The sequence below is a fragment of the Stylophora pistillata genome, chromosome 2, assembly GCF_964205215.1.
Source record: "Stylophora pistillata chromosome 2, jaStyPist1.2, whole genome shotgun sequence".
NCBI lineage: Eukaryota > Metazoa > Cnidaria > Anthozoa > Scleractinia > Pocilloporidae > Stylophora > Stylophora pistillata.
Genome location: NC_142520.1, coordinates 14166669 through 14310847, shown reverse-complemented (window position 1 = coordinate 14310847; position 144179 = coordinate 14166669). Strand labels below are relative to the sequence as shown.

The following is a 144179-nucleotide window of genomic DNA, read 5'->3' as shown; positions in this document are numbered from 1 at the left end:
GAGGAATTCCTCAGAGTTCCTACGAATAAGAGGTGTAATTTTTTTTCCAGTAAATTCAGACCAGGAATTCCTAGGAATTCCCAACTGCAACAGCTCTGCTTCTAAAAACCTAGAAATCTTAAAAATTCCACATTTATAGCTAACAGGACTTGGAATCCTTAGGAATTCCTGGGAATTCCAGCTCTGAGCACCGATCACTTCCCAGAGCGACCAAATCAAAAACGTGCCAGAAATTCCTGACTATTTTAAAGTAATTTCTAGGAGTGTTTAAGAATTATTGGGAATTTTAGGAAAACTTTGAGACAACTAATATAAAATAAATCCATGGATTAACTCCCACCTAAAAATTCAAGTAGACATTGAAATTTATTCACATGCTTAATTCAGGTTTACATGTAAATTATTTGCTATTGTTATTAAACATTACCATGTAGCAATATTAGGATGACATTTGAATTCTTTTTCTCTACTTGAAAACTTCATAAAAATTATCCTCAATTACAGCTATTCATTTAAAACAGTCCTTCATTAAATCATTAAATTTGAATCATTAAATTTGGTTTGACTAATTGTGAATAAAATCTGTTGATTCTTTTCCATGAAATACAATAACTTGAATTATGTCTATTGCAATAAATACTATCAGTCAAAAAATGATCTTTAAATGAATAATTTAATTTGGGATGATGATACAAATAGTATTTTACCCTTTCCTCCAGGAGCCAGGCTTTGACTTAATTTTATGTGGTAGTAGCTTCTTTGGCTAAAACTCTTGTGTGTTAAAATTCAACTGTCAAGCAGCGGTTTAATGATATATTGTTTGTTTATGTTGATTCTGCAATTTGAAATTCAAAGATTTCTCCTCAATTTTGACTTTACACCTCCCAAGAGTGGAATTGCAGGGCTCGAAATTAATTTTTTTCGGGTTAGTAGACATCTCTTTTACTAACCAAATTATAAAGTTTGGTATCCAAGCTCACAAGTTATGATATTTCAAATATTGAACATTTTGATAATAACGACTAGGACAAATTAAAGAGTAGCTGGAATTGCACGGTGACCTAAAAAATGTTGACAATTATGCACCTATTTTAAATTCCCTCTTGTTTACCATGATTAGTCAAGAACAGTACATCTACAGCACATTCTCTAAAAAGAGTTTATTAAAGTTGATTAACAACTTGAGTATTCTAAGTATTCCTCTCAGAGTCGGGTCTACGTGCTCTTTGTCCTGAGGTCTACCAACGTTTAAATATATTAGAAAATTTTACTAACCATGTCGGGTTAGTAGGACACATTTTTAGTAACCAAACGTTGAAAGTTACTAACCATTGGTTAACGGGTTACCGTTAATTTTGAGCCCTGAATTGCAGTGAAATAAACGATTTCTTAATTAAAATCTTGTTGTAACCGTAACAATAAATTGTAACGAAGTTATCCTAAACTGCAGACTAAGCAGCTGTTTGTCTTTTTTTACTGGGCCTGCAGCTTGTCAAACGTGACTAAAAAAATATTGAAACCTTTAGCTTACTGATGGATTTATTTCATTGTAAAGCATAAGCTTAAGAAACTGTAGCATACAAGTGACCGAATCGATTCTCAGTTTTGATCACGTACTGACTATCGCAATTTGTACTCACCACAAACTTTCAAAATCGTAGCTCTATAAATGGCCGCTCGGTGTACCGGCCAGTCGATGTGTGAACTGTTGTCAGTTCTTTTAACTCCACTGCTTCAACGACTATGTTTTCATTTATAACACTCACGCTACTCTCGTTCTCCCATTGAACCATTAATCTTTGTTTTCGAAGCACGGGTATGATCATGCAGATATTTTGGCTATAAAGAGAATCTGCTGGCTTGCTCAATTGCAGTCTCAAGACAAGTGCAAGATTAGTTTGAATTTTCTGACTGGTTCCCTGCCAATGGACGATGGATGTACCTTGGATCCATCTTTTGACGATGATATAAATAATGATGCGAATTACTCTACGTAGAAATAATCGAGAAGAATTGAACCTACAACAAATGCACGATTTTTGGCCAAAAGTTGTCGAGGAAACAAAGACTTGAAACCTTGACTTGAATGTGTTCACTGCAAAGGTGAGAAATAACACAAGCCAATCACAACTTTGAATGTGATTACAAACGTGATTTACCCTTGTTATTTTAACAGATGAATACCACCTTAGGAAGTGTAAGAGATACCAAGATGATCGCAGTGTACCTGGTACCCTAATTAACAAAGTTTTTTCGTAACAAGCGTTCAGCAGCATGTTCTAACACAGCCATCTCGATTCCTTAATCTTTCGCTTCCACTGAACTAGCAGTGGTGCCAACAGAGTCAAGTGCGTCTCTTAACGAAGAAATATTTGTACAAGAGAAGGAATTGACTATGGTGCGTTGGAATTCTCGCCTACAAATGGATGCGCACATTCCGAAACGTTCCCATGTTTATGATTATGTTCTATGATTTTGGCACATCTGTGCCATAAAAAAACTTTTATGATTATGGAAGCCAAGAGGCCTTTGAGGCTAGAAAGCAAATCGACGATTGGCAATTTGCATTTAACATACCTGTCTGCTGCTCTATGAAAAAATGCATATTGATGTTAAGATTTACTAAAACTTAGATTGAATAATAAATTTCAGGATAAACATGTACATGTAGGTATATTTCTTGGTACATTTTGTGTAGCATATCTTTTATTGAACCAAAGTTTTAAGCCTCTAAAATTACTCCTTGTCCTAAAACCTTCACATGCAAGGTATTAGAATTTCTTGGAATTATTTCGATTTCAGGGTTATTTAAATTGCCTCAAATCCAGTTCCCAGAAATTCCCAAGAATTCCACCCCCCTTAACTTATAGGTAGTTTGTATGGCTGAGAATTCCTAGGATTTCCAAGGAATTCCAAGTCCTTGCCAAACTGGAACCTTCCTTTCCCTGAAACTCCCAGTAATTCCAAGCTTTTCAAATCAGAGCTTATTGCACAGTTGGGAATTTCTGGGAATTCCTGGGAATTTCTTAGAAAACCGTGAATTCAGTTCACAAGGGTGTTTTCATTCCATTCTTCTTGCTTCCAATCGAAAGGCCCAGCATTTAAAGAGAAATATAATGGTTGACAACATGTCATCCACATGTGGAAAACCTGCTCCTATACTAGACTTCACAGAAGGCCTATACAGGTTACACACCCCAGCATTGGGAGAGGTAACAAAGTTACCTTCTTATTTTTTACCTCCTATGAAGAAACTCAGCAAGAACCCTGTAATAGTAGTTGATAGTAATAATAACTAATTATGTTGCAATGGGCCGGTAATGATAATAATAATAATAAAATGAAATGAAAAAGAAATTGATAACTATTGTAGATGATAAAGATTATATCGATTTTATCTCCGATTTTATATTTTATTGTATATATTTATATGAATATCATTTAAAAGTATTGTAGATAGGAAATTTTTTTTGTGTCCCCAATTAACTTGGTAGCTAAATCTCTTGACACATTAACAAAGTATTCACTCACACACTCACATGCATGACTAAGTCACAATAGTTGTAGCTAATTGGTGGTAAAGTGAATATGTTATTCAATGCCATGTAATGTATGTCATGACTGAACAATTTTCAGATCCAAGTGGAAATACGACAAAGGTAGAAGCAGTTATTTCTCAGAAAGGAAACGGATCATTACAGACAGGTGTGCAGTGTATTCTAAATTGTTAGTCCTATTGACCCTTGGCAGTTGTGCAGAAGAACCCTGGAATTTAGATAAATTAAATAGACAATTTCCCAATATAATTTACCCCAAGGCTGAGTCATTTGCTTACTCCTTACAGCGTGGGTAAATTAGATAGGCTAGATGACAGAAGATTAGACCTGTGCTAGAAATACATGGCAAAAATCAAGTCCCCCAGCCACCCGCTACACCATCTGCTCCCCAGCTCGCTCCTTCACGCATCTAACTACAACTTAAGGCAGAAAACACAAAAGTACCATCTCTTCCAAAACGTTCAGATATGTAGGATAAAGAGAACAGAGGACTTTTTAACATTTAAATATGTTTTTAGATAATAGTTGTCTTAAGATTGTAAATTATACTCGATAATTCAGGTCCTTTGCCACAATAGAGTTTAATAAACTAGTCATTTTAGTCATTCATACCCTTGGCCTCTTTTTTAAAACAAGGCCAGGTGCTGAATTATTCTTCTGAAAAGTTTACTTTGAGGTTAAGTTGCATGATAATGAAAATGTAAGACACAGTTATGTGGTATTTATTGACCTAAAAGCCTATTCAATTAAGTTGAAAGAGAGAAGAGAGAGTTCCCCACTCCCTCTTTCACTCCCTTTCAGTTCTATATTCCTGCCCAGTATATTGTAAAACAGGTTTTCCATTTCTCATCCTTTTTATGGTAATTTTCTCTCCTTCCTGCTGTTTACCCAATACACATCTGTTCTCCATATATAAAGCGATGAGCTAAAATTTGGATAAGGTGCCAAGGAATTAGCAGATCAATATAACCAATGAAAATTGTTTCAGATGCAGATGGCAGTACAGTTTATGCTATCCATTCAGTCAACCCAACAGGAAGGAAGAACAAAGAGGCAATGTCATTAACAGGTAAAATTGGAAATGTGCTGCCCTATACCCAGATGTGACAAATGCTTATCAATTGTTTAATGATATACATACATGTGATATTAAATAGCATCGAAAGAGGTGCAGTTGGGTGTCCTTTCCCATCTTAGCCATTATAAAGGTAAATGAATGAATTATGAATTTTTTTTTTGTCAGGTGACCATATTAAGGTGGGAAATTTAAAGTGTGTGTGTGTGTGTGTGTGTGTGTGTGCCTGTGTCTGTGTGTCTGTATCTGTGTGTGTGTGTGTGTGTGTGTGTGTGTGTGTGTGTGTGTGTGTGTGTGTAGTGGGGGGTGGGGGCATGTTGGTATAATATTTTAATTGTATGTCCTACATTGCTCATAAAATACCCTTTGGGGAATATTGTTGACTTCCTATGACTGAGTCCACAAATTTTATTTTCATTGTGTGCAGATTTGGACACTTCAGATAAAACAACAAAAAAAACAAAGAGAGGGCAGGAAGGATTGCAGGCAGCAGGTTAATTTAACATGTGTTAAAATTTGGATGTATTCTTTTTTTATAAGAATTGTTGCAATATGTGACTGCATATTTATTTTTATATATTCCTTCAAAGATCCCTGGACTTCAGATGAAAAAGAAGAAAAAATGGATGGAGGGAATAATGGTGTGGAACCACCAGGTACTTGTTTTTACATGCTCTTTACATAAAGGTGTTCCATTTTCTTTAGCTAAGCCAAATATGATTGATATGGCCTGAGTACATGCACATTTGTTCTTGAGTGTCTGTAGCCAGGGTTCTCATTAAGTGCCGGCAGCCGGCTAAAAAACCGGCTACCTTAAATTTAGAGCCGCCTACTTTTCAGTGACAAGCTTGCCTCCTTATTTTGTATCTACACGTAGATTTCAATGTTAAAAATTGCGTGAATTGAACGAATAATACTTGAAAGCCGTTTTCAGCAGTAAAACGTATTACACAAAGCCAATGCGCGCCTTCTACCTTCTGCGAAATTCCGCTGACCAGTGTTTGTTGTCAACAAGTGCGGTGTGGCGTTCGGCGTGTTAGAAGAAGGCATGAAATGGTGTTCAGCGTGTTAGAAAAAGGCATGAAATCTTAGTATGTAATTAATTATAGAGTACCCATGAGTAAAAGAAAACCCACTTCAAGCCAGCCTGGAATTGATTGATATTTCTGTAAATCACGAAGAACGGAAAGCCAGGTAGATGAAGGTGAGAAAACTACTGCCCTTTCTGGGGTGTAGTCTGGTCCCATTATTGGGATTCCAAGAAAAGAAAGATGTTCAGTCAAATTTATGGTTGTCTCTAATAAAAAATGTATTTCTTAAAACCAAATTTGTTTGCCAAAAGGCTCAAAATGGCAAATCTAACCTATATTTTGAAGTTTTTTGGAGGAGGGGAGGGGAGGGGGCAGGCTGCCAGACCCTCGTAGAGGTTCATGCCTGTGGTACTTGCTTCTCCCGCCGCCTAGTTTGATGTTTCAGCCGTCTACATCAAAACTTATTGAGAACCCTGTGTAGCTCAATTTGGCTCTTCAAGCATTCTGGGAGAAGAAAAACTCAAGGGCACTTAAATAAGAGGAAATTAATTAGGTAGAACTGTAAAACTTCAATTATCTGGACTCATGGGGACTGTGCCCAATAGTAGTGTGGATAATTGAGAGTCCAAACAATTGAAAATATGAACGTAAATGGTGGTAGATGATGGGACCAGAGGAGTAAGTCACAATACTGTATTTCCTTGAATAAGCTTTCATGCTTGGATTAGTGCCCTCCCCAGATTAAACGTCTACCTCGTAGGAAAAAAATGCGCCCCCTCGAATAAGGGCCCCTCTCAAATTAATGTCCCTCTCAAATACGCAATCCTCCCAACATCAGTCTCCTTGAAATTAGTTAATAGGGATCCAAAAAAAAAACTTTTTTCCATTGGAAATTTATTTATAACTTTTTAACAATAGCTGAGTCAGTAAAGGAGGAAATGTACTATGAAAATGAGGTGCAAGGCCTCAAACAAGCAGCCATTTTTACCATGGCAACAAGAGTGCTACAACCTCTTAAAAGGACATCTTTGTGCACTTCACATGAGTGCCCAACTGCATGTAGAATTTTAAGAGGGTTGAAAATTTTCATGTCCAAAGATGTTTTGTAAATAATGAAACTGCCGTGATGATTAAAGATGATTTATTTTGTCAATGTCTAACTTGTTTTTATTCAACAGTGAATCATTTACCTGCATGATTTAATTGATAATAATTTATGTTCTGTAATCATCTAATATCCCATAACTTTATGCATACTTATTTTCTGATTATATGCACATGAACAGGGAACTTTACTCTAAGGAATGCTCATAAAACAGGTCCCTCTGTGAGTGACAAAGAAGCTCCCAAAGATAAAGATGGACAGCAGTCTAATACAGGTGTGCCTTGAATTGTGCTATCAGAATATTTTTAGTGTGTATAACAATCAGTGGGGTCTGCAGGCAGATTTTACAGGCTACACCAGGTAAAAGCTTATAAAGCAAGTGCTTGAAGCCTCAGGGTTAGCTTTACATGACTGGCAAGCAAAACAGTGAATAAATAATTATGTAATGCAAGAATGCTATTGTTGGTGCATTTTTAATAAGTTAGTTATTAATTATTTATTTACTTTTGTTTTGCCTCGTAATGGAAACGTTTTGTTGTTAAAATGATGAGCCAGGACTTCAGAGAAGGAAAAAATTTGTAAGCTTTGTGCAACAACTCTCTTCACAATTGTCAGTTGGTTAGAAACCTTGCCTTCCACAAAAGGCTATTTACAAATTTAGATTAAGGAAATCTAATTATCCATCGTAACTTTTTAACCTTTTACCACAGGGGGCCCAAGATGTCTATGAGATGATAATATTATGAAGCTTAGTATGGGACTTATATATTCAACATGCCCCTTCCACCCCACATCCATCATGTGGGGGGAAGGGGCATGTTGGTATAATATTTTAATTGTATGTCTTGAGTTGTTTCATAAAATATCTCTTGGGGAATATTGTTGGCGTCCTATGACTGAGTCCACAAATTTTATTTTCATTGTGTGCAGATTTTGACACTTCAGATAAAACAACAAAACAAACAAAGAGAAGGGAGGAAGGATTGCAGGCAGCAGGTTGATGAGTTAATATGTGTTCTTTTTTATAAGAAGTGTTGCAATATGTGACTGCATATTATTATTTATTTTTATTTATTCCTTCAAAGATCCCAGGACTTTAGATAGAAAAGAAGAAAACATAGATGGAAGCAATGATGGTGTGGAACCAGCAGGTACTTGTTTTTACATGCTCTATACAATAAAGTGTTCCATTTTCATTATCTCAGCCAATTATTATTAACACGGCATAAGTTCTGTACATGCACATTAATTTTGTTTTTAAATGTCTGTAGCTGAATTTGGCACTTCAGGTATACTACAAAAACTTGAGGGAACTAACCCTTGTGAAAATCCCTAGAGGATCTTAAGACTTTTGAAAACATCCTTTCAAGATCTTGAAAGATCCTCACTTTTTCCTGTAAGATCTTGAAGTATCCCTACAACGATCTTGAAGAGATCTTTTTAAGGATCCTTTAAGATCTTTGAAAGATCCTCATTTTTTCTTCAAATATCTTGAAGGATCCTTACAAAAATCTTGAAAAGACCTTGATAAGGATCCTTGTAAGATCTTCATTAAATTCTTGAGGATCTTGACAAAGATCTTAAAAAGATCTTGGAGGGAGCCTTGAAGATCTTTGAAAAATCCTTGGTTTTCCTCAAAGATCTTGTAGAATCCTTGCAGAGATCTTGCAAAGATCTTGACAAGGATTCTTGTAAGATCCTTATCAAATCTTTCAGGATCCTAGCATAGATCTTATTAAGATCCTTGGTAGGATCCTTTAAAGATCTTTAAAAGATCCTTGTTTTGTCCGTGAGGATCTTTGAAGGATCCTGACTAAGAAGTTTGCTAGGATCTTTACAAGGATCTTTGTAGGATCCTTGGAGAATCTTCATCAAATCCTTGAGGATCTTATCAAATGATTTTGGATAAATAGATCTTTGAAGATCCTTCAAAGATCCCTCTAGGATCGTTAGAAGTTGCTTGTCTTTGAGGAGCCTTGACAGGTCTTTGGCGATCCTTAAAGATCCCTAAAGATTAATGACCTCTCAAATAAGCAACTCAGTCACTTTCAAATTAGTTAATAGGGATACAGAAAAAACCACTCGTTTCCATTGGAAATTTATGTATAACTTTTTAACAATAGCTGAATGAGTAAAGGAGGAAATGTGTGAAAATGAGGTCCAAGGCCTCAAACAAACAGCCATTTTTACCATGACATCAAGGGTGCTACCACCTCTAAAAGGGGAATTATTGTGCATCTCCAATTAGTGCCTAACTACATGCAAAATTTATAGGGGGGTTGAGAATATTCTTGTCCAGAGATGTTTGATTCCTACAGAGACTAACTCTTAACTTTCATTAACAGCATAATAAGTGATTGAAAACTAAGTTTATTTTCTGTTCCAGTTATTTATTTCTCCATATGCTTGCTAATAGAGTTCCTTTAATTATTTTTTTAATACCAGCTAGTAATGTTTACAGAGCAAGTCAATCCCATTTGGAATCAAATTTTCGCTGATTTCCAGCTTTGAGAATTTTTGTTCCACATTTCTTTCTTTGTGTTGTTTTTTGTCAAAAAATATTGTGGATCACCTTCCAAATAAGAGGAAGTTTGAATAGGTTGGGATCCTGATTAATGAAAACAGGCAATTAACAGCTGCTCACAATATGCACTTTACAACACTTGCATGGCTAAATAATTTAATTAATGTCTAGTTGATATTCAACATTTATCTATAATCTCTCATAAGTGAACCAAGTGAAAAGTTGAGAGATATACAGGGGTTTCATTAAGGGCCGGGCACCGGGCAAATTGACCTGGCTTTGACCCTTGGAAGTGTTCTGAAGGAATCCATTCTTTGTCAAGTCAGAAAAGCACAGTCATTTGGCTTAATAATTGATGAAGTTACAGATATCGCAGTGCTGGAGCAGTTGGTCATATTCCTACAGTTTTGGAACAGAGATTCAGAAGGAACTGAAACTAAGTTTCTGGGTGTATGGAACCTACTTGAGTCATCTGATTCTGCCAATGCAGCAACCATTACCAAGTCGGTTTTAGATGAGCTTAGCAAATGTGGTCTATCGGTTGATCAACTGTTAGGGTTATGTTCAGATGAGGCCTCTGTCATGACAGGAAAAAGGAACGGAGTAGCAGCTAAACTTAAGGAGCTGAACAAAAGTCTGGGTAGTGTGCACTGTATTTGCCACAGGTTGTCCCTTCCCTGTTGTGACACGAATGACGAAATTGTTTACATCAAAAAAGTGGAAAGGTGGCTCATCCAAACTGGAAGTTTTTCGAAAACTCTCCTAAGTGCCTGGCCATCTATTTTAAGTGTCAGTTGTCCATTAAACAGCTCCAAGAACCATCCATCAAAGCTCAGAGGGTGTGTCAAAAGCGTCTAGCGAAGGCAACACGTAGATGATGGTTATTACTCATCCTCGGAGACCCAGGGGCTGTGGGTCGATTTCAAGTTAGGGCATGAAGAGCCCCTGGGGACATTGTCTTACAAGACTAGTTCCAAACGGTCGCAGTCGTTCTGCCATCTGATTGGTGCCAGAAAATCTTTGTGTTTTTCTGTCCAATCAGAGTGAAGTGTCCTTTCGTGTGTTTTAACACGGACATATACTAATAGCTCAGTTGCTCGCTATGTTTGTTTAGGCCGTGCGACGGAGATTTGCTTGAGGTGAAAAGTTTCAGTCTTAGCACACAATGAAAGAGAAATCGATCAGATTGTCCGCGAAAATCTTACTGTAAGTTATACTGAATACTTTCGCAGGTATCATTAGAGAACGTGTTTTAAAGTATGTGAGGTTTGTATACAACACGATGGTTGCAGTCATTGATATGTCGCTGTAAACGTTAAACGAGATTTGAGCTTAAATCTTTCTAGATTTTTTGCATAATTTGCTGTGACTGAAACTTTGCCAATCCCGTGAAGTTATTTCGTTGCACAGGCCACGCAGTTATGTTGAGCAACTGGCTCTTTCGCCTACGTAGCTTTCTGCTTTCTGTGTGCGCCAAAATCTAATCTTCGCTTTGTAGTAAAGTCATTCACAATACGGCTTAAGTTCGTGGACGACCTCCAGCAAGCGCTTAGAAAAGGCTTAGCTGTGTTTCTGGTTAGCTAATTAAAATCTGAACAAAAACTTATTAATGAGAACATCGTGAGAAGGAGAGGTTTTTTTCGGGCAATTACCGAAGGGGTTAGGAAAGAGTTTCTTTCAACTGCTGCCTAAAGTGTTGAAATTCTTGAGCTAGGAAGGCCACGGATTCTCTTCTAGTCCCTTAGTCATTGTCATTTCACCTCTTCTGTCGATTGTTGAAGACCAAGTTAAATACCTTTGATCATTGGGAATCGATCCGATGCTGCTTTCGATGGGAAAAACAAAACCAAAGACCAAGAAATAATGGATGGAAAGGGCGGGTTTGGTTTATTGCAAATGTCAGCCTAATAGTACAGGGCCATCTACCCACATCTAATAAGCAACAGTTTCCACGCTTTGCTTTTCTTTTTTTTCAAGCGAAGATGAGATTAGATTTTGGCACGCACAGAAAGTGCGCAAGTACCAGTTGCTCGACATACCTGCGTGGCCCGTGCGACGAAATAACTTCAGGGGATTGGCAAAGTTACAGTCACAGCAAATTATGCAAAAAATCTAGTAAAGATTTAAGCTTAAATCTCGTGTAACGTTTAAAGCGGCATTTCAATGACTCAACCATCGTGTTGTATACAAACCTCGCAAACTTTAAAACATGTTCTCTAGTGATACCTGCGAAAGTATTCAGTATAATTTGCAGTGAGGTTTTTGGCGGATAATCTGATGGACTTCTCTTACATTGTGTGCTAAGATTGAAACTTTTCACCTCAAGCAAATCTCCGTCGCATGGCCCCAACAAACATAGCGAGCAACTGAGCTATTAGTATTTGTCCGTGTTACAACAGACGAAAGGACTCCAAAGCACACTTCACTCTGATTGGGCAGAAAAACACAAAGATTTTCTGGCACCAATCAGATGGCAGAACGACTGCGACCGTTTGGAACTAGTCTTGTAAGACAATGTCCCCAGGGGCTTTTCATGCCCTACCTTGAAATCGACCCACAGCCCCTGGGTCTCCGAGGATGGTTATTACTAAACAAAGCTGTTGAGGGTGTTTGTAATGACTATCTACCCCTAATTCACACATTTAGGAAGTTGCAGAGTACTGATGCTTTTGCGGCTGGTCTTCTGCAAAAAATGCATGATGTCAAATTTCTTGGAGTTGTAATGATAATGAAGCTCATCTTACCTGCAAATTAACTGAGGAAGTTAATTTGCAGGTAAGATGAGCAACATAGTCAAGTGTCTTTTGCCTACGTGAAACCTGTCATCCAGAAAACTACTGATGACCTTGTTCAGATTGCTCAGAAAGCATCTCCAGTCTCTGAATTTGCCACATCCCTGAAGCAACCCGAAAGACTACACCTTGCAGAGCTCACTCTGACCGAAGCTAGCGAGTTGTATCTCAGACATTTCTTGCAAAAGTACATACAATCGGTTAAGGACAACATCAAGGATAGGTTCTCTGATGCTGTTCCCCTACTATCTGCATATGCCATTTTCGATCCCGCACAAATTCCCTCTCGAGGACAGCATGGTTTTCTTGAGTACAGTGGTAAAGAAGTGGAAGAACTAGCGAAGCACTACTTCAGCAGTGAAGAGGATTGCCAACAACTGAAGGATGAATGGAGAGTCTTTAAGTATGAGCTGATACAGTGGCGAAATGAGATCCCAGACGAAATCAAGCAACCAACCAACTCTAAGGATAGCCCTGTGATCACTCCAACTGATTGGTACCTACAGCGACTGTTACCATGAACAGCTTGTCCCCTCGCACTCTTTCACTCTTAGCTAAAGTAGCTGAGTACATAGTCTCTTTACCTGTCTCTAATGCATGGCCTGAGAGATGCCAGTGCCCTCAAATTGATCAAGAGCAGGTTAAGGAGTACTTTGAAGAATGACATTTTGAGCTGTCTGATGCAAATCCATGTCAACGGGCCTGAGGCTGGTACTAAGAACTTTGACAACTTGATGACTGCTGCTATCACTGCATGGCAAAGCAAGCCCAGACGGAAAATATTAAAGGTTCGCATGATTGCGAAGCAAACAAATCAGGATGAGTCTTCTCATACTGGACAAGTCACTGAGATTGTCACCCTAAGAGATGCTGAGATCCAAACAGATGATGTTGTGGCAACTGAGTATGAATTGACTTTAGATGCAACAGGAGTTGAAGAAGAGGTGCAGTAGGTTGCTAAACAGCTGGACCTTCCAGATGTAGACTCTGATCCTGACTCTGATTATAGCTCAGATGCTGACAGTGACTTGGAGTAGCATTTAGTACTTTTCTACTCAATATTAATCATTGTTCTTGTTCAGTAGACAATGCAATGTAGGTAAGACAATGTAGTTGATGCAATGTATATGTGCTGGGTTTTACATCATTACACGTACAGAATGAGTATACCTGTATATGTAAATTTTATTGATGACACGTTTTGGTAAGGGGCAAGTCAATGTAGAGATCTTAATCATTAAAAATTATTAATTTGTGTTGAGAAACTAATTTATCTGTTGACTGATGCATCAAATCATAATTTAAAAAGAGCTGGTAACCTTTGGATGTTAGTTTGTGCTTCAAAATGGTGGAAAATGCATCTCTGCAACTGTAGAATTTCAAAAATCTCAGGGGGAGCATGCCCCCAGACCCCCCTAGAAGGCAAGGCCCTTCGGGCTTTGCAGACAGATGGCCGCCTGTGAAATCCAGATGCCCTCCTACTCCAAATTTTAATGAAACCCTTGGATATAACATAAGCAGGAGAAATTATAAGGTTCTCAGTGCATCATTAGATTACAGACTTAGTTACATGTATTCATTTTATTTTTATTTTCTTCATTTGCCAATTACACACACCCATGCAAGAATAGATTACAGTTGTTTACAACAATCAAAAATAATAACTATAATGATATCATTATACAACAATCTATACCTGATCCATATAAGGACAACAATGAGGACAACTTTAAAACATTTTGCATTTTAAGATATTTTCCATTTTCCATTTTCCATGCACCAAATAGAGAGATTTGTGTGAAAGCTTCTTCAATTTCTAGGGAAAAAATAGGTTCTAAATTTAAAAAAATTTTCCTTTAAAAATGCTGAATTCATACTGAAATGAGTAATGTTCTGAGTTGAAAAAAACAATTATTATTTTATCTGAATAATGAAACTGCTGTGATGATAAAGATGGTTCGCCGTGACGTTATAATTAATCTTTAGAGTAGGTTAAGATTTGCATCATTGCTGGTTAATGTTCACTACATGCAGAAAAGATATTTTGAGTTGGAAACTGGAGAAACTCTCTTATTTTTTCAATATTTAGCTTGTTTTATTCAACAGTGAATCATTTATCTGCATTTTCTAATTAACAATTATTCCACAAGCGCATGTTGGATATGAGATGGTAGATAGCCAATGAGAAGTGTAACACCGAGTTGGCTATAATCATCTCATATCCAACAAGCGCGAGTGGAGTAATTGTTTTTTCAAAAAAACGCCCTCAAGGTATTAGACAAATCTTCTCAACTTTATTTTTTAAGAAGAAACGGGATGTTACAATGTACAGATATTAGATTATGGTATATTGGCTCATATACCATAATGGCTAAGCCAATAAAAAGTCTTGAATTGCATTATCCAATGATCCAGGTTTTAATAATTGGTAATATATTCTATAAATATCTGATATCACATAACTTTATGCATAGTTACTTTCTAACAACAATTTAAAGAAAGCGACAAAACTTTTGAGTCTGTAATACATGTTTCGACAGAAAATTCTGTCATCTTCAGTTAATTACTGTACAAAGCATCAGAAGTTGAATTAGGTAAATAGATAAAAGAGGCTATTCATATTGAAATAAAATAAAACAACCATCCCTGAATCAACAATTACACCATGTAAACCTGAAACTGTCCTTTTAATTCTCACACTTTCATGCTTTACCTCCTTTCTTGTTATGACTGTTTATCATATACAATGAAATATATGAAGTTCATATATTTTGAACTGCGGTATTAGATACATATGATGCATGATCCTCGCAGTAGATAGCGCTAATTAAGCAATAGTGAAAATCAGACAAAAACAAAAAATCAGGCCTTTACAGGATTCGAACCACTGACCTCTGCGATACTAGTGCAGCGCTCTACCAATTGAGCTAACAAGCCAACTGGGAGCAGGCTGTTAAGTTGACTCGTAATAAACCCGTGAAAGTGTTAAATCAGTGGTTCGAATCCTGTACAGGCCTGATTTTTTTCAGGGCTGATTTTTGCTATTGCTTAAATAGTGCTATCTACTGCGAGGATTGTGCATCATATGTATCTAATACCGCAGTTCAAAATATATGAACTTCATATATTTCATTGTATCTGATTTATCACTTTCACGGGTTTATTACGAGTCAACTTAACGGCCTGCTCCCAGTTGGCTTGTTAGCTCAATTGGTAGAGCGCTGCACTAGTATCGCAGAGGTCAGTGGTTCGAATCCCGTACAGGCCTGATTTTTTTCAGGTCTGATTTTCACTATTGCTTAAATAGCGCTATCTACTGCGAGGATCGTGCATCATATGTACTGTTCATCATAATTGGCATTCTACGTACAAAATACTGTTTAATTCAACTTCCAATACTTTGTACAGTTACTGTAATTAACTGAAGATGACAGAAGTTTCTTTTGAAACATGTATTACAGATTGAAAAGTTTTTTTGCTTTTTTTTCTTTAAATTCTTGACTTGCCCGCTAATATCAAGAGCCTTTGTAAACATTATTTTCTGACAAAATTTACATTGCCAGGGAAACAAACTCTAAAGAATGCACCTAAAGCAGCTCCCTCTGCAAGTGACAGAGGCTCCCAAAGATAAGGATGGACAGCAGTCTAAGACAGGTGTGCATAAAATTGTGCTATCATGTACATAAGAATTAATGGGGTCAGGCAGTTATTAAAGGTTACACCAAGTAAAACTTATAAAGCTAGCACTTTATATGATTGGGGGGCTGAAGGATGAATTAATATGTAATGCAAGAATGCTATTGTTGGCAAAATTTTTATAAGTTACTTTTGGTTTGTTTCATGATGAAAAAAATTTGTTATTGAAATAGTATTGCCAGAGTGCAAATGGAGAGAAATTATGTGATTATGAATTCTCTGCTGTGCCAGTAAGCTTTTTGCTATTTAAATTAGGCTTGTTGGCGAAAAATTTATTTCATGAAGGGACATACATGTACACTTTGTTGCCAAGGGACTCAACTATTGAAAAGAAATAAAAGAGGGAGATGCTAAACTTTGAGCTGGGGCTTCAAAGTAAGGAAAATTCTTCAATCTTTGTACAACAACTCTCTTTGTAATTGTCAGTTGGCTAAAAGCCTTGCCTTCTATAAAAAGCTGTTTAAAATGTAAATTAAGGAAATTTTTTTATTTACTTTTACCACAAGGGGCATAAGATGTTTATGAGAGGATAATATTATGAAGCTTATAATATGACTTAAGACTCCACTCTGTAACTTTGGAAATAATACAGCAAATAAACTTTAACTTCAGATAGTGTGGTTTGTGTTATTTTTGTTCTCTGAAAGCGATTTCAAGCCATTTGGTCGATTTTTAGCCATAAACAGGCAGGAGTGGGATGAGAGCTCAGCTAACTCGAGGAAATGGCCTGAAATCACCACCAGAGAACAAAATAGAGCAGAGCCTAAACTCCCACAGAAACCTTCGTAATATTATCTTCTCATAGAGAGTTCAATGGGCCCTCTGTGCTTTTACTGAGTCGATAAGATCATAAGAGCAACTCCTCATACTACAGTCACTGGAATATTCTTACAATTCTCCCATCTCACCCAGCTGAGGTGATGTTTCTCCCTTTTTTTTCCATTTTCTAAAAATTCTATCGTAGGTGACACTTCTGCAAACCAAGACATGGAGGCAAGTGTTGATCAGCTTTGCTCTGCAGCAAGAAAAGGCGATGTCACTGACATTGAGTCCCTGCTTTCTGGTGGACTTTGAATTGACTCGAGAGGAAATTTGGACCGGACGCCACTACTGAATGCTGCTGAGTATGGCAAGGTAGAGGCAGTGCAATGTCTGATCAGTAATGGGGCTGATCCGGATTCACAAGACAACAGTGGACAGAATTCGTTACATTGGGCTTTCTATAGTGGTCACACTGATGTCATTGAGCTGCTGGTCAGTCATGTGACTGATATTGAGCCAAAAGATAACAGGGGTAAGACGCCGCTAAAGGTAGCAGCTAAGAAAGGTAAGGTAGAGGCAGTGCAGTGTTTGATCAGTAAAGGAGCTGATCCAGATTCACGAGACAACAAAGGACTTAATTCGTTACATTGGGCCTCATATGGTGGTTGCGTTGATGTCATTGAGCTGCTGGTCAGTCACATGACTGATATTGAGCCAAGAGATGACAGGGGTAGGACACCGCTAATGGTAGCCGCTAAGAGGGGTAAGGCAAAGGCGGTGCAGTGTCTGATCAGCAAAGGAGTTGATCCAACCTCATCTGACTACTCTGGTTGGAATTCGTTGCATTGGGCCTCATATGGTGATCACGTTGCTGTCATTGAGTTGCTGGTCAATCACATGACTGACATTGACTCAAGAGATGTCTTGGGTAGGACGCCACTAATGGTAGCTGCTGTTGAGGGTAAGGTAAAGGCGATTGAGTATTTAATCACTAGGGGAGCTGATCCTGCTTCGCGAGACAACCTTGAGATGAATTCGTTACATTGGGCTTCATGTAGTGGTCACGTGGATGTCATTAAGCTGCTGGTCAATCACATGACTGATATTGAGCCAAGAGATGCCTCGGGTGAGACACCACTAATAGTGGCTGCTGTTGAGGGTAACGTAGAGGTGGTGCAGTTTCTGATCAGTAAAAGAGCTGATCCAGCTTCACAAGACAACAGAGGACATAATTCATTACATTGGGCCTCATATGGTGGTCGCGTTGATGTCATTGAGTTGCTGGTCAGTCACATGACTGATATTGAGCCAAGAGATGTCAGGGGTGTGACGCCACTAATGGTAGCTGCTATTATGGGTAGATTAGAGGTGGTGCGGTGTCTGATTAGTAAAGGAGTTGATCCGGCTTCATCAGCTGACTCTGGATGGAATTCGTTGCATTGGGCCTCAGGGCATGATCGCGTTGATGTCATTGAGCTGCTGGTCAATCACATGACTAATATTGAGCCGAGAGGTGTCAGGGGTGTGACTCCATTAATGGTAGCTGCTATTATGGGTAATGTAAATGCGGTGCAGTGTCTGATCAGTAAAGGAGCTGATCCGTCTTTACGAGACAATTTTGATGCGAATTCGTTACATTGGGCTTCATCTGGTGGTCACGTTGATGTCATTGAGCTGCTGGTCAATCATATGACTGCTATTGAGCCGAGATGTGTCAGGGGTGTGACACCACTAATGGTAGCTGCTACTATGGGTAAGGTAGAGGCAGTGCAGTTTCTGATCAGCAAAGGAGTTGATCCAGCTTCATCAGACGACTCTGGATGGAATTCGTTACATTGGGCCTCATGGGGTGATCACGCTGATGTCATTGAGTTGCTGGTCAATCACATGACTGATATCGACTCAAAAGATGTCTCGGGTAAGACGCCGCTATTGTTAGCTGCTAGCGTGGGTAATGTAAATGCGATGCAGTGTCTGATCAGTAAAGGAGCTAATCTGTCTTCACGAGACAACTTTGATGCGAATTCGTTACGTTGGGCCTCATCTGGTGGTCATGTTGATGTCATTGAGCTGCTGGTCAATCACATGACTGATATTGAGCCAAGACATCCATTGGGTTGGACACCGCTATTGGCAGCTGCCCTTGGGGGTAGGATACATGGGGCTCAGTGTGATCAGTAAAGAAGATTATCTGGAATTACACCACAACATTGAATCCTAAGCTGAGGATGATTAAACTGCAGTTGTGATGGCACGACACCTTGGACTTAATGGGACAGTGAGTTATCCTCTTAACAAAGGAGCCAAGCCTGACCAAGAACAATTCAGACAGGTTGTCCTTCACGCATGCTCAGTGAATGCAGAGCTTCCTGCGTTTTCTCATAGAGTTTTGTTAGATGTCGATCGTGAATAGTTAGAATATGTGATTATTAGACCTTGTATCCAGGGTTTTTTCCTCCCAACTTGTTGAATAAACTTGGGAGAAGCTTCGGGCGTGACTTGATGTAGCGATAGGATTTTTAAGTTAACGAGTTTTTATGCTATCGCTAAAAAATATATAGAATTCAACGTAGAAACGGTGAGATCTTGCTAAGCTCAGCAAAGCGTAAATGCTACCAATTCCTATTCAGTCAAACGTAAACAGTTGTTCTTAGATCATAACTGTAATTAGTGTCAAACTGTAACCGTCACCTGTCGTGGCCTTTAGTGTAGTTGTTATCCACCCGAACTTTTCGAAAGTAATTAGTCTTGTTAAAGGCAAAATTCCTGCCAAGCCAATCGTTGTACTAGATTACGTGATTCTTTAGATAACTCAAACCATAACCTAATCCTTTGTACATTGGGCTTAATTAGAGCTGTTTTCTAGAGCTTTCTTTGGTCAAGCTAGCTTAGGTCAGGGCAGATTAGGGCCACGTCAGTCCAGTGGCGTTGCAGAATAAATCTACGTTGGAGCCAACTTTGTGGTGGTTAATCATTGTCTCAAGGATAGTCAACACGCGTAATGGATTCCGACCTTCCCGCACCCAGCGAGCGCCCCCGGGCAAGCCTTTTCCAAGAGTAAGTTTATACAGTTGTTCCCGTCCGTCTGTTTATTTGTGAAGGAAAAATCCTGTTTACGCATCAAGTGATTTTTTAACACAGACTTCATGTTTGCAAAGTTTTTCGATTTAAAATAAAATGACGACTCGGCCGAGTGTTCAGTTTTACCTTCTTCGCTAAACAAAGAAGGCAAAGTGTAAGCTAGTATATATTTTAAATCCTGTCTTGTTTTTATTTTATGTGATTAAGCCTTAGCAGGTCAAGTTTGGCCAGTGGAAATTGTAGAACATAATGGTTGCGATACAATTACAGCTGACTTTAGTTTCGTACTGAAAGAATGGTCTGTGACTTCAGTTGTGAAATGTTTTTCAATCAATTTTCTGAGAGCGGTAAGGAAAATCTGGTGTGTAGAATGACAGGGTCTGTGATTCATTTGCGTTTGGTAGCTAGGGAGTGCTGGTTGGGTAGTGTTTAATTACTTCTCTAATACGCCCGCTTCTCGGGGATGAAGATTACAACGAAGCAACAGCCTGTATCACGGCAGGACTTTAGAAAGCGAGTGGTGTTGAAATGTTTTTGAATTTAGTGAGCGACAATTTTTTTCTCTCGCAGGCGCGTTTTAATTGAAACGCTTCGCGAACACATCCTTATTTGGGCCAATGTTATGACGTAAAAAGGGAGGGAACTGCCGTCCTTATTTAGAAGATCATTATTTACTCGTGGAAGAATTTTTACCAATACAAATGTTACACTTCATACAATGATGAATGTCTTTGAAAATGTCAAAAAGCAGACTTACAGCGTTGATCATTTTAAACGAATTTGACTTGTGACGTACTTTCGAACCTTCATCAATTTGCAACTGTCTAGAACGGCCCTTACATCTTGCCACCTCCACAAGGAAAATTTCTCTTTAAGTCTTGCCGTCAGCCGAAAATTTACCTTTTCACAAATCCATCAGAGAGATAACAAAGATTGACCAAGGAAGTTGTGGTACAATGGGAAGTAAGCTCACCATATCAGAAAATTCTAAACAGCCTACCATATTGCAGAGAAAACAAAAGGTAACGTTAATTCACGAACTGGTAGAGTCGCTTTGGACTGATTTTTGTTTAGGTAATATCATGATTTCGAGTGCAATTTGCAGTCAGTTAGTAGGTCAAATAAATTTTTTAAACACAGCAAACTTTATGGTTCAGGAAAAAGTTGCAAGTGCTCAATTACACCAAATCGCACAAGAAATCATTTTGTTACTTGTAAATGATTAAAATGAAAAAAGCATCACAAAGTCGAGGATAGAGGAGATAACAAGGGAAAAGTGGGACCATACAGATTTCACACGGGGGCAATTGAGAAAACAATATCTATAGTTTCTTTACGGGAACAGAAGGCGCACTCATCCGAGTCGATATATCCCCAATTCTTTAGAGAGTCGCGGAGCTTAATAGCGCGAAGTACAATTTTCCAGAGTATGTCGTTCTTATGATTTTCAGAAAAGTCATCTCGTACTAAATTCCAAAATTTGTCAACATCAAAGTCAATCGGAAGGAAGGGAGTCCAAAAGCGATGAAGAATTGGAGATGTGGAGCTTTCCTTCAAGAGAGTTCGATAACATTTCTTGGAAGAAAATTAATAAATCGCACCACTCCGTGTGGGAGAGAATCCCACGTAGAGTGGTGAGAGTCGAGAGAACATTCTCATAATAGGGCGTCAAGATCTGTGTACTCGGGGTGGAGTTATCTCGAAGACAGGAGGCAAGCCTAGAGCCTAGAAAGTATCTGGCGAAGTAAAAGGATTTTGATTCGCGATCATCTAGATTGGAAATTACTGAGGCTAATTTAAGAGAGTTACTTTTGATCAGGAAATTCAAAATGCCGAGACTGTCATTGCTAAGAGATTGGTGGCAGGACGCTCGGCTAACCGACAGACCCAGACAAATGGCCAGATTAAAGCGTTAACCTTAGAAATGACCCATTTCGGGACACACAAAACTGTAGAGAGATACACGAGCTTGCTAATTCCGAGGGTGTTAACGATGAGCGATCGGTCGGCAAGAGAAAGAGAGCGGGATTTCCATAAATTTAGATGTTTTTCTAATTTCTCTAGTTTTGGCTGCCAGTTGTCTAATTCAGCATCGCGGCCGTAAACAACACCTTGAATTTTAATTTTTGTCATCCATTTGAGGCCAAGTGGTTGGTCGTCGCGCGTACGCCACGCCCCCAACCACATGGCCTCTGTTTTCGTGAGTTTAAGGCGTGCCCCAGAGCCACGCTCGTACTTATTAATCATGTTGAATAGAACTTGGAGAGATCGATAAGATTTCACTATACAGGTCGTATCGTCAGCATAATCTCCAACTTTATAGCTGAGACCATGTGCGCCCGGAAAGCAAATGCCTTCGATCTCAGGATTATTTCGGATTTTGCATGCGAGAGTTTCAACGCACAGAATATAGAGCAGGGGAGACAGGGAATCCCCCTGTCTCACCCCTCCAAACAAAGGAATCGCATCGGTTAGCTATTCATTAACAATAACACGCATATTGGCACTATTTCATAAAGTGTTGATCCAAAAACAAATAGACGAGGCAAAACCGAAACGAGGTAAGAGGCATTGCAGAAAGGTACGATTAACGGGATCGAAGGCTTTTCTCTTGATCTAAACTGAGCAAAATGCCGGTTTCATTCGTGCGGTCGATGTAATCTAAGATATCTCTAAGTAAATGTAAGTTTGAAGTAAATTTGCGTCCAGGCACAGAGCAAGTTTGATCAGGGTGAACGATATATTCCAGAACTTTAGAGATTCGAAGAGAGAGAACTTTTGGGCATAACTTATAATCAAAGTTTAAGAGGGAAATCGGACGCCAATTTTTCAGACTCTTACAATCTCCTTTCTTAAAACTAACGCGTGTGTTGCTCATCTTCATGGAATCACGCATTTCTCCGGTTTGGTAGCATGCATTTAAGACTCGACGTAAATGTGGAGCTAAACGATCCCAAAATCTAACGTAGAATTCAACCGAAAGGCAATCAGAGCCAGGTGATTTATTCCTTCTCATATTTTTCATAGCGAGAGTAAGTTCGTCAAGCGTGATCTCGCCTTCACAAGATGACGCCTGATCAAAAGTTAATTTCCGTGATAGAGAAGATAAAAGATCGTCTTGATGAGTAGCATCTATCGGTTCTTCGGAAAAGAGCTGAGGATATAAATCGATATGAGCTTTTTCAATCTCCTCTTGCGAGGAGACTTCGATACCGGTAGAATCATAAACCGAAGAGATGTGGGATCGTTTAGCTTTAGTTCTTTGTAAATTAAAAAAAATACCGACTGGGGGGTTTGCCTTCCGCCAGCCATTCTGCTCTACTACGAATAATGATTCCTTCGACTTGTTTAGTTCGAAGGGCTTTCAAACGACATTCGGTGTCAGAAATTAAAGGAATAAAGGAATTGTCTCCGTCAACTAAACGTTGACGAAGACGGATTAATTTACGTATATGTGCACGATCCTTCGCAATAAAGCACTATTTGAGCAATAGTGAAAATCAGCTTGTTAAGGTCAATTGGTAGAGCGCTGCACTAGTATCGCAGAGGTCAGTGGTTCGAATCCCGTACAGGCCTGAAAATATTTTTCAGGTCTGATTTTCACTATTGCTCAAATAGTGCTTTACTGCGAAGGATCGTGCACATATACGTTTCATAACCGCAGTTCATACATATGTTTCATATGTTTGTTGTTGACGGATTAATTTGTTCGTCAAAATCACCTGGTCTCTTTGCAATTGTCTTCGCTTTTTGTGGGAAAAGGAGATCGTTTCTTCTTTAATAGACTGTTTTAAAAACTCTCATCAATCTTGGAGACACGGAAAACAAGATAAAAAGCGTACATGATCATCAATCAGATTCTCTATAGCAGCGGAAAAATCCTCATCGTTCAAAAGAGAGTTCTTAAAACACCAAACTCCTCGCCCGCGTTTTACACCGGTGGGAATATCAAAGGTAAGAAAAACAAAATGGTGGTCTGATATCGAACAAGGGCGAATGTCACACTTAAGATTGGATGACAATAAATCTTTCGAAATCAAAAACTTGTCAAGTATACTCCAATTGACCGTGTGGAATTAAACTACGTAAATTCTCTTGATTTTGGATGCAAATTTCGCCAAACATCTGAAAGCGCGAAATCCCTTTTTAAAGATTCATATTCTTTTTGTATAGAGATATTCCCACCAAATTTATCGAGAGCGTTGTCGTAACAATTAAAATTTCCTCCGATGATAATCGCAGAGGAGAGAATAAAAAATTCGTCAATCGAAACAAAAAAAAAACTTTTCCGTTCGGTAGGATTGGTAGGAGCATAGATATCGACTAGATTAATATCAACGTCGTTGCACCTGATCAAACACTGACAATACGACCTTGTGAGTACTTCTTCCAAGATACGATTCTGTCTGAGCATTTCGAAGAAATTAAAGTGACGACACCACCCTGTTTTCCGGAGGCAGGGGACCAAAACCTACGGCCCAGCCATCTACGGGATAGAGATTTGATAGTAGATTCAAAATGAGTTAACGCGTCTTGTACAAAACAGGCATCACAGTTGGACTTCTCGATCAAATCAAACAAGAAATTGTAGGTAAGGGGGTTTGCTAGCCCCTTTGCATTGATAGTTTAGGTTTTGTAAGATTCTTGGGAAAAAGACATATTTCACTCGAAGATTCTTGGAAAAAAGACTCACTTAAGAATTATAAGCTTACTTGGGTTTCCATGACGTGTTTCTCCCCTTTTTCCTCTCTGAGGTAGGGGTCGAGAGTTCAGATGATGATGATTTTCTTTTCAGTTCGTGAGTAGTTTCTATCTCTTCTTCTGGGTTGTTAGGGGTAACCAATGTGGGAGTGTGTGTTGCGGTAGGTGCAGGGATAAAAAAACGGGGTTTTCCGGTGACAAGTGTTGGCGCAGTAGATTTTCGGGAGCACGCAAGAGAAAACCGACGGGCAGTTTGGCAGGTGTTCGGCGGGAAGGTGGTTTGATGGCAGATTTGATTGTGGCGATGAGTCCTTGAGAAATGATGAGAGGTGAGTCCGTAGGGGTAAATTCAGAAGATTGGCCTGGTTGTTTAGACGGAATATCGGGTTTTTCAGACGGAAGATCGGGCTGGTTAAGTTCATTGGGCTGATCAGGAGGCGGTTGAGTGGTTGGATCAGAAGCAGGAAGTTCAGAAGAAGGATCAGTGAGTTGTTCAGCAGGCAAAGTAAACTGTACGGGCGGTGGCAGAACGGAGGCCAGCGGGAGATTTTCGTCAATGGACAAGGAATTCGAGTAAGCGGGCTGGACGGGTTTCTCGGATTGATTAGGCGGAGGAAGGGCAGAGGCGAGCGGAAAATTTTCCATCGAAGCGGAGTTGAGGTTGTCATCGTCAATATTTACATCTTCTTTTTCGTCTGTTGGTGCGCCATGTACTGTTGGGAAGACCCATGAGTATTCGCAATTAACGCCTATGTGACCCTCTTGTTTGCGAATACAGCAAAGTGTTGGAAGTTGACACTCACGGGCTTCGTGACCAGTGTTTTCACAATTAAAACACATTTTGTTTGGGCAGGCGTTGTTGAAGTGACCGGGGCGATTGTATTTTCTACATGTAGGAGTTTGGCCGGAATATTTTATAAAAATTTGGTACTTGCCGAAGCAAAGAAAACTAGGAATTGGTTTGGAGATTCGTACGCGGTGTCGGAGACAATTGTAGATATTTGGGGCGTACGTATGTTTTCCGCGGCAGTAGTTTAAGACATCACAGTAGGCTGTTAGACGTTTAATGATTGCAAGGTCAGAGAGTTCAAAAGGGTCTTCGTAAATCGTTAGGAAGGTCAGAGGTTTATCAATATCTTGCAGAGCGTATTTTTCGGAGTTAATGTTGAGCGAGTTGAGACGGAGGAAATTTTCTTTAGCGGTGATGGATTTATAGGTTACCACGACTTCGCCATTTAACTTGCGTTGCAGGCACTGAATGTGGATAGGAGAAACTTTACAATTTGCGAAGGCGTCAAATACAGAGCGAGCAGTTGTTTGTCTATCAGGCGTAAAAAAGGCTGTCTTCGGACGTTGTGGCATAGAATTCTAGTTAAATATATGTTCTTGTCGCTGGATTTGGTTTTCATTTCTATATTCTTGTCCAGATGTTCTTGCTGAAAGCAGTGCATAAGATTCACCGTTTACCATGTATGAATTTTCATCGGGTGAGTTGTCTTGAGCGGCTGACAAAACATCTTCTACAATTCCTTCGGTATTCATCGCGTAAGCTGACATCATCCAAAATCTTCTTAATAATCAAATATAAAGGCCCAAAAGGCCGTAGTGACCTCAAAATCCTTGCTTGTATGAGTGTTTAGCTTCCAAAATGGCCAAGCCTAACGAAACACGTATTTCTTAGCCGAGAAGCGAGTTCCTGTTTCGGCCTTCTGGGTCTCATCAGTGCGGTGCTGCTGCTAGGATGGGGGAGAACCAATATATGATCACCCCAAAACGATTCCACATTTGTGATATCGTCTACGCCATGCCCTAGTGCTTAAACTAGAAAGGCCTGGTGGGCTATGCACAATGCTAGCGGAAATGACTCATCCCACATTGCTCAATTTGGACATGAAAACAGGGATTTATATGCCAAAGAGCTCTATCTATATCTATTTATATATATAGAGAGAGCAAGACAGGTTTTGCCAAATCTTATAGGTTCAGCCTGTGGAAAAACTCTTAAGTTTGGAATCTTGAATTAAAAAATTCTTGCAAAGGTCGCATCTAGAGGAGAAGATTTGCCAAAACCTGTCTTGCTCTTCCAGTAATGTTGTTTACTTGGCCTCCTGCACGAAATGCAATTTACAATACGTGGGTTCCACTTCTACTGAATTCAAAGTGCGTTTTCGTAATCGCAAGTCATCTATGCGAACAAACAAAAAAACGTGCGAGCTTGCAGTCCACTTCAATTGTACCAAACACGAAATGTCTGAAATTAATTTTATTATTATTGAGAAAATTATCAGCCAAGGGGACGCAGCTTATATTGATAGATTATTACTTACGAGAGAGGCCTACTGGACCTCACAACTATGTACACTCAGTCCCCACGGACTTATCAAAGGACGCGAACTCAGATCCAAAAATCGCGTCCGCTATAATACTTAATTAGGGCATCATTTACACAATGTAATTGAGTTTTACGCAACCATTCGTGGTTATTTCGCCTATTGCACATTCTTGCCTTAAACTCATTATTATATCCTATTATTTAGGTCTGGAATGCATTACGCAATACTATTTTTATTTCTTGTGTTCAGTATAAGTTCAGGTCATTCTGTAAACCTACTAGGATTTTTAGTTTTAGTTTTTAATTTCTATGTAAATACGTTCCACCTGAAGAAGGCCGAAGGCCGAAACGACGCCACATTAAAGCTGGAACAGTTAGAAGTTTGCTTCATGTTTCATCGTTTTACACTTACTATATATATATATATAAGTAGAAGCTTGTAAGGGGTCCCACAAACAATGCTGATCAGTCTCAAACGCGCTGCCTGGAGGATCACTGAAGCGATCGTGGGCTCTTGAAATAACGTACAAACAAACACAGTAATTACTACGCGAAAAATTATCACAATAAAAAGAAGTGGAAAAATTGTGGAATCCACTGAAAATGTTAAGGAACCAGCGTTGACTTGAAAGGCGAGAATTGTACTAAAATTCCCAATCAACGCTGAGAGTGGGACCTTTGATGCCCGCCCAATTTGAAAAAATTCTCTGCATTAATTATAGTTTATTCTTTTTTTTGGAGTGAAATTCCTGGCGCTTATTCAAGCCGAAGGGTGCCAGAGAGAACAACTATGCGCTCCAATACGTTTCTTTGGTAATTAGAAGTTTCTCGATGTTACTTGAATTGTTTACTGTCGCCTGCACATGCTCAATGCATTGGAATGAGAAATCACTTAAACACGAAGGCGCGCTATAAAAGGAGCCATATGTCCCACTGGTCCATTTGTCAATCAACCGTCGTGTGATGTTGAACTCTGAGAGTCAAGTCAGCTTGAGCTATAGCTACTCCAGAGCAGTAAACAGCGGACGCATTCCTCAAAATTGTTTTATGTCTTCATTACAATACAAAAATTTTTGAGATTTGTTTTTCATTTCTCCAATGGAAACTGTCTTTATTTGTGGCGGTAAATTTGAGATCGAAGTAGGTGGTTCGCACGTTACCTCATGCCACCATGCTGGTGGAAGTAAACAATAAATATCTCATTAGCTCCTTTTGTTCGTCTACCAGCATTTAAATTTGACCCGCACACGTCAACGGTGAGTGACAAATGAGCCTAGGTCTTCCCAGGGAGGACTTCCTTATATAGCGCGCCTTCGTGTTTAAATCATGTGGTGTTTTGTTAAAATGTACCGCTACTTCACAGGTCTTTTTCTTAGTGACCATAGCAGACTTGTGGTTGCGAAATGTAACTCATAAGTCACTTGTTGTGGAACCAATGTATTGTAGGCGACATTCCTTGCACGAAGCCAAATAAATTATGTTCTTAGAATCAACAGGAAAGTTTCGATCGTATCTTGTAGCTCTTTCCTGTTTGAAAACTTAAAAAGGAATTAGATTCAACCAAGAAGTTGCGACAAACATCGTATCTTGTTCTATTACATTTAAAACATCCCTTGACCTTAGCAACCCCTTCGCTTTCAGTGTTAGGGCCATGACGGGATGGCGCCAACAATTTTTTAAGGTTTTTAGATCTGCGAAAGGATGCTATGATGGAATTTGAAGGAAAAAGCTCTTTTAACTTGGGATTGGATTCCAAAATACCCAGATGTTTTTTAGTGATGCGACTTACATCAGGTAAATTTGGATTAAATGTTGTCACAAATGGAAATAATTTCCTCTTAGATCTGGCATGAGTCCTAAGTACATCACTTCTAGGTATGGTAGAGGCCTTATGAAACTGGTCGTCCACTAATTTGGAAGGTAACCCTGAGTAACCAGGTAACCCTTGTATTCGGTTATTCTCTGGACAAGAAAAGCTTGTTCCATGCAATTTCTTTGTAAACTCGTCGCCACACTGTAAGGAATAGCTTTGAAAACGTGTTTAGGACGAGCACTTGATGGTGGGGGATACAGGTGACTATCAGTTGGCTTTGAGTAAACGTCTGTCCTAATAAAACCCTCGATAAGATGTAAAGTTAAATCTAGCACATGGAGCTCTCGTTCGACTGAACGGGGGTTTTTAAGGCGACTGATTAAATTGGTTTGTTCTAAAACCAATTTTAAATTGAGCTCCACCGGAGCCAAGAATTTCATAGAAAGGAATAAAGGCTGATAGTTTCTAAAGAAACTGTTTGGGGCTGCGTCGGTGGGGGTAACGAAATAGAAAAGTTCTTTTTTATCGAAAAATATGTCTTTCTTTTAATGAAACTTACATCACTAATCTAAGGATGAAAGTCTGGTCCCGAGCGCACCATTCTAACTGTCAGGTAAATGGTCAGGAAAGTTTGTGTACACTGATGCGAGTATCCTAGATTGCGAATAAAGGCTGATAATCTTTAAAGAAACTGTTTGAGGCTGCGTCGGTGGGGGTAACGAAATAATTTGAGGATATCAACAAAGTTGATTTTTTCGGCGTTTGATAGTTTCAGCCGTCCTTTGCAAAACGACAGCGTGAAATCACTAACACTTACGTCGTCTGCGAACCGAAACTGCGACAGTAGATTATTTTAATTTCCATTTGGAACTGAGCGCTACTTTTATACGTTATCCTGAGGATGAGGTGTGGCCTCGTATGAGACGGTAAACACATGCACCAATTTTCGAAATTCTAATTAAAAGTAGAAATTTATTTTTTAATCGACGTCTCCCTTAGCGTTGCCGTCCTGACTGCTTAAGGTCTCTATTGTCTTAGCTTTGTATTTGCTTCCGTGGCGAAGAATGATTACACAAACCTCCAGTTGTGTGTGACAATTTAAAAAAGCTCGTTGCTCAACAACATGTCAGCAAAAAGGCAAAAATAGGAACAAAATCCAGCTTCGACAAATAAATGAATTGACTTTGGTTTTAATTTTAAATCAACTTTCTTTGGATAATTAACGCAAAAAAAAAGTAGGAAATAGTTTTGGTTGAATTCATCCGCTTTTCATCGCAATTGGGGCATAACAGATTGCAAATTGACACAATAGATTATATTTACGAATTTTATTGTGTTTTAAATGTATGTATAATTGGTCAACTCGATGAATTTAAAAGAAGCGTCAACTATGAAAATTAAAATAAAATCAAAAGGATTTTTACACGTTATTGTTATTAGATACCATATTTTACAAGTACATTTAAAAAAAGGAAAATTAAAGAATGTGAATGAAAACGAATCAGTTGAGAAATGAAGGTGTTTTTGCCGATAGTAGTGTGATTAGATACAATGAAATATATGAAGTTCATATATTTTGAACTGCGGTATTAGATACGCATGATGCACGATCCTCGCAGTAGATAGCGCTATTTAAGCAATAGCGAAAATCAGACCTGAAAAGAAATTCTGTGGGTTTTTTCGAATCCCGTACAGGCCTGATTTTCGCTATTGCTTAAATAGCGCTATCTACTGCGAGGATCGTGCATCATAAGTGATGTGATTGTCTGGGAGAAGGTGGTCTTGAAAGGGACTGTTTGAAGTGATCAATAGTTTTTTATTTGACTTCCGACATACCTCATGACTCATGACGCCATTTAATGGCTGAATAATAATAATAATAATAATAGCAGGGTAATCAGTGGTTGGCTTGAAAGTTAAAAAGCCGACATATCAATATACCAATCCATTCTCTCACGGTGAGCGTGGGAGCGGAACGGTTCGATTCCACTGTTCTTACCAGAACAACCCAGGTAACTTGAACTGAAGTGCGTGCGCGCATGAAAGCGAGGGGGGAGGGAGAGTACAGAAAAGTTTGTCACTTCCCCTTTCTTCGCGACGGTAATTTAAGTAACAATTTGTGAAAAAAAAAAAAAAAGATTGAAAACAAAGGGTCTATTCCAGACACTCTGGAGCAGGACAGGTCGGGGGGCGGTGCGGTGAAAATACTGTAACCTCAGCCCCCCCCCCCCCCACACACAAAGACGATATAGCAATAAACGCCAATCCCTAATATGATTTAATATTCTTTATTTAGACCTTGATTTTACTCGTAAGTAAAGTACAGCTTGACTATTCGATCCGCAGAAATTCATAAGACGTGTTTGTCAATCCTTTGCCTCTGCACTGGAAATTTTCCATCCTGTCCCTGTCCCTGTCTGACAACCAGTAACTATGAAGTTTCTTCAGAGAGAATTTATGGTGGATTAACTAATACTCCCCCGACTGACATTTTTATTTTCTCTCCTCACTTGTCTGCTTAATACTGTATCGATATTGTAAGAAGGGATTGTGTCTTGGAGTCTTTATCACTCATGGTAGTTTAGGGGTTAATCCGTAAGACGAGACTGCTTAAGGCAGCGAAGCAATGGCGCGTAAACTGGGAGGTGGGAACCGCCCTCTTTGACGTCATTTGCTTTCATTTCATAACTTTACGTAGATGCAGAAGAAGTAGTTTTGCATTTGAAATAAGATCTATGATTGATTTTTAGGAAGAAGGAATTTTGAATGGGGATTGCAGCTTCAAAAAATTCGACGTCAAGCCATGTGAACATTGATGGACTAAAGATGGTGTTACAAATCACAAAAAAGCAATTAAGCAATTTCTAAGGTACATCTCGACGAAGAGCCAAAATATTACAGTAGGCAGCTGCAAAAGCTTACATATGAAACGTAAGCAGAAAACCTCGGATAAAATATGAAAGTGATTTTTTATATTCGTGTTAGGTTTTCGGGCGTGTACTTTTAAATCATCACTATAATGATACATAGCGATTTCGGTATTTATTAAATATTACATATCTTTTTTCAAGGATTTTTTTTTAATCTTTGAACATTCATGCCGACTGAAAACTGAGAGCCCTTAAGTAGTTTAATGTTTTAAAAGTGCTTGCGATCAGGCTTTCATTACTAGCGCCGGCTTCTGCACGAGCGTTTTTTCGGTGACGGGAAAATGTATGGGCTAGAGACCCAAGCAACATGAGTCGACAAGAGGCGTGCCACGGATGAACTTTTCAAGGGGGTGGTGGAGAAATGTGCATATCGCACTAACAACAATGTGAACAACGTACCAGGACTGATGTGGTCAGCGGTGGGAACAAGATGACGGCAGATTTATTTTGTCTTACCTCTGCTGTAAATATTTAATTTACACCATTTAAACCAGCTCTCTTGTGTTTTTAGCTACTTAGTTATTTCAGGGAGCTGGTAACCCTTAAACAAGCTTATCAAATCAGTTTTTTACAAATGACTGTAATTCCTAAATTATGGGGTAATAAAGTTGTTGTTGTTGTTGCTGTTGTTGTATAAATAGTTTTGCCAGTTTTACAACTTTCGTTATTGCTCCTCTTTCCTCCATAATTTTATAGGAATTTTTTAAGATGAACAACAGAGCTGGTTTCTGTATTATCTGTTTGCATCGACGATTAATCTACGAAGATGGATCTCTGCTGAGTTTTCAATGGCGAGAGAAGTCACTGTGAGTAGATTTAAATTAAATTCTTGAAGTTGTGAGAGTTTCAAACTAGCTGCAATGGCGTGTGTAAATCCCTTCCCGGCTTTCTTCCACTGTGACCGAAGTCAAATGAGATATTTTTTTTCTTGATACAAGAGGATTCAAGAAAGCGTTTACTTATTTAATTTCTTCAACTTTTGTCATAGCAGTTTTATATATTTTTTTTTCGATAGTAGTTTCAGGCCGCTGGTTTTCAATAAACTCTAGAAATGTTCCCCTTACTCGAAAAATAACTAATAATAATAATGAATCATAAAAAGGTCTCGCCTACAGAAAGGTGAACACAGGTATAGAGTGGCTGACTCATTTCCAATCGTCTTCATAATGTGTCCGGGGTACAAATGGGGAAGAAAGAGGCGATGGGTAGGAGGTAGAGCTTTGTCGCTTTTTTCCCATTTCGTCGGACCGTCGAGCCAGCGTTAGTTGTCGCAGTGTTTTGGGTATCCCCCGAGTTATGGGTGTCCCATTACCCAAAACACTTGTGTTTTCGATAACCCCTCTGGGTGTACCCAGAACGCGAAATACGAATTAATCCTCTTCAGCGTAAAAGCCGCTGCCTGGTTAGCTCAAGTGGTAGAGCGCCGAACTACCTTGTGGGCGGTCGAGGGGGTTCGAGCCTCAGACCGGACTAACACTGAGGGTCTTAAAATAATTGAGGAGAATGTGCTACCTTTCTATTCAAGAAATAGATAAATATTCTAGTCTTCTCGGAGAGGGGCGAAAGAACCTTAGGCTTCGTCTCCTGCATCTCGTCTATAATGGTTAGCAGGGAACTTGTTAAAGAACCCACACACTTATGGTAAAGAGTGGGTCTGACTTTAAAATTACATTAGTGCCAGACCCTTCGATCGTTGAAGCGTTCCGAGAAACTGAAACGGAGGAAGTGCAACGTTGCAACATTTGCATCGCATGATTTATCGTTTAGGACAGTTACTATCAAATGGAAAGATTACATTCAACAGCATCAGGGCCCATCAATTCAAACATCAGCGGACAAAGCACAGATGTTGTTTTCCTAGACGAGCGCAGTGAGGACGATGGGGCCAGCTCGGAGACATCTCATCTTGGGGAGAGTGATCCTGGCGATCTTGAAATCCCTCCATGTATAAATATTATGTTCATCTGTGGTGAGTGGGGCTCCAAAAATGGAGGTCTCTCTACATTCAACAGAGAGCTAGCTGTGAATCTAGCGAAGATATCGAAAGACAAAATCAAGGTTCACTGCTACGTATCTGAAAGCAGCGAAGCGGAGAGGCTCGATGCAAGTGGTAAAGGAGTAACTCTTTTAACTGCGCGACGCTCACCAGGATCTAGCGATCCGTTGGACTGGCTAAAAACTCCACCGTTAGATCTATTAAATCCTGATGTCGTAGTGGCTCACGGAAGAAAGTTTGGTGGTGCCGCTTATTTCATCCGAAGGATCACAAACCGCCGGTGGATACAATTTGTTTCATGTCTGTTGCGAAGCACTTGGAAAGTACAAATTAGAATCCTGCGTCACGGCAGATGCAATTGCAGACAATGAAGAAAAGAATCGACGTGAACTGGAGCTGTGCGAAGCATCTGATTTAGTGGTTGCCGTAGGATCTCTACTGCAAGGAAAATATCAAAGAAGTCTGCGAGATATCAAAGTGGTCCAAGTTATTACGCCTGGGATTTTCGAACAGTATGTCAATCCGACTGCGAGGCAGTCGGACTTGAAGTTCGAACCATCGCAGGAAGAGTTCTGTATCTTTATGTTCGGTCGTGGAAGCTTTGAGGACTTTCAACTGAAAGGATACGATGTAATCGGAAAAGCTGTGGCTTTGCTGGAAAGAAAATTCGAGCTCACATTTGTCGGTGCAGCACAAGATGAACAACGGAGGGTAGAAAAGTGGTTCCTGGAGGAAACGAAAATATCACGTGAGCAGTTAACCGTTCGTGGATTCTGCAGTTATGAGGAAATGAAGAGGATGTTACAGGAAGCGGACTTAGTCGTCATGCCATCCCGCACAGAGGGCTTTGGTTTGGTTTCCCTGGAGTCAATATCAGCTGGTGTGCCTGTACTTGTCTCCAGTGAAAGTGGAGTAGCCAAAGCTCTTCAAGACGTGGAAGGTGGGATGTCTACAGTTGTCAAGTCACATGCACCAGAAGAGTGGGCCAATAGGATACGTCGGTTGTCTGAGCAGAAACCAGGAAGCAGACATTCCGCTGCCTTGCAGCTTAGAGAGCAATATAACCTGAAGTATTCTTGGCAAGGGGAATGTAAGAAGTTTGAGAAGATGATTCTACACTTGGTGAAAGGGACTCAACTTGATGTTCCCCTAAGTTGTCATTTGACAGGTTTGCACTATATTGATATATTGTGACATTTTCTTTCTTTTTTTGGTGGGGGGGGGGGGGGGTGTGTAGGGGAAAATTAAGCCCTCATTTCATTTTTTCTTAAGTTGTTGAGGCATGGTTTATGCCAAAATTGATATTTTTGAGTGTCTGGCAATGAGTCCGGGCGGTTTGTCCTTCATCATTTAATTAAGGTAGTTTAACCCTAAAATGAAACAGCGAAAGTTACAATTCTTGTTGTTCCTGAATTAAATGTGTGTTTATTCATTTATCATGAGAATCACCTTTAAGGATATATGCAGGTGTGGAATGGATTGGGATTAGCCTGTGAGCTTTGGTCCCATTATTGGCACTTCAGTATAAAAAGCTTTAATTTAGGCTTGAAAGTGGCCTGGCTCACTGATGCTTAAGACTTTTCAGTCACCTCTTGCCAGCCTGTATTGCTCGAGGCCTCCAGCTTACTTGTTGTTGAAGAAAGGTTCTCTTGCTGAACATGCAATGTTCTTTAAATCAAGGATATTTCTAAAAATCTGTTTAAGAGCACCGCCAGTAGAGAGATGTGTAAAATTCATGCAAACACTAGTTTTCCATCAATTTTAATTTTGTCATCAGGGAACACTACCACAGAGGATGTTCCAAAGGCAGTTTTCACAATGGATGGCAAGGAGGTTCCCAAAAGTGAATATTTACCAAGGCCAATCAATGCAGGTCTGTATACTTGTGCTATCACTATATAATTGATGCAAGTTTCCTATGGTATTTTCATCTTTTCTCTTAGTATTACAACCTGAAGAAATTCTTTCCAACAATTTTTATTTTTTTTGCTGATGCTTTCTTTGTTTTTGAACCTGCTTAAATTTTCATACTGCACATATCTAATCATTTCTGATAAATCAGCAGAACGAAAAAAGAGAAGCAAGAAGGAAGTGCAAGCAGTAATTGGTATGGGAACTTGTATGTTAGTCTTTTAAGTTATTTTCTCTGTGTACGAGAAGAAGTCCACTGTTTTCACCACCAACTGTATAGATATGTGATTTGTGTTTCATACTCTGCAGATTCAGGCTGTTCACCTAAACCTGCAGTACACACAAATGGAAGAGTTCAAGGAGTGCAAATAGAAGGTATGTAGTGCTGTACATGCATCAGCCCTTTTTTGCGGTTTTATCAAAAGAACCACAAATGCTGTTAATTTAAATTACCTACAGTCCTATTGAGCATGCATTACTGTTATCATTCCCTGCAGTTGTAGGCACTTCAAATAAAACAGGAGAACAGACATTCAAAGGAAGCAAGCAAGAAAGGAAATTATCAGGTATAGATATTTATGCTGATTTTCCAAAACATTGCATGTGATGCCTCTCTATTTTCATCCTGGTGCAGATCTTATAAAAGATCTTATCATATGAAAGAAAGGAAAGATGCAAGGACCAGGCATAAAGAGGGCTTGACACCAACTTTTTAACTTACTACCCAAGTGGCTGGTGACAACTTAGATGTCATGACAATTTCAGTTTGTTTACAAGCCAAACAGTGAATGATTTGCCAACCTAGAAATAACCTTTATTAGCATATACCACAGAAGTGAATAGTGCTTTTTCACATGTGCTGATTGGCTAGTTTTGAGGTGAATAGCAAGTACTATTCACCTCCAAGTAGCTAAAAGACAAAATCATGCTCATGCAAGAGTTTAATTTCTGGCTATTCTTTGGCACAGTACTTTGAGAGAAGTAAACTAAATGTTTTAATATCTGTATGGTATACAAGTTAAAACCATTATTCACCTCAGTGTCAGCGAAGTTGGTGGATTGTGACAACGCCACAAAAGGGCTAAGTAAATATCCACCACTTTTCATTTCCACTTTGCTGAGTAACTATTAATTATATCTAGTCTGATTGTCCAGGTGAAGATTTTTCTGAAAGGGACTTTTGCCAGTGACACTGATTGGTATTCTGACCTCCTTAGCTCAGAAGTCATTATCAAAGTCAAATGGCTTTAGCTGCTCGTGTTGTTTAAATGTTTGTTGTTGTAATATTGAAATGTTTGGGGATCCCCTTAGGGACCCCTAAATGACTTCACGGGCACCCCGAACACGGGAAGCCATATGCATGTTAGACGATCGAACTTTATAGTTAGCGGGCATTGAAAAGCTCAGTTTATTGTCGATTTTTGACTGAATGACATTATAACATTTGTTACTGTCTCTAATGACCTTTCTTACTTGAAAAACCAGACAATACTATCAACAGAATTAAGGTCCATTTATACCAGCTGGGAGGCTTTAACATAGGAAAATTTTTTAACCCTTAATATAGTTCAAACTCAGGTGAGATTGTGGTCTGGAATTGGTATGATTTTTTCCTGGAATATCATTTTTGTCTTCTTTTTTTTAATGTGAATAAGAGAAATTCAAGTTTGAAACAGGATTGGGAAATGATGGTAGAACTTCTTTAGGCATGACAAAGGGCAAAACAGTCACTCCACTTACTGTATAGACACTTCAGTAGCATGTCCAGGTATATTGTGTACTCCAGAGTTTATCTCAAACTAAACAATTTTACTTCTGTTTCTACTTTTGTATATTTCAAAATCTTTGGTGCAACTTGTTGGATTCATAAAATATTGGTAAATGAAATTGAATTAGAAGTTTATATCAGGGCTCAACACTTATAGTAGCCAACTAGCCACAGACTAGTAGAAATTCAGTTTTGGCTAATGGTTTTCAATTTCCATCAGCCAGTTTGGCTGGTAAACAAACCGAAATTGTTGTAACATCTAAGTTGCCACTTGGCTAGTAAGTTCAAAAATGAAACTTGAGCCTTGTATATGCTTGGGTTTCCTGCATTTACAGTAAAAACTCTATTCTTTTTCCATGTTACAATAAGGAAGAATTAGTTCATGTACACTTCATCTGACTTGTTGAGGGACTGCTACGACAGGACCAATTAGTGAAATTATCGTAGTTGGTCAGGGAAATTCAACATTAATTGTCATGGAAAAGTCAGAGAATTTCAAGATCTTACATGTATACATGTCAGTACATGTACAGATATCAAAATATTAGTATATTTCTGTCAGATATAGCTGTGGCAACACTGTATTTATTATTTTATTGTACTCCTGGCTGCATTTGTAGTTACCTACTATGATAGGGTCAGCAAAAACTTGCAAAGTAACCGACAGAGATTTATTGTTTTGATTGGGGTTGCTGGTATACAACCCTATGTTTTAATGGATAAAATCTTCTCCAGCCAACATTCCTATTTTTATGATCTTTTCAGATTTGCAAAGAGAGTTTGGAACAATAAGCAAGCAAAGTGAAAGCATTAATGATAGTGATGATGGGATTGTTGACACACAGAGATACCAGCTTGAAGATTTTAGCATAAGGAGTGCAGTTGTTTCATCAACTGACTTGGGATGCAAAAACCCCTTTTCATCGATGACATCAGATTACTCAACAACTTCAAACCTTCCACCAACCACAGTCGTTAATTCAAGGGAAGAGAGTTTTGTTGGTGGAATTACGGAAATAGTTTCGTACTCAAGTAAGCGTAACAGAGAACTGCAAGAGGAGAGATTTTGTGGTAGTAATAACCCAGATAGCAGAGGTACATGCACTGAAGAGGGTGCAACTCTCTTACAGAGACCTAAACTATTAAGGTTTGTGTCTTGGCCATCAGATCCACCTCTTAAGGATACAGATCTGTTAGAGCGTAACCAGGCTGTAAAGAGCTATAAGCGGTCAAAATCTCATGAGCCAAAAAGTAAATCAAAGGACCTAAAGAAATCTCCTTGGAAAAGGGTAGCCAATTTTCTCTCTAGAAAGGGACACAAGAGGTCATGTGATCCATTTAACAGTGAGGAAAACTCTAGTGAATCAAGTTTAGACAGGTCTATGGTGATATCATCCACTGGATCTGACTCGCACGATGAACCTGAACAAAATTCAACTGAAAATCTGTCTCCCTTCAAAGGAAAAGGTACACAGAGGTTGTCCATTTCAGGGTGTGTGTACTCAGGAGAATCTGTAGCTTCCCCAACAGCTGCTTTGAAGAGACGCATAAGATCATATGAACCATCTAACTGTGAGGGAAACCCTGGTGAATCAAGTTTGGACAAGTCTGTGGTGATATCATCCACTGGATCTGACTGTCACGATGAATCTGAGCAAACTTCAACTGAAAATCTGTCTCCCTTCAAAGAAAACGATGCACAGAGGTTGTCTATTTCAGGCAGTGTAAGCTCAGGAGAATCTGTAGCTTCCCCAAAAGCAGCTGGGTATCAGTCAAGGTACAGGTTATTGCCAGGAGGTATGAAACTTTGGCTTTTTAATTGTGCTCTAGGGTGAGCACTTTTCATGTCCTGCGTTTGGTTTGTGAATATGAATAGAAAATTTACCTCGTGAGAAGAAAATGGAAAGGCAAAAGACTCTGAAACTTGATCTAGAGTTATCTAACTAGTAAAACATTTATATGAAAATTACAAAGATATACCTTTCACTCAACATAATGATTCAATCTTAAATGTGAGTGATGTAATGAAGCTGTGATAAATCTCTCGCAGTCATGCATAGGAATGTCCAAATTGAAGTCTCGTAGCTTAACCTTGTAACACCAGCTAACACTATCCATTTCTTTTATATGATCCAGCTCCCGCAAGCTCAGGGATAACGATCTCCATCATTCACTGCTCTCACATGGAAGAAAGAGCTTTTGAAGATGAGGTTTTGAAACTGTTCTATCATTTTAGTGAAAACTTGGCATACAAGTGCCACCTGGACAAGCTTGAGATGGTCAAAGTAGCTGAAAATAAGCTTCGTTGGGCTATGCAAAGTGTCCATCGGAGTGATTTTCTTTTCATCTGTGTTTCTCCAGAACTGAAAAGAATTTTTGATTTGCCTCCCAAGGAGATCAGTACTAGTCTTGAAGGTTACTTGTAGCTTTTTGATTACTGTGTTTTGAATTTCATATTGAATGATTCAAAACTGCAATGTTCATTTCCTTGTTTTGTAAAAAAGTGTTGTAAGAGGCGTCTTTTACCTTCAAAATTGTAACATGAATTAGCTGAATGTTGGGTGTTTTAAAGAACAACTTGTTGTCCACGCAACAGTATGCAGTTACATGCATGCAGTACAATACAATTTTCTGACTTTGATCCACGGTCTTTTCTCCCTGTATCTGGCATATCATTCATCTCTCTTTGTTGGCTTAATTTGTTGCTTTCTTGATACATTTATGATTTTTTGTTGTCACTACACACTACACATGCGACGTTTGGTCAATGGTGTCTAAATGTTGGGGCATCTACAGGGCTCGACACTAACGGTAGCCAACTAGCCACACTCTACTAGAAAATCAGTTTTTGCAAGTGTTTTTCGATTTTCTCTAGCCAGTTTGCCCAGCAAACAAACTGAAATTGTTGTGACATCTAAGTTGTCACTAGCCACTTGGCTACTAAGTTGAAAAGTTAGTGTCGAGCCCTGATCCAGAAAGCCTAGTTTTCATACATGTAGGTTTTTGTTCAGTTGGGTGGGGGACATATTCATGTGTAGCTCACTAGTAATTATTGTGGGGGGGGGAGGGGGTACTCAACATAAAATAATTTTTGTTTCTCCGGTCACTTGAAAGCATGTACTGACCAGCCTTTCAGCTTCAAATCATGATTGCTTTTGATGATTTTATTTTCAGATGATCAGGCGTGTATGGTTCGGCTTGAATCTGATCTGATATTAGCTGACCTTGCCATGAAAACGAGCAACAAAAATGGAAAGTACATGCCAATCTTGCTGAAAGGATCATCCAGAAATGATGTCCCATGCCTCCTGAACCTATATCCAAAATACTGTTGGCCAGATGAAGAAAGGAGAATCATATGCATTATAGAAGGACAACCTGAAAGTATACCCGACAGACCCGGCCACTAACGGTTGGTGGAGCCAGCCAAAATTCCCAATATATTGAGGTTGGTTCCAGCATTCAACTTAAATAAGCATCAAGGATGTCTACTATTCTGTAACTTAAGGGTAACGAACTTGTCTGTAAGGTTTTGAAATTGATTTTGACCGCTTTTCTTATCAAATTTACGGTGCGAATTGGTGCCTGAGGATGCTATCATATTCTTTCCAAATATGACCTTTAATTTCCAGGGTTGAAGCTCATCTTATGATTCATTAGTTGATGACATTGTCAAGCACAACGAGATAACATTCAGTTCTAAAACAATAATTCTTTTTTTAAATAAGCATTGAGAGCGCAATCCAAGCTCAAGTGGGTTAGTAAATGGAATAAAGAACACTCTTTTTCTTTCTTTTTCAATTAATTGTGTCCTTGATGTGTGTTGCGTGTCCAAGAATATCAATCCTTTTACCATGTTGCATAGAGGAACTAGCAGTTTATGTACGGTGGGTGTGGCCTACTGTAAGCATAAATAAATGCGTGGGGGGGGGGGCACAGGAGGTTGTAGGCCATATCTAGGACTAACTTGTGAAAAATTTTAATTCGTAAGGTCGATATATTGGGAAATTCTACATTTTGTGTGTTGCCTATCAAGAAAATTACTTCATCAAAGAGAAAATTACTTCATGAAACAGATTTGCATGTCATAAGATATCAATAATACTTGTACTATGTAGCAATTGGGTTTGTGTGTTTCGACAAAGCTGCAACCTCCCCCTCTAGTTGTGATGTTTGTCACTCATTTTACTTTTCTAATATAACTTTCGCAGGTAATACCTGTGCGAACCGAGACATCAAGAAAAGTGTTTATCAGCTTTACTCTACTGCACGTAACGGTGCTTTCACTAAAATTGAACGCCTGCCTTCTCTTGGAATTCCTGTCGATTGGTGAAGCAAGTATGGCAAGAGATTGCTGATGAGGGCTACTTGGGATGGCAAGCCATAGGTAACAAAGATCTTAATCAGTAATACAGCTGATCTGGTCTCAACAAACCTCAGTGGACTGAATTACTCACATCTGGCCTCGTCTGATGTTCACCCTAATGTAATTTTTGTAAATTTCCTTTTTTTCGGTTATCGAAGAGATTGTTTAAGTGTAGCCTCAAGAGAAAACCCCTTCAATTATGATTTTATAGGATCAGTGTGGAGCATATGAGGCCTATTTTGGGTGTTAACATATACATGTACTTCGTATGTTCATGCTATCAATATTTTCCACTGAGAAATGTAGATTATACATATACGTATTTTATTGAAAATTTGTACTAATTAGTCCATGCTACGCACTCTCAGTAGTCACGTCTTTGTACAAACACCATCACGTTTTGTATTTCTGGCAGTTTTTGATAGACGACCGGGAAAATTGTTTATATGTTAATTTCTATTGAAATATGAGTGCAAAATCTCCCAGTGGTGGAATGTAAATATAGTAATAACGATTTTATTAGTACCACAGATAATATCTTAATACATATTTCCGGTAACAGATGACGTTGCCCCCTTTCGCGGTCATCCCAAGTTCCGTCACCCCCAAGTAAGTTCTGTCACCTCGAAGTATGACTGCGTCGCCACAAACTTGAAGCTGTTTGGCCCCTAGCGTGTGATTTAACTTTGATTAAGGCTTTAAATGCATATCGAAAAGTTCCAAAGCCTAGAGTTAATTTACCTTTGGCTTCAACAGCCTGAAAGCACAAAGTCGGGTGGTCTCCCTTTTTTGCTCATGCGGAAACGTTTGACCGCTGTTATGGGGACGATAAAGAAAGGGCAATTAAAGCTCTCATAAGAAGCTAGTTTAGAGACAGAGAAAAGTGCAAGAATTATTTTTTTTCCTTTTCCCACGCCCAAAATATGGTGCGAGGCGATTGGTTAAATAATTGCCAAAGATGGCGCAAACTTAAAGAAACTGCGGCTTACGAAGTATCGATCAGAGTCCAAATATAACTTCTCTAAGGAAAACTAATGGACTAATGGAAACTTCCATTGCCTATGTTTTATTAGTAAAAGGAAAACTACGAACAGTTCTTATCTCTTGCTCGTATAAGACATTCGTCGCTTTTTTTTTTTTAATTCATTCTTTTCGCAAAAGTGACGACGGCCTTCTCAGTAAAGCAATCCATAATTTTGTCAGTTTTCAGAGGGTTAATCCCCACATTATTTTACAATGCCAAGAAAAAGTTGCGTCGGAGTGCTTTTCGCTCTGACCTAGGGAAAAAGTCAGTTTCGAAACTCTTTACGGTGGCCAATTTACACTAAATTAATGTATAGAACCAAAATACCTTCACCGACTCAGAATCACTTTTTCTTTAGAAACTTATCCCTTTTATACAAGGAAATAATTGCTTATTATAATGTACATTTTTTGAAATAACTGACATTGCATATGTTTGGGCTTTTAACGGTTGTAAATTTTCTCAGAGGAGAGTATTTTAAACAGGTCAATGACGTCTTAGACCAGTTACGCTCATATCTAGGTATTTTTTAAAATAAAATAAAAAAATGAGAATAACGCAGGTTTTCTCTTTGTTTTCTTTTTGCGTTTCATCTTAACACATGGGAGTGGGGAAACTCTGCGAAACGTCCTGAGACGCTGTTTAGAATCTTTTCAAACCAAAGTTTCAATATGAGGCGAATTTTCCTGCATCCCGAGTTAGTTTCCTTTTATTTCATCCTATTTCAACGGGTTCGCCCTATCCATGAGATGTAACAAGTTCCTCCCCGGTCCTAGCTTCACTTGGTCGCACTCAGAATTTACGACTGGATTCCTTATTTCTAGGAAAATCCAAATTTATTTCGATCGCCATGCAATTAGCTGCAGAACTTTGCAAAATTTTGATCACTTTGGAAAGGTTTATCAGTCTGACTTAAATAAAATGTAACTGCACTAGTAAAGCAAATCCGCTATGTCGGCATAGAAAAAAGTCAGTTTTTGTTTGCATTTGATTCCTAGCAAAGACAGGTGCTATTTTAAGTATTGGAGTGTTTGTTCCGTCGCATTTCGTGTTTTGCCAGCGCGCGGAAAAGACCTGAGAGATTGCGTAAATAGAAAAGTAAACGAAGACTTTTGATGGCAAGTAGTCACTTGAAAGATAAACACAATTACTTCCCTGTCGATTTCAAGCTGAGACCACCTCGTGAAATTTTTATATCAGAGTTTATTATATCGCCCAAATCATTGTGGATCTTGCACGATGGAACCCTGGTGCTGTTTTGAGATAATTTTTTAGTGAAATCACTTAGTGTTGTCACGTTTGTTGGAGATTAGATTTCAACAGGTGCAAATGGTTTCTGCCTCTTAATCGAAGCGGACACTATCCTCGCTTTTGCATGGCAGCTAATTTTCGCAAAACAGGTTAGAGACTGATGGCCGGATTTGGATGAAAACTAAAACCCCTTTTAAGAACGCTTCTAGAAAGAGATTTCCTACCAACCTTGGCAACCACACCAATAAAGATAGCTTTCTAAGTTGATCTTCTTCATACATCAACTGCTAAAATGGTCTGGATGCGTTGAAGCTAAAGCTTGCAGAAGTGTAACCCACGAGGAAAATAGAATATGGGACATTGTAAGATATTGGCAACAACCCTATCATTCCTAGCTTTTTTGGGTGGGTATCAATTTCGTTTTTAAAAGATTCATTCTGAATCTGGTCATTAGCGCAGGCACTTTCAGTATGCCTTCTGAATGCTCTTTTAAGCCGATTTCGCAAAGATAGAATCAAAGGGCTAAAGATTTCACGGGTTTCTCAACTTACGAATCGAGAGCCAAAAAATGTTCTGCAAACTTGTAATATCAGCATTATGGGGAGTGTATTCATGTACAGATTAGATTAAGTGAAACGCGTATTCAAGGGCAAAATGAAATCTTAATTTAAGCGATAAGATTCTGTTCAAGTAATTGGGGAACCATAGTTTACAGATACCTTTTGTCCTTAGCTTTCTGCAAGCGATCGATGCTCGGTTTGTATCACTCAGCTGATTTTGTAAATTGGCCACCCTATAGAGTTTCAAAGCTAAAGTTTTGAGCGACCAAGGCTGTGAGTTTCAGTAAATTCAAAGGTTTTTTCTCTCGACAGAGACCCAATCTAAAGGTTTTATTCCACCTGCCTAGGGCAATAATGTAAATCATTAAAAGTAAAAAAATAACATCCTTCCAGTGAGAACATCTTTTTTCATTCCCAAAAGATATAAAGTGTTACTGCAGTAAAGATAATAGTGAAAAGCCACTACAAATTCCCAATTGATGAAATTTTCTAATTCAGTTGCGCTATTGCAATGTGCTCTCGTTGATAACATCTTTGTATTACGCTCTGATAGTAAACCCGGGGTAAGGCTCAGAATGACTTACCTTCCCATCCCTTCAATCGATCAATAAATCTTTCCCGCAGCGGAGTGGAATTCGTAGCACACCTTCGATGACTAATGTACGCAGAGGCGGAGAAGGCGTATACATCACACCACGCCATCCGGTTTCTTCAAGAGAATGGCGATTAGGCTGGAAGTAGGTCGATGAGTAGACGCTCTCCGATCTGCAATACTGCCGACCTTGATGGTTATGATCGTCGTAGAATTTAGCTTTCTGAAGTCCATATAACACTCATGGATATGAGAATTTTCCGCAGGCAGGACTTTATCACTCGTCATAAGGCAACATCTCTCTGTCCACAGGCACCCATCCCGCAAACCTCTGACAATGCACCCAGAGCCAACAGTTCTGAAGCTTTCTCCCTCCTTAAGGCCTTTTATGCGACAAACTTAGCTTGTAGTTGAGCTTTAAGTAATGCCCTCTCACTTTCCTTAAAACATCTCTGAGGTTCCATTTTGATGTTGAAGCGTGGAGATCGGAGACTGAATCGAAGGTTAGTAAGACACACTTCCCTCGAGGGGCGGACTATTGAAACTTATGGGGGGTGGGGGAAGGGAGGATGGAATGAGGGAGAGGGAAAGGACAAGGGATGTAAAAGGTGTAAGTTGGTCTTACACCTATAATTTCGCATTTTGTTACGGACATTGCTCATTCCTAATATCACTGTCTTTTCTATCCTTATGAATTGTTCTTTCATTGCTAGCTCTGTTTTTCCAGAAATGTGCGATCCGAAAGTGAGATCTATGCGAACTTTCAGAGAGGTTAGGCATTTTCCCATAGCAACAGCCATGGCAACACGACAGAAAGGATATTTTGCTTCATTTCGTGCGATTGAGCTGGAATTTTCAACGAATTTTCTCTTGTACTTGTACTTTGTTGTGAACCACTAGTGCAATTCACAACACTTTTGGATAATGTGTCCAATAGTGCCATGATAATTGGACGCAGTAAATATTGAAAGTGTTTAAAAAATGAGTGGCAGCAAATGTTAATGCACCATCTGCTCGTATGCTTAGGTGGTAATGATTTTTATGTGTTCTCGAAAGTGACACGTTTCAGTTAGTGGGTCTAACTACTTCGAACGTCATTTACTTTTATGGACTAACTCGCTCATGTGTTAAATAACTTGTATTATTATATCGTTACCATGGCAAACTCCGAATCACTGGATATCTGCTCAGTTTTCCTAGATCCTGAGTTCGATGCGAGTTTATACAAGGTTGATCGTTAATTGATCAGGAGACCAACGGCGGTTAAGAGCCAAAAGCTTAGCCTTAGGCTTTGGAAATATCTCCCCCCTCCCCCTGCAAAGGCGTCATGGAGACCATCAATGTTGTGTCCAAATATTCGTGCTCCAAACCTCTCTGCGTTTTTAGAAGGAGCGGTGGGGTCAAGAGGTCTGAGTTTGAATTTTTCCCGGCTCACTATGGTGTGCTCTGAGGACATAACACTCCACTCTCCTAGTGACTCTCTCCGCATCTTCAAGTATCTGTGCACATGGAATTACCAACCCGAACCACTAATTCTGGAATATTTCCTGGTCTTAGCTGCAATGTTGTCATGTATTAGCCACTCGCCACTTGAAGAGTTTTGACCTGTCGCATTTAAGTAGTGACGAGGAATGGGCAAGTATATTCCAGAATATTCTTTTGTCTACCTTATTCTGCTTTCTCATTTATGTTGATTTATAAATAGGTATAACGCAATCATAGACTTTTGTAAATTGCTAAGCCCATCTGCATAATCGATTCCTATTTACTTGTTGAGATTCTACTTCAATGCTAGCGCCTCCATTTTCAAGTTAGTGATATTTGAAAACGAGCCTTTGGAGATATTTCGCATTTCCATTGCTAAACTTTGCTCCTTAAATTGCCTACTCTGCACGTGTAAACTGTCTTTAATCGTTTGTTTTATGAAATCTACGCCATTTCCGGCTAGCTTTGTTCCAATTGAAAACAAAACTGTTCGATGCATTCTCAATTCAAAACGGCTCTCCTTATCTTAAAGAAGCAACAAAAGAAAAGGGCTAAATGCAACTGATCCTCAAAAGGTTCAATCTTATGAGTTTTTTTCTTCCTTTTAAATCAGTCGTCTATTTACTCAAACTTTTACCTTTTCATCTATTTCTTTATTGAGCAAAAACTATAAATGACAGTCTTAATTAGCTGCCATTTCTAAAAGTATAATAATAATAATGATAGTGGTAAACGAGTAGTTTATCAACTCAACGATTATGTAAAACGACAAATACAGAGTCATCATGCAGTAAGCGCAAACAGTTAGCGCGCGAAAATCAAAAGGTAAATACAGGTAAACTGCGTGTTAGAGTGCTATTTGAAGAAAGATGAGTTGCGATTTCCTGATAAAAACTCACGTCTTGTCTAAAGTAGAGTGTAGACTTTTTCTAGGGGCAGGCGTGAACATATTGAACCACTTGATCTTTTTCAAGTTTGACGATGAGTGATAGTTTCTAGTCAGATTGATTTATCACACAATACCCTATATCTACCTGTGTCTTTTTCGTGGAAGATTCATCATGCAGATAAAGGTACTTTTCTTTCTAATATACGATCGGCTGAGAAAAAAATTGAAAATAATTGAGGAGAAGATGACATTTACGACTAGTTGATCATGAACTAGTTGAGTGCTCCGGAAGAGCAGAATCACCTAACAGACGTAAAATCTAATACGATCGTACTGAAAAAGTGACTATTATTTCCGGCCGGCTGAGGCCAGCTTCTTAAGTTAAGTGCGATTTCGATTCACATTAACCGAAAGACTGCAGTTCAACTGCCCATACATCGCCGACCCCACTTGGTTTGACCTATGAGCTCTTCCTTGTGGAGTTTTCTTTTATCGAAAATGGAAAAACCATGTTCATCCTTCTTTTGAATCGCTCTCTGATCTGCAGATAGACGAGCAAAATCAAATATGCTCGGTAGCATACGGATATTTATTCATAAAATAAAGCTTTATAATCTTCAGTTTGTGTATACTCAGTTTAATGTAATTCTTACCTGAGAATTTCGCATGCAGTGAAGGACGAAAATCAGGAAACCCTGAAGCAGAGACATGAGTAATTTTTTTCTCTTTTTCATTTTTTTTTTTTTTTGCAATATTCCATCCAGATAGGACATGGTGGAGGATTGCTCGAAGTATCTTCATGCATAAGAAATAAAGTAACTTCATTTGTAAAATGTCTATTTAGATTGCCCGGAATATGATAAGAACATGTAAGAAGAAAGGAAAAACACAGATCTTGTAAATGAAGTACAAACCTCTCTTCTTTATTTGTGTTCAATTTGTAAAAAAAAAAAATATCATGTAACCATAGTAAAAGTGTTTCTCGTTTGCTTAAAGAGTAAATCAAATAATCGAGATTGATTGATCTCTGAGAGATACCATTGGACACCTACCTGAGTGGAGTTGAGTATTGTGAAGATGTATGCGAAAACCTTGTTTACAGGCGAGAGAAGACCAAACAGCCACGTGACACCCAGAAGGGGAATCATTACCAGGCAGGCCTTGATACCAAGTCTATGAAAGATAATAAAAAACAATTATTCTATTCGCTATCGAGGCTCTAATTATCTCAATTAATTTTTTTGTACGAACGAAAAACTTTTACTATATTTGTAGAGCATGGTATAGTGGCTCATAGCCCGTGATGGCTAAGCCAACGAAACCTCAGGAATTGCATTATCCAATGATCCAGTTTGTAGTTGTAGGGGCTATAGGATTTTATAAATCGATTTTTTTTTCTTTCAAAATAGTTTGTTATCACTAGATAGTATCCAAATGCCTCACTGATTAAGGAATGAGGACGCTAGACGAATGTCGCCGTACAAGATGATACATCAGTTTGTTTACCTTAGTTTGTTTTAATCTCATATAGTGAATCTAACCGTATTTGCTGTGCATGGTTGTCTCCCCCTGTTGGTTGCACCATTGTGGTCATCTCCCTTATGACTCGCACGAGTATCAAGATGTTCAGCTTAAATAGAAATACATTAAAAATATATGAGTATCTAGATATGATAGCCAAACACGTTATTCGTTCGGTAACAAAAGCGGTACAAGGAGAACAACAAAATGAGTCCTTCACTAAGAATAAAACTACCGACCTGCAAACCCGAATTAAGAAATACTCAATGGAATTAACTACACCCAATGTGGTACTTTGCTTAATTTAACATCTTCAACTCTTCCTGCTCCTTCCTCTCTTTCAGCGTTGTTTGATGTGCTATTTTGGCGCGGAAAGAGGTTATTTGTATGTCAAAATGAAAAGAAAAAATGAATGAAACTGACAACGAAGGGGCAGAAGGTTCTTTTCCAGTTACACAGCAAATGTTTTGGAGAGTTGATTAATCCATCTTATGCTTCTGAGCAGACTGTCTCATTAGGACCTCTCCGCGATAACGAGCCATTATTAAGTTCAAATGGGATTAGCTTCCCTGCATTCTGTTGCAAAACCCAAAGTGTCTTGTGAGTAAATATCATGGATGATATCATGCCAGATCATCTCACTAAGAATTATCTAATTAATCTTTTAGTGCGCGTGAAAGAGAAAGAAATCTCTGGCAATAACGAGTCTGAGTACACCATCTACAATCACATAGGCTAATCATAAACTTACTACTTCAATGAACGCCAAAAAGGCGACGAACATCCAGATAAGGTCGTTATTTGTAGATAGCCAACAGCTAAAGGCGGAGAAATGAAAGACAAGAAAGAAAAACAAGTTGCAGCGAATGAAACATACCCATATCAGGATATATACAAGCCAAAGAAAAAAAAAAGGAAAGAAGAAAATGTCATGAATCGAGAGAAGGAAGAGAAGGGGAAGAACAAGGCAGTGAATGTGTTTCTTACTATTTATCACTGGTATAACTTTGGATTCCTTCTTTCCTAGCAGCGATGCAAAGTGAAATGGCCACCATGATCATGGGAAAACCTGGCCATAAAGATAGTAGGGAGTCAGATGGGGATCCAAATACATGGCTAAAGCTACCAGTGCATGATGTAAAATAATTCGAACTTACCCCATGAGATGACGTGATACATGTACATCTTGGTGTTGACGTTGTAAACTTTTACCACAAACAGGTAGAGGTAAATTCCTTCAACCAACATCCAACAGAATGCTGCCATAAGGAAATACTGTAGAAGAGCAGCTACTACTACACAGACAGCCTGTGGAAAGAAAGATTTTTGTCCAATTGTTATCATGCCTTTTTCTACAAGATATCAACGGTGCAAAAAGTTAATACATCCCATGGATAGAAGGCGAGGCCACTAACTTTGCTTTCTGTGGCATTTATTCCAGCGAGAAAGATGATCTGCCCAGCTCCAAGGGACATTGAAACACTCAATCGAATTTGAGAGAGAGGTTCACGAATGCCTCTAGTGAAATAAGAGTAAAAAAATAGAATGAATTAGAAAAGACAAAAACAACAATACACACTTTGCAGAAAGGAAAACAAAAACGAACTACAAACTTAAAATGCAAAATAAAGCACAATGTGTGAACTTAATCTTTACAGCAAAAGGAAATGATGGTGATGATGATTTATTTAACTCAGCTCGGCTTTACAAGATATGTAGGTCAAATTTACATAGCAACTAAACACAGTGCAGCAAAAGAATAAGGGAAAAAAATTAGCAATAGAATGGGTAGCGAGTTAGGATCATCCAAATAGCGAAGGCTAATCTAGTGGATGACCCCTATTATAAAATACAGTTAAGGGAAGAATTAAGAAAATATTTTGATCTCTATTTTTATATAAAATATTACTTCATGCACTAAGGTAGATAATTAAAAAATTACAATTAAGTATAGAGTTCTTCAGGGTTTTACGACATATTCTAAGAGAATTAAAATTAGTTTTACTTGTAGGCAAGGAATTCCAAAGGCGAGGGCCAGTGAATTTTAGGGACCGTAGGCCATATTGAGTAGTATTAACTGAGGCTACATAAAGATTGCTGTTACATGATTGCCTTGTTGAATAGGAATAAGCAGAAGATGTAGACTTGAAATAATTACTGAAACAAGGGGGTAACAGTCTATGTGACCACTTATAAACAAAAGAGAGAATCTCTGTAATTCAATAACATCATTGAGCTTTAGAAGATTAAGGGATTTGAATAAAGGCTCAGAATGGGATTTTGGTTCAGAGAAAGATATTATTCTGATTGCTTTTTTTTGGATAATAAATAATTGTGTTAGGAATGAGGGACAGGTTAAACCCCAGACATGGACGCCATAAGTGAGGTATGGATAGATAAGAGAGTAGTAAAGCATGACAAGAATATGTTTGTTGACAAAGTGTCTCACTTTTGACAAGACACCTACAGTTTTAGATAGTTTCAAACAAAGTTCGTTAATATGACTTTTCTATGTTAAGTTAGAATCGAATTTTATGCCTCGGTACTTAGTTGAGTCAACTTGTTTAATGAGTACATCATCAATTTTAATTCTTCATGACTGATTAGGTTTAAGTCTACTGGAATGAAAAATAATAATGTCAGTTTTAGAGATACTAAGGTCTAATCGATTATATTTCATCCATTCAGCAACAGAATTTAGTTCACGATTTAGGGTTGCTTTTAGGTGATTAAGGTTATTGCTAGAAAATAAATGTTAGTATCATCAGCATGTTAGTGTCATCATTTACATATAACAAGAATAAAAGGGGTCTTAAAATAGATCCTTGTGGGACACCACAAGTCACTGGTAAAGAGAGTGAGTTAGGACCATTAACATTTACAAATTGTCCTCTTTGGAATAAGTAAGATTTAAACCAATCAAGCACAACACCTCTTATTCCATAATGGTTAAGCTTAGTTAATAGAATTGTATGATCAACAGTATCAAATGCTCTTTTCAGGTCTATAAATAGACCACAACCAATTTCATTGTTATCAATGGACTGCCGAATAGATTCAGTGATAGAAATAAGAGCATGGGTAGTCGAAAGATTTTCTCTGAAACCAAACTGAAGTGAATAAAGTATTTTTAACTCTTCCAAATAGCTGTAGAGGCGATGGTACATAGCTTTTTCAAATAATTTACTAAAGTTAGAAAGAACAGAAATTTGTCTATAATTGTCTATATCAAATCTTGAGCCCTTCTTAAAAACAGGAGTAATCCTCGCTAATTCTAATTTCTCAGAAAAATTAGCACTAACGAAGGAATCATTGGCTAACAATGCAAGAGGCTCGAATATATATTCTCTAATAGTTTTCAAAATAGTAACAGGTACATTGTATGGGCTAGAAGTCTTGCTAGCATCTATCTTACCAATAAAAGTCCAAATTTCATTTGAAGTGACAGGGGAAAAAAAATTGTTCCTGAGTAGTTACTCCTAAGGCAGAATAAGGGGCTATCACTTCCCCGAGGGATTCCCTTCTCCGTAGTCTTACCAATGTTAGCAAAAAAAAAAATGTTAAAGATGTTAGTAATGTCCGCATTAGGGTTACCAACAAGCTTATTGTTATTTAAAATGGAAGTTATATAACTGTTTTTACATTTTTCAACATTGATAATTGACCTGCTACCAGACCACAACTTCTGCATGTTAGACATATTTAAAGAAAAAGATTGATTAAAATATTTGGATTTACTATCTTTCAGATCTTTAACAACCCTATTTCTAAATTTTTTTGTAGACATAATTAATATTAGGATCTAGTTGTTTACTTCTAAGTAATTTGGAATAAAGTTAGTCTCTATAATTTATTTTAGCAAGAATTTCCCTAATATGTGATCCAAGGTTTGCACGATATTTTAACCTGCTTCTTGGAAAGCCTCTTATAAGGTTTATTCTTCTTGCAAACAGAGTCGATTTGGTCATACAAAAGATCAAACTTGCGATTAGTGTTTAAATTACTATTGTAAATAGATGAGAAATCAAGGTGAGATACTTCATCAACAAGCATTTCCTAACTGAAATGAGAGTAATCATGTTTGTAATAATCTAGGGAGGCACAATTAACTTTAAGGTCTTCAATGATCAGAAACAGTTGGAAATAATCAGAAATCTTAGTAACTAGATTTCCACTAAGAACATTAAAGGTGTACGTTTTTTTACTTGTTAGCAAAGCAAAACAAAAATCAATACGTAGCTTCAGAAAGTACAAAAAATGAAAATATTGCGAGGAAAAAGACTGAAACCAACAAAATACATAAAACACGAGATCATGAGCTGTTTAATCTCTTTTGATGGAGGATGAATGTAGCTGAAATTTTTAAATTATCCGACATGCATTTTCTTAGTTGTGTGGAGATTGTCGATCTAATTTTTCTACATCATATTTAAGGGGAGTTAAGGATCTATTTCATCAATATTTAGTTACATTACTTACGTGAAGCAAGAATAAAGTATTGATGTTAAAAGTATCCCAATTATAGAAATGCATAATCCTATGTAAGTGATGATTTTCAAAATCGTTTCATCCTCCTCTGTGAGCTGTGTCAAGAAAAAAACAAAATAGAAAATTTAGATTTATTGAGTCAATGAATTTATTGAATAGGGAAAAGTTTACTCGAATACCTTTGTGCTACCGTCGTAGTCCATTAAGACAGCAAAATGAGTCAAATGATTGCAGCTGCAAACTGTTTCTTCTGAGTTGCTTTTTGATGTAACTACTTGGCATCCTTCCTCTGAAAAGCCGTCTGACCTGGAAAAAAATAGTCAACAAAGGGCAAAGAATTCAATATTGTTTGGGGGAGAGGCAAGTTTTCACCCGCTCAAACCACTTGACTGCAAAAATTTATTAATAATTTTCCATGATTTGATTAAAAAGAGAATAATTACCATTGCAAGGTCAATAACGTATTGCATTTTTTTTTCACCTTTCGCTGAGGCCACTCCAAGACATACAGTGCTTCTCTGCTGTCAACACCTGATAATATGATTTATCATGTAAGTATAAATCAATACAACGCATAGAAACTGATAATAATGTTACCTTTAGGTTTTCGAACTTTAAGATGACATTTTCTCGCAATTTGTCTGGTTTGGGGTCCATGGCTACTGCTATTATCTTGGAGTTGATAAACCTATAAACAAAATTTTATTGTAAAATGAACGAGAACTAATGAAGCCGGAAACATCGTCTACTTCTATTAGATTCAAGAAAAATTTTTATGAAGCTGAAATGGCCAAATACTTCCAACCCTTCCTGGGCTTTTGGAAAGTTTTTAAGTTCAGGTTGGTTGAACTTAGATCTTACACGTTTCCGTGTTGTGTTTCTCAGGTAAACGACATAGAAGAACACGAAAATAACATCACCTTGTGTTGTCTGCTTTACTTCTGATAGATTGATACATCATAAGTAACTCATGTAGATCCTCGTGCACAATCGCAACCACAAATGATCCTTTAAAACCCCCAAAGAAACAACAACGAAAAATCAGTCAACCAAAACAAATACACAAAATTCAAATTTTCATCAGGTTCTGAGGTATGTGACATAAGGAAGGCGGATGATCAAAGAAAATAGACAGTGTAAATTAGCATAGTGCATTTGTTTTATGAGTTTTATCGCTACGGCCACTTCAGTTGGCGGAACCAAGGTAATTTAAAACTTGCAATTGTTAACATGCTAGTTCGTACAAACCCTTTTCCTCAGAATTTGAAGAGGCAATATCGATTCTCGTTTGCCATCGTTCTTCCTCGAAAAGGAAGTCACTCGCATTCTGGCAGTAGACTTTTTGAATTCCCAAAACTGTCGAGCAAAAAAAAATTATTTAATGACAATTGCATACGTTTCGTTTCTTGTTGGATGCACATGCTTTGTATGTAATGTACAGGCCTTCTAATGACTCAACCTTTCTAAGGATACAACCTTTTTCAAAAATTAATTTTTTCCAAAATTTCTTTAGATTGATTAACAAGTGAACAGCACTACATAGACTAAAATTGTAAAAGCCCGTTTCCTTCACCGGTGCGTTTTCTCTGACAGTATTGGAAGGTTAGAATTGTTGCTGTTATGCGCATCGTAAGCAAAATACCAATTTTGAGCCAGTGCTGCGCATAAAAGAAATCATTTTGTTAGAAATCTAGACACATTTTGATAACTGGAGTTCGTTAAGTGCTGCTAAGCAATCTATTATTTCACAAAATTCTCATAAAAAGACCAATTGGAGAGTTTTAACTTTATTAAGGATTGAAATCCTTAATAAAGATAAGGCATGAAAAGATTAGAACAAAAACGATTACAACGATGAGGTCCAACAATAACGTCTATTACTTAAGCCTAATCTAGGCAATCAGACTATTCAGTCGCCTGTCAACCAGTCAGTAAGTAACAGAAATGGATTTTAAGAAATCCGAGAACAAGGCTGTAGCCTCACCCATTTTGGGATAAATGATCCTCATTAGCTTCATGTCATTCAGGTGTTGCTTTCCATAATCAAGGGCAAATTTCTCAACGGCTGCTGCTACTTTAAGGATGGATGCTTTTGCTCCTTTCACTTCTTCTACGTTGGGCTTGCCTTCACTAGTTCTTAAGACGTTCTGGATTTTGATAGTGAAGTCTTCAAACATCTTTACTGCCTCCTGAAAATACATAAAATGCACCAATACTACATTTTTGCCACGCTCATATACACAACTCGTGTCAAGCTGCTTAAAGCTGTGGGTTGTGTCAGAGAATCACATATTCATTCATTGCCTTTTCAAATCACGTATCATGCGTGAATGCCTTTAAATTAAAATATATAGATACCTGCAGAGATTGTCTTCTCGTAATATTAATTCTGCCAAGTGCAGAGACATACTCAGCTGCCTACAATCATAAAAAAGTGTTTGTCAAAATTATGACGCACAGAATACCATAAAAAGTAACCTGCAGAGAAAAAGTAAGTGACTGCATATTCTACATACCAGCTGCTTAACTGCCGTTAACGATGATGAAGATGTGGATGTTGATGATGGTGAGAGTGATGGCGATGACGATAACGAAGGCGTTGGAGATGGCGACGGCGATGGCGATGGCGTTGGCGATGGCGATGGCGATGGCGAAGGCGATGGCGATGGCGATGGCGAGGGCGAGAGCGAGAGCGAGAGCGAGAGCGAGAGCAAGGGCAAGGGGGAGGGCGAGGGCGAGGGCGAGAGCAAGGAAGAGGGCGACGGCGGTAGCGACAGCGATATCAACGGCGAGGGAGAGGGCGAGGGCGAGGGCGAGGGCGATGGCGGGGGTGCATGCGATAGGGAGAGCGAGAGCGATGGCGATGGCGATGGCGATGGCGATGATGTTGTTATTGATGACAGCGAAGGTGACAGCAGCTGTGATGGTGATGGTGAAGGTGAAGGGGAGGGCAAGCGCGGGGGCGAGGGTGAGGGCCAGGGCGAGGGTGATGTTGCAAGTGGTATTCCATGAGTTGAAGGTGAAGATGCTTCTGTAGATTAAGATTAGGATAGTCTAGACTAAGGGTATAGTATATAGATGACACCATCTATAATTTGATGTCCGTAACTCATTATCTTTCAAACTGCTTTCGTTGACTTACCTTCATGTGGTTTACTCATGGTTTAAACTCACCATACGATATCAATCAAGTTATTTTATTTAGCGATTGTTAGAGGATATAATGAATTGCTAAAGGAGGCTCCAAGAAGGAGAATCCTTGTGCAAGCATTCAGAAATTTCAATTTTGGAAATGTTTTTCCGAGTCGTCCTCATAAAAGGGCTATTATTGCGTGGTTTAAAGTTCTTAGTTCAACTCAGGCAGCATGGGGATTTTAGCAAGCAAAAATGAACGCAAAATTGAAAGCAAAACACGTCTAGCCACTATTACGTACAACCCTTTGAATAAGCGAAACGTGCCTCTTGCCTTCTGGCAAACATGTAGGAGGTTTTGTCGTAGCCGCTTATTCAAACGGTTATAACGCACCGCCTTTTGCTTTGCACATTAAAAGACCACTCGCGAATAATAAGAAAAGAAGAGTTGTTTGCCATGATACTTTGTCGCGTACGAGTTAGATTGATATAATGAACTAGAAAACTGGCTTTTTCGATCTTAATAGCTTCGAAAAAAATTATGATAACAATATTAAAAACAAGAAAACTAATTAGGCGCAAAGTCAAATCAAAATATCCCAGCCAATGCGCTAATATCCCTTAATCTCTTTATTTTCTAGGCTTTAGATTTATTCTTTTATCGATCAACTTAAAGTTAGAGTAAATAATTGTCCCAACTCATGTTTCATCTCCCGAACACGCAAAGAGTAGAAAACAAAATGGTCTTCCTAATTGCATTTTTCTCAAACAGCGGTCATTAGCGCTATCTGCCAAAACCTGAAGACCATATGAGACACATTGCAAATTTACAACGAACTTGTAAATAAATTTTTTAACCATACCTATAGTTTGCATAACGATGAAAGATAAAAGCCTGTAACCTATGGCTTTTATGTACTGACGATTAGGCATTAGCCCACTCACCAGTTTTTCTTTCTTTGCAGATTTGTGTGCACCGTATCTTGCTGCAATTGCGACTACATTGATCTCCCACACACTGGCAAGTGTCTTTGCCGCCTCTGAGGTTAAAATTTGTAACGTTGCACGTTTGAAGATAATAACCTTCTTTGGACATCATTTCGGTGCATTGATCTACCAATGGTCTGTATGTCATAGAACATCTTTTCCTGCAACCTACTGGTACGGGATCATCAATTGACCCGTTCAAACATTCTGTTATTGTACAGTTAAGATTGCAAATGTAATTAGTAGAATTGTAATTCTGTACCCAACTCATTTTGCCAAATTTCAGTGCGCAAGGTATTCCAACGTAGGCCGTGTAGTTTTCCTGGGAAGAGTTTTTCACTGAAACAGTTGCCAAAGAGAAAAAAACAAATCCATAGTCTGTTCATGGTGTTTAATTAATTTAACGAAGAGCAATACTAAACCTCACGAAAGTAACGGCGTAGCGAAAAAAGGAAAGGAAATTAAGCCATCTTGCGTATCGCACGCTTTCGTTATGCAACCCGGCCCAGGCTTCCCCCTTCCCCCCTCCCCCCCCCCCCACTTCAATCTTCTTCTTTTGTCCTTTTTGCTTTCTCTGCTTTTTTTTCCTGCCTTTATTTCAACGAGCCTCACTTAAATCCCTTAGATCCGCTTCGTTTACCCGTTTACTGACTCAGCGTTTGGTACAGGCTGAAATTACAAATGATATGAAATTAGACTGGAGGTGGTCTAACTGATCAGAAGTAGGATTAGTTGTAACAGCGACTCAACTAAACATCATGTTAAAAAAATAATTCCCGTGGGTTCGCTGCCGTGAAAAAAAAAGGACATCGATGACTCCTCAACACTCACCAAACTAGTTTCTTTTAAGTTATACAATATTGAAGAAAAAAGGACAGCGATGCCACCTCAACACTCATCAAACTAGTTTCTTTTAAGGTGGCTCGTACCGGTTCTCATCTTTTTGATGGTTTGTAACTTTGAAAGAATACAACAGAAAGACTGACCAAGACCAGTTGAACACTTTTACGGGTTGAATTATACAATCATTGGTCATCCAAATATAGGTGTCTTTCGTCACTAGCAGTTTCCATGGCAACGCTTTCATAGGCTTATTCAGACGCATTTTTTAGCTCGTGACTTAAATAATTCAAAAACTAACCCGGTGACCCCATGATTTTTTCAGTGATTGCTTTTGGCACTTGAAAAGGAAAATGCACAAAGATTTTTAAAAGATTATACGGAGCGGAATTTCAGAAAATATAGAAAAAAGGCAATTTTCAGACATCGCAAATTTCCTTTCATATAATTTTTTTTTCTGATGATTCCTTTCGATGTTATTATCATATTGGAACAATAAAAAGAAGGGGTCACCGGACTTGTTTTCATGCAATACCTTTCGTGAGTTTAGCAATATCCACGCGCGTTCTCGCGCATTTAACAATCTGGATTCTATAAGATCGACATTTGCTCATGATCGGTTATAGCTACCGCTGACAATTGCTCGTGCTTGCGCGCGCGCATACGATCTCATGTTTACAGACGTTTACTAGTAACACAGGCGGCCAAAGCTCTCTTTGAGAACCATACAAGGAGCACTATTTGCATATTTATAAGGATTTGTATGGGATTTTCTTCAAGATAGAAAACCAGGATTAAACAGAACCGCTTAAATCAAGTGAAATCGGTAAAATAACGACACCAGGAGCAAACAACACACGTATGCAACAAGGTAAGCTATTTTTATTTAATATTTTCACTTTTAACTATCTCTGTGGATATCTTGTAGAAAATCCCATACAAATCCTTATAAATATGCAAATTGTGTTCCTTGTGTGCTTCTCAAAGAGAGCTTGGGCCGCCTGTGCTACTAAGAAAATCATTAAACAGCTGTCCAAGACAGCCTCCCGGGCTCATCTTAAAAATCCTACACACGACTTCTGGCTATATCATATTATTTTCCTTTAAGTTTCAAAGTCATCTTCCACTTTAGGTAGATTATCCTTCACTTGAGTTCTTCTTTTTTCGCCGTCGCAAGATTGCATATCAATTGAATCTTTCTTTTAAATGTGAAGTGAAGCTAGCAACCTTTACCTCTCCGAAAATCGTCTTCTTTATCTTAGTTTCTATCTCCTGCATTCATAGTGGCCGCTCGACACATCAAATACAAGCTCTTAGGTAAACTTCTCACATAAGTAGAAAAAAATCCTCGCGCCGCCATCTTTGTTTGAAATTTTCGTCTTTTAATCTCGCGCTTCTTTCGCACGTTTCTCCCGCGCGTAACGCAAGAGTGATCTATTCCCCGCGCGAGGAAACTGGTACGAGCAACCGTAAGTCATATCACGATGAAGAAAGGTGCCTCGATGCTAAAGTACTTTTATGCTTACTCTTTTCTGTTTTTTTTTTCTGTGACTTAAAGAGTTTTAACCCTTTTAAGTCACATAAAAAAGCAAAAAAGGCGTATATGAATCACTTCTGAAAAAAGTGATTGATATATGCTAGGGGCTGAGGAGGCGTACGGAACTCACAGCTAACGTTGTAGCTGGTTCATAACTATCTTCTACGTGGCGTGATGACACTCTCAACGTGCCCTACAGTATACCGTACAGCTGTGATGTTTTCTTACCCTTGGGAAGTTCACAAATATATGGCAAATTCGCGAAATCAAAGTTCCTTCTAAGCATTCCATTTGGAAAACGGTCCAGATGCTTCTTTTTCAGTATCGCGGCCTTAGTTCCATTCCTCATTATTAGCTGATTATCATCCCATTTACAAATATTCAGTGGTTTTCCACTCACCCAGGTCCAACTCCTGTTTTCTCTTACCAGACCGATGTGCCACCATTCTCCTCGATCACGTCGAATCGTGTCATTGATAAAATTCCACTCTTCTTCGGTTTCAATGGAAACTAGGTCACCTCCCTGCCCCTGGCAAATTCTTCTGCTTTCGTTCCATGTTTCGTATGACGCATTAAAATTGTAGCAGGAATTTTTAAAACAAGTACTATTGGTATCTATAGAAACAAAAGAAAAGAGAATGAACTTTGAATTTTTTTTGTAAATAGCTCTCAAATTCTGCACCGGAAAGCGAACTCTTGCGAATGTGAAGTTAGTCAGCTCCACGTTATTTCACACAATGCCAATCTCTAGGTTGGATATAAATACATTTAAAGTAAAATAATGTCTCTTATCTCCGTTATAGACAGTTACCTTGATAAAAATAAGCTCGGTATCCAGTCTATAAATTTCAGACCTTTTTTCATTGCAGCACTTTTAAATTGTAGCGGTTAAGGGGTTTGAGCTAGGGGTTTGTTTCCTTGGTTGCTCGGGCATAGCAATTTATGTCAAGGCCTGGGTGTTTAATATATTGTTGCCATCAAATGCACTTCCAACCTACTCAATCTTCATTCAACGACTATTTTATGAATAAGAGTCAGTTCAGTTTTTGTCAAGATATACTTTTATCGAAACATAATTATATGCCAAAAAACAGCTTAGTTAGGAGTTTAGCACCCTTACCTCCTCCCTCAGATTGCATCATCGAAGTCTGGATAGCTAAGTAGGGATGTAAGCAAACAAATTTAGTATCTCAACTCTCCACGGAAATAATAAACTCCATGTTATCGTTCACCAGCTTGTGTATTATTTGACACTAAAACACAAAGCCAAAGTTATCTGCAGCTTTTCTAAATTTACAAGGAGAATGTTGTAAGTAGCATAAATTTACAGACTATTCTACTAAACGGAAGTGAGAAATTTAGCCAAAACATTTTCATTTAATTTTTCCTACACATTGACACATTTGAATTGATCATAATCCACTCCATACGGTAGGATGGTACATTTCAATGATATCCCAGTTTTAATACTTTAAATTTGGCGTCAAAAAAATATATCCCTATAGTTTATATTTTAGAACCTCTGGCTGGGGTCTAGATATTGTTTTGAATTGTTGTAATTATATAATTTCTATCACATTCTCAATGCTTGTTACATCTTCATCCGTTTTTTAAACTATTATATTTCTTTAATATGCTAATCTCTGTTCATCACCAGATCTTGAAAATGACCTCGAAGAGGTCGAAACGTCGTTCCCTTTCATCGCTCGTTTTTATTGAAAAAGTTATATCAAATAAACTTCTTATGAAATATGAAGGTTGACTTTAATTAATCAGCTTCTGCTAATCATCAACCATCGGACTACTTGGCTGGAAACGGTCAATTAGCATGCGGAAAGAGAGAAAAAAATCCACTAAATTATCAATTTGAACTGGAGTCAGAAATGTAGGGTATTACATGGCAGCGCGGGGATACGAATTTTATCTTCGAGTTCTGTATCTCTCCCGAGTGAGCGAAGCGAATGAAAACTAGGAGAGAAATGAAACGATTTTGTGCTGTGATCCTAGATAAAGCCACTTAAAGCTGTTAGGCAGACTGCTACGACGCAAATAATATTCTACAGCATGTTTTTCATTATTTTGTATCGCATGGAAAGCAAAAAATAATAATAAAAAAGACCCTAGAAAACTAGTCTTAAAAGAACTGTTTATTGAAGGTAATCTGGAGGACTCAGTAGGGTATGTATCTGTAGGGCTTGGATCGTTCTGTCATCAGGATGTCAAATAAACATCACCTGATATTATTTCTTTTACGGTTGGATTTGCCTTGTTAGTATCTCGGCTAGTTCTACAATCGATTTAATTTTTTCGGAAATTGATGTAGCCAAGTTCTTGGGTGTTATTGCTACTTAAGAAAAAAACAGAAATACTAACCTGGCAAACAGGAAATACTTACCTTGCGCGCTTAGTATAAACAGGGTTCTGAACATTGTGCAGTATATAATTCCATTCATCGTCCAATTAACGAAACCCAAGTTACGTATGAGTTGCTGCGATCAGCTGTCGGTTCACTAAAATTTGTTGTATTTGGGAGTACGCAAGAACGGCAGTTTCTTCAAGTATTTCAAACTCTTTTGTAGGAGGAAGACTTAAATGCAAATTATAATACTCGATTGATAGTTCGTGACGTGAGTCAAAGTTTTCTGTCTCTCCTTTCAATTGACGGACCAATAAGGAAAAAAGTTACTTGAAGCAGGTGTGGAGCATCTTTGTTCTTTAGAAGAACCGGAAATTCGCGACAAGAGTATACATTTGTAAAGTTCAAATTTTACAAAGATGCTATCAAAAAAACAATTATTTATCAAGAATGGAGTGATGAGCTCCGTTTAACGATTGTTAAAACCAATTTATGTCAGTATTATCCACGGGCAGCTAATATGAGTATCCCACCTGTTCGTTAGCGTGAATGGAAATTGTTAGTAAATAGAGGAAAGATAGTAAGTTCTGAGGTCGGTAAAGAAATGGAGAAAGATATTTTCCATCTTGTCTCGAGCGTGTGACACTAAGAATTCTGAGTCCCCATGTGAAATCCATTCCTTACAGGGACAGAATTTTCTCTTTGTCCCACCCTCGTGGAAATTATTACTTTGCTGTCATTTCGCAGATGACATGTTCCTTTTCTTTTTAGCTGATTATTCTTGTACATGTCTCGTATGTCATTAAATTTTTGCTCATGCAGTAACTAACATACGTAATTAAAATTCTACCATGACAGGCTCTGAGTCAGATCGTGAGCTAAATTCGAGTTTAATAGGGTCGACTCTCAACTGGGCAGAAAATCAACGGCGACTAACGGCCAATAGTTTAGCTCCCAGCTTACAAAGCGCCTTCCCCCTTCCCCCACACGGCGTTAGCGCCATGAAGACCATCACTTTTAAGTCCAGCTGTTTGAACTATTTTCTACCTTTTCAGAAGAAACGGGTTCGAAGCCGTCAGATTTACAATTCCCCGACTCGTTTTCTTATCTTAGGGAACTCCATTTCAATGCTATGTCCCCTTAGTAATTGTATTTGGAAAACGGGTTGACTTATCCTGCATTTTAGTCACTATGCATTGTTTCCTTAAAATATCTAGCGTGAGCAATTTCTTTCCAAATTGCTATTTTCTATGAATTTCGCGCCCTTTTTTCGTCAGCATTTCTCTAATTTAAATCCAAACTCTTCGATTAATCTATGACTGTAAGATGGTATTACGTAACAGGGGGATGCAAAGAAGACAAAATGAGCCAAATGAATTTAACTGATATACAAAATATCCAATCTGTTGGCTTTTATTTACCTTGAATTTATTTTTGTTTTTGATCTACTAATTTGGCCATTAATTCAGCATTCATCCTTCTATTCATTTATAAGCAACAAATTTCAATGTTAGATGACAATGCTACAATTACATTAACAAGACACTACTTTAAAAAAGTAGTTTATCAACTCAATAAGAAATAGGTCAAATGTGAAATATGAAACCATCATGCAATAAGTTCTAAAATTCAGCGTGCATGGATTGAAAGAGGCAATTAAATCGCAATAAGGTATTTCGTTTTTTGTTTAAAATTGTGCCAGATTTTCTAAAGTATTCTCATTTCTTGTTTTGTGTTATTGAATTATTCCAGGTGTCTTTACGTAATTATATGCTAGTCTTTCGCTTATTCACTTTTGGCTTACTTGAAAAAGTTTTTGTTATTTCTACTTTTGTCGTGTAATCAGTTTCTCGTTCCTTGTATTATTATTTTAATTGAAGCCGGCGTAATATATCCACTTTTTCCTAACGCTGGGTCGAATGTTTAGTTTTTGCATCTTTCTAACCTAATACCTGCTAAATCAACAAATATAGAAGCTTCGATTGTGTTATGTTCAGTTTCGAAGCTCGCAGGATGCGGCTAGGGTACAAAGGTCTTTTCTACTTCTTGAGCATGGAGTTTCCACAAACGCTTTTAAAATGCTTGACTTCCATTGCTTGGCAAAGAATGTCGAACGTTTGGAGCCGCGGCCATCTGACGTATCAAAGAGAAGCAACAATATAAGTGTTTCCCTTTTGATATCTTTTCACTACAGCTTGAAAAGATAGCACCTAAGCTATCGTGTTATTTATCCTAAATGTGGTTTAGCCATTAAGCAGTTGTTACGATTTTTTTAATCATTTGGCATTGTATGTAAACTTAAAAACATTGTGAGCCTAACTTCGAGAAAAAAATCCCCAAATTTCTTTATCCGGTTTCATTTTCCTGAGTGTCACAGGAAGTTAAAAAATCAAAGTAAATAGTTCACAAATACTACCGGAGTTGATGGCTTTGATCTTCGTAGAATTTAGCTTTCTAAAGTCTATATAACAATCATGAATATGAAAATTTTCCGCAGGTAAGACTTTATCAGTCGTTACAAGGGAACATCTCTCTGTCCACAAGGACTCATCCTGCAAATCTTTGACTATGCAGGATTTTTAAGCAACAAACTACTAGTTGAGCTTTGTATCTTGCCCCCTCACTTGCCTTGAAAAATCTATGAGGTTTCATTTTGATGATAAAGCCTAGAAATCGGAGACTGAATCGAAAGTTAGTAAGGCACACTTCCCTCAAGGGGCGGACTATTCAAATTTATGGGGGGCGGAGGAAGGGACGAACGAATGATGGAGAGGGAAAGGACAAGGGATATAAAAGAGCAAGGTGGTCTTCCATCCAGAACTTCGCATTTGTTTACGGACATTGCTCATTCCTAATTTCACTGTATTTGCCATTTTAGAAATTGTTCTTTCATTGCTAGCTCTGTTTTTGCAGAAATCTGCTATGCAAAATTGAGATTTATGCGAAATTCTAGAGTGGGTAGGCATTCTCCTATAGCACAAGCCATGGAAACACGGCAAAAAGGATATTCTGCTTCATTTTCAGCAATTGAACTGGAATTTTTCCTTCTATTAGTGTTGTGTTGTGAACCACTCGTGCAAATCAAAACACTCTTGATGAATTGGACCCAGTAAATAAATGTCAGCCTTAATTATTTGCCACTTCTAAAAGTATTATAATAACAATAATGAGAGGGGCGAACGAGTACTTTCTCAACTCGACAATTATGTAAAACGACAAATATAAAGTCATCATGCAGTAAGCGCAAACACTTAGCGCGCAAAAGTCATTAGGCAAATACAGTTAAAAGTGCTTGTTAGAGCGCTATTTAAAGAAAGATGAGTTGCGATTTCCTAATAAAAAAATCTCGTCTTGTCTAAGGAAGCTAGAGTTTAAACTTCTTCGAGAGCCACTCGAGAACATATTGAACCACTAGATCTTTTCTAAGTTTAAGGACTAAGGATAGTTTCTAGGTTAATTTATTACAAAATACGCCATATCCACCTTTTTCGCGGACTATCATGCAGGTGAAAATGCCTTTCTTTCTAATACACGATCGGCTACAGAAATAATTGAAAATCATTAACAAGAAGTTGAAATTTACAACTGGTTGAGTGCCAGAACACTGAAGAGCAGAACGACTTAACAGATGTAACTGAAATACGATCGTACTTAAAAAGGGACTTTTGTTTCCGGACGGTTGGGGCCAGCTTTACTGGTTCAGTGCAATTTCCATTCACATTCACCGCAAGCTTGCAGCTCAACTGCCCATACATCGCCGACCTCATTTGGTTTGATCTTTGAGCTCTTCTTTATGGAGTTTTGTTTTGTACAAGATGGAAAAACCATGTTCATCCTTCTTTTGAATCGCTCTCTGATCTGCAGATAGACGAGCAATAACAAATATACTTCTTAGCATTCGCTTATTTGTTCGCACAATGAAACTTTCTAATCTTCAGTTTGATCATACTCAGTTTAATGTTTTTTCTTACCTGAGAATTTCGCATGCAGTGTAGGACGAAAATCAAGAGACCCTGTAGCAAAGACATAGATAATCTTTTTTTCTTTTATTTTGCAGTACCTTATCCTGGTAGGAAGTGATAGAGGGTTGCTCGAGGTTTGTTCACGCACAAGCAATGAGGTAACTTAATTATCTAAATATCTATTTAGATTGGCCGGAATATGATTAGAAATAAACATGTAATAAGGAAGGAAAAACGCAGATCTTATAAATGAAAGAAGAAAGCTCTCCCTTCTAGAACTGTTATCAGCTTTTTGTTTTAAAATTTCTAAAGAATTATCATCTAGCCATTGTAAAAGTGTCCCTCGTTTGCTAAAAATGTAAATGAAATAATCGAGAATGATTGATATCTGAGAGTTACCATTGAACACCCACCTGAGTAGAATTGAGTATTGTGAAGATGTATACGAAAACCTTGTCTACAGGCGAAAGCAGACCAAACAGCCAAGTGACACCCAGTAGGGGAGTCATTACCAGGCAGGCCTTGATACCAAGTCTAAAAAAAAGATAATGATAAGCAATTATTCCACTTGCGCTTGTCGGATATGAGATAAATAGATAGCGAACGAGGCTCTAATTATCTCTATTTTTTTTTTGTTGTAAGAACGAAAAACACTTGCCATATTTCTAGAGCATGGTACACTTACCATATTTGTAGAGCATGGTATAGTGGCTCATAACCCATGATGGCTACGCCAACGAAAACTCATGACTTGCATAATCCAGTGATCCAGCTTTTAATTAAAGGGGTTATAGGAGTTTATAAATCGGTTGTTGTTCCTTTCAAAATGATTTGTTATCATCAGATATCTAAATGCTTCACTGATTAAGGAATGAGGACGCTAGGCGAAAGTAGCCTTACAAGATCTTATATTATTCTGTTTACATTTAGTAAAGTGAATCTTACCGTATTTGCTGTACATGGTTGTCCCCCCCTGTTGGCTGCACCATTGTGGTCATCTCCTTTATGACTCGCACGAGTATCAAGATGTTCAGCTAAAATAAAAGTGCATTAAAAATATACGAGTATCTAGATATGGTAGTCGAATAGCCAATCACGTTATTCGCTTGATAACAAGCGTAGTGCAAGGAGAAAACAAACTGAATCCTGTACCAGAAACACAACTCCCGACCTGCGAACCAAAACTAACCAATTCTTTATTGAATTAGTTAATATAGTGTTTTGCTATCTATCTAATCTCTCCAACTCTTCCTGCTCCCTCCTCTCTTTTAGTGCTGTTTCATGTGCTACTCTGGCGCGGAAAGAGTTTGTTCCATGTCAAAGTAAAACCAAAACAAAAAAATTAAATCAAACTGAGAAAGAAGGGGGAGAAGGTTCTTCTCTTTAATTAGGCAGCAAACGTTTGCAGATTTGATTAATCCATCTTATGCTTTGAGCAGATTGTCTTATCAGGACTTCTCCGCAATAACGAGCCATTATTAAGTTCAAGTGAGATTAGCTTCCCTGCATTCTGTAGCAAAACCCAAAGTGTCTTGTGGGTAAGTACATGTAGGATAGGGAAGATGGCGAATACCGTGAAAGGATCATCACTTTCAGAAATATGGAATTCATCTTTTAATGTTCGTGAAAGAGAAAGAAGTATCTGGTAATAACGAGTATGAGTATACCAGCTACAATCGCGTAGGCTAATCATAAACTCACTACTTCAATGAACGTCACAAAGGCGACGAATATCCAGATAAGGTTCTTACTTGAGGATAGCCAACAGCTAAACACGGAGAAATGAAAGACAAGAAAGAAAAACAAGTTGCAGCGAATGAAACGATACCCATATCAGTAGTATGTTGCGCCTGACTGGCAACTTCGTAGAGGCCTGGGTCCGAGTGTCTCGGTCGAGGTTACTTTATTCATACCGTGTAGGTGTACGTGGGGTTATTAGGGTTAGGGTTAAAATTAGCGTTGGTGTACGAGGGGGTTATTAGGGTTAGGGTTAAAATTCATGTAGCTATACGAGGGGTTTTTAAGGTTTTAGGGTTGTAGGAGGGGTTAGCGTTAAATTTCGCGTAGGTTCGTGAGTAGGGTTTTCAAAATTTAACGGTAAAAAGATATCGAAAGAATCCAAGATGACGGCGAGATTAATTTGCAGGATCTGTTTTATGCATATGGTTTATTTGTTCACTCTGCACGATATTTGAGTTATAAATAGGTAACATAAGCTAGAAAAGGTGTCATCATGTCTTTGTATAATTGATGGAAAGTAGTTTGTTCTCCCACGTTGGAATCATAGGTTTCAATTTCATCAATGTGTTTAGTCACTTGTCTGCGTATTTCACGGAGATCTTGCGTGATAGCTTTTTCTTTTACAATGGCAAATAATTCGTCTAGGACGGCTCCGGCCCACTGGGGATTCTGTTCAATATCTTCGTCCAAACAGTTGTTTTTCAGATGACATGGTGTATGAAGTGTTTGTAGAATGTAAGATGAAGCTATACATAAATGTGTTTGAAAGTAAATGTCACTCGAGTATTGATTGACAAGCTGTCATCACGTCTCTGTACAATTGATGGAAAGTGGATTGTTCTCCCACGTTGGAATCATAGGTTTCGGGAGACTTCCGCGCGGTCTGGGTCTGAGTGACTCGACCAAGTGGGTTCTAATTAAATATTCATACGGCGTAGGTGCGCGAGGGGGATTTTAAGGTTAATTCATGCGACGTAGGTGAACGAGGGGATTAGGGTTGTTGGGGTTTAGGGTTGTTGGGGAGGTTAGGATTAGATTTCACGTTGGTTCGTGTGTAGGGTTTTTTCGCATCTTATTTTAAAAAATAACGGTTTCCTCAAAACAATGGGATCAAAAGAATCCAAGATGGCGGAGGGGTTAACTCTAACACACTGTTTTCGCATATGTAATGTTTATTGTCACACAACACAGGGAAAAGAGAATGGTCCCTATATTACGCGTTTGGGTATCGTGGGTTAGACATACTAATCTAACCGACTAAGGCTGTAACCAGAAGTTGTATTTATAAGAGTCCCAAAAGGTTTTGACACGCATGTGGTACAGGTTATTTAGGACGTATTACTTTTACGTTTAAAAAATGTAAGAGATCTACGATCGTCGATCGTAAGACAAAGGGATTGAAAAGCTGTCAAAGTGTTCGGGTAGACCTTGTCGCTATGAACTCTTGGTCAGTATTATAATGTCTGACTTTTACGATTTCTTCTGTGACTGCGGTCAATGCGAATGGTGTGTACTAAAAGAAGAAGAAATAGAGAGAAGCGTTTTAGCAGGACAATTTAAAAATAATAAGTGCACTCTAGAAACCAAAGTGGATAGACGAAATATGGGTGTTTATTATGAATGATACACGGTATCACGCAACTACCCATACCGGTTCTAGGACAATAGAGTATCCACACTTGAAAATTAGAAGGAAATGTATGAGAGATGTAGGAAGGAAACACAGATTAAAAGCGTTGAATAAATCCTGGTCAAGGACTTTGGACAGACAGGGAGTCAATGAAATAGCTCTGGTGTCGCCCTCATCCATACGTGGATGGACTTTTGGGATGGATGGATTTATGGATGAATGGATTTTGTTCCCATTGTTTTCAGAAAACCGTTATTTTTTAAAATAAGATGCGAAAAAACCCTACACACGAACCAACGTGAAATCTAACCCTAACCTCCCAAACAACCCTAGCCCCAACAACCCTAAGCCCCAACAACCCTAATCCCCTCGTTCACCTACGCCGCATGAATACACCCTAAAACCCCCCTCACGCACCTACGCCGTATGAATATTTAATTAGAACCCACTCGGTCGAATCACTCAGACCCAGACCGCGCGGAAGTTGCCCTAAACCTATGATTCCAACGTCGGATAACAATCTACTTTCCATCAATTGTACGGAGACATGATGATAGCTTGTCAATCAATACTCGAGTGACATTTACGTTCAAACACATTTATGTATAGCTTCATCTTACATTCTACAAACACTTCATACACCATGTCATCTGAAAAAACAACTGTTTGGACGAAGATATTGGACAGAATCCCCAGTGGACCGGAGCCGTCCTAGAAGAATTATTTGCCATTGTAAAAGAAAAAGCTATCACGCAAGATCTTTGTGAAATACGCAGACAAGTGACTAAATACATTGATGAAATTGAAACCTATGATTCCAACGTGGGAGAACAAACTACTTTCCATCAATTATACAAAGACATGATGACAGCTTTTCTAGCTTATGTTACCTAATTACAACTCAAATATCGTGCAGATTGAACAAATAAACCATATGCAAAAAACAGATGTTGCAAATTAATCTCGCCGCAATCTTGGATTCTTTCGTTATCTTTGTACCGTTAAATTTTGAAAACCCTACTCACGAACCTAAGCGAAATTTAACGCTAACCCCTCCTACAACCCTAAAACCTTAAAAACCCCTCGTACAGCTATATGAATTTTAACCCTAACCCTAATAACCCCCTCGTACACCAACGCTAATTTTAACCCTTTACCCTAATAACCCCTCGTACACCTACACAACGAAGTTGCCAGTCAGGCGCAACATACTACTCATATCAGGATATATAAAAGCCAAAGGAAAAAAGGGAAAGAAAAAAATGTCATGTATTAAAAGAAGAGAGAGAAGGAGAAGGGGAAGAATAATGCAGAAGAATAATAATTACTATTTATCACTGGTATAACTTTGTATTCCTTCTTTCCCAGCAGCGATGCAAAGTGAAATGGCCACCATGATCATGGGAAAACCTGCCCATAAAGATAGTAGGAAGTCAGATGGAGATCTAAATGCATGGTTATAGCAACCAGCGCATGATGTAAAATAATTCGAACTTACCCCATGAGATGACGTGATACATGCACATCTTGGTGTTGATGTTGTGAACTTTCACCACAAACATGTAGAGGTAAATTCCTTCGACCAACATCCAACAGAATGCAGCCACGAGGAAATACTGCATAAGAGCAGCCACTACTACACAGACAGCCTGTGGAAAGAAAGATTTTTGTCCAGTTTTTATCCTGATTCTTTGGACAAGATATCAACGGTGCAAACAGTTAACTAATTCAATGGATAGAAAGAGAGGCCACTAACTTTGCTTTCTGTGGCATCTATTCCGGCGAGAAAGGTGATCTGCCCAGCTCCGAGGGACATTGAAACACTCAATCGAATTTGAGAAAGAGGTTGACGAAAGTCTCTAGAGAGAGAAAAGTAAAGAAAGAGTGAATTAGAAAAGACAAAAACAACAATAAGAAATACACACTGAATGCAAAAAGAACATCAACGCACTACCAACTTAAATGGCAAGATAAAGCAAAATTTCTCAACTAAATCTTGACAGGAAAGGAAAGCAAAACAAAAATCAATAGGTAGCTTCAGAAAGTACAAAAAAGGAAAATATTGCGAAGAAAAAGACTAACACGGACAAAATCCATAAATCTTGAGATCATGAACTGTTTAACCCCTTTTGATGGAGCATGAAATATAGTTGAATTTTGTAAATTATCCGACAGGCATTTTTCTAATTGCGTGGAGATTGTCGATCTAATTTCACTGCATTATATTTAAGGGAAGTTAAGGATCTATTTCATTACCATTTAGGTACAATACTTACGTGAGGCAAGAATAAAGTATTAATGTTAAAAGTATCCCAATGATGGAAATGCATAACCCTATGTAAGTGATGATTTCCTGAATCGTTTCGTCCTCCTCGGTGAGCTGTGTCAGGAGAATTTTAAAAGAGTAAATTGAGTTTTATTTATTGAGCCAATGAAACTATATAGCAGGGAAAAATTTACTCGAATACCTTTGTACCACCGTCGTAGTCCATTAAAACAGCAAAATGAGTCAAATGATTGCAGCGGCAAATTGTTTCTTTAGAGTTGCTTTTTGTTGTAACTACCTGACATCCTTCCTCTGAAAAGCCGTCTGAACTGGAAAAATTAAGTAAACAAAGCGCACAGAATTCGATATTGTTTGGGGGAGAGGTAAGTGGTAACGTAACCCGTTCAAACCATCTTACTTAAAACATTTATGCTCATCTTATAACTACCCGCTTGAAAATAAGTGCTGGTCATGCTGCTTTGCCTGAGCTCTGTTTGCTGGGCCACGGGTCAATAAGCAAGCCAAGGTTGAACGTAAAGGACTATGGGTAGAAACCCAAAGCCAGTTTAATAAGTAACATAAGTTCAATCCAGTAACAACATTAAAAAATGAAATTGCTTGAATTTAGCCCAGGAAAGGTAAGGGCAAAACAAACGCCAAACACATGTATAACCGGGCCGGGCTGGGAGGGGAAAAAATTGAAACTCTCTCTAAGAAAGTTTTGGGACAACTGGACCCACAAGAGTGTTCTTGTGATCTGAGATGGCCAAGGCCGAGAGCGCATGCTCGGTTTGGGCCTAGTGACGGTTGCCATGTGAATGGTGGAGTGTCTATGCTTTCATAGCAACTTAAGAACTACAACAAATGAGGAAGTTATAAGAAACATAGAAATCCTATTTGCTAGCAAATATTTCATTTATTCATACTACTCCATAATTTGATTCAAGAAAGAATAGATACCATTGCAAGGTCAGTAACGCATTGCATTTCTTTTTTACCTTTCGCTGAAGCCACTCCAAAACATACAGTGTTTCTCTGCTGTCGAGAACTAAAAATATAATTTATCTTGTAAGTATAAATCAACAGAACGCATAGAAAGTGATGTTAATGTTACCTTTAAGTTTTCAAATTTTAATCTGACATTTTCTCTCAATTTGTCTGGCATTGGGTCCATAGCTACGGCCATTATCCTGGAGTTGATATGCCTGTAAACAAAATTAATTTTGAAAATAAACCAGAACTGAGAAAGTAACATCGCATACTTTTAGTAGATTATAGCGAAATTTTCATGAAGCTGTAATGACCATAGACTTCCAACCCTTGTTGGGTTTTGAAAAGTTTTAAGTTCAGGCTGGTTGAACTTAGAACCTACGTGTTTCCAAGTCCTGCATTTCGCAGGTAAACGACATAGAACAATAAGAAAATAACATCACCTTGTGTTGTCTGCATTACTTCTGATAGATTGATCCGTCAGAAGTATTTCATGTAGATCCTCGTACACAATTGCAACTACCAATGATCCTTTAAAAACCCAAAAGAAACAACAACAAAAAAGCAATCAACCGAAAAAAAAAAAACATGCATAACTCAAATTTTCATAAGGATTATTAAAGAGAATAGACGGGGTAAACTAGCAAAGTGCATTTTTTTAAGTATTTTATCGATACAGTGACTTCGGTCGGCGAAACCAAAGAGCTTAAAAATTGTAATGGTTTATATACTAGCTCGTACGAACCATTTTCCTCAAAATTTCAAGAGGCAATATCGATCCTCACTTGCCATCGTTGTTCCTCGAAGAGGAAGTCACTCGTATTCTGGTTGTAGCCTCTTTGAATTCCCAAAACTGTCCGGCAAAAAAAAAAAAAAACCTTTGATAACAATTGCAAGCGTTGCGCGGTGGACATAAAATGGGTTATTGTCTTGTTGGATGCACATACTTTGTAAGCAATATACAGGCCTTATAAACACGATCTTTCAACGACTACAACCTTTTTCAATTTGTTTTTTTGTGTGAATTTTTTTTAAATTGATTAATAAGGGAAAGGTACTATACAGACTAGATTTGTAAAAACCCGTTTTCTTCTCCGGTGCGCTTTCTCAAAAAAATATTGAGGCCATTAAGGACTTTTTACAAGTAAGGTTTGTAAAGCTGGTCTCATACGCAGCGCGGATAAAATGCCATTTTTGACCCATTGCTGCGCATGAAAGAAGGCATGTTGTTGGATATTTAGACAAGTTTTCATACCTTGAGTTCGTTAGGTGCTGCTGAGCAATCTATTATTTCACAAAAGTTTAATGAAAAGTCCATTTGAAGAGTTTTAACTTTAGTTAAGGATTCAAATCGCCCTAAATAGAGCCCCGTGAATTTCCATTTTCATCTGATTAAATCCTTTCAAACTGTGCCTTTAATTTTCTTCTATAAACACAGCTGATACACGAGTGTAATCAAAAGATTTAAGTAAAAACGGATGTATTGATGAGGTCCAATAATAATGTCAATAAGCTAAGCCTGATCCAGGCAATTAGGTTATTTAGTCGTCTAGATCTGTCAACCAGTCAGTAGGTAAAAGAGAAATTGATTCGAAGAAATCCAAGGCTGTAACCTCACCCATCTTGGGATAAATTATCCTTTCTGAGGGCTTCATTTCACTCAGGTGTTGCTTTCCATAATCAAGGGCAAATTCCTCAAAGGCTGCTGCCACTCTAAGAATGGATTCTTTTGCTACTTTGACCTCTTTTATGCCGCGGTTGCTTTCACTAGTTTTTGTGACGTTCTGGATTTTGATAGTGAAGTCTTCAAACATAGTTAATGCCTCCTGAAATTGCATAAAATGTTCCCTCACTTGGTACTTGACCAGCTCTTAGATACAACTCGTTTCAAACAAGAGGATAAAAGTGTAGCATGCAGGTCCATATGGTGCCAAGGATATTTTTTGGTTAAAGACCCGTTTAGGAAGACGGAATAAAGAAGCCTTATCATGCTTATTTCATACTGCTATAATGGCAGTTTAGGCGAAAGGATCACGTATATATCACCATTTGGAAAAATGCATCATATGCTAATGTGTTTAGAATAGAAAAATCAGATACCTGCATAGAACTCCTTCTAGGGATATCGATTCGGCCAAATTTAGAAACATACACATCTGCCTAAAATTAAAATAAAAAAAAAGTAATGCGTTTGGTAGTTTCATAAAGCGTGACAATCCTGAAAGCAACGTGCACAGACAGTAAACGACTATTTGGAACACATACCAGCTGTTGAAATGCCCTTGACGACGATGACGACGACGATGACGTTGATATTGATGAGGGAGAGGGCGAGGGCGATGGCAACGGCAACGTCAATGACAGTGGCGAGGGCGAGGGCGACGACGACGGCCATGGCGATGGCGATGGCGATGGCGATGGCGAGGGCCCTCATTATGATAAATTATTATGAGAAAATTATTGATCAAAACTACATCATACAAAAAATGTCACAAATTTACACTGCAGAAGTGGGAAAATACGGAAATAGCTTGTTCCAGAGGGTTAATAATAGGAGCGTAATAGCAAATGTCGTTAATTTATGGTAAAGTGAAAAATAACATGATTTGTTTCTGAGCTCCCTTTTTTTTGTTTCGCTCCACCTCCACTAACGCGCCGTTGCAGTCCCTTTGACTAAATGAACGCCTAGAAAAGGCTAATAATAAGCTATTAATGATATAAAAGAGACACGAAGTGGTCTGGATGACCAGCAAATAGACGAAGGGTACTAATGCTCAACCACACATTGCGTTAAACGATGATTCCCGTTTTTGGCGATATCTATAAAAAATATGACGATGTCATCCCAACAACCGCCAAATTTATTTCTCTAAACCTAGATAGCGTATACAAAAAAAAGCTGAGGAAAAGTTTCAAGATGCTAACCTACTTTTATATTTCATTCTGAGCCCGAATTAGTTCTAATTTTGTGATTTAAAGAATTGAAAAGTGATTAATGTATCTCTGGGACCTACAGTTGAGCAAAATGATTTGCCTACACTTTTGGGAAATAAAGGAGACTATTGCTTACACACACAGCTAGACACTTGCTCATAATTGTGTCATTCTTGGCGCGATGAGACTATCAATGCGCACCTTTTTTCATTACAGTGTACGATACAGCTGTATTGTAGCGATACCTTTCTCACAAATGTGTGGTTCTTCCGGAGAACTTGCATGTGGTTGTCCCTGGTGTTCATTTGTAACATGGCTGTTGCCCCCCTTCGTGCCTATCATAGCCTCATCTCTACCACTTGAACTCAGGTTGCAATTTAGCATTCTGCAAATAGTCAGTGGTCTTCCACTCACCCAAGTCCAGTTTCCACTTATTCTTACCAGACCAATATGCCAGAAGAAATTAGATTTACTGCTCTTTTGAATCTCACCATGGATAAAATCCCATTCATCATCGGTTTCAAATGAAGCAAGGTCACCGCCCTGCTCCAGGCAAATGCTTCTGCTGTCGTTCCATGTTTTACGTGAATTATCAATTTTGTAGCAAGAACTTTCAAAACAAATAGGGGTGACTATAAAAAAAAAAGAAAAAAAAAAAAAGAAAAAGGAATGAGCATTGGACATCATGTAAATATATTTTAAAATCTGCATCGGAAAACGAACTCTTCAAAGCATGAATTAATTAATCAGTTTTATTTTATTTCACGCGATACCAATCTCTAGGTAACAAATAAAAACATCCAATGAAAGTAAGTTTCCTGATTAAAATGGGCTCAGTTTCCAGTCTTGAGTCATATTTAAATACGGTTTTCATCGCAGGAACTTTAAATAGTGGCTGTTGTTTGGTTTAGACTAGGAATTTGTCTTGTTAGCTGTTCGTGCCTTGCAATTTATGTCAATACTTTGCTATTTAATGATTGATGCAACTCAATACAATTCCAAATCAATAAATTCTCATTCAACGACTGGTGCATGTACCAGAATTATCCTATTTCATATAAGTTTACAAATTTTGATTGAGGATAAACATCAGCAATAATAATTTAGGATGACGTATCGATGACTCGGTCATCATTTTGAAATACTAATAGTTAGATTCCTATGAGTTCTTTATAAAATGTAAATTCGTGTGAAAGTCTCGTTGCATGTGATTAAAAAAAATTATGTGGATTTTAGAGATCGTTTATTAAGAACAAAGAGTTTTGCTTTGAGTCGGACTGAGTGTTCAGTTAAAGTTTCTTTTCTCAGATAAAGAGCATTTCTTAAGGTTGATCAATTGCTCATGTAGATCTTTGTTCCTCTTTTGGTGCTTGTGTTTAAGAGTGCGTTCGAAAAGGTGTCAACGAGTATAATCACCAGAATCCACATCACACAGATCACAGCTGAATTTAGTTGCCACAATAATTTACGTGGAATTTCACAGCCTCACCTTCTATACCGGCGGCTGATTGGACTGGATAGGTAACGTCTGGATAGCTGAAATAGGAATGTAAGAAAATGAATTCAGTTTATCTTTTTGACCGAAATATATATAATATAATTCATTTTGTCAGGGTCACAGCTTTGGCTAACAAGTTTCGGTTGTGAGGGGAAACAGTTCTTCAGAGTATTTCGTTGACGCGTGAAATGTACTAAATAAAGTGACTGAAGAAGCGTGTCACTTATGGTTATCTAACGGAATTTACAGAAATGTACTGCAATGAAGTAAGGAAAATTTAGAAAAAAATCGAGATATGCATAATTATAGCCAAAGTTAAGACGTGCTCTGATTGGTCAATTCAGTGTCCACAGCGAAATATCGCTGTTAAGTTTTATACCAAAATAAGACAAAACTAAATGCTATTGAAGGTTTACTCGAACTTCCCTGGGGAATATTTTGTGGATTAAAGAGGAGATTTCTCATGCAAGGTCGTAATAACTCGTCTGCGTAGCAGGTGGCTTCGTTGTGAAGCGCCTGAGCAAGTTGCGAACTTCCTATAGACGCTTGAGTCGAAAATACACCATGAAAATCGAGAGTTATCTTTGGCCTACCTTAACTAAAAGGGGTGGTGTTTAACTCTTTTACTCTCAAAATATAATTTATAGTTCCCCTTACTTTCTAACAATTCTTATGATGCTAGTTATTTAATAATTTGGTATTGGATGCAGTAATAATCCCCTGCTTGATGTTTTTCTTTATTCTCATCGCTTGTCTTCCTGACATTGTAATGATATTGCGAGGAGAAAGTTTGTCCCTGTCATTGGTGGGAGCTAAATGGTTAGCAGATGGTAAGTGCGAACCCGATATCGATAAATTGGGATTTATGCCTTTTCAACTGGGTAATGAAAGGTAGGCCTAAATATACACGTTTACTGAACGGGATTGAAGTCTAGGCATTACATTTTGGGCATTTTGATTTAATCCTTTGTTTAGCCTTTTTAGCTGCGATGCCATAGCGGTTTCATTTCATTGTATACACATTTGCAAAATGAGTTTTCAGACTATTTTGAATTTGTAATTCATTCCAAACGACAGAAGGGGCCCCTTCATCGACAGCCCATTTCAATGAATTAAATTCGGTGTCAGACAAAAGATATTACCTTACCATATTTTATATTCATTGTCAGAGCCTATAGCTGTGGTCTTTTGTTATATGCTGAATTTATATACTTAATTTTGAAATTGGAGAATTTGTATGTAGTTTTTTCTCTTAAATTTGGATGAATGAACGTAACCGTTAAACAATCAGCTTCTGCCGCGACAATCAATTATCGGACTGAGTGGCTGAAATTAGTGATAGTCAGAGGGGTGAGTGAAACCTCTGTCACCTGTTTTTTCCAACCCCCGTTTAGGCTAATGTTAGACGTTGCATCTCTTTAAACTTATTCGAACGTAGTTTACCTTAGATGTTAAGTTCGGTTGCTTGGAGAAAAAAGAAAAGAAAAGAAAACAAAACAAAAAGATAAAACATCGACCGATTACATGAGCCATTTTGTGCATAAAATACGATAGCAACAGAATGAATTTTTGCTGTTATCCGAAATAAAGCTGCTTAAAGGTTTTTTGCAGACTGCCACGACGCCAAAAGATATTTATGAAGATTCTACCCCATAAACCTGGCATTCTTCCTAATCGTTTATTTCATTCATTTGTAGTGCATGGAAAGTGAAAACACGCTACGAAACTAATCCTAAAAATCTTAAAGATAATCTGGTAGACTAGATTGTGAATCTGAAGAGCTTGAAAACCTTTGTCCGCGGAATGTTTAATAGAAGGGATGTTTAAGGGAAAGGAAGTGTCGGAGGAAGTTATGAAGTCGATCTGAATTTTTTGAAAATGGATACAGCGAAGTCCTTGGGTGGTATTGCTATTGCAGAAAAACAGAAATACTTACCTAACACGCTTAATATAACCAGGGTTTTGTACATTTTGCTGTATGTAGTTAAATTCATCATCCAGTTAAAATTAGTTGGAAGTACGCGGGAACGGTAATTACTTCAAGAAGAATTTTAAAATATTTTGTAGGAGCTAGAGTTAAATGCAAATGATAATAATCGGTCGATAGTTCATGACGTGTGTCACTTTTTTTTCTTTTTTGATAGACGGACCAATGACTAAAAAAGTTACTTGCCGTAGGTGTGGGATAATGTTTTTCTTCATAAAAACCGGAAATTCGCGGCATAAAATTATTTTTGTGAAGTTCAAATTTTGCAAAGATGTATAAAAAAACAATGATTTATCAAGAAAGGAGTGATGAGCTCCGTTGAACGATAGCTGGCTCAAACCAATTGATGTCAGTATTATCCATCAGCAGCTAATATGAGTATCCCACCTGTTCGTGTGCTTAAATGGAAATTATTGGTAAAGAGAAGAATTGTAAGTTTTCAGCTTGACAAAGAAATGGAGAAAGATATTTTTCGTCTTTTCTCGAGTGTAGGACAAGAAAAGAATTCTGAGTCCTCACATGGCATCGGTTCCTTCTGGAGACTCAGAATTTTTTCTTTGTTTTGCGTTCGTGGAAATTATTACTTTGCTTTCATTCGCGGATAACACGTAGCTTGTTTTAGCTGATGATTCTTATCTCGTATGTCATGAACTTTTCACTCATGTATCAAATAGCATACATAATTACAATTCTACCATAACAAGCTCTGAGTCAGATCGTGAGCTAAATTTGAGTGTAATAGGGTCGATCTTCCACTGGGAAGAAAACCAACGGCGATTAACGGCCAATAGTTTAGCTCCCAGCTTACAAAACGACTTCCCCCTTCCCCCACACTGCATTAGCGTCATAAAGACCATCACTTTTGAGTACAACTCTTTGAAATCTCTTCTACCTTTTTAGAAGAAATGGGTTCGAGGACGCAAAATTAATAATTTCCCCGACTCGTATTCTCATTTGATGGAACTCCATTTCAATGCTAATGCTCCCTTTGTGATGATATTTGGAAAACGGGCTCGAGTAATTATCCCGCCATTACATCGCTATGCGTTGTTCCTTTAAATTATCTAGTGTAAGCAATTTCTTTCCAAATCTCTATTTTCTATGAATTTCACGACATCTTTTGGTTAGCATTTCTCTAATTTAAATCCAAACTCTTTGATTAATTTATGATTGTAAGATGGTAAATGAGCCAAGTGAATGTGACTGATAAACAAGATATCCAATGTGCTGGTTTTTATTTTACCTGAAATTTATTTTTGTTTTTAATCTACTAATTTCTCCATTAATTCTGCATTCATCCATCTATTCATCATTCTATTCATTTATAAGCAAGAAATTCATATGTTAAATGAGGCTGCTACTATTACATTAGCAAGATACTACTTAAAAAAAGTAGTTTATCCACTCAATACGTAATAGGTCACATATGAAATATGAAACCATCGTGCAATAAGTTCACCGTGCATGAATTGAATGAGACAATTAAATTCATGTTGTGATTAAATACAATGCTAATTGAAGAGAAATGAGTAATAACTTCATTACATGAATTCCTGGCACATCTAAAGAAGATTGCAGTCTTCTTCGAAGGTCAGTTATTAGCAGAGCAGCTAAGCTATTGTAAACAGAACCATGAACGATATTTTCTAGATTAGTTAGCTACGATGATTTGAGCCTTTGTGTGGAAAATTCAGTCTGCTACTAAAGAAACTTTCGAGAAATATGTAATCATTTCGGAAATGTGTTCATAGTTTTGAAAAAAAGTAACACTTGGAACTAGTTGATGCTAAAACCATAACGAAGAGGGTAACCTTTCTTTATCTACAGAATGAAACTCATCTCCATTACAACCGATTTTTCGGTTTAAACCAAACGATCGTAATGAACAATCAATGAGTATTGCCTGATGGTCGAGTCAAGTTACCTAATTACAATGCAACTTCGGTTCAAAATTACTGCGAGACTGCAATTCAACCGCCCGTACATCGCCAACCTCACTTGAATTGACCTGTGGGCTCTTCCTTGTGGAGTTGTCCTCATTTGAAGACTTAAAAACGGCATTCATCTTTCTTTTGAGATGCTCTCTTATCTGCAGATAGACAAGCAACATCCAATATGTTTCTTGGCATTCAAATAGTTATTTATGCCTAAAAAAATGCGCTGTGATCTGCATTGTTTTTAATCTCGAGTTTTTGTTGTTGTTGTTGTTGTTGTTGTTGTTTTTCTTACCTGAGTATTTCGCAAACAGTGAAGAAAGAAAATCAAGAAACCCTGTGGCAGAAACATGATATCAAGATCAGGATTTTTACAATATTCTATCCAGGTTATAGGCGGCGGAGGGTACGTTGACTAAGGTATCTCCTTACGCATGGCGTAAAATAACTTTTATCAAATATCTAATGAGGCTGCCATTAATAACAAAAGAAAGATAATAGGGAAGAAAAACTACATTTTAAGTGAATAGTTAAAATGTAACCGTTTTTCTCAAATTCACTTTTAATTTATTATGGTAAAGGTGTCTCACTCTGGCTAGAACTGAGAAAATTAAACAATCTAGATTGGTTTTGAAAGTTTCTATCGGACACTCACCTGAGTAGAGTTGAGTATTGTGAAAATGTATGCAAAAGCTTTGTGTACAGGCGAAAGAAAACCAAATAGCCAAGTGACACCCAGTAAAGGAATCATCACAACGGATGCTTTGATACCAAGTCTGAGAGTAACAACAATTAAAAATACAAGTATAAGAGTTGATTAATAATTTTTTCGCAGTGTTATTCTTAGGTATCGTAATGCAAAAGTGAATTGAGGAAGCCAGGTTAATAACGCCGTAGGTTAATATCGCCAGGTTAATATCGCTAGGTTAATATCGCCGTAGGTTAATATCGCCAGGTTAATAACGCCATGGAATATGATACATAAACTTGTTTCCGTCATTCTATTTAATTTTATGTTGTGAATCCTACCGCATTTGCTGAAAATGGTTGTCTTCCGCTGTTGGCTGTACCAAATTGGTCATCTCTTTTATGACTCGCACGAGTATCAAGATGTTGAGCTAGGAAAATTACAAAAATCGTTTGAGTTGAAAAATGAGTAAGTTGAATTGCCAAGGCAAGAGAGCATCATGTCTTTCAAAACACTTTATTCGTTATTGGTAACGAAGGTCGCGAGACGGAAAAAAAAATATCAATGATTCATTGATGGAAAATAGAACTCCCGAACGGAGGACGTGGTTTACGCGCCTTGATCCACTACCTCCATTGGACTATTGATCTAGAAGTCGCAGATAAAACGGTCAAAGGTGAAATTACAGGTACGCTAATGGTAGCCTTACAGTGTTAGTCTCCAGATTTTTCTGTCCCCGTCCTCTCTTGGGTTGTTGTTCAATATGTTATTTTTATGGGTGTGTTCAGAAAAAAAAAATTTAAGTGAAACTGACAAGGAAGGATGGAGTAAGATTTTTTTCTCCCATGTTTGGAGCTAATGTTTGGAGACTTGATGAAGTCTCGATAGGATTTAGCCGCGGCGATTGCTAAGTTAAAATTTAACAAGTTTCCCGCATACTAAAGGAACCTCCAAAGTTTCTCGCGATTGAACAGGAAATGAAAAATGGTATAAACTGTGTCGGTCATCCCATTAAGAAATGTTTAATTCGTATAGTTACGGCTTAAGAAAAAAAAAATTGGCAGTGACTTGTTCGGGTACACCAATCACAATTGCAAAGAATAATAAACTCACAACTTCAATGAACACCACAAAGGCAACGAAAATCCAGATCAGATTGCTAGTCGAGGATAGCCAGCAACTAAAAGGCGAAAGACAAGAGAGAGACACACATTTTCAGCCTATAGGATACCCATAATAGGATATGAACGAAATCAAGCAAAACAACAACAACAACAACAACAACAAAATACAAACACTCAAAATGAAAAGAATGAACAGAAGATAGAGAGGAAGGGCACGGGAAGAATGAAGTTGTCAACGCATTCCTTACTATTTGTCACTGATATAGCTTTGTATTCCTTCTTTCCCACCAGCAATGCCAAGGGAAATGGCCACCATATTCATAGGGAGACCTATTCATAAATGAACACCAAATATGGCAATCAGAAAGCATCTTACAGCTACCAATACATAAAATAAAAAAGAGTAATAAAAATACCCCATGCGATGACGTGATACATGTGCATCTTGGTGTTGATGTTGTAAACTCTCACAATAAACAGGTAGAGATAAATTCCCTCAACCAGCATCCAGCAAAAGGCGGCCATCAGAAAATACTGTATCAGAGCTGCTACCGCAACACAGGCGGCCTGCAAAAAAGAAAGTTCTCGTATGTTATTCATTATCCTTTCTAAAACACAGAAAAGGCGATTAGTCAAATGAAAGGATGGATAAGCCTCTCACCGTGTTTTCTGTGGCGTTTATTCCGGCGAGAAACGTTACTTGTCCAGCTCCGAGTGACAAACAAAGGCTTATTCGAATTTGATATAGAGGTTGAGGGATGTCTCTGGTTAAAATAAATAGGATAAAAGCAACAAAAACTTATAAGAAACAAAAACAAAATTAAAAATCAAAGCAAAACAAAATAATGCATATCAATAAGGCCGAAGTCGACCAAATGGCAAATGAAAAAAAATTCTAAAATAAGATAAACAAAATTAATAAGAACCTTGGAATCAAAAGACAAGAAAAAAGGCAAGTTGGTAAAGATTAAGTAAACAACGGATGAACACAAAGCTTGAACTCAAGCGGTGGGTTATTGGAGTTAAATAACCCTAGTCTCAGGGCATCAAAAAGAAAAATTTTGGATAACTTATAGTTGCGACTATTCCTAAATTTATGTTTCAGTAATTACAATCAACTGTAATCTGATTAGTCAGGACAGTCACCGATGTTGTAAGATCTCTACTTAACAAATGGTAAACACAACAGCGTACACTATTGAGTTATAGATGTACGCGGAAGGTTGCCAAGGACGAAAGTGCGTCCAAAAACTTGCCTTTGCATTTGCCCACGTCAGCAGCGTACACCCATGGGCAAATGGTGGACGCTGAATTGATCAATCAGAGCTCGTGGTTTACGTTGATTATGTTATAAAACAATTTGTACATGATTGAGTGCAAATTGAATTAGTTTTATACCAAGGCACAACTAAGAGGTTTTTAATTAGTTTTTGCAGGGAAAACAGAGCTAGTATGTCCTTTCATCTAACATTATCGAAGACTGACAAAAGTGCACATTATCAAATATTTATGAGAATCCACTGTACTTACTTAAGGGAAGAGTACAAGGCTATTGTTAAAATTATTCCGATAATAGAAAGGCTTAATCCTACACAGGTAATAATCTCCAACACAGTCTCGTCCTGCTCGGAAAGCTGCGTCACATTGTATGAAACGAAAATAGAGAGAAACAAATTAGCTAAATGAATTTATTACCAGTGCTGGAAATAGTTACAAAATGAATTAATTACCTCTGTGCTATCACTGTAGTCAAATAAGACAGCAAAATGAGTGAAATGATTGCAGCTGCAAACTGTTTCTTCAGAGTTGCTTTCCGACGTAACTACATAGCATCCTTTGTCTGAAAATCCGTCGGGGCTGTGAGATAGAAAGTACCTCAGCAGGCAGTATAATTTAGGAAATAGACAGCCGGGGCACCAAAAGGGTGAATTAAATCCTCAGCCTTTTGTATTCAAAGCCTCGACCACGTCATTTACTGTTTTTGGTTTGATGGATCACGGCATTTTAGTTAGTTTTTAGCTCTGAGGCGCAAAATGTCGGGTTGGGATGAATACTTTGTTTTGTGAAAGATTGTCGATAGACAAAATTGCAACCTCGTATATGATTAACGATGAAATTTTTGCTTAACATGACTTTTCTTAGAGTGAAAAAAAGGAGAGAGCAACGTCAAAGTCACAAAGTCAGACAATGCAGCAACTACAAATAAAACAATTCAAGAAATGAACTTCCTTCATGAGAAGAAACAGAAGGACTTCGAATGACGTTTGACAACTTTATCCGAAACTTGCAGTGTACCATCAAAGTCAGAGTGATTTTGTCAGTTAATTTTTTTTTTGTCTCTTTGGCGACACCTGCTTTAGCAGACTTTCACTAACTGACAAATATAATATCTTTCTTTCAGAAATTTCTGATCCTGGACTAAGTGTTTCACTAAAAACTTATTTACTTAGTATGTCGCCAGTGTTACCTCAGTGTGCCGAAGCCGCTCCAAAACATGCACTTCCTCAGCCCTTTTTCGATCTGTAAATGGAATTAATTACCGCGTTTAGATATGTGGAGAGAACGTATTTTAACTAATCTTGCTTTTACCTCCACGTTTCTGAACTTTAAGATTACATTTTCCAACAATTTTTCGGGTGTAGGATCCATGGCTGCCATTGTTATTCTGGTGCCCACATATCTATGTACAAAATGATAATGAAAGTTAACCATAATGTAATGTAAACATGGTGCATTAAGGGATATCTACTAGTAGTGACCTTTGTAAAATATATATATGCATTTTAGCTAATATCTTGCGAAGTTGCATTGGTCTTATTCGAAAAGACAATGATGACAGTCAACGCCATCCAGGTAACAAGAGTTCACAAAACGTATTTCGCCGGCCACTGGATAAAGATTTTTCAAGTGAACACCTTTATCTATCATTTGAAGAAACAGGGCCAGGCGGTTTGAACATGAAACTTGTCTATGTGCATGATGTTAGCGACATTATAAAAAAGTAATTTAGGGAAGACAAATTTGTCACCTTGTGTTGCCTGTACTATCCTTGTGGGGTCGATTGTTCGGCAGTATTTCATGGAGATTTTTGTAAAAACACCCAACAACCACTGATCCTTAAAAAAAAAAAAGAAAGAAGATTCTCTTCCGGTCAAGAAATGACCATGAATTTGAAAGTACTGCGGGTATTTGAAGCAAATAGACGGTGTAAACCAGTGAGCAGTCTTTCCCGAGGAGTTACATCAAAACTGTTAACATTTTCCAAGAGGACAAAAGTTGCATTTCATATTTCAGAATTAAGAACAACTTGATACAAACCATTATCTTCAAAATTTGAAGAGGAAATGTTGATGCTTAATTTCCATTCGTGTTCCTTGAGGTATAAATGACTTGCATTGTGGCGGTAAGCCTTTTGAATTCTCACCACTGTCGGATAAAGAGCAACTCGTATAGTGAATTATGAAATAATACGTTTGCACAAAGAAGCGTTTCTTGGTGGATTTACATAAAGAGAGGTTCTACAGGTGCTATAATGACTAAGACTTCTTACACCATTTGCAATTATCTGTTTTCATATTTGCGAGAATATCTTTGATTTACTTTTCTAATCATGATAAAAAATGCGAACAATCAAATTAACGTTTGAAAATAACGCAGGAGCATAAGTTGTTACCTTATTTAGAAAATAAAAGGTCATTAACTCAGACAGTGATTGACTGAAAACAAAGATAATCACAAACTCTCACCCATTTTATGGCTAACGATTTCTTCAGAAAGCGTTGTTCCTTTCAGATGTTGCTTGCTATAATTTAGAGCAAATTCCTCGAAAGCGATGGCCACCTTAAAGAGGGATTCTCTTCCTGTCTGAACCTCCATTATGGTGAAAAGACCTTCAAGAGGTTTTGTCATGTTTTCAAAACGGACGACGAAGCTTTCAAACACGTTAACAGCCTCCTGTAACCACGTAAACGTATTGAAATGATACTTAGTGTATTAACTCGTGACACTTGCTTGGGTCTAAGTACTATGGATGTGTTTTATGATAAATAGATAAACAGGTTACCCACTGTCGGGATTGTGTTAGTAGTAGCACAGAGGACGTAAAGTGCGATAAGAATAAAAAATGGGTATTGATGTGCTCACTGCATTTTACGTCTTAAGTCGTCACAGCAACATAGAAGCTACTTGTTTTATATGATAAAAAGCAACATATTGTAAATGGGACATCATCTATGCGTCTTTCCTCCTATGGATCATAAGTTAAAACCAATCAAAGTGTGTATATAATTCAGCTTAGCGCATAAATGTATAGACAATACACCAATATGTAAAAGTAGGTCACAGTGGATGCATCATGTACGATGATACCAAGTTATTAATGCAATCAGATACCTGCAAAGAAGTGTTTCTGCTGCTATCAAGTCCCTCAAGTTTGAAGACATAGTCATTTGCCTAAGATAACGAAAATGACAGTTACTTGTATGGACCACTAAGATCCTGAGGTATGGAGAAGTACAAGGAGAGTAATCAATTAGAAAACACACCAGCTTCTGAATTGCATTGGAAGGCGACGAAGAGGAGGGTGGTGGTATCGATGATGGCGATGGCAATGAAGACCTCGAGAGGGACAGTGCCAGCAACGTCAAAGGCGATGGCAACGGTTGTGACCTTATCTTGGATGGCCTTGCCGTCACAGATGCAGGTGACAGTGAAGGTGACGATCTTACTACTGGTACTGCAACGTTTTCTGAGAAAAGAAAAGGAAAGCAAGAGGTTGGCTTGGGAGTGAATTAAGTATTTATTCTTATACGAATATTCTTCTCTTAAGAAACTGTCATTTTCAATCGATATTTCAGTATTTAAATTTCTCTATTTTGACATGTTTGAATATTTTGTCATCAATTTTATTAATAATCTTCTACCTCGCATATGGAGGGAAAATACTTGTTGATTGCTATCTTGATTCAATGGATGAATGATTGAGTGACTAAACAATTATTAATTCCAATTGACTTAGTATTTCTGATGCCAGACACACCTACATGAAAGTGATCATTCGAACACTGAGAAAAAAAATTCTCAAAAGGCACTTTGACATTATGTATTTCCCCTTGCCTTGCACGAGATTTCCTTAAGAACATAGTACGATTTACCAATGGTTAGTCCGTTAAGTTCAAAAGTTAGTGCGAAAACAGTTTGAACCGTGTCACCAGTAGACAAATTGCAATCCATGGCTCTTCACATTAATAGTTGACGTTAGCTGAGTGTGTTGCAACTTGCAACAATTGGCTCTGTTCTAATACTCACCGATGCTTTTTTCCTTGCAAGTTTGTGTGCAATTTATCCCACTACATCTTAGACTACACTGATCACCCTCATAATGGCAAGTATGGTTTGTGCGAAACGTTTGTTGGCCAGTTGTCAGATTGCATTTTGTTGCATTACACCTCGACCAACCATGATGACGCTCGTCGTATATCGTGTCAGCGCAATAATCTACCATTGGTCTGTAAGCCTTACTGCAGCTTTTTGCGCAGAATCTGACGGGGTAGCAGTTTGAGGAACAGTTGTTGACGGAGCAGTTAAGATTACAAGTGTGATGGGTAAATTCGCAAATCTGAAACCAGCCATTCTTGCTATACTCTAGAATGCAAGGAATTCCAATGTGGCCTCGGCAATAGCTCGGAGAGGGCTCTTGATCGATGACTGAAAACGTGACAGAAATGTTACAAATGATATACAAAGGAAGTACTTGATTCTAGGAGGAAAACTAGTCGGCCTGTCTAGCAATAGTGAGACCGTATCATTTTTAGCCACCCAACGCCTCTGCCGTGCATGTAAACGAGTTATTTGGTTAAAAAAAGGAGGAAGGATTCTTAACTTCCTTTAGTGATATTTCGGAATACAACAGTTCTTTGGTATTGCGAAATATAACACGCTATAGGAGCAGGATCTCTAATAGCCTCTCTCACATGCTCATCATGCTCAGTAGACTGACGGTCTGCCATGATCGCAATCACTGCACAGTTCTATAAGCATTAGGCATCGCATTGAATATTTCAATTTTTAGCAGTCAGTTTACGTGATCAGATAGAGAAGAATTTGGGGAAGGTTTCCAGTATCGGTATTCGATTATTTTTTTCCAGAAAGAAAAATGTCTATTAGTTTTCCGAGGTTAATTGCTTGTTATTGTTGTTGCTTTTATTTTTAAGACAACGCCTGTAACAATATATACGGGACCCGAAACTATCGTATCCTCATGCTCAAAGTTAAGAGTCTTTGCAGTCAGCTTTGAGAGTTAACTTGGGGCATGAAAATAGTTATTACTTGAAATTTCTATTCTTGGTTTTCACCCACGTGACCTTTACCTTAGCAACGGTTGCTACGCTGCCATATTGGTGTCGTATAACTCAAACATTTCGCGTAATTCATCAAAGCTTTAGAAGTGTTTTTCATCGTAAGCATGGTTCATTGTATTATGGTGGATTGTTTTCATAACAGTGGAAAGACGAGAGGTAAATGATTTTATAGGATTCCAGTAGTAGTCACTAATTAAGGTGAAAAGGCAGAGGAGTTAAGCAGAGAACGAAGAGAAAGATGGATCGCCGCCATTAGCCGCAACGACATCACTTCGAAGGATGTCCTTATTAATGAAACAGTCTGTGGACGGCACGTCGTGTCAGGACAAATCGCTAAACCTTGGGATAAGTACAACGCTGACTGGATTTCTACTTTGAATCTCGGGAAGACAGAATCGAAAGGAAAACCACGACATTAAAGAGGCAAGAGCTAAACGAGCGAAGGAACGCCGTAAAAGATCACTCGAGCGTCAAGAATGTGAGGCAGCTGAGAAACGAAATTAAAGAAGATCGATGTCAGTCTCAGCAATTCCAACTTTATAACCAAGACAGTGGGCTGATAACACGTTTCCCTCGTTATTAGCAACAATCCAAACTGCAGTTGGTCGTAGGGTCTTAGCGCGCGGAATGTTTTTTTTTTCTCATTCAATCTATCATTAGGGTGTCTCTTTGTGCTGTCGCTTTTCCTCGTCGTTCGGTAGTATTTTCTCGCTGGTTAGTTAGTTTCTGTTGTTTCTGTCACGTATTTTCCGCGTTCATTAGTTTCTTAATATCGGCGTTAATTTCGCCTTCGGGCAGTTTATATTCGTCCAGCAGTTTGGTAGAAATCGTAACAATGTAAGTATTGTCATTTCAAGTTTGTTCAGTGGGTCAGTGTATTTCTTTCCTCTCACTTTTACTAGTCCATTGTTGTAATTTCGTATTCATTTATTGTTTTAAAGTTTCAACCCACATACCGTTAACGTCATTCGTACTGAATAAATCGTCTTTATCTTCGTGGTGGTGTAAGGTTACGATTATTGCAGTTACATTGGTCACTCATTCATTCGTTGAGAATGTCTCACCTTTCCGATCACCACGAAGTTTTCACCCGTGACTTTCCCTTGAACACTGGAAATAAAACCCGAAACCATCTGGTTGTAGGCCTCTAAGCTTTAGAAAGCTTTGAACTGTTTCTTTGTATAATGACTCGTGTCGATAACTAAATAGCATAGAAGATATGTAGCTTCTATGAGTGGTAAACATTGGGAATCTAACTTTGCGTCGATCAATGTAGCGGGATCGATCCCCGTGAGTGATATTTTTTCTAAATATCTTTGTTGAAATTGTGGTTCTAGTCTTTTTACAAAGTCGCTTAAAGGTATATTACAAATATCTTCCCTTTTTTCTTCCTTTTTGATGTTTTGATCAGAAATTTTTTTTTCCAAATCAAGCGACATATTTTAGAATCACGCCCCAAAACACTTCATTTCGACATATGCTAATAAGCTTCTGCGACACCAATATGGCGGACGCCTCATTTGCATATGCTGCGACGTCGCGTGAAAACCAACAATATATTGCCAACCCTTGCAGTGATCTTGGTTGACATGTTAAGTCTCTACTAGCTGTGGAATTAGTCCTATAATTTCTATTATGTGGTGATCGGTACAGAAGAAGCAGGGATGCGTAGATCTAGTAATGAGGTCTTCATTTGCGATTTCAGTCATCAATTTAGAATTTCTCACACGTTTGCAAAATGGAAAGGAAATGGAGTTCGACGCGTTGGCCTAAAATTAACTTTCCCATGACCGTCTTGTCCATGTTAACATATCCCTTAGACTTCGGACCTAGTTCACTGTGTACTTAATGGGCTCAATTTTGTCATACCCTTGACATCTCATATCCCATCTGTAAATCAGAATCTATTCCCATAAATATGCCAAAATTAAACATGAAAGAGGTTGGCATATATGGACCAAGCGTAATGGTCTTAACTTCCAAACTTAATCTGAGCAATGTGAACCTTCCTAGCACTGAAGGAATGGAGGGCGCATGCTTTCATTGGCTTCATGACTGCATTAGTGTCAGGTTCACGATAACACATATCGTACGCTCAAGAGTTTTGAATACGTATATGAGAACGATCCTTCGCAGTAAAGCACTATTTGAGCAATAGTGAAAATCAGACCTGAAAAAAATTTCAGGCCTGTACGGGACTCGAACCACTGACCTCTGCGATACTAGTGCAGCGCTCTACCAATTGAGCTAACAAGCCAACTGGGAGCAGGCCATCGAATTAATTCGATATAAACCCGTAGATGATAAATCAAACAACAACAAACATATGAAACATATGTGTGAACTGCGGTTATGAGACGTATATGAGAACGATCCTTCGCAGTAAAGCACTATTTGAGCAATAGTGAAAATCAGACCTGAAAAAAATTTCAGGCCCAGTTGGCTTGTTAGCTCAATTGGTAGAGCGCTGCACTAGTATCGCAGAGGTCAGTGGTTCGAGTCCCGTACAGGCCTGAAATTTTTTTCAGGTCTGATTTTCACTATTGCTCAAATAGTGCTTTACTGCGAAGGATCGTTCTCATATACGTCTCATAACCGCAGTTCACACATATGTTTCATATGTTTGTTGTTGTTTGATTTATCATCTACGGGTTTATATCGAATTAATTTGATGGCCTGCTCCCAGTTGGCTTGTTAGCTCAATTGGTAGAGCGCTGCACTAGTATCGCAGAGGTCAGTGGTTCGAGTCCCGTACAGGCCTGAAATTTTTTTTTTTTCAGGTCTGATTTTCACTATTGCTCAAATAGTGCTTTACTGCGAAGGATCGTTCTCATATACGTCTCATAACCGCAGTTCACACATATGTTTCATATGTTTGTTGTTGTTTGATTTATCATCTACGGGTTTATATCGAATTAATTTGATGGCCTGCTCCCAGTTGGCTTGTTAGCTCAATTGGTAGAGCGCTGCACTAGTATCGCAGAGGTCAGTGGTTCGAGTCCCGTACAGGCCTGAAATTTTTTTTCAGGTCTGATTTTCACTATTGCTCAAATAGTGCTTTACTGCGAAGGATCGTTCTCATATACGTCTCATAACCGCAGTTCACACATATGTTTCATATGTTTGTTGTTGTTTGATTTATCATCTACGGGTTTATATCGAATTAATTTGATGGCCTGCTCCCAGTTGGCTTGTTAGCTCAATTGGTAGAGCGCTGCACTAGTATCGCAGAGGTCAGTGGTTCGAGTCCCGTACAGGCCTGAAATTTTTTTTTTTTCAGGTCTGATTTTCACTATTGCTCAAATAGTGCTTTACTGCGAAGGATCGTTCTCATATACGTCTCATAACCGCAGTTCACACATATGTTTCATATGTTTGTTGTTGTTTGATTTATCATCTACGGGTTTATATCGAATTAATTTGATGGCCTGCTCCCAGTTGGCTTGTTAGCTCAATTGGTAGAGCGCTGCACTAGTATCGCAGAGGTCAGTGGTTCGAGTCCCGTACAGGCCTGAAATTTTTTTTTTTTCAGGTCTGATTTTCACTATTGCTCAAATAGTGCTTTACTGCGAAGGATCGTTCTCATATACGTCTCATAACCGCAGTTCACACATATGTTTCATATGTTTGTTGTAGTTTTGAATACGTTCTTAATTCACTGCAGTGTAATGTCGTCTTACCTTTGGGAGTCTCACAAATGTAGGCTTGAGAGTATATCCTTTGGAACACACTTAATAGGCCCCTTTCATCACCATTCTGAGACTTCTTGTTTATTATTGCCACATCTCCGTGATCGCCAGGCTGGTTTTCTCCCCATTTGCAAATGGTAAGTGGTCTTCCATTCACCCAAGTCCAATTGCCAGCCTTCCTCTCCAAACCAATATACCAGGAGCTGTTTTTTTCCGAAATATTGCGGTTTTGAATTATACCATTGACAAAGTTCCATTCTTCTTCCGTTTCAATGGAAACTAGGTCACCTCCTTTTCTCTGACAAAACCTCCTGCTGTCTTCCCATGGCTGTTCTTTTTTCTGAAACCCGTAACAAGAATCTTCATAACATAAAATTTCGTTTTCTGTGAAAAGAAAAAAAAAATATGTATATATATATATATAGAATAAATGTAGAGACTGAAGTCATACCAAACATTTATTAAAACAAAAGGGATTTCATTCGTCTCTATTTCCTAAAAGCCTGACAAACAGTTATTGTACCTTCTTGAAGGCTAAGTTATAAATTTCCATCTCACCTGATCCACGTAATTGCATTATGAAAGTCAGAATAACTGTTAAAAGGAAATGAAAAAAAAAAACGTGAGTTGTGTATATTTGACAGCAATGTCACTTGCGTGATTGTACCATTAGCATAACTTTGTGATACTGAAAGGTAGGATTACAACCTGAAACGTTACTGGTCTGACAAGTAGGCGTGATGTAGCTGAATTCGTAGGAAGTGCACCGTTAAGATTCAGGTTGAAAAGTCGTATCGACTTTTCAACCAGAGAAAGTCTTATCGACTTTTCAACCAGAGTGATTTGGCCACTCACAAATTAGAATACAATTAAGTAAACAAAGCGAAGGAATAGCCCAAGATAGGCTCACTCGTGTATGTGAAATTAAAACTTGCGTCCCATTCTTACATTGGTATTACACTTTGAAAGCTTTCATGGTAAATATGAGCAAAGCTTTGCCCAAATGTGTCATTTTGAAACTTTTTTGAGATTTTCGGCTTATCTTCACTCTGGAAAACATGCCCACCACTATTTAAAGCTATTTACTGCACCGTTAGAGATGTCGAATGTACAGTTGAAAAGTGGCACTCACAATTTTCGGGTTGAGTATTGACCCTCAGTTATAAGCAAACTTTTCTTGAGATTGTGGCAAAGATTTTTTCTGAAATATCCAAATTTCGTTTCTGTTTTGTGAATTTTGTTAAGTTGCATTTTACGACATCATATTGGTCTTAAATAAGAGAAAGATTCCGGTTAAGTTTCGTTTTCATATGGCATGCATGTGTTCCCTATTTAAGAGCGAATGCTTGAATTTACCGAGTGAAAATAGAAAAATGTGGCACACGATCAAAAAAATTGAAAACCTCAATATTTTGCCCAGAGATACCTTGTAGTGAACATAGCAACGTGGTAAGGTCTCTTTTTCCCGGACTTGCTTCTTTATCCTAGAAAATTCACGAAAGCTGAAACGAGCGTCGGCAGCCTAAAATGGCGGCAATCAGCGCCCCGAGTAAAGGCAATGAACTTTGCCCAGGAAAAGCGCAAAGGAAAGCAAGCTCGTACAATTGGACAAATTTGTCTTGGAGGGATTGAGGTATTGCTTTAGTCTAAAACGGGACCATTTCATTTAATTTTGAGCTCATGGAGCGTTTCTAAAAAATCATCAATATTTCAAAATCCAAATATCACATGTAGCAAATTTTCAATTATCATTTTCTCCATGCGGTATATCTCAGAATCGGTTCAGGTTAAGCTCGTGATAAGTGGAAATGGTGTTGTTTCGAGGAGATAAAATCTAGTTTAGGGCTTTTCATTTCCGCACGGAAAATCCAAGCTGAACTTTGTGAAAATCGCAACATCGTCCTTACGTCACGATTCTCATCCACTTCCCATGGCGATTTTGATTACAAGAAGACAAGAGGGCGTCTGTTTCTCTTTGCGTATTCGAACACCTATAAGTTTGAAGAAAGTTCCAGGGTAAACTTGAGCTTCATTGTGGACTTGAAAGAGGACAATTCAGTCATTTATAACGGCAGGTCAAATGTTCTTTACGGAAGACGTTGAAGACGGGAAGCAATCTGTGTGTTGGTGTGTGACACGCAAGCATTTTAAGAAATAGACAACTTTTTTGAGAGAGACATGTTTCGGCATGCTTATGCCATCTTCAGTCAACGAGTACCTGAACGTAAGTAATTATATAATAGACAAGTAGATGAATAAAATATTCACAGTATGATGTAATACAAAAGCGGGTACTAATTACAACGTGATACCAAACATCAAAGGTGCGAACTAAAACGCTAGAAAAGTGTTATAATGCTGTAATTGTTTGTTAAGTTCAGGTTAGATCTCATTTATATAAAAAGCTTCTTTGAGTTTGAAATCAGTTGAGTTGCTAGCAGAATCCACAATATTAAAGCAAGACAGGGAGTATTTGCTCTTACAAGAAGGAGATGTGTTGAAATTTCTTAAAAATATGCGAGTTTTTATCGCTTTCCGTGTGCTCCTTTATCCTAGTAGAGAAGTGGCGACTAGTTTGAGCCCCGACCGGACCAACACTCAGGGTCTTAAAATAATTGAGAAGAGTTTGCTGCCTTTCTATAACATCAAGAAATGGTTAGATATTCTAGTCTTCTCGGATAGAGACGAATAAATGGAGGTCCCGTCTCCTACAGGGTTGGGGTAGGAGACGTTAATTTCCCACGCACGGAATTACTGTGTGATGGATGTCCTCCCCTGGGGTGGAAAAGGTGGGTTTATTGGGCCCGCAGTAATTGGCACAAGCTGTTGCGGTGTCCCTGCCGGTTGGCGAAGATAAATAAATAAATAAATAAATCACTACTACAAACATAGAATCTTAGCTGAGTTAAGAAAGTTCTTCCCAAATTCAGAGTTTTATTTACAAAACTCAGGGAAATAGGTTGGGCTGGAAACTGTTCGCAAATCAAAACAACTAAGTCGAGCCGGAAAAGGTATTCTTTTGATACCTCAGCTAAAAGTATTTCAACTAATGTCGTGCCGTAAAGTCGTTTCTGAACACCTAAAGACTGTCAGCAATACCGGTGTTGAGGCCGAGATAGATTTAATTTTAGATCGAGCGCCAATTCTTAACGCACCCTCCAGCAATCAGCCTCGACCATCTGTTTCGGGCATCACTGTTTTTTGAGCGTTGGATGAAGGAGAGGGTCACAAAGATACCATGCATTCCAGAAGAGTCATGCAGCCATGCTAAAGGAAAAACACGCAGGTCTCATCTTAGAATTAGTGTGGCATTTTTGAGAACGATTTTCTAGCTTACTCTTTTTCAGGTTTTTGTTCTTAAAAGTTATCATTTCGAGGAAGATTTCAAAAATGTTGCCAAGCGCCGGTCTAGTCAAACTGCAAAAATGGCGCGGCACGTTGTTCCGGATTTTCTTTAAATTTGTGGTTTGCTTACAGAGACCTAATGTGTCTAGTTACATAGGCTGTGTAAAGGAAGAAAAATGAGCAGTTGCCGAAAAAAAATAGCTTCCTATTAACCAAGCGTGAGGGCCGCACTGAGGATTATTGGACCAAAATCGTGGTAATACGGAATGAGCGCGGCGAGGTCCGAGCAAAAATGACCGCGAGAGCCAATATTTCCCAATACAGCTCAAGCAAGCGATGTTACTAAGTATTTCATCATGGCGTCCGGGAAAATTTCTTTAATTTTAATTTTTCGGCTTTCGCAAACAAAAATATATGGCTTACGACCCGGCTTCCGCGAAAATGGTCCGCATGGCAAAATCCAGACCATGTAAGAACTAATCAGAACGCCCGGATTTACTTCAAGAATGTCCTAGCTAATGGTAAGCTGTTATAACCTTCAAGCTCGAGGTATTTGCATCGATAGTTTATTTTCTCACAGAGATTTTTTGTTTGAAAATACATGTGCTTGTAACGTTTTACCATGTGTTTGCGTTTTTCTGCTAGAAATTCAGTGTGGAGAAAGAGTCACACATAATCACAAGTTTGTTTTATTTTTATAGCTGTGGTTGTTAACTCAATCGAATTAGTTTTACTTAGCTTACTAATTGACATTCCTTTTATTAGATGTTGACATTCAAAAAATGTTGAATTGGTGTCAGTGACATTATACACCGATCAATCGCAGCTTTAACATCCCGGGTAACCAACAGGCTTTTGACTGTCGTCCTTTGAGCCTTACCTAAGTGGGGGTGGAATTTGAACCGAAATTTAGAAGTCTTTCCAGTGGAACACTGGTGGTTTACCTTTGGTAGATTGGAAAATATGGAATGCCGGAATTCGGAACCGGAACCTGAATACTTGGAATACCTGGAGTTCCCGGAATTCCCGGACTGACAGAAAAATAATAAATTTTCAAAAGATAAAAGTAAATTAATAAATCAATAAGAATATCGATGATTAAAAATTAATGGGTGGATGCACAAATTATTTAAATAACTTAATTCGAGTTTTTTCTCTGAGGGTCCCCCAAAAAAACACCACTTACTGGCACTGTTCATGGAGATACACGAATTAGAATTTAAAAAAAGTCTGCGCCAGGCCAGTAGCCTATACAGCCTAGGTGACGAAATATTTCTACTCTCCCTTCTCCCTGGATGGGATGCTAGTCCATCACATGGTTACTCCCCATTTTGAATTCGCCTCCACCCATTTACACACCTGTAGGATGTCTAGGGCGCCATGACGACGCTTTTCCAACCACAACCATTGCAGAAGATTAAACAAATGCAATATTTCCAACTAGTTTAATAGTTCAATTGTAAAAAGCTCAGAACTCTTAAAAATTAATACTCTACCTTAAAAAATTATCAAGCACACATTGGGAGCTATCAAAGCAACTACCACTAAGACCAGCCATCTACCGTTAAAATTGAGAGATCTTCAGTTACCCTACACCTTTTCGCGTTTATTATCTCTACCTTGAATATATAGCTTTGAATATAAACCTTGTCTAGAAAAATCCATCAGAATATAGAGGGTCTACCAGGTGTAGGTTGTGGAGCTTGAATAGTCAAATCGTTTGCTGGTCGTGCCTTTTACAAAAGATGTGACATTGAAATGAGGGTCTCAATGGAAAAATGGCTGTCACGGCTAATGGTTACGTTTCTTGGCCATTTTATAACTGCTAGTGCTATCTTTTGCGGCTACATTTTTCTAAGGATTCACGGTTAAAATTGGCAGCTTTTATGCCTAAAGGCTAATTTTTGCCTTTTTACCGCTGACAGATAACCCCATCGAGAACCACTAAGATCTAGCACCTGGGCAGCAGGACATTTGAATATGATTTTGGTCCAGGAGGCAGGAACCAATCTTCAAAAGTTAAAATTCCCGAGTAGAGGCGATGTTGAAGCTTTGAATTGATCGACGCATCATTTTTTCTCTTAGCATAATACTTTCAGTGTCCCTCCGTCAAACGATGTCATCTGTTTCAGTGATAATCATCGAGCAAGACCGTACTACAGCGTCTTCTTTAACTCACGACTGAGTCTAATGATCTTCGATTAAAAATGGTGATTTCGTAATCGAACACGGCGCTAACTTCTAAAATGTGCTTGGAGTTTCGGATTTAACCACGGGGTGCCTAATTAGATCGTGACGTAAAGACGATGTTACGATTTTCACAAAGTTCATCTTGGTTTTTCCGCACGGAAATGAACAGCCCTAAACTAATTTTTATCTCCTCGAAAACAGCATCATTTCCTCTTTTCACAAGCTTAACCTCAGCCGATTCTGAGTTATACCGTGTGGGGAAATAATAATTGAAAATTTGCTACGAAATGGGATATTTGGATCTTAAAATATTGGTGATTTTTATAAGCCCTCCGTGAGCTCAAAATTAATTGAAATGGCCCCATGCCTCAATCTCTCCTAAAATTTGTGGAATTGATACGAGCTTGCTTTTTTTTGCGCTTTTCATGAGCTCGTTTCAGTTTTCGTGAGTTATCTAGGATAAAGAAGCAAATCTGGAAAAAAATAATACTTTACCACGTTTTTACGTTCACCATGAGGCATCTCTGACTGAAATATGAGGATTGTCATTTTTCGATCGATGTGCCACTTCTCACGCGGCCTTGAAAAAAAGTCGCTCTTAAGCTATGTCTGATTGTCGTATTTGTATCTCATCGTCCTGTTCTTGTGAAAAATTCCATCATTCATTAACCCTAGTTCGTTGCGAATTTTATAGGTCCTTTTCATGAAATATCTAATATTCATAAATGTGCGACTCAACGGACGTCACTCTATGTTTAACGAAAAAAAGCAAATATTTTCGTTCAACATGCCTACCACCTGGCTGAAAATCATCAAGGCGTTCGGAATCTGCACATGTGAAATAAAGAAAACTCGAAACTCTCAGACTTCCCAGCTCGCTAGCCTGCTATCAGCGGGCTCTCGAACAGAAACTGAATTTACCAGCAACGTTTGTGATGCTGAATAATTTTCACATCTCCTCTCTGTGCAACACGAAAAGAGATTCTCATGAGGTTTGGAGAATTCTCGAAAATTGTGCAAAGTAACCCTTGCTTACGTCTTATGTTTCTTCAGATGTGGCTATGCTAACGCAGTAAAATTCCAATATTGTTTAAAAGAACCACAAACCATTGGCTATAAATGCAATCTTATAAAAAAAATGAATTCTCCCTTTGGTTTCGAACGGCTACCGACACTGTCATGAGTAGCGGTCGTATTTTCATACTTAACAATTGGTCCCACGGGCATTTTTGAATAATGTAAAGGAAAAAAAAATACCAAAAATTGTGTTTTACGATATAAGAATTAACAAGTCTATGTATTAAGCTCGAAATTGACTTTGATGCGATCAGAAGATCAAGTTTCCTTACCTTTCCTACAAGGAAGTGACAAGTTTTTCAAGCCTGGTTTGCCCTTCCGGCAGATAGCTAATAGTCATTATTATTATTATAATGCAATAAATACTAATTAATTGGCGCTGAGCTTTAGTTATCAAACCAAAGATAAATCACACTAGTGGTTCAGGTTTCGAGAAGCCTAGAAACTATCATAAGAATTGAAAACAATGGGTAAAATTTCCATCACTAGCAATTATCGCTTAGACTTGGCTCAAACATCTGTCAAACCTAATGCAAATTTCAGTCACCTCAAGTACTTAAATTCGGCATGTTGATTAAAAAACATCGATCATTCTGAATAATTCTGAGAGGCCATTTTTGCGATCATGTTATGGTTTATATCACTGCTAAAAATAATGCTGCTGTGCAAAACGTCAAAACCAAACAACCACGAATCAGGACGACCACTTGCATGCTTGATTTTGTCATTCGACTGAGTGTTTCCAAGTTATTTTAGTCTGGATCGTATTAAATTAATAAACGCAAAAGTGTCTTACAACTTATTTATTGGAAATAGCCTGTTTTTTGTTCTAAAGTTAATTTTATGGATTTGTGAAACCACTTTTCTACATAGTTCACATCTAAGGGATATAATAAAGCTAGTACTTACTCAATATGCAGCTAATAAAAAGCGTGTTGAACATTTCTCTGGCTTTGATTTCACCTACCATCCAAATTCATTAATACAAGCTATGGATATGTTGCTGTCAACTGTTGTCATGAGATTGATGCAAGTTTCTCTCGGAGGCTGAGCATGCGCAGAAAATCTTTCGAACTATTTCGCAAGCTCTTGTACCACGTAATTTATGCATATCATAAACTTTGATCGTTTGCGTCACCGAAATTATCTTAATAAACCAGCCAGTGAAACCAATTACTATTTGCATCATGTGTAGAGCATCGTTTTGTTCAGTAGAAACAAGAACATCACGACATGGAACTGTATTTTAACGACAATGAATTGCAAGTTGTTTCTGTTGCCTTGGTTGTCGTTGGCTGACTATTCATAGCACATGTGCTATATTTTTCTGAGGTATTTTAAACTCTATATCTAAATTTCTTTTCATACAAATACGGTGCAATACACGTTGTAATTCCCGATCGGAAGCTGTGTACTCGACATGACTCGAGTCATAAATCTGTTCTTTTTAGATTAAGCGACCAGTTAAAACGAAGGCTTGGGCAATAGATGATAAGTAATGTTTTGCTTTCTTAAATCAGGAAGTGGTAAACCGCACAAAAATCGCTTATATTAAAAAAAGAAAAAAAAACCTTTCAATACCAGGCAGTTTTTTTTTTATATATTAGCTAAAGAAAGCTTCAATCACTAAAACCAGCTCAATCAATATCCGACTCTAAACGATGGTTGTCTCATTAATAAGGTGTTTTGTTTGTTGCTAATGATTGTGCGAGATTTTCTGGAATATTTTAATTTCTTGTTCTGTGTTATTCATTTTTTCCAGATGTTTTTAAGTAATTGTATGCTGGTATATCGCCTATTCACCTAGAGTTTCCATAAAAAAGTTACTGCTTTTTTGTTTTTGTCACATAATCAGTTTCTAGTTCGCTGAGTTATCAATTTAAATCGTCGTAATATATCAATTTTTTTTCCAAACGCCGCGTCGAATGTTAATTTTTTGTAACATCGTGCCTGTTAAACTAACAAATATAAAGGCCTCGACTGTGTTCTGTTCAATTTCAAAGCTGGCAAGAAGCGGCTAGGGCTTCTAAAATGCTCAACTTCCGTCGCTTGACAAAGATTGCCAAATATTTCAAGCAGCCATCTGATGCATCAACAAGAAGCAATGGTGTACGTGTTTCCCTTTCGACATCTCGTCACAAAGCTCAGAAAGATAGCACTTAGGCTGTTGTGTTCGTTTATCTTAAGTGTGGTTTAGCTGTTACACAGCAGAATAACTACCAATTTTTTTTTTTGATTAAGTTGGTATCGTATGTAAACTTAAAAACATTGTGACCCTAACTACAAGAAAAAATTCCCAAACTTCTTTTATTTGGTTTCATTTTCGTGAGTGTCACAGGAAGTTTAATCATAGATATAAATTGCCCACAAATAGTAGGTCAATTCTGTGGGTCTTATTGCTACCTCATACCCAACAGAAATAAAAAAGGTAGTACTTACCCAATGCACAACTCTCTAGAAGGGTTTTAAACATTTTTCTGGACTCAGCTCACCCGCCATCCAGTTCGTGAAGCCCAATATAAACACAGGTAGTTATTAGTAGCTGTTGTCAGATTACGTCACATTATTTTTAGGGACAAAGCGTGAACGGAAATTTCTCAATGTGTTTCAAACTCTTTAGTATAAGCTGGAGTTAAAAGTAGATCATAATACTCGGTAGAATATTCATGACGTACGTGTATTACCTGCTTTTAATTTTTTTTTTTTAATAGACGAACTAAGAAACTGAACGTAACTTGTAGCAGATGTGAAACATTTTTTTTTTCACTGAAATGATAAATTCAAGAAACAAACAGACTTTTATGAAGTTGAAGCTTTATAAGTTTTCAGTCCAGTTTCAAAAGTGAGTTCTATTTCGATTAAAACTGATTCACGGCAATACTGTTAACAAACTGCCCATACTTCGGTGACATCTCCTCGATTGTCCGGTGAGTTTTACTTTGTGGGAGTTTTCCATGTTCAAAGACAGAAGACAGTGTTCATATTTCTTTTGAGTCGCAGATACTCAGCTTTAACCTGCAGATAGACAACCAGCACAATATAAGTTCGTTAGCATTCATAAGTTTTAATTCATGCGTAAAATTCTCATGATCTACATTATGTATATTCGCAGTTTATTCGTTTTGCCACCTGACGGTGTAAAGGGAAAATTAGGACACCTGTAGTAGAAACAGGATATTAACGTCCTTTTTTTTTTTTTTTTTTTAAAGATACTGTACTATGCCCGTGAAAGGAAGCATTGGCTTGTCTCGACTATCCAGAATGCACGGATATTTAAATAACTTGCCCAATTTTTCAGATAATATTGTAATTATTACGACTAGAAAAATAGGAGTGAAGAAAAAAATACAGATATTGTAAATCAAGAAGGAGATATTTACCTCTTTTTGTTTTTTGAAATATATGTAAAAAATGGCACGTGACCATTGTAAAGGTATCTTACTTTGAGTAGAAAGTCACTAACAGATCTGCATTAATTCATTATCGCGGGTTCGTCTAGGACGCTTATCTGAGTAGAGTTTAGTATGAAGAAAATGTAGGGGCGAGGTTCATGTGATGGTGACAAGAGGCTGAATAGCCACATGACAGCTAGAAAGGGAATTATCACCTCGAACTGTTTGATTCCAAGTAAGAACCATATTCGTGGTATAAAAAAAATATTTGGGTAAAGTTCAAATTTTACAAAGATGCCATCAAAGAATAAACTACTTATTGAGAATGGAGTTATGAGTTCCACTTGAAGATAGTTGGGTCAAACCAATTTATGTCCATATTCATCCACCTGTAGCTAATACGAGTATCCCACCTGTTCGTGTGCGCGAATGGAAATTGTTAGTAATTAGAAGAAAGATGGTAAGTTTTGAAAGCGGTAAAAATTTTGAGAAAGATATTTCTCGTCTGGTTTCGAATTCTGAGTCTCCATGTGGAATCGATTCCTCATGGGGACTCGAAATTTTTTCGTTGTCCTACGCTCTTGGAAATTGTTACTTTGCAGTCATCTCGCAGATGACATGCAGCGCGTTTTAGCTGATGATTCTTATCTCTTCTGTCATTAATCTTTTGTTCAGGTGTTAATTAATATGCATACTTACTATTCTACCACGATAAGCTCCAAGTCAGATCGTGAGTTTAATCTGAGTTTAATAAGATATAATTTGAATATATCAACAAAGTTGAAATGGTAAATTGGCCACCGTTACGATGATAAAAGCTGACGTTTCGATCGTTAGCCCTTCGTCGGAGCGAATAGAGGAATTGTGGGTTGTCTGTGCTTTTAAAGGTAGAAAATGGAGCTACGTGATTGGTGGGAACATGGCAACGAGAAAAACACCAATAAATGAATTTAATGAAAATATTCTTTGATACCTGTGAGATTTAAACTGCCGCTTTGAAAGATGAGCCTTTGTTCAAGGGTTTTGCGGCTTTCCATGCTACCTAAGTGTAAGGTAAGATCGCAGATTGCCATATGTTGCTTAGAATGATTGGATAAATTAAAATTTCTAGCGACTGGTTCCGATGTGTACTTGTCATTCCCCTCCACGTTGCGAAGGTGTTCTCGGAATCGGTCACCTAGTCTTTTGCCTGTTTCGCCGATGTAAATCTTTTGCAATAAGTTTAAGTTATGCAATAGATTACATTAGCGGAGGTGCACGTGAAATGATCAGTGATCTTAATGGATCATTTGGGTCCCGATATTTTCTCAGTGTTATGAATGAAAGGACACGTTTTGCATCGTGCACGAGTGCATTTAAAAGTGCCGGATTGGTTATTAGTCTGAAAAGAGTTTCTGACCGAAAAATTGGCTGTTTTTGTCGCGTTTGAATAAAATAAGCAGAGGCTGCGAAAAGATAGTGCTTGTCTCTGGATCGTTTTGAAGTAATTTAAAGTTTTTAAGAATGATGGATTTAACTGAGTGGTTGTGAGGGTGAAACGTGACGTTTGTAGTGCTGAATGTCGATCAATAAGTTGAGCGCGGTGATAACCCGCTTCAACAATAGAATCAGGGTAGCCACGTTATCGAAAAACTGGCACATTGACTCTGATTTGTGGTGGAAGTCAGAGTCATCACTACATAAACGACGAAGTCTTAGAAAGTGAGAAAAGGAATGGAATTCTTAACGTGCGATGGATGCGAAGACGAATAGAACAAGTAATTATGCGAGTCTGTAGGTTTGTAATACACACTAGTGCATAAACCGTTGCCTTCAATTGAAACTTTGATGTCTAAAAAGGATAAAGAATTGTCAGAAGTTTCCCAGGTATATTTCAGAGCCGGGTGAAAAGAATTGACTGCGGTTATGAATTGAGTCAGCTCCTCTCTGGTATAGGAGGTGGCGCCGATACAGTCGTCGATGTAGCAACCGTAGAGTTCAGGTTTGGAGTCGTTGTATTGGCTGAAAAATTGGTGCTCGACAAAACCTACAAAAGAAATTGGCATAGCTAGGTCCCATTTTGGTGAACATGGCTACAGCATTGGTTTGTTTGAAAAAGTTGTCCCCGAATTAAAAACAATTGAGTGAGTTTAATAGGGTTGATATGAGTTTAATAGGGTTTTTTTGATAGGGTTTTTTTAATAGGGTTTTTTTTTTATCCGAGTTTAATAGATTCATGAGTTTAATAGGGTTGATCTGCAACTGGACAGAAATTCAAGGGTGGTTGTCGGCCATTAATTTAGCTCCCAGCTTACAAAACAACTCCTCACCCCTCCCTTCACACTGCATTAGCGTTATGGAGACCATAACTTTTGAGTCCAACTGTTTGAACTCTCTTCTACCCTTTTAGAAGAAGCGGGTTCGAAGACGTAAGATTTACAACTTGCCCGACTCGTGTTGATGGAACTCTATTTCAATGCGAATGTCCCCTTTGTAATGATATTTGGAAAACGGGCTCATGTAATTATCCCGCATTTTCATTGCTATGCGTTGTTCCTTTAAATTATCTAGCGTAAGCAAATTCTTTCCAAATTACTATTTTCTATGAGTTTCTCGCCATTTTTTGGTTAGCATTTTTCTAATTCAAATCCAAACTCTCCAATTCATTTATGCTTGTAAGATGGTTTTACGTAACACGGGGAAGCAAAGAAGACAAATGAGCCAAATAAATGTAACTGATACACAAAATATCCAATCTGCTGGCTTTTAATTTATCATAAATTTATTTTTGTTTTTAATCTACTAATTTCTCCATTAACTCTGCATTCAACCATCTATTTATCCTTCTATCCATTTATAAGCAACAAATTTAAATGTTAGATGAGGTTGCTTCTATTACATTAACAAGATACTACTTTAAAAAAGTTGTTTATCCACTCAGTACCTAATAGGTCACATATGAGATATTAAACCATCCTGCAATGAGTTCTAAAACTCAACGCACATGGATTGAAAGAGGCAATTAAATGCATGTTATAATTAAACACAGTGCTAATTAAAGAAGAATGAGTGCTAACTTCATTACATAAATTCCCGGCACGTCTAAAGTAGATTCCAGTCTTCTTCGAAGGTCAGTTATTAGCAGAGCAGCTATGCTAATGTAAAAAGAACCAGGAACGATAACTTCTAGATTAGTTAGCTACGACGACTAGAGCCTTTGTGTGGACAACTCAGCCTGCTACTAAACAAACGTTCAGGAAATATACAATCATATAAGCAACCCCACTTTACCTACAGATTAAAACTCAGATCCGAGGCATCCAGTTTTTTGCTTTTAACCAAAAGATCGTAATGAACGATCAATGAGCATTGCCTGATGGTCGAGTCCAGTTACCTAATTACAGCGCAACTTCGGCTCAAGATTACTGCGAGACTGCAATTCAACTGCCCGTACATCGCCAATTTCACTTGAATTGACATGTAGGCTCTTCCTTGTAGAGTTGTCCTCATTTAAAGACGTAAAAACGACGTTGATCTTTCTTTTGAGTCGCTCTCTTATCTGCAGATAAATAATCAACATACAATATGTTTCGTGGCATTCAAATAGTTATTAATCCCTAAAACACCGCGCTGTGATCTACACTACTTTTAATCTCGAGTTGTTGCTGTTGTTTTTTTCTTACCTGAGTATTTCGCAAGCCGTGAAGAACGAAAATCAGGAAACCCTATGACGGAAACATGATTTCAATATCATTATTATGTTACAATATTCCATCCAGGTTATAAGCAGCGGAGGGTACGTGGTTAGGGTATATCCATACACATGGCGTAAAATAACGTTTATCAAATATCTAATGAGGCTGCCATGAATATGAAAAGATAAATAATAGGGAAGAAAAACTGCTTTGTAAGAGAAAAGTTAAGAGGTAAGATTTTTTTTTTTAAATTCACTCTTAATTTATTATGGTAAAGGTGTCTCACTCTGGCTAGAACTGAGAAAATTAAACAATCTTGATTGGTTTTGAAAGTTTCCATCGAACACTCACCTGAGTAGAGTTGAGTATTGTGAAAATGTATGCAAAAGCTTTATGCACAGGCGAAAGAAAGCCAAATAGCCAAGTGACACCCAGTAAAGGAATCATCACAACGGATGCTTTGATACCAAGTCTGAGAGAAACAACAATTAAAAATACAAGTATGAGAGTTGATTAATATTTTTTTCGCAGTGTTATTTTTAGGTATCGTAATGTCAAACTGAAGTGAGGAAGCCAGGTTAATAAAGCCGTAGGTTAATATCGCCGGGTTAATATCGCCGTAGGTTAATATGGCCAGGTTAATATCGCCGTAGAATATGATATATTAACATGCTTCGGTCACTTTGTTTAAATTTATGTTGTGAATCCTACCGTATTTGCTGAAAATGGTTGTCTTCTGCTGTTGGCTGTACCAAATTGGTCATCTCTTTTATGACTCGCACGAGTATCAAGATGTTGAGCTATGAAAAGCACAATAAAAATAATTTGAGTTGCAAAATGAGTAAGTCGAATTGCCAAGGCAAGAGAGAATCATGTCTTTCAAAACACGTTATTCATTATTGGTAACGAGGGTCGCAAACGGAAAAAAAAAAAAATATATATACTGCAGTTAGATATAGCTCTTTGGCATACAAAGCTTTGCTTTCATGTCCAAATTGAGCACTCTATCTAGGATGAGTCATTGCCGTTGCAGTTGCGCATGCTCGCTAGTTTACTCTAGTTTGAGCACTCTGGCATGGCTTAGACGATACCACAAAGGTTGGGTCGTTTGGGGTGACCGTCTCGGTTCTCCCCCATCCTAGCATTAGCACTGCACTGATGAGGCCCAGAAGGCCGAAACAGTACTGTCTGATTAGTTCATGGGGTATAGAACTCCCGAACTGAGGACGTTGGTTACGCCCCTGGATCCATTGGGCTAAAGAAGTCGCAGATAAAATGATCAAACCTGAAATTACAACCACGCTAATGGTAGCCTTACGGTCTTAGTCTCCATTTTTTTTTCTTTCCCCATCCTCTCTTTAATTTCAATGTTGTTCAATATGTTATTTTTCCATGCAACATATCCTGGGCGTGTTCAGGTAAAAAAATTGAAATGACATTGACAAGGAAGGATAGAGTGAGATGTTTTTGTTTTCCCTATGTTTGGATCTACTGTTTGGAGACTTGATGAAGACATTACCTCGACAGGATTTCGCCGCGGCGATTGTAAGAAATGAAAAATGGTAAAAACTGTGTCGGGCCATCCCATTAACAAATGTTTAATTCGTATGGTTACGGTTGAAGAAAAAAAAAAAAAAAAGCTTTGGCAGTAACTTGTCCGGGTACACTAATCACAATTGCAAAAAATAATCATAAACTCACAACTTCAATGAACGCCACAAAGGCAACGAAAATCCAGATCAGATTGTTATTTGAGGATAGCCAGCAACTAAAAGGCGAAAGACAACGGAGAAAGAAACATGTTCAGCATATAGGATACCCTTAACAGGATATGAACGAAACCAAGCAAAACAACAACAACAACAACAACAAAAACACACACGCACAAAATGAAATGAAATGAATGAATAGATAATAGAGAAGAAGGGGAAGGGGAAGAATAAAGCTGTTAACGCATTCCTTACTGTTGGTCACTGATATAGCTTTGTATTCCTTCTTTCCCACCAGCAATTCCAAGGGAAATGGCCACCATGTTCATAGGGAGACCTATTCATAAATTAACACCAAATATGGCGATCAGAAAGCATCTTACTGGTACCAATACATGAAATAAAAAAGAGTAATAAGAATACCCCATGCGATAACGTGATAAATGTGCATCTTGGTGTTGATGTTGTAAACTTTCACAACAAACAGGTAGAGATAAATTCCCTCGACCAGCATCCAGCAAAATGCGGCCATCAGGAAATACTGCATCAGAGCTGCTACCGCAACACAGGCAGCCTGCAAAAAGAAAGTTCACGTATGTTTTTCATTATCCTTCATAAAACACAGAAAAGGCAGTAAGTCGAATGAAAGGATGAAGAAACCTCTCACCGTGTTTTCTGTGGCGTTTATTCCGGCGAGAAACGTTGCCTGTCCAGCTCCGAGTGAAAGACAAAGGCTTATTCGAGTTTGAGATAGAGGTTTAGGGACGTCTCTGGTGAAAATGAAAAGAATAAAAGCAACAAAAACTAATAATGATAATAAAAAAACAAACAAAATAAAATTATAACATAACCAAAATAAAGCGCGCGCTCTGATTGGTCAATTTAGCGTCCCCCATTTGCCCATGGGTGTACGCTGCTGACGTGAGCAAAGACTATTTTTCCGCGCGCGCTTGTTTTTTCTGGTCGCGTAAGATTTGTTAAATAAAAGGGAACTCTTTAGCTACAATGTATCAATGTTATGTTATAAAACAAATGGTAAACACCACAGCGTACACTATTGAGTTATGGATGCACGCGGGAGGTTGCTAAGCACGAAAGAAGCGTAAGAGTCGCTCGAGGCGATAGCCGAGAGCGACTCTAGCTTCTTGAGTGCTTAGCAAACCTCCCAAGTGCATCCATAACTCAATAGTGTACGCTGTGGTGTTTACCATTTGTTAATTTAAAAACAAAACAAAATGATGGAAGTCTGTAAGGCCATAGAAATTGACCAAATGGCAAATGGAAAAATATCTAATCTAAAATAAAACCAAATTAATAAGAACCTTAGAATCAAAAGACAACAAAAAAGCCAAGTTGGTAGAGATTAAGTAAACAATGGTTGAAAACGAAGCTCGAAGAAAATTAGTGGGTTATTCGAGCTAAATAACCATAGTTTCAGTGCATCAAAAAGAAACATTTTAGATCACTTATAGTTGCCATTATTCCTAATTTTATTTTATAGTAATTACAATCGACTGTAAGCTGATTAATTAGGACAGTCACCGATGATGAAAGACCTCTATTTAACGAATAGTAAACACACCAGCGTACACTAGTGAGCTATGGATGCACGCGGAAGGTTGCCAAGCTCGAAAGAAGCGTAAGAGTCGCGCGAGGTGATAGTTGAGAGCGACTCTGGCTTCTTGAGTGCTTAGCAAACCTCCAAGTGCATCCATAACTCAATAGTGTACGCTGTGGCGTTCACCATTTGTATATAACATAACATTAATAAATTGTAGCAAAAGAGTTTTCTTTTATTTAACAAACCTTACGTCACCTGAAAAAACGAGCGCACGAGGAAAACTTGTCTTTGCATTTGCTCACTTCAGCCACGTAAACCCATGGGCAAGTGGTGGATGCTGAATTGACCAATCAGAGCTCGCACTTTTTAGTACTTTGGTTATGTTATAAAACAATTTGTACTGATTAAGGGTAAATTAAATTAGTTTTATACCAAGGCACAACTAAGAGGTTTTTAATTATTTTTTTGCAGGGAGAACTGAGCTAGTGTGTCGTTTTATCTAACATTTTGGAAGACTGACAAAAGAGCACATTATCAGTTATTTATCATAACTCACTGTACTTACGTAAAGGAAGAGTACAAGGCTATTGTTAAAAATATTCCGATAATAGAAAGGCTTAATCCTACACAGGTAATAATCTCCAACACAGTTTCGTCCTGCTCGGAAAGCTGCGTAGCATGGTATGAAACGAAAATATAGAGAGACGAGTTAGCCACACAAATTTATTACCAGTGCTAGAAATTGGTACAAAATTAATTAATTACCTCCGTGCTATCATTGTAGTCAAATAAGACAGCAAAATGAGTCAAATGATTGCAGCTGCAAACTGTTTCTTCAGAGTTACTTTCCGACGTAACTACATAGCATCCTTTGTCTGAAAATCCGTCGGGGCTGTGAAATAGAAAGTACCTCAGCAGGCAAGATAAGTTAGGAAATAGACAGCCGTTGCGCCGAAAGGGTAAATGACATCCTCAGCCTCTTATATTCATACCCTCAATCACATTCTCGACTGTTTTTGGTTTGAGGGGTCACGGCATTTTCAGTTCCGTGATGTTTAGCTCTGAGCGCAAAACGTTGGGTTGGGAAAATACTTTGTTTTGTGAAAGATTCTTAATAGACAAAATTGCATCCTCATATGTGGTTAAGAAATCAAAAAGGATGAAATTCTTGCTAAACGTGACCTTTCTTCGAGTGAAAAAAAAAGAAAAAGAAAAAAGAGACAGCGGCGTCAAATCAGACAATCAGCAACTACAACTAAGGCAATTCCAGATTTAAATTTGCTTCATAGGAAAAAACAGAAGGACTTCCAATGACATTTGACAACTTCGTCGGAAACTTGCCGTGTACCATCAGTCAAAGAGTGATTTTGTCAGTTAATTTTTTTGTCCCTTTTGCGACACCTGCTTTATGGGACTTTCCCTAATGGACAAATATAATATATTTCTTTCAAGCATTTCTGATCCCGGACAAAGTTTTTGACTAAAAATATTTGTCTGAACTATTTACCTAGTATATTGCAAGTGTTACCTCAGTTTGCTGAAGCCGCTCCAAAACATGCACGTCGTCAGCCTTTTTTTGATCTGTAAGTAGAATTATTGATCGAGTTGAAATAAATGGAAATAACGTATTTTAACTAGTGTTGCTTTTACCTCCAAGTTTCTGAACTTTAAGATTACATTTTCCAGCAGTTTTTCGGGTTTAGGATCCATGGCTGCCATCATCATTCTGGTGCCCACATATCTATGTACAAAATGATACCGAATGTGAACCAGAATGAAATGCAAATATGGTGGTTTAAGGAATATGTACTTTTATAGTTCACCACTAAATTTTTGTCCGATTTTTATTGGTTTAAATTGATTACGTGATGCGATAGTTTCAGAGAGACACTATCAGCCCATAATGCCCGTCCGCGGAAAATACCCCGACGGATAGTAGTCATCCGTAGAAAGTTTTGAATGGTTTCACGGCCGCGAAGTTAGACAGATCGGAAAAACAGGGACTTTTCAATTCTGACAGGTACTGATATTATTTAGCCAATGTACGGTTGCAAATTATTGACCTTTATGACAGGCTGTACGCACGAATAAATATTTGATTGATCTGCATTTAGTGGGTTTGGACTGCTTTTCAACTGGCGCGCGGAAGAAAATTTAGTCGTGGACAATAACGTCAATAGAGTGTTTATGTTTCGAAACTATGAGCCCTAGTTCCTCGACAGAAACACTCTACTGTTTAAATAGTGACCTTTCTAAACTATTTCTGCATTTTAGCTAATATCTTGCGACGTTGAGATGGCCTTATTCGAAAAGATAACGAAGCCAGTCAATGCCATCCAGGGAACTAGAGCTGACAAAACGTACTTCGCTGGCCACCGGATGAAGATTTTTCAAGTGGACACCTTTATCTTTCGTTTGAAGAAACAGAGCCAGGCGGCTTGAACATGAACTTGTCTATGTGCATGATGTTAGCGACATTATGAAAAGGAAATTTAGGGAAGACAAATTTGTCACCTTGTGTTGCCTGGACTATTCCTGTTGGGTCGATTGTTCGGCAGTAGTTCATGGAGATTCTTGTAAAAACACCCAATAACCACTGAACCTAAAGAAAAAAAGAAGATTCTGATCCGGTCAAGAATTGACCATGAATTTCAAAAGAATGCGGGTATTTGTGGCAAGTAGACGGTTTAAACCAGTGAGCAGTCTTCCGCAAGGAATTATATCAAAACTGTAAACATTTTTCAAGAGGACAATTAAGACGAACTTGATACAAACCATTGTCTGCAAAATTTGAAGAGGAAATGTCGATGCTTGTTTTCCATTCGTGTTCCTCGAGGCATAAATCACTTGCATTTCGGCGGTAAGCCTTTTGAATTCTCAACACTGTTAGAAAAAGAGCAACACGGTTAAATAAAATATAAAGTAGCACGTTTGAACAAAAAATCATTTGTCGGTGGATTTACGATATGTTTTGGTCATAAAGGGAGGTTTTACACGTGCTGTAATGACTAAGGCTTCTCGCACCATTTGCAATTATCCGTTTCGATGTTTAGGAGAATATCTTTTATTTACTTTCCTTATCTTGATAAAAAATAGGAAAGATGAAATTAACATTCGAAAATAACGCAGGGAAATAACTTATTATCGTATTTAGGCAATAAAGGGTCAATCACTCAGACAGTGATTATCTGAAAAAAGATAATCACAATTTCTCACCCATTTTACCGCTAACGATCTCTTCTGAAAGCATTGTTCCCTTCAGGTGTTGCTTGCTATAATCCAGAGCAAATTCCTCGAAAGCGATAGCTACATTAAAGATGGATTCCCTTCCGGTTTTAACCTCGATGATGGTGGAAAGACCCTCAGTAGGTTTAGTCATGTTTTCAAAACGGACGAGGAAGTTTTCAAACACGTTAACAGCCTCCTGCAACCATGTAAACGTATTGATATAATATTCAGTGTATTAATTCATGACACTCGTCTGGGTGCAAGTACTATAAATTTGTTTTATGATAAATAGATAAATAGATCCACACCCTATTGTAGTTCTGCCCAGTAATAGTACATGTAGACCACATGGGACAAAAAAATAACAATAAGAAAAAAATGAGTATTGATGTCCTCACTGCATTTTACGTGTTATGTCGTCCATCCCTAGATAGATGCACAGCATCATGAAAGCTACTTGTTTAATTTGATAAAAAGCAACATGTTATTAATGGGACATCAGCTATGCGTCTTGTCTCCGATACATTATAAGTTTTAACCAATCAAAGTGTGTATATAATCCAGCTCATCGTATATATGTATTTATTAAAAATTGGATCATTGGATAATGCAATACAAGACTTTTTATTGACTTAGCCATTATGGTATATGTGCCAATATACCATAATCTAATATTTGTACAATGTAACATCCGGTTTCTTCTTACAAACTAAAGTCGAGAAGATTTGCCTAATATCTTGGGGGCGTTTTTTTTTTTTTTTTTTTTTAAATAAAACAATCATTCCACTCGCGCTTGTTGGATATGTGATGATTATAGCCAACTCGGCGCTACGCGCCTCATTGGCTATCTATTATCTCATATCCAACGCGCGCTCGTGAAAGAATTGTTAAATAGACACCTACATGTAAAAGCACGTCCTACTGTATTTATTATTAATGATGATACATAGCAGTCTTTAATAGAATCAGATACCCGCAAAGAAGTGTTTCTGCTGCTATCAAGTCCGCCAAGTTTGGAGACATAGTCATTTGCCTAAGATAACGAAAATGACAGTTATTTGTATGGACCACTAAGATCCTAAAGTATGGAAAAGTACAAAAAGAGTAATCAATTACAAAACACACCAGCTTTTGAATTGCATTCGAAGGCGACGGAGACGAAGATGGTGATATCGATGATGGCGATGGCAATGGCCACGTCGAGAGCGATAGTGCCAGTGACATCAAAGGCGATGAGGAAGGTTGCAAGCTTATCATTGATGACCTTGCCGTCGCAGGTAAGAGAGAAGGTGACGATGTTACTGCTAATACTGCAAAGTTTTCAGAGGAAAAAAAAGGAAAAAGTTTGACTTGTGCCCCAATCAAGTAGTTATACTTATACCAACATTCTCTTATCAAACGAATGTCATTCTCAATTGATACCTATATGAATTTTTTTCTTTTTCTTAAATTTTTGGATATTTTTCCATTAATTTTATAGATAATCCGCTACTTCGCAAATGGAGGACAAATATATGTCGATTGCTTACTTGACTCAATAAATAAATGGTTGAATGATCGAATAACAATTCCATTGACTTAGTATTTCTGATGCCATCCAAACACTAAGACAAAAGTTAATATTTTTGAAAGGTGCTTTGTCATTACGTATTTTTATTTGCCTTGCACGAGCTTTTCTTGAGAATATAATGCACATATTTACCATAGTTAGTCTGGTTAAGTCCAAAAACTACTGCGGAGACACTTAAACACGCCACCAATAGACAAACTTCATACCCCAGGGCTCTTCACATCAATATTTAACGTTAGTTGAGTGCGCTGCTTGCTTATTTGCTTTGTTATAGTACTCACCGGTGATTCTTTCTTTGCAAGTTTGTTTGCAGTTTATCCCCCGGCAGTTTAGATTACACTGATCACCCTCATAGCGGCAAGTATGTTCTGTTCCAAATGTTTGTTCGCCACTTGTCAGATTGCATTTTGTTGTATTGCACCTCGACCAACCCTGATGACTCTCGTTGTATATCGTGTCAGGACAATCAGCTACCAATGGTCTGTAAGCCTTACTACAACTTTTTGCGCAGAGTTTGACGGGGTAGCAGTTTGAGGAACAGTTGTTGACGGAGCAGTTAAGATTACAAGTGTAATTGATAAATTCGCAAATCTGAATCCAGCCATTCTTGGTATATTCCAGTATGCAAGGGATTCCAATGTGATCTTGGCAAAAGCCCGAAGAGGAGTATTGATGGTCGACTGAAAACCCTTCAAAAAAGTCATATATTATATACAAAGGAAGTAATCGATTCCAGGGAGAAAACTAGTCGGTCTGTGCAGCAATAATGAAACTATATCCTTTTAAAACGCCACCTTTCCCTTGTGCTTAGTAAATGACTTATTTGGTTAAACAACTTACTCATACTGTACTGTGCAACACTAATGTAAACGATTATCGCGGTTTATCACGCTTCGTTCTTCCGATATATCGCCGATATATTGGCGATATATCGTTAATTATTTTGACACCTTACAACGATAAATCGACGAGATATCGGGACTTTCTCGCGATGCCTCGTTCCGACGATAAACTATGCCAACGATATATCGTTGCGGTGATACATCGATACAGAGATTATCGTAGAGCGTGCGGTATATCGTCAGGATATATCGCTTCAGTAAAATATCGTTCCAGCGATTTATTGTTGAGTCAGGAATGATTCATCGCCATATTTCGTTCCAGAAATGAGAAAGGAGTCTACATTTCCGATAGTGATATTTTGAAACACAACAGGTCGTTAGCATTTTGAAATATAAAACGTTACTTGAGGATTCCTCACATGCATATCATGCTGGGTACAGTGGCGCATCCAGGGGGAGGGTCCGGGGGGTACGGACCCCCTATCAAACCTGACGCTTACAACTTGGATCGTATATCATTTTAACTGGCTGATTTTTTTAATGAATCCAAATAAACGATAAGCGGCAAAGGAATTATAACTTGCAACCGCGACTGGTGGGAGGGGGTGTGGGGGAGATGTAATTTGCCTCAAAGAGTCCAACAGTCCTTTTTGAACCAAAGTTTGGACCCCCCCCCATTTAAAAATTCCTGGATCCGCCTCTAGGGTAGATCGAGTGGTCTACCATAATCGCATTCGCTCTAGAATTCTTTGAGCATTTGGCAGCGCGTTGAATACTTCAATTTTCGGCGGTCAGTCTACGTTATCAAACAGAAAAGAATTTGGGGAAGTTTCCTGTATCGGTTTGTGTCATTTGTCTCCTGAAAAAAAAATGTTCCAAGGTTAATAGCTTGCCGTTTTTGTTGATTTCTGTTCTTAAGATAACGCCTGTAACAATATGGGAACCAAATACTATCGTATTAATCAAAGAAAAGTCATTACGTTCTATTTGTAACACATTGATCAAAGGTAAGTCTCGTTGTATTGTGTTGAAAGTTAACGAGGGCCATCGAAATAGCTATTACTTGAAAGTTCTAACTATTGCCGACCCTCGCAGTGATTTTGTTGGAATGTTAATTTATCGGATACCAGCATAAGGTGAAGGCAGCAACATTCGATACAAACAACAACAAAAAATTAGAACATAGCTAGCAGAGCCGCGCAATAAAATTCAGTAGCGTGCTCAAAATCCCGATAGTGTACGCTGATATAGCGTGAGCAAATCTCTTCGCCAGAAATTTTTTTTCGCGCGAGTGGCCATTGTTAGCTCGGGGAAAAATAATATATTTCGCGACAATAATGTATACCAACAGAGACTCGGCCTACTAGTACTAAAACGAAGACAAATTTTCGACCTTTTCCCTTGGGCTAGAGCTCGTAAATGAGGCAAAAAAAGAGAAAAACAACGAAAAAGGAGACTCGGCATAAGCGACGTCACGACTCGCTTCAATTGATAATGTTCTCCGTTTTTCGCGTCGGATTTGATGCACAATTCCACCGGCTATGTTCTAAGACAATTGGTTCATGCTTTCAGCTGTGCACTATCGAGTTATGGAGCACGTGAAAAGTTTGGAGAGCACTCAAGAAGCTAGAGTTGCCTTCGGCTATCGCCTTGGGCAACTCTTACGCTTCTTTCGTGCTCTCCAAACTTCCCACGTGCTCCATAACTCGATAGTGCACAGCTGAAAGCATGAACCAATTGTTTTAGAACATAGCCGGTGGGATTGTGCATCAACGGCGACGCGAAAAACGGACAACAATATCGGTTGAAGCAAATCGTGACGGCGCTGATGCCGAGTCTCCTTTTCCTTTGTTTTTCTCTTTTTCTGCCTCATTTAAGAACTCTAGCCCATGGGAAAAAGTCGAAACATTGTCTTCGTTTTCGGACTAGCAGGCCGAGTTTCTGTTTGTATCCATTATTGTCGCAAAATGTATTATTTTTCCCCGCACTAGCAATGGCCGCTCGCGCGAAAAAAAAATTTCTGGCGAAGTCGGATTTGCTGACGCTATCAGCGTGCACTATCGGGATTTTGAGCACGCTTGCGTATAATGAATTTGATTGCGCGACTCTGCTAGCTATGTTCTAAATGTATTTTATCAGTGAAATAAAGACTATTCAATTTACTATTTATTTTACAACGTCACTCACACCGAGGTAAGGTAGTTCACGCAATAGTGATTTCGAAGTCCTTGCCATGATGATCATAATTTACAAATCAAGATTAGCAGTGAAAGAAGTTTAAGAAATTTAAAGCAGACTTAGCTTCCTCTTTGGATTCCGATGAGGTCACTGATATCCTTAATCCGAATAGCTCTTGAGTCATCACTCTTGCAAAGATGAATGGCACCATTCTTGGTCCAACAATACTTGAAATGGTACCGGGTCTTGAATTTATTTGCTTAGTAGAGAACTTCTTGAAGTCGTGGTGCGAGATGCTCAAACAACCTAACGGCAGCGAGTGAAATGTTATCTCTGAGGCCAAGGGCAACAGGGTTGGCTTTGCAGGCATCACTTCCTTTGGCCATAACTTTGTCTCTTGCGAGGCGATGGACAAATTTGCAGACTAGAGCCTTTGGTTTAGGATCATGGCTTGAATCATTTCTGCCAGGAACTTGATGCGCTGTATCAATATGGTTTATCTAGACATCCGCACCCATTTCTCTGAGCAAAGCTACACATATTCTGCTTGTTTCTGCTGACTCGTTAGTTCCCTTTTCTGGCACGACAACTAACTTAATATTACAGCGATGGCTATAAGCTTGGAACTCTTTAATCGCCTTTGCCACGTTTTCAACTTTGACAGCAAGCTCATATACGCATTTGCCGAGACGCTGTAGTTCCTTTTGAACTAAAATTCTGACGTCGTTAAGATCATGATATTCCTTGCTTAATTAAGACAGGGCATATTCCTCTTCCTTTGTCACGTTAGCAGTAACATAACCTTCAGGCGGTTCTTCCTATTGCGAAGCTGACCAAGCTTCTTGTCGCTCGATCATTGCTTTAAGTGCACCAATTTCTTTAGTCAATGATTCCACATTTGCTCGTAGGTTTCCATTCTCCTGTTTTCTTCCGCTTCAATGCCAGGCATTGTTAAAATGGTTTCCGAAATTACAGAAAAAACACTGATTATTGATTTGCAGGCGGAGCTTACAAAGTTGCGGCCATCTGGACCAGCTCACCACTGACCACCGCTGTCGATACTTTCCTACCGTAGTTCATTTCCTTCTAGCCCGACGCTTGAGCCTAAAATCCCCTTTCTGATGACCATCTTGTTCTTGGTGACATTTCCCTTACATTTCGTACCTAGTTTACTGTATACTTAACGGGTGCAGTTTTGTCTTACCTCTGGCATCTCATATTCTGTTTGTAAATCAGAGACTATGCCCATAAATATGCTATAATTAAACATGAAATAGGCTGGTATATATAGACCAGGTGTAATGGTCTTTATTTTCAAACTTAAGCGAAGCTGTGTGAATCTTCCTCGCACTGAAGGAATGGAAGACGCAGGTTTTAATGGCTTCATGAATGTTTTTATATCTGATCCACGATAAATTATTTTCCTACGCTTTAGAGCTTTGCCTAGTTTACTTAAATGTGATGTCGTCTTACCTTTGGGAGTTTCACAAATATAGTCTTGCCACATTCCCCTTCGGAACACTTTAAATAGGCCTCGATCATCGCCATTCTGAGACTTAATGTCCATTATTGCCACATCTCCGTCAGCGCCAGGCTGGTTTTCTCCCCATTTGCAAATGCTAAGTGGTCTTCCATTTACCCAGCCCCAATTTCCGGCCTTCTTCTCCAAACCAATATACCACTTGTTATGATGTTCAGAAATATTACGGTTTTGAATCATGCCAATGATAAAGTTCCATTCTTCTTCCGTTTCAATGGAAACCAGGTCACCTCCGTTTTTTCCACAAAACCTCCTGGTCATGTCCCATGTGTGTCCTGTTTTCGAAAAGGTGTAACAAGAATCTTCGGAACAGAAAATTTTGTGTTCTGTGAGACAAACAAACAGAAAAAAATATATAAAAAAATTATTAAATATATGGGTAAAAAGTCCAAACAGTAAAATAGTTTTTAGACTAATTTAACCGGGATAAAACCGAAGTCATACCAAACATTTGAAAAACAAAAGGGATTTCTTAAGAAAAAATCATGGAGCCTGTTTTTGTTCAGCATTTTTATGTTAATCGCCAAACAGAGATAATTAACCCTTGTACATGCCCTAGCTTACTCTTCTCCTTCATCATAGGAAAAGGGATACCTTGTTGGCCACCTCTTTCAAAATGTTATTGATGTAATCAGTTTTGAGTTATAAATAAGAGTTCTCGGATCAGAGTGAGAGCGAATCATTTTATTTTTTCACTTTTCTTCTGTATTTCCTAAAAACCTGACGAACAGTTATTGAAGCTTCTTGAAGGCTACAACCATAATTAAGCACGTCACCTGATCCATGTAATTGCATTATGAAAGTCAGAATAGCTGTAAAAGGAAATTAAAAAAAAAATGTCAGTTCCTTATATTTGACAGCAATGTCACCTGTGAGATTGTGCCACCACAGTCTTTCAGAATAACCTCGGGATACTTAAAAATAGAATTACGAACCGGAAAGGTAACTTGTCTGATAATTTTGCGTGAAATAGCCGAATTCGTACAAAGTGTACAAAAATGATTCCGGTTCAAAAGTCGTATCGACCATTGACTTTCGCCGCTCATAAATCCACTACAATTAGTACTAAGCGAATGACTAACCCAAGATCGGTTCACTTGTGTTTGTGAAATTCAAATTTGCGTTTAATTCTCATGGCGATATTACACGGTGAAAGCTCGCCAGGTAGATATGAGCAGAAAGTTTGTCCAGATGAGTCATTTTGAAATGTAGTTTTGTTTCATAAACCAAATTCGAGAGATTTTCGTCTCATTTTGATTCCGCAAAACGTGCTCACCTCTGTTTCTAGCTTCTTATTGTACAGTTAGAAAAGACGAATACACAGTTAAAACGTTGCACACACAATTTTCGGGTTGGGCATTGACCAATAATTTGGGATGAAAAGCATTGCATTGTTTACCGCGTTATTTATCCTCCTAGTTATGGATGTATCGTGAAACGAAACTAAGTGCAATTTTAAGACGCCAATACCGCAGAGGCTTGGTTGATTTTGGAGAAAATATATTCTAGTACTGAGTAGAGGTAATATGTTGCGGTATTGACTTCTTCAGATTGCAATTAGTTTACATACTTATTACCTCAGCTTTCCGGATAGCATTTCGATTTTTATGTATTTATTGTCTTTTTTTGTGCGGGAGAACTTCAAATTTTGTTCGTTTGTAAAAAAAATAGTTTATTCTCATTTTACCCTGATTATTTGCCAAAACGTGTGCGAATGAGCTCCAAACGTTGGGTTTCGTTTCCAGAGTCCATTTGATGCCATTGCTCTGGCAGGAAGTTAAATATAGGATAGTTTTTTTTTTCCTAGACAAAAAGAGCCTTTTTGAATGCATGAGCCATTAATTTTTGCATGTAGTTATGAGCAAACCTTTCTCGAGATAGTGGTAAACCTGTTTCTGAAATATCTAACTTTAGTTTCTGTTTTGTGAGTTTTGTTACGTTACATCTTACGACACCATATTGGACGTAAATGAGACAAAGATTCTAGTTAACCTTCGTTTTCTTGTGTTATGCATGTTTTGCCTTCTTAAGCTGTCTCTGATTCTTCTACTTGTATCTCATCGTTCGGTGTGGTTTTTTAAAGCCTATTTATCGTCGCTTTCGGAATTCTACCCATTCTCAGTTCATGCGAGTTTCTTTCATTGTGATGTTTTAAAAATGTAGAAAAGCCACAGTAGTTTTTGGAAATAGATTTTGCATTGTTACTTTTTCTTTATTGTGCAGCTGCCTATCGATACTTTTCTTGTTCAATTCTAGTGAAATTTTTAGGTAAACAAAAGTAGCGTTAATGGTCTTTCTGGCACAATTGGTTCTCATGTTAGGTGCCAGCTGAGTTTATACTCGTAACATCAATTTCCTTTCTTACGATCAAACTTAACACCAACCTTGCTGAGATAAGTAGAAAGTTTTCATTGTATTTTTTATTTTAATTTAAACGCTGCTCTGTTTTAATTACCAGGAGTGTCTTTTCAACATCAAAGCTATAAATTCTCACCTAAGATTTCCATTTTCAATGGCCTAAAGTTTATTGAGCCTGCTCTTTTATTTTCTATGTAAGAATATTTCAATGTAAATCCTTTAGTTTCAAGAGACGTTTTCCGTCCTTTTGTAATCTTGTTCACATATTGCCAATGTAGAGGACTACAGAACCTCGCACCAGTTCAATATTTAAGTAAGTACGTTGTAAAGGTTTTTTGACCACGAATTTAAGCACGCTAGCTAGAGGTCGTGTCAGTTGTTGGCCTGATCTCGAATAAAAGTTTCCTAAGGAACCAAAGTCTGTATCGTTCTTGATGTTCGTAAAAGCTCGCTTGAAGAGGTCGTCTGTACCAGGGAATCGTAACGAGTTCCCGTTCTCGCTGCTTAGTCGTCTCTACTAAGCTAGTTCCCCCCGTTGTTATTGTGCCGCCCGCGAGAGTTAAGTTTGGGCGCGAAAACTATCGTCAGACTTTTTATGAAATTGTTGTTATTCATAAATGTGCGACTCAACGGCCATCACTCTGTGTTTAACGTAAAAAAAGCAAATATTTTCGTTCAACATGCCTGCAACCTGGCTGAGAATCATTAAGGCGTTCAGTAGTTGGCCATTGTAAAATAAAGAGAACTCTAAACCAAACTTCCCAACTCGTTAGCCTGCTATTCGCGGGTTCTTGAACAGAAACTGAATTTACTAGTAACGTTTGTGGTGCTGAATAACTTCCACATCTCTCCGTGCAACATGGGAAAAAGGTTTGCGGGAAGTTGGGAGAATTCTCGAAAGTTATGCAAAGTAACCCTCGTCTGTGGCTTGGGTTTCTTTAGATATGGCTACGCAAGCGCGGTAAAAGTCCAATATTGCTTAAACACAACAAAAAACCATTGTTTATGAATAAAATCTTATAAAAAATAAAATCTCCGTTTGATTTCGAACGGCTACTAATACTGTCACGAGTAACGGTCGTATTTGCATACTTAACAATTGGTCCACGGGTAATTTGGAGTAATTTGAAGGTTTAAAGATACCAAAAAATGTGTTTTACGATATAAAAATTTCCAAGGCGGTGAATTAAGCTCGAATTTGACTGATGCGATCAGAAGATAAATTTTCCTCACCTTTTCTAAAAGGAAGAGACAAGTTTTTCAAACATGGTTTGCCCTTCCGCCAGATAGCTAATATTAATTATCATTAAAATGCAATAAAGACTAATTAGTTGGTGCTGGGCTTTAGTTATCAAACCACAGATAAATCACACTAGTGGTTTAGATTTCGAGGAGCCTCGAAACTATCATAAGAATGAATAAGAATGGATAAAATTTCCAGCATTAGGAATTATTGGTTAGACTTGTCTCAAACATCTGTCAAACCTAATGTAAATTTCAGTCACCTCAAGTACCTAAATTCGGCAGGTTGATTAAAAAACATCGATCATTCTGAGAGGCCATTTTTCCGGTAAAAGAGGGAGAACTATAGCAACTTGCGTCTATGTGATCGTTAAGATAGCTAAAAATAATGCTTCTGTGCATGCCTTCAAAACCCAACAACCATAAGTCTGGATGACCACTGTATCTTTCAAAATGCTTGATTTTGTCATTCTGGCTAAATGTTTCTAAATTATTCTAGTCTGTTTTTTTAGTGAAATTAATAAAAGAAAAACTATTCTTACAAGATCGTCAGTTTCTTTGTATTAAAGTTAATTTCAGTTATGGATTTGTGAAATCACTTTCCTACAGAACTCAGGTCTAAGGGATATAAGAAAGCTGCTACTTACTCGAGATGCTACTAATAAAAAGCGTGTTGAACATTTTCCTGGCTTTGATTTCACCCACCATCCAAGTTCATTCAGACAAACTATGGATATGTTGCTGTCAACTGTTGTCCTCAGATTGATGTAGGTTTCTATCGGAGGCTGTGCATCCGCAGAAAACCTTTTAAACTGTTTCGAGAGCTCTCAAACCATGTAATTTATGCATATCATAAACTTTGATCGTTTGCGTCACCAAAATTGTATTGTACTTGTATATTTCAATAAGCCAGCCAGTAAAACACACACATTTGCACTAGGCGTGGAGCATTGTTTTGTTCAATAGAAAAAAGAACATCATGACAGGGAACTGTAATTTCATGATAATGAATTGCAAATTGTTTCTGTTGCTTTGGTTGTCCTCGTCTCATTCTTCATAGCATATGTGAAGTGTTTTTATGAAGTATTTTAAACTCTATACTCGAATTTCTTTTTATATAAATAAGGTGCAATACACATCGTAATTACTGATCGGAAGCTGTCTACTCTACATGACTCGGGTCATAAATTAGTTCTTCTTAAATTAAGCAACAAATTAAAATGAAGGCTTGGGAAATAGATGATAGGCAATGTTTTGCTTTCTTCGATCAAGAACTAATAACCCGCACGAGAATCGCTTATATTAAAAAAAAAAAGAAAAAAAAAAATCGATACCAGGCGTTTTTTCTTTTATATTAGCAAAACAAAGCTTCAATCACTAAAAGCTGCTCAATCAATATCCGACTCTAAACGATAGTTGTATTAGTAATAAGGTAATTTTTTTTTGTTGCTAATAATTGTGCAAGATTTTCTAGAATATTCTAATTTCTTTTTTTGTGTTATGAATTTTCCAGGTGTTCTTAAATAATTTTATGCTAGTCTTTCGCCTACTCACCCATAGTTTACTTAAAAAAGTTACTTTTTTTCTGCTTTTGTCACATAATCATTTTCTAGTTCGCTGAGTTATCAATTTAAGCCGCCGTAAAACATTAATTTTTTTTCCAAGCGCTGGGTTGAATGTTAATTTATTTGCATCTTTGTAACCCAGTACCTGATAAATAAACAGTTTCAAAGCTCACAGGAAGCGGCTAGGGTACGAAAGGTCTTTCCCTACCTCTTGAGTATGAAGCTGCTAGAAGTGGCTCTAAACTGCTCCGTCGCTTAACAAAGATTGTCGAATGTTTCAAGCGGCCATCTGACACATCAGCAAGAAGCAGTGATGTACGTTTTTCTCTTTCGACATGTCGTCACAAAGCTTGGAAAGATAGCACTTAAGCTGTTGTGTTCGTTTATCCCAAGTGTGGTTTAGCTGTTCCGCAGCAGAATAACTTTAATTTTTTTTTCTTAATAATTTGGCATTGTATGTAAACTTAAAAACATTTTGACCCTAACTACAAGAAAAAATTTCCAAATTTATTTTATTCGCTTTCACTTTCCCTAGTGTCACGGAAAGTTTAAACATCGACATAAATTGTCCACAAGTAGTCGGTCAATTCTGTGGGTCTCATTGCTACCTCCTACCCAAAAGAAATAATAAAGATGGTACTTACCCAATGCAGACTTCTTTAGAAGGGTTTTAAACATTTTTCTGGATTCAGCTCACTCGCCATGCAATTCGTCAAGCCCAATATAAGCACAGGTACCTATTAGTAGCTGTCGTCAGAGTACGTCAAAGAATATTGTGAGAGAGCATGAATGGAAATTTCTCAATGGGTTGCAAACTCTCTGGTATGAACTGGCGTTAAAAGCGAATCATAACACTCGGTAGAACGTTCATGATGTGTGTTACATGCTTTTGTTTTCTTTTTTTTTATCTTAATAGACGGACCAACAAACTGAACGTAACTTGCAGCAGGTGTTAAACATTTTTTTCTTAATAAAATGATAAACTCAAGGGAAAAACAGACTTTTATTAAATTGAAGCTTTATAACTTTGGAGTCACTTATAAAGAATGAAGTTCTAAACTCGCATAACTATAGCCGTATTCCACAAATTTCTGCAAACGACTTTAACTAAATGATCATACTCAACAATAGACCGCTATTTCCGGTTGTTTGAGTCCAGTTTGAAAGGCGAGATCTATTTCAATTAAAATTCACGGAAATACTGTTATTAAACTGCCCATACTTCGCAGACATCTCTTTGATTGACCTGTGACTTTTACCTTGTGGAAGTTCTCCTTGTTCAAAGACAGAAGACAGTATTCATCTTTCTTTGACGTCGCAGTTACCGAGCTTTAACCTGCAGATAGACAAGCAGCATGATAAAAGTTCGTTAGCATTCATAAATTTTTAATTAATGCCCAAAAACCACATGATCTACATTATGTATATTCGCAGCTTAATCGTTTTCCTACCTGACGATGTAAAGCGAAAATTTGGACACCTGTAGCAGAAACAGGATATTAACTTCCTCTTTGCTTATTATTTTTCTTTTAATGTGCTATACTATGCCTATAAAAGGTAGCATTGGCTTGTCTCAGCTATACAAAGGCAAATGTAATTATCTTTCCAAATTTTCCAAATAAGATTGTAATTATTTCAGCTAGAAAAATAAGAAGGTAGAGAAATTACAGATCTTGCAAATCAACAGGGAAATATTTACCTCTTTTTGTTCTTCAAAATTTTTTAAAAAAATGGCATGTGACCATTGTAAAGGTACCTTACTTTTATCAGAAAGTCACTAACAGATCTGTATTGATTTATTATCGCGTGTTCCTCTAGGACGCTTACTTGAGTAGAGTTTAGCATGACAAAAATAGAGGACTGAGAGAACCTCATGTGATGGTGACGAGAGACTAAATAGCCAGGTGACGGCTAGAAGGGGAATCATCACCTCAAACCATTTGATTCCAAGTCAGAACCACATTCGTGGTAGAAAAATACTTTGGTAAAGTTCGAATTTTACAAAGATGCTTAAAAAAGAAAACAACAACTATTTATGAGGAATGGAGTTATGAATTCCGCTTGACGATAGCTGGCTCAAACCAATTTATGTCAGTAGTTATCCACCGGTAGCTAATATGAGTGTCCCACGTGTTCGCGTACGTGAATGGAGATTGTTAGTAGTTAGAGGGAGGATGGTAAGTTTTGAGCACGGTAAACTGATGGAGAAAGATATTTTTCGTATTGTCTCGAATTCGGAGTCCTACAGTCGCGGAAAATACTACTTTGCAGTTGTCTCGCAGATGACATGCAGCGTGTTTTAGCTGATGATTCTTATCCAAATATGTCAAGAACTTTTTGCTCTGGTGTTAATTAATATGCATAACTACTATTCCACCGTGATAAGCCCAGAATCAGATAGTGAGTCAAATCTGAGGTTGATAGGGTTGATCTTCAAATGGACAGAAAATTAACGGAGGATAACGGCCAATAATGTAGCTCCCAGCTCACAAAACGACTCCCCATCCTTCCCTCACAATACATTAGCGTTATGAAGACCATAACTTTTGAGTCCAGCTGTTTGAACTATTTTCTACCCTTTTCAAGAAGCAAGTTCGAAGAGGTAAGATTTACGATTTCCCCGACTTGTGTTCTCATATGATGGAACTCCATTTCAATGCTAATGTCCCCTTTGTAATGATATTTGAAAAACGGGCTCATGTAATTATCCCGCGATTTCATTGCTATGGGTTGTTTCTTTAAATTACCTAGCGTAAGAAATTTCTTTCCAAATTTCCATTTTCTACGAATTTCGGGCAAGTTTTTGGTTAGCATTTCCCTAATTTAAATCGAAACTCTTCAATGCATTTGTGATTGTTAGATGGTTGTACGTAACACGGGGCTGCAAAGACGAGAAAATGAGCCAAATGAATGTAACTGATAAACAAAATATCCAATCTGCTAGCTTTTAATTTATCTTAAATTTATTTTTGTTTTTAATCCTTCATCCTTCCGTTTATTTATAAACGACAAATTAAAATGGTAAATGAGCCTGATACCATCACATTAGCAAGACACGACTTAAAAGAAAATGGTTTATAAACACAACCATGAACAATACATTCTAGACAGGTTAGCTAAGATGATGAGCCTTTGCGTGGACAATTCAGCCTATTATTAAACGAACTTTCAGGAAAAATACAATCATTTTGGAAATTTGCTAATAGTTTTGAAAAAAGTGACCCTTGGAACTAGTTGAGTACTAAAACAATAACGAAGAGAGCAATCTCACTTTACCGACAGATTAGAACTCAGATCCATGGCGACCGATTTTCGCTTTTAGCCAAACTATCGCAATGAACAATCGATGAGCATTGCCTGATGGTCGAGTCTAGTTACTTAAGTACAGTGCAATTTCGGCTCAAAATTATTGCGAGACTGCAATTCAACCGCCCGTACATCGCCAACCTCATTTCAATTGACCTGTGGGCTCTTCCTTGTGGAGTTGACCACATTTGAAGGCGTGAAAACGACGTTCATCTCTCTCTTGAGTCGCTCTCTTATCTGCGGATAGATATGCAAGATACGATATTTTTCTTGACATTCAAATAATTATTCATGCCTTATAAAAATTGCGCTGTGATCTGTACTGTTTTTAACCTCGATTTGTTCCAGTTGTTGCTTTTACTTACTTGAGTATTTCGAAAACCGTGAAGAACGAAAATCAGGAAGCCCTTTGGCGGAAATATGATTTTAAGATCATTATTTTTACAATATTCCATCCGGGTTATAAGCGATGGAGAGTACGTTGGCTAGGGTATTTCCATATGCATGGCGTAAAATAACGTTTATCAAATATCTATTGAGACTGCCAGGGATATAGAAATAAAAATAATAGGGAAGAAAAACTGCTATTAAAATGAATGTTTAAACGGTTTCGGCTTTGTTTTGTTTTGTTTTTTTGTTTTGTTTCTTATCGTTTTTCTTGCCTTTACTCACTTTTAATTGATTATTGTAAAGGTGTCTCACTCGGGATAGAACTGAAAACATTAAACAATCTAGATCGACTTTGAGAGTTTCCATCAGACACTCACCTGAGTAGAGTTGAGTATTGTGAAAATGAATGCAAAAGCTTCATTTACAGGCGAAAGAAAACCAAAAAGCCAAGTAACACCCAGTAAAGGAATCATCACAACGCATGCTTTGATACCAAGTCTGGGAACGACAACAATTAAAGATACATGTAAAAGAGTTGATTAATGACTTTTTCATAGTGTCAATTTTTAGGAATCATAATGCCAAACTGAAGTGTGGTAGCCAGGCTAATATCGCCTTAGAAAATGATATATGAATGTGCTTACATCACCGTGTGTAATTTTATATTGTGATTCTTACCGCACTTGCTGAAAATGGCTTTTTTCTGCTGTTGGCTGCACCAAATTTGTCATCTCCCTTATGACTCTCACGAGTATCAAGATGTTGAGCTGCAAAAATACGATAAAGATAAATTGCGTTGCAAGATATGGAATTCGAATTGTCAAAGAAAAAGAGGATCTTGTCTTCCAAAAGATGTCATTAGTTTGGTAACGAGGGTTGCACAAGAAAAAAAAAAATCGTCATTTATGGAAAATAGAACACCCGACGTCAAGACCTGGATTACGCACCTTGGTCCCCTACTTGCATTGAGCTGGAGAGGTCGCAGATAAAGGTAGCTATAGTTAGCCTTAAGTGTTAGTCTCCTACTTCTTCTATTCACATCTCCTCTTTCAATTAATGTTGTTCAATTCGTTATTGTTGGAACATATCTTGGGTATGTTTAGGCAAAAAAAAAATTAAATGACATCCTCAAGGAAGGATGAAGAACGATTTTTTTTTTCATACAGAAATGTATGCAGAGTTGATGAAGTTATATTATGTCTGTGATGAGATTGTTTCGACAGAATCTTGCGGCCACGATTGCAGACCATCACCAAGTTAAATTTGACACGCCTTTTAGCACACTGTGGCAACATCCAAAGTTTATTCCAATTAAAAAGAAAAACGAAGATGGTAAATATTGTGTCGGGTCATCTCATTGAAAGTAGTGTGAGACAAAAAGAAAACCTTGGGAATAACTAGTCCGGGTACATAAGCACAACTGCAAAAAATAATCATTAACTCACAATCTCAATGAACTCCACAAAGGCAATGAATATCCACATCAGTTTGTTAGTCGAGGATAGCCAGCAACTGAAAGGAGAGACACGAGAGAAGTAAACCAATTTCAGTATATGAAACGATGTCCACATCAGGATATGCAGAAAATAAAGTGAAAAAAAAAAAAACAAATACAAAACAAAACAATGAGATGAAATTAATGAAGAGATAGATAAGAAGGGGACGAGGGAAAATAAGACAGTCAGCGTGTTTCTTACTATTTATCACTGGTATAGCTTTGTATTCCTTCTCTCCCAGAAGCAATGCCAAGTGAAATGGACACCATGATCGTTGGGAGACCTACTCACAAAATAAAAAAAAAATCAATTTGAAGCACCTCAATGGATCCTAAAACATGCTACAGCTACCAACACAGGTTATAAAAATTACTAATAAAAATATCCCATGCGATGAAGTGATACATGTGCATTTTGATGTTGACGTTGTAAACTTTGACAAGAGACAAATAGAAATAAATGCCCTCGACCAGCATCCAGGAGAAGGAAGCCATCAGGAAATATTGCATCAGAGCTGCTATTGTAACAGAAGCAGCCTGCAAAACAATAAAACAACAGTAAAAGCAAAAAAGAGTTTTCGTATGTTTTTCATGCTCCTTTCTGAAATTGTCTGAAGGGAAAAAAGTCGATATGTCGAATGAGAGGATGGAGAACCTCTTACCGAATTTTCATTGGCGTTGATTCCGGCGAGAAAAGTTAGTTGTCCAGCTCCAAGGGACACCGAGAGACTTAATCGAATTTGAAACAGAGGTTCACGGACGTCTCTGATGAAAAGAATATTGATAAAAAACAAAAAGAAAAACGAAAAACGAAAAACAAAAGCAAACGAAATAAAGGAGAAAAAGAAACCAAAACAGAACAAAATAATGCATGTAGAATAGGCTATAGAAATCAAATAAATAGCAAATGAAAAAATAATGCACGTAGAATAGGCTATGGAAATCAAATAAATAGCAAATGAAAAAATAAAAAACTAATTAACGGGCATTTTTAAAAACCTTCAGATCAAATGACAAAAAAGCCAATTTGGTAGAGAATAGTTAAGCAAAAGATATTAAAGAAACCATGCTTTGTTTACGCTCTCTCAACTGAACATCGAGTGTACAGTCAATTGGTAAGTTATTCGACCTTCCAAATCCTAGTTTTGGGGCATGAAAAAAAAAAAAGCACTCGGTATAATTCATTGCTGCGTTTATTCCTTAATTTGTATGTAGTAATCAAAATCGTTTGTAAGCCGATGACGTGGACAGTCACCGATATTGGAAGATCTCTACAAAGATACGTACTGATTGAATACTAGTTTGATACTGAGGCATCGCTAAGAGGTTTATAAGTAATATTTTGGCAGGGAGAACAAAGCTTGTAGTCTTTTCAACATTTTCGAAGTCTTACGAATGTTCACATTTATCAATTATCTGTAATCAGCCACTGTACTCGTAAGAGTAGTGTATAAGCCTGTTGTTAAAAGTATTCCGATAATAGACAGGCTTGATCTTACGTAGGTAATAATCTCCAACACAGTTTCGTCGTGCTTGGAAAGCTGCGTCACGTAGTACGAAAAGAAAATATAAACATTAATAAGCTAAACTAATTACCTCTGTGTTACCTCTTATTACCTCTGAATTACCTCTGTGTTATCGTCGTAGTCAAATAACACAGCAAAATGAGTCAAGTGATGGCAGCAGCAAACTGTTTTTTCAGAGTTACTTTTCGAAGTAACTACGTGGCGTCCTTCGTCTGAAAATCCGTCAGAACTGCGAAATAGAAATTACCTCAGCAGGCATGACATAGATTAGAAAATAGACAGCCTTGGCTCCGAACGGGTTAAATACCTCTTCCGGCTTTTTGAGTTAATATACTCAAGCTCATTATTGACTGTTTTTGATTTGGTGAGTCACGGCATTTTCTATTCGGACTAGCACCGTTTCAAGCATACATTTAAACTTTGATTAGCGAAATTTCAAATTCTGAGGCGCAAATTTCGGGATGGGATGGATATATTTTTGAGAAAGACTCTTGGTAGACATAATTGGATCCTATCGTACGTGGTAAAAGTGAGTAAACATGGAATCTTGTTAAACATGACTTCGTCGAAGGGCTAACGCTCGAAACGTCAGCTTTTGTAATCGTTACGGTGGCCAATTTACCACTTTGACTTTCTTGATAGATCCAAATTATTACATGACCATAGAGTAGACCATAGCGAAATTCGTAGATGCAATTTCTAGATACACGCACAGCGACATAGAAGCTTACTTGTTGAATATGACAAAAATCAACATGTTGTTAATGGAACTTCATCTATACGTCTTTCCTTCGATAGATCACGAGTTAGCACCAATCAAAGTGTGTAATTATAAGTGTGTATGTATAAACACCTACACATACATGCAAACGTATGTACTATCGGATGCGTTATTATGATGAAATTCCATGACCATAGCGAAATTCGTAGATGAAATGTAAGTTCATTCTCTAACAGACTTTGTACACGGCGTCGTCTTCGTCGTTTCTTGAACTCCCAATTAAAGAATCATTTACTCAGACAGTGATTGACTAAAAAAATGATAATCTCAAATTCTCACCCATTTTATGGCTAACGATCTCTTCTGAAAGCATTGTTCCTTTCAAGCGTTGCTTGCTATAAACAAGAGCAAACTCCTCGAAAGCGACAGCCACCTTAAAGATGGATTCTCTTCCGGTTTTGACCTGCATTATGGCGGAAAGACCTTCAAGAGGTTCTGTCATGTTCTTAAAACGGACGCGGAAGCTCACAAACACGTTAACAGCCTCCTCCAAGCACGTAAACGTATTGGTATGATATTTAGTGTATTAATTCCTGACACTTGCTTGGATCTAAGTTCTATAAATTTGTTTTATGATAAATAGATAAATATATTCCGCGCTGCCGTGTTTCTGTTCAGTAATAGTAGATGTACACCAGAAAGGACGTGAAATGTGATAAGAGGAAAGCCTAATTTAAACCAATAAGTTCATCACGTCAACATGACGTGTAGGCTTTATGCTTTATATTCTTTCCAACACTTTGTTACTCACTCAAATATGTAATTTTTGCCACTTAATTGTAATTAGCTATGCATGTTTCTCCCAGTTGTTATATAGTCCTATCGGTTTTTCAAATATTCTGTAACTGACGATGATGTTCGTAAGATCGAAACATGTCTTCGAAATTAAAAAATGTCGCACTCTTCTTGAAGATAACGATAAGAGAAAACAAATGGGTATTGATGTGCTCACTGCATTGTACGTCTTAGGTCGTCCATTTCTAGATACACGCACAGCAACATAGAAGCTTACTTGTTGTATATGACAAAAATCAACATGTTGTTAATGGAACTTCATCTATACGTCTTTCCTTCGATAGATCACGAGTTAGCACCAATCAAAGTGTGTAATTATAAGTGTGTATGTATAAACACCTACACATACATGCAAACGTATGTCCTATTGGATGCGTTATTATGATGATATATGCCAAACCATTAATATAATAAGATACCTGCAAGGAAGTGTTTCTGCTGCTATCAAGTCCACCAAGGTGGGAAACAAAGTGTTCTGCCTAAGATAACGAAAATGACAGTTACAGATATGAACTACTAATATCCTAAAGTATGGAAAGTACAAGGAGAATAATAAATTAGAAAACAGACCAGATTCTGATTGCATTTAAAGGCGATGGAGAGGAGGGTGGCGACATCGATGATGGTGACATCGATGATGGCGACATCGATGATGGCGACTTCGATGTTGGCGACTTCGATGATGGCGATTTTGATGAGGGCGACTTAGATGACGGCGACTTCGAGGACGGCGACATCGATGATGGCGACTTCGATGGTGGCGATCTCGATGATGGCGATCTCGATGATGGTGATTTCGATGATGGCGATGTAGATGATGGCGCTATAGATGATGGCGATATCGATGATGGCGATATCATTGATGGCGATTTCGATGATGGCGATATCGACAGTGGCGATATCGACGATGGTGATATTGGCGCTGGCGATATCGATGGTGGCGATATAGATGATGGCGATATCGATGATGGCGATATCATTGATGGTGATTTCGATGATGGCGATATAGATGATGGCGATATCGATGATGGCGATATCGATGATGGCGATATCGATGATGGCGATATCGATGATGGCGATATCGATGATGGCGATATCGATGATGGCGATATCGATGATGGCGATATCGATGATGGCGATATCGATGATGGCGATATCGATGATGGCGATATCGATGATGGCGATATCGATGATGGCGATATCGATGATGGCGATATCGATGATGGCGATATCGATGATGGCGATATCGATGATGGCGATATCGATGATGGCGATATCGATGATGGCGATATCGATGATGGCGATATCGATGATGGCGATATCGATGATGGCGATATCGATGATGGCGATATCGATGATGGCGATATCGATGATGTCGATGTCGATACTGACTTTGCCGTCGCAGATAACAGTAAATTTGTTGATGTTACTGCTACTACTGCAAAATTTCTTGAGAAAAAAAAAGGAAAGAAAAAGGTCAACATTGGACTGGATTAAGTATTTATTCTCATACCAATTTTCTCTTATTAAACGAATGTCATTTTCAGACTCGTATTTCTTTGAATTTTTTCTTATTTTGGACATTTTTGGATGTTTTGCCATCAGTTTTATTGTTAACTCCGTACTTCGCATACGGACAATATTTGTTGATTGCTTACTTCACTCAATGAATGAATAGTTGAATGGTTGAATAATCATACCATTGAAAAAAATGAGCGCTTTCTCTTTACCTCTTTTCATTTGCCTTGCACGAGCTTTTCGTAACGACATAATGTACTGATTTACAATAGCTAGTCCAGTTAAGTCCAAAAGTTAGTCTGGAAACAGTTAAACATGCCATCAGTAGACAAGCTGCAATCCATGGTTCTTCACATCAATATCCAACGTTAGACGAGTGTGTAGCAACATGCTTGTCTATTCGCTTTGCTCTAGTACTAACCGGTGATTCTTTCTTTGCAAGTTTGTGTGCAATTTATCCCACTGCATTTTAGATTACACTCATCACCTTCATAGTAACAAGTATGTTCGGTGCCCAATGTTTGTTGGCCACTTGTCAGATTGCATTTTGTTGCATTGCACCTCGACCAATCCTGTTGACTTTCGTTGTACATCGTGTCAGCACAATTATCTACCAATGGGCTCTAAGCCTTACTACAACTTTTTGGGAAGAATTTGACGGTGCAGCAGTTTGAGGAACAGTTGTTGACAGAGCAGTTAAGATTAAAAGGGTAATTGATAAATTCGCAAATCTGAATCCAACCATTCTCGCGATATTCCAGTTTGCAAGGAATTCCAATGTGATCTCGGCAGTAGCCCGGAGAAGGGTCTCGATCGCTGACTGAAAACGCAACAAAAGCGTTGCAAATTATATACGTAGATCAAGTGATGCAGTCTGCCTTTGCGATCGCAGGTCATCTATTTAGAATTTCGCATATGTTTTCAAAATGGAAAGGAAATGAGTCTGGCCCGTTTCCTTAAAATTAACTTTCCTATGACCGTCTTGCCCATGTTGACATTTCCTTTAGACTTCGGACCTAGTTCACAATACACTTAATGGGCTCAATTTTGTCATACCCTTGACATCTCATATCCTATATGAAAATCAGATTCAATGCCCATGAATATGCCATAATAAAAAATAACAGAGGCCGATATATATGGACCAGGTGTAGCGATCTTTATTTTCAAACTTAATCCTAGCAATGAGAACCTTCCTTGCACTGAAGGAATGGAAGGCGCATTTTTTTACTGGCTTCATTGCTTCATTGCTGTCTGGTCCTCGATAACACATATCGTACACTCAAGAGCTTTGAATACGTTTATACTCTTCTTCAGTGTAATGTTGTCTTACCTTTGGAAGTTTCACAATTGTAGGCTTGCGAGATATTCCTCTGGACCACACTAAGTAGGCCCCCTTCATCACCATTCCGAGACTTCAAAGATATTATTCTGCCACATCTCCCTGATCGCCAGGCTGGTTTTCTCCCCATTTGCAAATGGTAAGAGGTGTTCCATTCACCAAGTCCAGTTGCCAGCCTTTTTCTCCAAACCAATATACCAGCAGTTATGCTTTTTAAAATGATTAAGGTTTTGAATTTTGCCTTTGATAAAGTTCCATTCTTGTTCTCTTTCAATGGAAACTAAGTCACTTCCGTTTTTCTTACAAAACACTTTCTTAAATTGTCCCATGGCTGTGATCCTTTCCAAAACGTGTAACAGGAATTTTCAGAACAGACTTGGTGTTCTGTGAAAAGGAAAAACAGAAATAAATTGATAAATAATTAAGAAACAAAGCCAATGAATTCGAAACTTTTAGATTAATTCAGGTCAACAGAGACTAAAATCACTCAAAAAATCTATTAACAAAAGGAATTTCTGAAAAATGAAATTATTGGGCCTGTTTTTGCTGTTGTTGTTGTTGTTATTATCGTTTTTTGTTCCTAATACAAGGGGTTCCCGGACTTGTGTATTAATCGCCATCCAAGAGATACTAAAGTCTTTTCGTTAAATTTACCATGTATCCACCTTAGTCTTCTTCTTTATCATAGGAAAAGGGATAGCCTGTTGGCCACAACTTTCAAAATGCTACTTTCCTTTTAACTGATTTAAAATCATAAATGGTAGTTTTTGGATCAGACTAGGAGAAAAATTTCAAGGTTTTTTTTCTTCAATTCTTTTTCTTTCTTCTTGAAAAAGCAATCCGAGCTTAGATTTTTCTTTTAAGCCTGATGAGTCGATTGGCGTTTTACTATTTGTCCCCTTTAGCTCATATAATTACGCCTGAAACAGGCTATAATTTAAAGTTCTCATTTCACCTGAACCTTGCAATTGCATCATGAAAGTCAGAAAAACTGTAAAAAGAAAATTCAGAATACTGAATTAATAGAGGTTAATAGTTTTACAAAAGTAGTGTGAGACTGGAACCTAATGGCGGGCGGCCACGTCTATCGTGGTGTCCTCGTTTCTCAACTTTTACTGCTGTTTCGTGGCTCCTTTAATGGGAAAAGACATGAAGATGCTAACCTTATCACTCCCTTCAAGTCCACTAAAAGTTCCAGCCGACGTCACCATCTTGAAAAGCAGAAATTTCCGATTGTAAAAATTTCAAAACATGGTGCAACTGTATTGGCCTTACCGCTACATAACGACCGTCTTTGTACACTTCTTCTATCCTGTGGCGACACCCACCCTCAACCGGGCCCTCCTTTGTCTAATACATCTCAACAAAGTATATCAAGGAGCACGAGAACTTTATACTCTCCAACACAACTGAAACAAATAGGTTTGTCTTCGACCCTAAGTTGCAGTTCTCTGTCTCGCTGTTTGCGAGAAAGCCTTGCTCAAAACGAAATATTGTGTTCAATTAATCGTCATGATGTTTGTGGTCGAAGTACTCAACTTATTCCAACACGTATAACTCAAGACGAAAGCCAAATTACTCAGGAAAGAAAAATCTTCAAAAAATGCGCAATTCAAGTAACTGCGTAATAATCAGTCCTATTCACCGATGCGGCAACTCGAACAATAGTGAAAGCAACAATCATCATGCTTCATTAACTGCTAAACAAAAGCCTATTCCTACAAGAATTACGCAACGTAATATCTTCCATAATCAAGCCATAATCAAGGTCAGCTCTACATCTTATCAAACCTACAAATACGACAGAACTTACCACCAGATCTCAACTACTATGCTTTTTGCAAGCAAATGTAGGGGCGCTGCCAGCAAAAACCGATGAACTTGCCTTACTGTTGACTCAACGAAACATCTCGATCGCTGCAATAAGTGAGTCTTGGCTTCATAGAAATATACAAAGTACCCTGATCTCTATCTCTGGTTATACTTTATACCGCCATGATCGATCCTGTGGTCGTGATGGTGGCGTCTGTGCCTTTGTATTGTCGGGCATCCCCTGCGAGCGCCGGTCTGATTTGGAAAATCCACATATTGAGTGTCTTTGGCTGTGGCTTAGACCACATCGACTTCCCAGTTCAATTACTGGCATTATCATGGGCGTTTTTTACATTCCTCCGGACAGCAACGCCCAAGATCAACGTAACGCCACAGACTATTTAATCGAAACATCGGACTCTGTTCGTAGTGAATATCCTAACTGTGGGATGGCACTGTTTGGTGATTTTAACAACCTGGATATTTCAGATCTACTCAACAACCACAACTTAACTCAATTAGTTGACCAACCAACAAGGGGTTCTGCAATTTTGGACTTGATTATCTCAAACATGCATTCTTACTATAGTAAACCGAGAGTTTTGGCTCCTATTGGCACCTCTGATCACAATGCCCTTGTTTGGCATCCTAGCCACTATCCTATTAATCATCCACCCAAAGCAACACGTCGACTACGTCGCTTCCCACGCTCAGGACTTGATGCCTTTGGAAGATGGTTAACCTACCAGGTTTGGCTTACTCATTCTTCTAACATCATAACAGCTTCTACTTTCACATCAAATATTTCTCAAACTATTGACTGTTTCTTCCCGGAGTGAACTGTCAAACTTCAACGCACAGACAAGCCGTGGATGACGGCTTCTCTTAAACACCTAATATTAGAGCTTCAAGCTGCCTATCATAGTTTTGATCTCCATTTATGGCGTATAAAGGTGCGAACATCTATTACATCAAGAAAGAAACAACTCTACTCGGAGAACATCCAACACCTGAAAACAACAGACTCTCGAGAATGGTGGAACTACGTTAACAAAGTCTCTGGTAGATCCTGTTCATCAGCTACCTCTACTAACAGTTTTGTTATCGATGGAGAGACTAAATCTCCTAACGAGCTGGTTAATGACTTAAATAGGTTCTTCCTTTCTGAAAATGAGGACATTCCTGCTTTTGATCCATGCGAACTCCCAGCCTACTTACCATGCTCTGAGAGAGCACCGTTCATCAGCCCATCTCAAGTGTGTCAAAAACTGCTCAAGCTAAATCCATCTAAAGCGACAAGGCCAGATAATATCCCTGCACGTATCCTCAGAGAATTCGCTTTTGAGTTTGCTTGCTGACCCAGTTGCAAACCTGTTTAACTCAAGTTTAGCTTCGTGTATTGTTCCAGATATCTGGAAGGCTGCGAACATAACAACTGTTCCCAAAGAGTCTGTACCGAGATCCCTCAGTGACCTCCGGCCTATCTCACTCACGCCATGCCTCTCTAAAGTATTAGAGGAATTCGTCGCATGCTGGGTCCTCGAAGATATCCAGAGTTAAATTGATCCACGCCAGTTTGGTTGCTTGAAAGGCACATCTACAACCCTGTGTCTCATGGATATGCTCCACGAATGGCTATCTAGCCTCGATACCCCTAGTAACACTTTGCGTATTTGTATGCTGGACTTCAGTAAAGCCTTCGATAGGATAAATCTCAACATCCTAATGCTCAAACTTATTAACCTAGGGGTACGTAGGTCTTTATTACCTTGGATTTATAGTTTTGTATCCAATAGAAGACAAGGAGTCAAGATTCTTGATTCCTTCTCTGACTGGTCGTATGTAAACGCTGGGGTCCTACAAGGGACTAAATTGGGTCCGATCCTACTTTTAGCTATGGTGAATGAGCTTACCCCAACCAGTTCATTCTGGAAGTATGTTGATGACCTAACCATTGCTGACGTTCGACCTCGAGAAGGTTCATAAACTATCCAAACCACCCTGGATGATATATCCACCTGGTGTTCTTCAAATTACATGAAATTGAACCCAAAAAAGTGCAAAGAACTCAGGATATGCTTCCTACGTAACCCTCCCACTCTATCACAGTTGACGATTAATTACACCTCAATCGAAGTAGTTGAAAGTCACAAGCTCCTAGCAGTGCTTATTCAGGATGATCTAAAATGGCGTAGTCACATTCTTAGTATTACAAAGAAAGCTGCTCAGCCACTTTATATCCTTCGTGTCCTGCGCCGCAATGGCCTTCCACCCAAGGATTTACTTAGAGTCTATACTGCTCTAATACGTTCTGTTTTGGAGTACACATGCCCGGTATGGCATTCTAGCCTTCCATCCTACCTTGTGGAGAGTTTAGAACAGATACAAAGAAGAGCTCTCAGGATAATCGAACCACTAATTTCTCATAGAACTGCATGTAATGTTTTGAATTACCCCACAGTGGAAGAAATAGGGAACGTCTTTGCCTCGATCAGTTCAAGGAAATTAAAAACTCACAGTTGTCATCATTAATTCCACAGAAAAGACTAGACGCACACGGCCGTCAGCTACGCTACAGCAATAACTTGACTATTTTTAAATGTAGGACAAAACGATTTCAAATAAGTTTTTATTTTTTCCCGCAATGACGTCAAAGCTTAATGAATTATCGCAATAGACTTATATCACATTTGTAATAATTGGTTAATAGAATCTTGTGAGCCGGTAACCCAGTCTCCCGGCAAAATTTTTATCTATACATTCTCATTTAATTTGTAAAGATTTTTTGTAATACCTTGTAAATATGAAGTATTTCATTTTAGTACCGAATTCATATCTAATAAACCCTTACCATTACCATAGTTGAATTCGTAGGAGGGCACCGTGTATGATTCGGTGTGATCATTATGCTAGGATAGCGTTTGGAAGCTTTGCCATACGTGAAAACTTTAAATTTCTATCTGTTTACGAGGATTTGGTCTTCTCGTATTTTAGCATATAATCAGCCATAATGTTTGCAAATGAGTTATAGATCTGGATAGCTGATCTCAGCTGCGTTTTAAGAGTCCAATGTTTCTATTGCAAGTGGAAAAATGTGGGAGAGAATTTTTGATTTCTCGGCAGAAAGAACTATTTTTTATATTTTCAACTCAAGAGCCATTAATTTTTGCATCTAATTATGATCAAACCTTTGTGGAGATTATGACAAAGTTCTGTCTGGAGTACCAAATTGTGTTCCTCCTGTTTGAATTTTGCAAAGTAGCATTTGACGACTCCATATTGCATGTAAATGAGACAAGATCTCGATTAATTTTGTTTTTCTTATGGTATACTTGCGCTGCGTACTTAACTTTGTATTAGATCGTCAAGCTCCAACATAAATCTTGTTATTGTACAAAAATTCCTTCATTTTTAATTCCAGATTTACTGCGGTTTTTTAGGTTCTGTCCATTTCGTGAAATAATTTATCTTCAATGCAAAAGTGTGTGACATAACGGCCTTCACTCTATGTCTAAGGGAAAAAAACAACAAATATTTTTGTTCCCGTGGACTTGTCTCCCAGCTGGCTGAAAGTTATCAAGGCGTTGACAAAACTAGAAACCAAAGTTTCCGGTTCGCTAGCCTGCTATTCGCGCACACTTAAACAGGGACTAAATTTACCAGTAACTTTTGTGTTGCTGATTTAGTTCCATATGTTCTCTGGGTGCAACATGGGTAAAGATTCTTGGGAGGTTGCGACAATTCTCGAGTGCAGACCCTCGTCTGCGTCTTGGGTCTCTTCTGATGAGGCTATGCCAGCACGGTAAAGGTCCGCTTAAATACATGCATAACAACAAACCATTAGCTTTGAATAAAATATAATGACAAGTGACCTTTCCTTTTTGTTTTCGAACGTTTACCGAGACTGTTACGAGTAGCGGTTGTAAAAAATATCAAAAATGTGTTTACGATATAAAAATATACAAGTCGATATATTAAGCGCAAATTTGACTCTGATGCGATCAGAACAGCAATTTTCCTCACCTTTCTTGGAAGGAAGCGACAAGTTTTCAAACATGGTTTGCTCTACTGTTAAATAACTGACAGTTATTAATGTCATGATGTCATACATACTAATTATTTGCGCTGAGCTTCGGTATCGAGCCACAGATCGATCACAGTGGTTTAGGTTAAAAAAGGCCAGAAATGGAGAGAGAGATGTATCAAGGTTTCCATCAGTAGTAGCTATTGTTATTCTGCGAGGCCGTTTTTCTGGAATGAGAAAACTATAGAAGCTATGCGATTACGTTCATGCGATCGTTAATACCACGGTTAAAAATAGACCTGTTTTGTAAACCGTCAAAATCCAACCACCATAAGTCAGGACGACCACTATATCTTTCAAAATGCTTGATTCTGTTATTCTAGCTGAATGTTTCTAAACTATTCTAGCCTGCATCGTCTTGAAATTAATAAACGGAAAGCTATTCTTACAAAATAACCAGTTTTTTTGTTCTTAAGCTAATTTTATTCGGTTTTGGGAAACCACTTTCCTACAGAGTTCAGATCTAAGCAATATAAAGCTGGTACTTACTCCGTGGGCAAATATAAATCAAATGATAATATGATATGAAAAGCGTTTTGAACATTTTCCTGGCTTTGATGCGACCTATCATCTAAACTCATCCAGATAGACTACGGGCATGTTGCAGTCAAATTCTGTCGTAAGATTAATGTAAGTTTTTCTCGGAGGCTTCGCATATGCAGCAAATCTTTCGAACTGTTTCCAACGCTCATGCAGCACGTAATATCATTTAAACTCATCATCTAAACTATCATCTAAACTCATCCAGATAGAATACGGGTATGTTGCAGTCAAATGCTGTCGTAAGTTTATCACTGATGTGAGATTTAAGTTCTCAGACGTGTTTGAGACCCGAACAAGTGTCCCCTTGGCTAGGTTATTATACTGCGATTATTACATGTTAGTTTACTTAACCCTCCCGGGAGGTGGAAAAATGGTCGCGTTAAGACAGCGTCACGATCGACAGGTAAGCAGCGAGCTGAAATAATTATTGAACCGTCACACGCATGTAAGATACACTTTGTGCGTTATCAGGAAGTTTCTCACGCATTGTATGCATTATATGAGTGCATATGTAGAACTCAAATACATATTGTGATTTCGCAGTAGTTTAATGCTCCCTCTTTGGAATTCGAAGATTTTATTATTTAACAAATGGTAAACACCACAGCGAACACTATTGAGTTATGGATGCACGCGGGAGGTTGCTAAGCACGAAAGAAGCGTAAGAGTCGCTCGAGGCGATAGCTGAGAGCGACTCTAGCCTCTTGAGTGCTTAACAAACCTCCCAAGTGCATCCATAACTCAATAGTGTACGCTGTGGTGTTTACCATTTGTTTTATAACATAACATTGATACATTGTAGCTAAAGAGTTCCCTTTTATTTAACGAATCTTACGTGACCAGAAAAAACAAGCGCGCGCGGAAAAATAGTCTTTGCATTTGCTCACGTCAGCAACGTACACCCATGGGCAAATGGGGGACGCTAAATTGACCAATCAGAGCGCGCGCTTTACTTTGGTTATGTTATAATGACAGTTGTAATAAGATGTTAAGTGTAAACGGTCACAATAGAGTCCAGCTACTTCTTCTTAAGGAGTACGCATGCTGTTGTATCGAGAGAAAATGATTTACCGTGACATTTACACAAATATCATTGATATATTTGATGTAATCTCATGGCTATCTAAGTTGTACATGTTGCACGGCGTAGACAAAGGCCACGTATTTTACACTAAAACGGGTATTTACTTGCTTTTACAGTGCCGTAAGGTGCTCGTCATTCGCACGTTCGGTTATGTTTAAGTTTGCTTTTCTAAAACTATATGCAACTGTGTTTTGACAGCTGTTAAATTTGACCACTTGCGGCCCATCTCTAATTGCCTTTCCCAGGGAAATTCTCAGTCGTGTTTCCAGTGCACTTTCCCTTGCGGATTTTCAGTGTGGCAACAAAGATTTTTAATAAGAGTTTGAAGAAGTGAGCAAAAAGCTGAAAAAGGCTTAACCTAAGTGGTCAAATTTATTGGTTACCCAAATTGGGTCAGGGTTTAGGTCACGTACGAAAAATGCTCACGCTAAGGATGAACTTACGAGAATTTTCAAATTTATCTACGTTTTTGGTAGTTATATATGTCACCAAACCTAACATACTTCTCTTTTAGTAAGTTTAAGTTTTAAGAATACATTAAAATGTATTTTTCGATAAGTGGTATAAACTCAACAGATCATTTCTTCTAGTATAAGAAGCGATGTTTCCAAATGTTTCGGAATGTTTTTAAGTTTGTAAACCGCTTCAGTCGCGCTAAGACACATGCTGGCACTTAAAGCGTGATTGAGAAAGATTAAAAGCGACTTTACTTAACATTCACAGCTTCACAGAAGAAACATAACGATGCTGAGTACTTTCAATGGTCATTTATATTTTTTTTCTTAGCGGTGCCAACATCTCCCTAAAGTTGCGTGACGATGTGACCATTTAGGCAAGGCGAAACGGCTTTTTTAACGAATTTTCAAACTTTTAAATTTTCAGCCGGAAAAAAATCGCTGGACCTTTAAAATATTTTTTTCGAAACTAGTTCACAGAAAGGGATGTTTGGCAAAATAAAAAAATAAATTCGAGTTTTCGACACTGATTTTCGATTCTCGAAATATTCTGGCGGCTTCTCTTAATCACTTAACATTGTAGAGATGCGGAAAGCCATTCTGACAATGACTACAAAAGAAAAATACATATCGCTTTTCTTTTTTTAAACATACTTTAGCGGAGGTTTGTCTCT

General features: G+C 38.1%; 7 protein-coding genes, 2 long non-coding RNA genes and 1 pseudogene across 20 annotated transcripts in view; 4 read left to right on the top strand and 6 right to left on the bottom strand.

The window, feature by feature from the left end:
• LOC111335135 (uncharacterized) overlaps positions 1 to 18402 on the top strand; it is a 20221-nt gene extending 1819 nt beyond the window's left edge. The window contains exons 2-10 of one of the 8 annotated variants that reach the window (XM_088751367.1): positions 3637 to 3705; positions 4546 to 4626; positions 5060 to 5125; positions 5223 to 5288; positions 6950 to 7042; positions 7699 to 7764; positions 7854 to 7919; positions 15648 to 15762; positions 18261 to 18402. In XM_088751367.1, coding sequence (XP_088607493.1) covers positions 3637 to 3705; positions 4546 to 4626; positions 5060 to 5125; positions 5223 to 5288; positions 6950 to 7042; positions 7699 to 7764; positions 7854 to 7919; positions 15648 to 15715 — 575 coding nt within the window. In that variant the 3' untranslated portion in view covers positions 15716 to 15762; positions 18261 to 18402. Of the gene's footprint in view, positions 1 to 3636; positions 3706 to 4545; positions 4627 to 5059; positions 5126 to 5222; positions 5289 to 6949; positions 7043 to 7698; positions 7765 to 7853; positions 7920 to 15647; positions 15763 to 16744; positions 16885 to 17864; positions 17904 to 18260 lie in introns of those variants that run through there. The other 7 variants (XM_088751366.1, XM_088751368.1, XM_022940995.2 and 4 more) reach the window with 7 other exon arrangements.
• Positions 1 to 33328, bottom strand: part of LOC148737260 (uncharacterized) — a 90870-nt gene extending 57542 nt beyond the window's left edge. The window contains exon 1 of the long non-coding RNA XR_015997429.1: positions 33195 to 33328. This is a non-coding gene — a long non-coding RNA (uncharacterized LOC148737260). The remainder of the gene's footprint in view (positions 1 to 33194) is intronic.
• LOC111335143 (uncharacterized) lies at positions 16855 to 19498 on the top strand (the record flags this gene model as incomplete). Its single annotated transcript, XM_022941003.2, has 1 exon — positions 16855 to 19498. A coding segment is annotated over one exon (1869 nt), but the record flags the coding sequence as incomplete, so codon positions are not given.
• On the top strand, positions 33088 to 43025 carry LOC111335169 (uncharacterized). The gene is given in 10 exon segments (XM_088751365.1): positions 33088 to 33703; positions 33705 to 34563; positions 35173 to 35268; positions 35458 to 35502; positions 35616 to 35681; positions 35804 to 35872; positions 37840 to 38871; positions 39211 to 39489; positions 40249 to 40522; positions 41286 to 43025. Coding segments are annotated over 9 exon segments (3204 nt in total). The 5' UTR covers positions 33088 to 33181; the 3' UTR covers positions 40485 to 40522; positions 41286 to 43025.
• Positions 43026 to 49748: 6723 nt separating this feature from the next.
• Positions 49749 to 62345, bottom strand: LOC111335140 (uncharacterized). The gene is made up of 16 exons (XM_088750384.1): positions 62142 to 62345; positions 60867 to 60902; positions 59975 to 60361; positions 57328 to 57708; positions 55767 to 56281; positions 55609 to 55668; positions 55235 to 55439; positions 54499 to 54606; positions 54171 to 54258; positions 53848 to 53938; positions 53732 to 53781; positions 53430 to 53556; positions 53242 to 53345; positions 50178 to 50280; positions 49920 to 50070; positions 49749 to 49831 (listed from the first exon to the last, which is right to left on the bottom strand). Exons 1-16 carry the CDS (start codon positions 62197 to 62199, stop codon positions 49749 to 49751), a joined length of 2547 nt encoding a protein of 848 aa, XP_088606510.1. The 5' UTR covers positions 62200 to 62345.
• Positions 62346 to 65207: 2862 nt separating this feature from the next.
• Positions 65208 to 76393, bottom strand: LOC111335139 (adhesion G protein-coupled receptor E3-like; annotated as a pseudogene). Its single transcript, XR_015996721.1, has 18 exons — positions 75870 to 76393; positions 74956 to 75119; positions 74791 to 74850; positions 74309 to 74516; positions 73436 to 73543; positions 73134 to 73221; positions 72815 to 72905; positions 72699 to 72748; positions 71999 to 72029; positions 71711 to 71814; positions 71191 to 71293; positions 70933 to 71083; positions 70763 to 70844; positions 67766 to 67832; positions 67010 to 67098; positions 66478 to 66598; positions 66074 to 66115; positions 65208 to 65960 (listed from the first exon to the last, which is right to left on the bottom strand). The product of XR_015996721.1 is annotated as an adhesion G protein-coupled receptor E3-like (transcript).
• A 3934-nt stretch (positions 76394 to 80327) lies between these two features.
• Positions 80328 to 102052, bottom strand: LOC111335166 (adhesion G protein-coupled receptor L4-like). 2 transcript variants are annotated; one of them, XM_088748978.1, is made up of 21 exons: positions 101955 to 102052; positions 93462 to 93497; positions 92895 to 93287; positions 88163 to 88561; positions 87400 to 87602; positions 87248 to 87307; positions 86602 to 86809; positions 86174 to 86281; positions 85884 to 85971; positions 85445 to 85535; positions 85323 to 85375; positions 84586 to 84712; positions 84386 to 84489; positions 83517 to 83619; positions 83272 to 83422; positions 83104 to 83185; positions 82845 to 82911; positions 82073 to 82161; positions 81699 to 81819; positions 81339 to 81380; positions 80328 to 81198 (listed from the first exon to the last, which is right to left on the bottom strand). In XM_088748978.1, the coding sequence occupies exons 1-21, from the start codon at positions 101986 to 101988 to the stop codon at positions 81034 to 81036; spliced, it is 2724 nt and encodes a 907-aa protein (XP_088605104.1). In that variant the 5' UTR covers positions 101989 to 102052; the 3' UTR covers positions 80328 to 81033. The 2 variants fall into 2 exon arrangements, with proteins under 2 accessions (XP_088605104.1, XP_088605103.1); XM_088748977.1 differs by lacking the exon at positions 101955 to 102052 and adding an exon at positions 100425 to 100549.
• Positions 100684 to 103237, top strand: LOC111335168 (uncharacterized). The gene is made up of 2 exons (XR_002695309.2): positions 100684 to 100847; positions 102725 to 103237. It is a non-coding gene; the product is annotated as an uncharacterized LOC111335168 (long non-coding RNA).
• A 2399-nt stretch (positions 103238 to 105636) lies between these two features.
• Positions 105637 to 125221, bottom strand: LOC111335165 (adhesion G protein-coupled receptor L4). 3 transcript variants are annotated; one of them, XM_088748981.1, is made up of 21 exons: positions 125019 to 125221; positions 119986 to 120021; positions 119143 to 119535; positions 114931 to 115338; positions 114205 to 114389; positions 114053 to 114112; positions 113068 to 113275; positions 112627 to 112734; positions 112366 to 112453; positions 111502 to 111592; positions 111380 to 111432; positions 110617 to 110743; positions 110417 to 110520; positions 108958 to 109060; positions 108714 to 108864; positions 108546 to 108627; positions 108283 to 108349; positions 107293 to 107381; positions 106933 to 107053; positions 106570 to 106611; positions 105637 to 106445 (listed from the first exon to the last, which is right to left on the bottom strand). In XM_088748981.1, exons 1-21 carry the CDS (start codon positions 125050 to 125052, stop codon positions 106281 to 106283), a joined length of 2715 nt encoding a protein of 904 aa, XP_088605107.1. In that variant the 5' UTR covers positions 125053 to 125221; the 3' UTR covers positions 105637 to 106280. The 3 variants fall into 3 exon arrangements, with proteins under 3 accessions (XP_088605107.1, XP_088605106.1, XP_088605105.1); XM_088748980.1 differs by lacking the exon at positions 125019 to 125221 and adding an exon at positions 123457 to 123615 and having other exon boundaries at positions 114931 to 115329; XM_088748979.1 differs by lacking the exon at positions 125019 to 125221 and adding an exon at positions 123457 to 123614.
• A 2606-nt stretch (positions 125222 to 127827) lies between these two features.
• On the bottom strand, positions 127828 to 131848 carry LOC148737259 (adhesion G protein-coupled receptor D1-like). Its single transcript, XM_088749289.1, has 11 exons — positions 131823 to 131848; positions 131194 to 131320; positions 131001 to 131106; positions 130228 to 130328; positions 129940 to 130102; positions 129768 to 129852; positions 129516 to 129582; positions 128749 to 128837; positions 128448 to 128568; positions 128046 to 128087; positions 127828 to 127917 (listed from the first exon to the last, which is right to left on the bottom strand). Exons 1-11 carry the CDS (start codon positions 131846 to 131848, stop codon positions 127828 to 127830), a joined length of 1017 nt encoding a protein of 338 aa, XP_088605415.1.
• Between the last annotated feature and the right edge of the window lie 12331 nt (positions 131849 to 144179).

Bases quoted from the DNA above. Each gene is read 5' to 3' on its own strand.
- LOC111335140 (XM_088750384.1), bottom strand. From the start codon at position 62,199: ATGAATGGAATTATATACTGCACAATGTTCAGAACCCTGTTTATACTA. The intron at 55,669-55,766 runs GTATGTAGAATA...TTATGATTGTAG, and splicing joins TAACGGCAGTTAAGCAGCTG to GCAGCTGAGTATGTCTCTGC. The intron at 49,832-49,919 runs GTAAGTTCGAAT...CTTTATGGCCAG, and splicing joins GTATCACGTCATCTCATGGG to GTTTTCCCATGATCATGGTG.
- LOC111335166 (XM_088748977.1), bottom strand. From the start codon at position 100,485: ATGGTAGGTGAAATCAAAGCCAGAGAAATGTTCAACACGCTTTTTATT. The intron at 85,536-85,883 runs GTGACAAATTTG...TTTTGTACATAG, and splicing joins GATAGTACAGGCAACACAAG to ATATGTGGGCACCAGAATAA. The intron at 81,199-81,338 runs GTAAGAAAAACA...GTCTATCTGCAG, and splicing joins ACTGTTTGCGAAATACTCAG to ATAAGAGAGCATCTCAAAAG.
- LOC111335165 (XM_088748979.1), bottom strand. From the start codon at position 123,517: ATGGTGGGTGAAATCAAAGCCAGGAAAATGTTCAACACGCTTTTTATT. The intron at 113,276-114,052 runs GTATCTGATTCT...ACATGGTTGCAG, and splicing joins GCAGAAACACTTCTTTGCGG to GAGGCTGTTAACGTGTTTGA. The intron at 110,521-110,616 runs GTAATTAATTAA...CATGCTACGCAG, and splicing joins ACTACAATGATAGCACGGAG to CTTTCCGAGCAGGACGAAAC.
- LOC148737259 (XM_088749289.1), bottom strand. From the start codon at position 131,848: ATGTTGATTTTTGTCATATTCAACAA. The intron at 131,321-131,822 runs GTAAGCTTCTAT...TCTATTTCGCAG, and splicing joins ATTTTTGTCATATTCAACAA to TTCTGACGGATTTTCAGACG. The intron at 128,569-128,748 runs GTAAGAATCACA...TGTCGTTCCCAG, and splicing joins AGCCATTTTCAGCAAGTGCG to ACTTGGTATCAAAGCATGCG.